At 32.8% G+C, this 144,179-nt stretch overlaps 4 protein-coding genes across 4 annotated transcripts; 2 read left to right on the top strand and 2 right to left on the bottom strand.

Annotated features, from left to right (window-relative positions):
* The first annotated feature begins 7,642 nt into the window (after positions 1-7,642).
* LOC143059428 (chorion peroxidase-like) lies at positions 7,643-18,284 on the top strand. The gene is made up of 9 exons (XM_076232920.1): positions 7,643-7,658; positions 8,704-8,844; positions 12,228-12,332; positions 12,624-12,734; positions 13,344-13,624; positions 14,927-14,931; positions 15,255-15,443; positions 17,108-17,268; positions 18,175-18,284. The coding sequence occupies exons 1-9, from the start codon at positions 7,643-7,645 to the stop codon at positions 18,282-18,284; spliced, it is 1,119 nt and encodes a 372-aa protein (XP_076089035.1).
* Positions 18,285-40,887: 22,603 nt separating this feature from the next.
* LOC143059510 (malignant fibrous histiocytoma-amplified sequence 1 homolog) lies at positions 40,888-57,081 on the top strand. Its single transcript, XM_076233018.1, has 6 exons — positions 40,888-40,957; positions 44,604-44,661; positions 47,050-50,162; positions 50,853-50,939; positions 51,629-51,926; positions 52,499-57,081. The coding sequence occupies exons 3-6, from the start codon at positions 47,057-47,059 to the stop codon at positions 52,500-52,502; spliced, it is 3,495 nt and encodes a 1,164-aa protein (XP_076089133.1). The 5' UTR covers positions 40,888-40,957; positions 44,604-44,661; positions 47,050-47,056; the 3' UTR covers positions 52,503-57,081.
* Positions 57,082-65,654: 8,573 nt separating this feature from the next.
* On the bottom strand, positions 65,655-80,268 carry LOC143059427 (uncharacterized). Its single transcript, XM_076232918.1, has 6 exons — positions 80,150-80,268; positions 73,537-73,639; positions 72,094-72,268; positions 69,957-70,188; positions 69,322-69,410; positions 65,655-65,751 (listed from the first exon to the last, which is right to left on the bottom strand). The coding sequence occupies exons 1-6, from the start codon at positions 80,150-80,152 to the stop codon at positions 65,655-65,657; spliced, it is 699 nt and encodes a 232-aa protein (XP_076089033.1). The 5' UTR covers positions 80,153-80,268.
* Positions 80,269-81,050: 782 nt separating this feature from the next.
* On the bottom strand, positions 81,051-140,246 carry LOC143059426 (uncharacterized). The gene is made up of 24 exons (XM_076232917.1): positions 140,109-140,246; positions 136,455-136,672; positions 134,235-134,520; positions 133,141-133,391; positions 131,886-131,930; positions 130,651-130,701; positions 129,280-129,393; positions 126,105-126,178; positions 120,502-120,591; positions 117,359-117,420; positions 115,284-115,391; positions 114,594-114,697; positions 99,224-99,334; positions 96,273-96,468; positions 94,786-94,859; positions 94,266-94,329; positions 93,431-93,534; positions 92,388-92,518; positions 87,262-87,451; positions 86,779-86,833; positions 84,697-84,839; positions 82,691-82,813; positions 81,799-81,881; positions 81,051-81,168 (listed from the first exon to the last, which is right to left on the bottom strand). Exons 1-24 carry the CDS (start codon positions 140,161-140,163, stop codon positions 81,051-81,053), a joined length of 2,850 nt encoding a protein of 949 aa, XP_076089032.1. The 5' UTR covers positions 140,164-140,246.
* Between the last annotated feature and the right edge of the window lie 3,933 nt (positions 140,247-144,179).

The raw sequence follows: 144,179 nt of genomic DNA, 5'->3' as shown, positions 1-144,179 counted from the left end.
TTAAGTCACAGTTTTTTTCATCTGAAAACAAAAATAACACAAGTTCATCAAGAAGTTGTATGTTACAACCATGTTTGTACTAGAACAACCTTTTTCATGTAAACTAATGTATATATTGATCAAAAATAAACACATGCCAATATTTGTTCTTTTTTATGTTTTCAAAATTCCGTCAGTAAAATATTATTTGAAACATACATGTAGTTTGCATTATACCTTTTTCTCATTGTTTTGCTTTTTTATGTAGTAAAAGCTTGTTAAGGTATTATGCAGCCTTAGGGTGTGGGATTTTCTCGCTGTGTTGGAGACCCATTGGTTGCCTTAAACTGTTTAACGCTCTTTGGTCGGGTTGTTGTTTGGTTTTATTAGTAAAAACTATAAGGACAAGAGAATGATGAACAAAAAAAACATAGATATAAGAGAATTATTGGCAAAAACCTTAAGGAAAAAAAGAGAATAGTAAACAAAAAAATATAGACAAAAGAAATTGTTGGCAAAAATTATAAGAACAAGAAAATAATTGTCAAAAAATATAGATAACAGAGAATTATTGGCAAAAATTATAAGGACAAGAGAATAAGTGACAAAAATATAGATAAAACAGATTTATTGGCAAAAATTATAAGGACAAGATAATTATTGACAAAAATACAGCAAAATGAGAATTATTACCAAAAATTATAAGGACAAGAGAATAATTGACAAAAAAAATATCGATAAAAGAGAATTATTGATTAACAAAAAGACATAACTTATGGAGAATAATGACAGAACATTTTATAGATTCCATCACTGCAACAAGTGCGTGACGACATTTTCCACTCAAGATAGTTAAATTTTAATATTTAAAGCGCCGAGCTTTTTAAATATCTAAATGTACTGTTGAAAGTGGAGAAATATCGTATTACACGAGTTATAGTGGTGGAATCTATTTTTTTGAGGATTTTTATCTTTTCTTTTCAAAGATTTGCAAACGTTGTGTTCTTTGTACGTGACGTCATCAGACATGTCCGCCTTTTTTCACGAAGTCACAATAGGAACTCAGAAGAAATCAAGAAAAGTTTAACGTCATAATCAAACTTCGACTAATCATTTACTGAGAATATATATTTCATAAATGAGGAGAAATATAGATTCCTACACTGCAACAAGAGTATTACGATATTTCTCCATTCGAGACAGTTAAATTTTATTATTTAAAGCGCGAGGCTTGCCGAGCATTTTAAATAATTTAATTTAACTGTCGAGAGTCGAGAAATATCGTAATACACGAGTTATAGTGTCGGAATTTGTTTCTCTGATGACTTTAATCATTCTTTTTCAAAGATGTTCAGAAACTTGTGTTCTTTATATGCGACGTCATCAGGCAAGGTCTCATTTTTTCATGACGTCACAATCAAAAATTGAGAAGAAAACAAAACATTTTGACGTCATAATCAAATTTCGACTAATCATTTGCCGAGAACAGATTTTTCACTAGTGAGGAGAAATATTTTTCTCACACCAGTCAGGAAATGTGAAAATATCACAAAAATTAGAGAAAAATTAAAGAATATAGAAATGAAGGACAGCCCATCCAACCATCTTAATCAAGCCTTAAAAGCTATTTTTTTTCAGATTGTTCTTATGCTTTACTGTTATGACATTGTTCTAAGTAAAAGGAGGGTTAACCTCTCCAATACATGTAAACCTTATACTAAATCCTAAATTGGATGTGTACTGAATATTGTTTTATTCTGGAATTGATTGATTGGGGTTTTCCGCTACCTTCATTACTATTGTGCTATTTCGTTGTCTTTAGTTTTATTGGTTAAGGAATCCTAAATGCTTGGAAAGATCCATTGACCTTCGTCTGGAAAATTGACAATAGTAGTCAACTAGATTGGAGTCGAGTGCACCTGTCACGTGCGAGATGTGAACCCAAACCTCATTGCTGACAGGCTAGTGATACAATAATTGGACCACTCGGCCACAGTGGGCCCCTTTATTATAGGAATGCTTAATTTATTTTTCATTTGAAATAAACATTCAATTATCAACGGTGCCTTATCTTAGATCGGTACTTTCTGCTTTTGTCTTTTTGTTTGTTGATTATGTAATTCATGTTCTACGATGAATCAAGCCCATTTCTAAATGTTTTTACAGTGTGTTTATGTTTCTCCTTTTGTCTAAGTTAGAGCGGATTAGACCCCACCACATTCTGTATGCGAGTCTCATCCAAGACAGTAGACTGTAATTCGGTGTCGTTGGTTGCTGTCTGTCGTATTTCGTTCATTGTTGGGAAAAACAGACTTCTGGTTTTCTTTTTTTTTTTTCTTGTTATTGATTATTTAACATTTTGGTCATGCCGGGGCATTTTGTATCTTACTTAACAATACCGTAAGTATTTTTGTTGATTAATGGTGGTCGTACGGGCAGAGTCGTCTCTACTTATTGTCCGAGTTGTCTCCACAGAGGTCCCAGTTGTCTTCAATATTTGTTCCCAAGTCGAGCAAATAATACACCAGCCATGGTCTGTAAAAACAGCCCAAGTTGTCTCCTTAAACAGTATAAGTTGTCTTTGTTATAAACGGTCAACGTTCGGGTCAAGTTGTTACGTATCTCATTAAACTGTATGAATTGTCTTTTTTATAGACGATCAAAGTTCGGGTCAAGTTGTTATGTAGCTGTTTTTATTATGACGTCTTATAATTTAATACAGGTTTCTTGCTTGTGCTCAATTTCACAAATACTGTAAATAAGACGTCTTTAAAACAAACCTCAATTTTCATTATACTGGTATATCAACAATATGCATTTACTTTATTATTACATAATGCATGAATAGAAAATCACATTTAAAATGTGGTATGATTGCTATTGCGGCAACTCACAACCATAGTCAAAATGCGATTTATGAAAGCGACTACTGTTCTACGTGCGGCCTTCAACAATTAACAACACATACCGCAAAATCAGACATAACAGACATAACAACCGTACCATACCTATATACAAGTTATCTGCGATCAGTGTCCATTTTTAATCAGATATTGAACTCTTTGTGGTGTTTTAACGAAAATTAAAAGACGAGATTTTGATATACTTAAGTTTGACGACATAACGGAACCCGTCAAATATGCAAAACAGGACGAGATAATCTGATGCTTATTGGCTTGTAGAAATATTAACGCCTTTCGCAATAATTAATTCAAATTGCATTTTCTGTTTATAAGTTGATGCTTGTTACTATTTCATTTACTTTTTTCGTTTCATTTTCAGGAAAAAATCATTATTTAAACATAACTTTTTAGCACATACACCTAACACCTTCGAAGAAAATGTTAACGAAAATTATAAAAATTCTGATTCAATGATGTAAAAATATCCGGTAATTACGTTTGCTCCATCCCACCAACCAAATAGTGTTTGTTTAGTTTGTTCTGTTGTGCATTTCCATCAGCTTGCAGGTTCGACTCCAATCTTATTTGACTAGAATATCCAGTTTTCCCATCGAAGATTGGTGATTCCTTCCAGGTTCTTCGACTTCCTCAACTTATAAAACATGGCCGTCACGATATAACCAAAAGTTGAGTTGTGGCGTTAAACAGCGAAAACAATCTATCAATAATCACATGAAACACAAGTGACAAACGTTCAGTAATGTTCATGGCATAACTTGTAACTTTGTGTTTATGTGGTTACTTATCTGGAAATGGCTAGAGTATTAACAGCAAATTGCAAAACCAATTCTTTGTTGAGGAATCGGGTGGGCACTAGATAGCTAGCACATAATGTGATTTTTTCGTTTTGTAGAAAATTGAATCTAATTACAATATATGATCGGTACCAATAGGATTTTTCCTTTAAAACTGCTGCGAGATGTGGTTTTAATTTCATTGTAAATAATCTACTAAAGTAAAAATTTCCACACACTTAGGTGTTTTTTTGTCAATAAATGGAAATATATCTGATGTCAAAAAGTTTTTTCTATATAAGGTTATCTAAAAATAATGCATGTTTTTGTAAAGTAACACACAAATATGTCATGTTTGTTCTGACCTTGTAACCATATGTTATGTACAAATTTATGCTCAACTCGTTGAAAACATTATAATTAATGATCGTATTTTGAACCAGATTTCAGTGACTGCGAGGACTCTTAGATCGGTATTTTGCGTCTTTTGACTCTTTTAAAGTTTTTTTTTTGTGGCTCGTGTCGATCCAATAAGTCAAGCCTTTCCAGATTGTTCTCTGACTTTTCTATTTTGCCACTGTTCTAGGTCAGAGGAAGGTTAGACTCTCTAATACATGTTTAACTTACACTAAATCCTCTGGAGGTGTATTGATTGGTGTTTTATTCTGCAATTGATTGATTGCTTGATTCCTTTATTTGGGTTTTCCGCCACCTTAAATACTATTGTGCTATTTTGTTGCAGTCAGTTTTATTAGTAGAGGATGCCGGAATTCCTGGAAAGAGTCACTGACCTTCGCCAGGAAAACTGACAATCCTAACAAATTAAGATTTGGGTCGAGTGCACCTGCCATGTGCGGGATTTGAACTCACAATCTCATTTCTGACCAGCTAGTGATACAGTAGTTTGACCACTCGTCCACAGTGGCCCCTTTATTCTATGAATGCATGATTTATTTTTCAGTTGAAATTGTCTTTAGTCTATTAACTGTGCCTTATCTTAGATCGGTACTTTCTGCTTTTGTCTTTTTGTTTGTTGTTTATGTAATTCATGTTCTACGAAAAATCAAACCCATTTCTGAATGTTTTTTACAGTGTGTTTATGTTTTTTCCATTTTTGTAGGTAAGAGCGGATTAAACCCCACCACATTCTGTATGCGAGTCTCATCCAAGACAGTAGACTGTAATTGTGTATGCCAGTCTCATCCAAGACAGTAGACTGTAATTCTGTATGCCAGTCTCATCCAAGACAGTAGACTGTTATTCTGTATGCCAGTCTCATCCAAGACAGTAGACTGTAATTCTGTATGCCAGTCTCATCCAAGACAGTAGACTGTAATTCGGTGTCGTTGGTTGCTGTCTGTCGTATTGCGTTCATTGTTGGGAAAAAACAGACTTCTGGTTTTCTTTTCTTTTTTTGTTGATTATTTTACATTATGTCATGCCGGGGCATTTTGTATCTTACATAACAATTGTATTTTGCTGATTATTGGTGGTCGTACGGGCAGAGTCGTCTCTACTTATTGTCCGAGTTGTCTCCAAGTTGTCACCAATATTTGTTTCAAAATTGAACAAATAATATTCCAGCCATGGTTTTTATTTCATTGTAAATAATCTACTAATTTAAAGTAAAAATTTCCACATACTCCGTTTTTTTTTTTTTTTTGTTTTTTTTTTTTTTTTTACCTTTTGTTTTTGGTCAATAAATGGAAATATAGCTGAGGTCAAAAAGTTTCTTCTCATATATGGTAATCTATAAATAATGCATGTTTTTGTAAATACATGTACGTCATGTTTGTTCTGGCCTTGTAACCATATGTTATGAACAAATTTATTCTCAATTCGTTGGATTTATACTAACAAATATACTAGTTGTGAAAAAAAAATATTTATTTTGTTAGTTTTAATTAGCTTAATATAAACCAGATTTCAGTGACTGCGAGGACTCTTAGATCGGTACTTTGTATTGTCTCTACTTATTGTCCGAGTTGTCTTCAAGTTGTCATCAATATCTGTTTCAAAATCGAGCAAATAATATACCAGCCATGCTCAGTATAGACAAGCTATTTTCGATCAGTGTCAATCTTTTATCAGACATTGAACTCTTAGTGGTGATTTTGCCGCTTATTGACTTGTATAAATATTATTATCCTGATTTAGAGTAATTTCTCGCAATTTGATTGGCTGATATTGTCCTAATAAATTTCAGTACAATTTTTTATTACGTCAATAGGAATTATCTCCCTTGTTTATTACGTCAATTGGGATTATCTCCCTTATACCATTGACCTAATAAAAAAAATTTAAAAAATGAGTTGCTTCATAGTCCTAATTTTTTTAATTTTTCACAGTTTTAGATTAACATGACTAAATATCTTAAATATATTTGGTTGATATTGTCCTTATACTGAATTTAAATATAATAATATGTAATATAACAAAATCAGGATAAATTCGTTACACAGTGTTCAATTGTCCTAATACGGAATTTATCGGGTCAATAAAATTCATATCGGGTTTGGCTTCGCCTCACCCGATATGAATTTTATTGACCCGATAAATTCTCGTATTAGGACAATTACACACTGTGTAACTAATAATGTCATTCGCAATAATTAATTCAAATTGTATTTTCGGTTTATAAGTTGATGTATGTTAACAAAATTTTTAAAAAATCTGATTCCATGATGTTTAATTATGAACCGATAATTACGTTTCCCCATCGCACCAACCAAAAAGTGTTTATTCAGTTTGGTTTGTTTCAATCAGCTGACAGGTTGGACTCAAATCTTATTTGATTAGGATTGTCAGTGTTCCTACCGAATGTTGGTGGTTCCCTCCAGGTACTTCGGCTTACAAAATTTAAATCCTGGTATCTATGATGAGTTTATTTTTCACACAATAAAACATGGCCGGCGCGAAATAACTCAAAAGCAGTGGTGACGTTGCTTGCTTAACGTTGTGTAGCAAGGAGGACTTTACCACTGTTTTGGAGTTTGAATATAACCAAGAGTGATGTAGTGGCTTGAAACGCAAAAAAACAATCAATCAATAATCTGCTGAAACACCAGTTACAAACGTTCAGTTACATTATGCTTGAGTAGTAAATTATCCTGAAATGAGTAAAGAGTAAAACAGAAAATTGTAAAAACGTAATCAATAGGATTATTTGCTTTAAGATTACTACAAGATGTGTTTGTTTTTTACTTTAAAAAATCTACAAAAAGGAAAAAAAATCCACATACTCCTGTTTTTTTTTTAAAGGAAAAAATTGGCCGATGTCAAAAAAATTTCATTTTATAGAAGGTAGTCCATAAAGAAAGCACGATTTTGCAAAGACTCAAGTATGTCAGTCATGTTTGTTCTAGTCTTGAAACCAACGTCAGTTAGTTCGCTTTTCTGTAATTCGAACTGTATACTTCATGACTAGTTTAAGTGCATGTTGTACGAATGTTACATTTGAAACAATGGCCATTATAAAAAAAGAACCAAGTTACCTTGTCAACAACATTTAAAATATAGGTTATTTGTTCAGTAATAATTCAAAAAACATGTATGAACACGTGTTATTGACGAATTCTTCATTGAACACATGTCGTATATACTTGATATTTAAAGAAACTTACTGTATACAATATTCCACAAGACACATACAGCTGAATATCAATACGTACCGGTAAGTCAGTTTGGAATAGAAAAGTGGGACTTGAATGAAAAATCATAGTTATATTAAAAAAATGATATAATCTCATGCTTATTGGTGGGATTCGTGTTGCTCATTCTTCAGTTTTCTATGTTGTATTTTGTAGACTGTGGTATGTCTTTTACGAGTTTCGTTTTTCGAAATCGTCTTATAAGTTCTACAGCATGTATGGAAAAATCTTGTTTTTGCATGACAGCCAATTTTTTCAATGAAAGTATAATATTTGACAAACATATGAGTTTGTTCATTGGTGGATATTTATCTCAATGGCTGTAACACTACGTACGTTCCTGTTTCCCTTATATCAAAATTCATACCCTTTCATAAATCGAATTGTGATAATCGTCGTCGGGGCATAAATGAGGAATTTGCATTATAGTGAGATCACATCCGGTTTCTAGTAGGAGTCGTTTTACTCAGTCATTAGTTTTCTTTGTAGTGTTTTGTGCAATTGTTACTCGTTTTTGGCGTTTTTCGTTTCTTTCAATGACGTTGTCAGGGTTTTTTTCACTTGCGGTGGGTTCCTAATATCCCCTTGTTAACTTTCTCCGCTCTTTTGGTAAATTACATTGTGTTAACGATTTTTCAAATTAAAATTAAAAACATTATTGTCCAGCAGTGAAATATGCAAATGGTGATGTTTCCTAGTCCGTTTCTATGTATGTAGGTATTTGTTTTTGTTGCAGTTCAATATTTCTGTTGTTCTGTTGTTTTCCTCTTACAGTTGATATGTTCCCACGGTTTAAGTTTGTTAACTGGGTTTTTTTTCTCAATCGAAATATGACTTTTGAACAGCGGTATATATTTGTACTGCTGTGCCTTTATTAAGTAAACCTTTATAAAATAAAAATACACAGCTAGTACAACAGTCCCAGACTGTATTGCACAGACCATCTATTTTTTTTTAATTTCAGTTAACGTAATACCATGAATTTACTGATCATTGCATTAGCAATTCTTTTGATATTTAACTCAGAGATTAAGCAAGGCGCTGACGCTGACGAGGAAGGTGAATATCATATTTTATCAATTAGATACATACACATTTCCACTTTTATTTGTGCAACAACATCTAAACAAGGAAGACTTATTCAACAATTATATACCCTCATTTACAAAATTCACACTATATAGTCCATAAGTATCCAGTACATGTCAATGAAAACTGGCCGCAATATAATAGACAAGATCGCGAAATAGGGCTTTAAACAGCCACAACAAATCTCAGACAATCATTTGTGTAATTCTTCGTCTTTCTTTTTCTTGTTATACTCTTTATTTTAAAAGATTTTCCAGGTCTTAGTTCTAGATTTTCTTTTCCCCATAGTACAAGAAACCTGTAACTCTTATGCGAAATATAGGACATATGATGGATCGTGTAATAACCTAATGAACCCCTCTTGGGGGAAAGCCAAAACACCACAAAGACGATTTGAATACGATGGCCATAAAATGGTTGCTTACGATGGTAAGTAGCTATGATATAATAGGACCATGTTCGTCAACTCATTGATACTAATATTCAGAAAAGGACTACTAGTACTGTGGATTAATCAATATTCGTTGGATACCAATTTTCGTGGATTTCGTGAGAACAAGGGAACCACGAATTTTGATGTTCACCCAACGAAATACTAATTTTCCAAAGGAGTGTATACAGCCTTAAGCAAAAATAACGATATAAAATATGCACGAATATGCAAGTTTTCCGCTATCCACGAAGATTGTTACCCACGAAAATAAATGAATCTACAGTATTTATAATAATTTTTGTTTTAATCCAGAAAGCCTTCACAGTCCCTTAGTACTCCTTGTGATATTTTATTGTTAAACTCTTGAATTGTTATGCATATTAAGTTTCTGTTGACAACGTAAGTTTGTTCAGTTAAGAGCTTTTTTAACAAAAACAAACCAATCAAATTACTAGAATTGGTGTTTCAAAGACCTTTTTGTTCCTAGAATACTGAGTAAAGTTTCAGTGGCGAATCCATGGAGTCCATGAGTTGGAACCCCCCTTTTTGACGATTAATGCATTTGAATGGGAACATATGATTTGTGCCCCGTCTCCCTTAATACTAGTTTGGGACCCTCCCCCCCCCCCCCCCCCATATCTTGAAAATGGCTGGATCCATCTCTGTAGTCCTTTTCACAAAAAAAAAAAATCTTAAGTGTAAAGTTATCGTAAGTTAAAAATATTCCTTAATGATTCAACTAAATATTATTTTTTTTATGACTGAAATAATAAATTTGAGACCCATATATCAACCGACCAAAACATTATAAATCTGCGTTCAATTTTATACTAAAGTCTCTTCGTCATAAAACCTTACTCAGTACTCGGTGTTTCTCTTGGTAAAAATATATGTTCGAAAAAAATAATTCCAGCATTTTGGTTGGTTATTATTATAAGTCTGGGTACGATAATGCTACTCGATATTGTTTTATAACCGCAAGGCCTGGTTAAATATTAAACATATTTAAAACGTTATACTAATGTGGGCTATGTACGTAGTGATTTCGAATCTTTATTTCTATAGATGTTATCACTGCAACTTTTCCTTATAGACATAAAAAGTCAGTTTGATTATAATTTGATAATATAAAAAAAATGAAAATGTACTCATGATATTCTTGGTTTTTTTCAGTGAAGGCTTATTCATTACTTATTTGATTTTTTTAACCAAATGTTATGATGTAAGTTTAATACGTTCCTAATCCATTTGTAGATGGTGTTGATCTTCCAAGAGGTGGATTTCCAAGTAATTTACCGAGTCCAAGACTTATCAGCAACAAATTGATGGCAGATGAATTGGGACCCGATGACCAATCATCTCGGACATTGTCTGGACAGCATTTTGCTTTTGGACAAGCACTTACCCACGATTTCATCAGTACAAAGATATCAACTGGTACTAGTTTAATAAAAACTTTTAATTCTTTTAATATTTTCGCGGATACTCTATTCGCATTAAGTCGGCTTTTTTAGCCCACTTCGTAGAAATATATAATAATTTCACGATTTTCTTATTCGCTTGATGTAGTTAGAAAAGAAAAAAAATGTAGAAGTTTTTGCGACGAATTATATTCACGTTATTTTTTACTACTCGCGATAGTCGCAAGAATAAATTGCTCGCGAAAATTAGTTAGTTAACAGTTTTAATGATAGCTTACGGTTGAATCAATAAATGTACAGAGAACAAGAAATATCCCATTGGTGATACTATATTGTGTACTTGGTCTGGATCCTATTTTAAGAACTCAGAAACGACAAATAAACTGCACTTCACGCTTAACTTCATTCAATTTTTAGAACAAGTCCTGCTACATGTTCTACCTTTCCAGACCTAAGAGCTTTTACAATTGAGTAGCGGTCCCGCTAACTAAAAGACCCAAAATAGGAATCTAACGATACTATTTAGATTAATTGTGTGAGTCGTCCTGCTGTGAAACGTAGTTCATAATGGTATATGATATCTCCTCAACTGAAAATACTCCTAAGATAAAACATTTCAAGATATTAACAACCTATAAAATTCAACTGTCATGTTGTATTATTCATTCACAAAACGTCTCTGAGATTAAAAACATGCGCACGTGTATATCGATCTCCAATTCATCCATTGACCGTTTTGATAGTAATGAGTTGATGTAAAGTTGCACATCATTGTCGGCATTGCATGTTTTCCATCATGTTATCTAAAGAAAGAATACTTTTACTGAATGTAACACCGATATTGTCCGTATATAGCATATGTCCCTTTTCTATCTCCTTTTTAAACTACTGGGAATATAAACAAATTTTTGTGATAAACTTTTGTTTCTTTTACTTTAAATTAAAATAAAAAAAATAATGGTTTTTAAAAACCGCTGTCTCACGACTTGTATAATGAGATCCTTTATTTTAAGATCGACGTCTGAATTGTTGTGACAACAAGGAGTAAGCATAAAACCACAAAATTACGAATAAACCACCAGCTGATTTATGAATTATTTTTTTTCCTTGTGGCTTATTGGATTAATTGCATGAAATCTATAGTATTTTAAGTATGCCTTGCATGATTTGGTATATCTGATTTTTTCAACAATTTTACCTTAATCATATCATACTTTGGCCTAACCCGAATGATTCATTAAGTACCGCCATGTATTCAATCTAACCTATATAACGAAGTACCAGTCGATATCTTTGTACTATGAAACGAATATTATTTATAACCACTATATACATGTATGCTGTTTAATAATGATTATAGAACATGGCAAAGTGAGGTGGTAATTTTACCTATTTGTTCGTCTTTAGAAATTGATATTCAACATTTTTTATGCATGGCATTTTCAATGAAAACGGGCAACTATGTATTTTATTTGTAATGTTTTATTTAAGCAATAAGTTATGTTTCCCATTTCATACTATGTTATCTTTGGCTTAAATTTCCCATTTCATAGTTTGATATATAATCCATTTGTTTTGTAATGTTTCATTTCAGCAGTAACAAATGTTTCACATTTGTTGTACCTGGTGATGACAAAGAACTTACCCCAGGTTGCAGAAGCTTCCAAAGAGCTGACAAATCCCCGGATGTGACAGGTAATGATTGTTACTTTTATCATATATGGGGATCTGGATGGGGCCTACAAAAGAGAGAATAAAATGTGTTGCATACGGGCAAAGAAGTTAAAAGATTAAAGAAAAATATAAAATAAAGAAAAATACGGTGTGAATTGTAGATAATAAAGAATACTGGACAAAAAAGCGATACTAAAATATATTGTTTTCCCAATCAAAAGCGGGTAAGTCCTATTCGTACCTTCCTTCCTTAATCTGTGACTGAAAGCAATTACTCCTTTCAGCTTACAGAGAACAGATAAACGATGTCACATCATATATTGATTGCAGTCATGTATATGGTAGTTCTGATGCACAGTTAGCAACCCTTAGAGATACGACAGATTCATGTAAGTATAGTGTATACGAGTGCAGCCATGTAAATGGTATTTCTGATGCACAACTAGCAACACTTAGGGATACAAGGGATTCATGTAAGTTAGCAGATGATCAAAAGCTCAAACACATCAAATCAAAAGAAAACTACTGTCATCTTCCTAACATGTTGAAGTTATTTCCTTATGTAGAAAATGGTTCATTAAACCTTGTTTTATACTGCTAGCTAGATAACGGATATACAGTATGTAATTAAAAATAAACAACGTGATCACATTACTTTGATTTCACCAATTTATTTGCAGTTCTTTTGAAAACTTCTCCTGGAAACAACTTACCTGAAAGGAAAACTGGATTTTGTCGCAGGAAACCAGAATCAACAGATTTTTGCCAACTAACAGGTACAGAAATATTCAGTATTCGTTTGTTAGATGGACTTTTTGGTGTTTTATCGCCATTTTCAGTAATATTCACTATTTTATGGTGGCCATTGGGGTTGTTCGAGGAAGCCTGAGAACCAGAACGAACCACCGACCTTCGGCAGGAAAGCGAACAATTTTATTCAATTACGTTTGAAGTCCAACGCTAACTTATATTTCAATTTCATTTTGGCGCTTAGTTGTCTCATTGGCAATTATACCATATCTTTTATATTTAGTTCCTTTTTATATTTAGTATTTGTGGAAGGCATTAGATTTTGACGTGTTTGCTTGAAACAACAAAAAAATACCTTTTATTGTTTTGCAACACAAATTTGAAGTTTTATTTAGCAACAATCAACAATGACATTATAACAAAAATCAAAGATTCAAGATACAAGATTTCATTGTAAAACAACGCTCAGACATATATAATTATGTGTGTGTAACATGAGGTAAATATACAATAATAACCATGATTTATAATACAATGGTAACATTTAAAAACAAAAAACAAACAAAAATTCATACAAATCAATATTCAGCTGATATATCAAAAGTTTTAGATTGGCTTAGCTGTCATTTATTTTCTTCTTCTGAATGTAGGAGATTCACGAAATGACCAGGTACCTAGTCTCCAGTTAAACCATCTTGTTCTAGTAAGGGAACATAACAGGCTCGCAAACATGCTAAAACAAATCAACCCGTACTGGGACAATGATCGAGTCTTCGAGGAAACACGAAGAATCGTCATAGCTGAGATGCAGCACATTACATATAACGAATACCTACCAGCAATTCTTAGTCCTAGAACAATGAGAAAGTTCAACCTTAATCCAAGGAAATGCGGATTTGATGACTGTTATAGTGATAAAATTGATGCCTCGGTAAGGAACGCTTTTGCAGCAGCCGCGTTTCGGATGGGCCATTCACAAACGATGAGGGAGCAGTCATTGCTTGCAGATGATTATAAGACCAAAACTACCGAACTTCTTGTAGATAACTTTTTCATGCCGCACATTGTTCAAACAAATCAAGGCGCCAATTGTAAAGATTTCACGCGATGGCTGACATTTACACCAGCTGATAAGATTGATAGGTAAGACATATATGCGAGCCGACCAATACTGTTAGAACCGATGTATAAAACAGTGTCAGATATCTGACATTGGACTCGGACTGAGTTTTACAGTGCCTATTGCTGTGTGTTCATTTATTCTACATTGGAAAGATTTGTAGGGGAGGGTTGAGATCTCACAAATCCTGCTAAACCCTGTCGCATTTTTGCGACTGTCCCAACTACCAAGCCAGAAACTTCTGACGTTTGTTAGTCTTGTATGTTGTTTTTATTTTATTTTGGATCATTTATAAGTTTCGGAGTTCCGTGTGACGTCCATTTTCGCTGAACCAGTATACATTTTAAGGGATCAGCTGCTCGGCTCCGGATCCGGGATTTTCATTCCATTAGGAGTCTTGTAATGGTTTTGTTGTCTCTTAGACACGTTCCCCGATTAAATTCTCAATTTTATTATATCAACTACAAGCAGTATGTGGGCATGCGTCAATATGAAATTAACACAACTGTTACTGATGATGATCACGCTAGATATCGGCACACGTGGTATTCAACAAACGAAAAGAGACATCATCTATATATCATTACGTATTTAATTTTTCAACAGTCTAGAAAATGTTGTTACAACAATTAGAATATATCAACTTTTTTTTCAAAAAGAGTGTGTAAAATGCTAGTGAATACCAAAACACTGAATTCTAGGTAAAGTATAAAACCTTAAAAGACGCAAAATCTAAGATAAGATGTTTTATGATTGCTCACTACAAGAAAAAACAATTGACGTAGAACTGATCAAAGGTAGGTTACTATACGGCCTCAACATAGTAAGGCCTTCAACAATAAATAAAATCATTACCGTATAGTAAGCCATAAAAGGCTTCTATTGGCAGGTCTAGGACTGACGTGTAACTGGATGTATCTTTAACAGTCAAAGATAAAGAAAAAAGTAAGTTACTATACGGCCTTCAACAATGAACATAACCCTTACCACATAGTTAGCCATAAAAGGCCTCTATTGCCAGGTCTATTTACTAGGGGCGTGTGACTGGATGTATCTTTACAGTCCAACAAGTAATTGGTTGTTTAAATATGGAGCTACCATTTAATTTCAAAGAGTTGGTATGTTTTTTTTAGTCTGAGTCAGAAATGTTTTTGTGCAAAGCGCAAACATTTTTCTTTTAGTTTTTGACGCTATCAATCACATTATTTTTTTCAAAAATTTAACACTATCCAAAATTGGGAAAATCTGGGTTTAGAATATTCTTTAATCATTGGCTTGACCACAATATTGTTTTCCCATTAAATTTGTGATCTTAGGGATCCGAATATTTTTTTTAAAGAAAAACAAAACCTCCATTATGAAGTTAAATGGTCGTTCCCTTAGAGATCGGTTTGTTACTCTTTTGAAAGAAATATAAAGGTCAAAATCTTTTCTGTTATAGCTATGGTGTGAATGCAATGCGAAACAGGCTGTTTAACCGTAGTAATGATTTGTTTTCCATCAACACACAAAGGGGGCGTGACCAAGGTGTACCAAGCTACAATGACTGGAGAGAATTTTGTGGACTGAAAAGAGTCACGTTCAAAGACTTCCCTAAAAAGTTCCAGTATGACCTCCAAGACTTATATGGGTAAGTAATGACAAAAGAAATTAATTGATAACGTAATTTAATTACGGACATTTTTTCAACTTATGACTTGTGGTAATCTTATTTGGTCTTATTTTTACATGTTACATGTATTCGTGTGTATTCCCTTTAATTAAAATAAAATTTTAAAAAAGGTAGTTTCAAAAAACAATGAGAATATCTGAAGGTGGTTTATAACACTACAGGGAGATATATTCTGTAAAAATCATATTGTTCTATAGTGTGAAGGAAACATTATACCTCCGAGCATCGGATCAAATTAGTGTTTCTCAAAAAGCTATAATTCCAATGATTTTTTTTCAAATAGAGTGTGTGGTTCATATGTTGTTTTTTTTTTATTTTTATATTTTTGCTATTATATTATATAGGGGGAAAGTAAATAGTTTTCAAAATTTCATGAAAATTAACGAGTCAAATTATTTTTTAGTTGAGGTGTTTGGTACAACCTAAAATTTATTTGGTGAACTTTGGTAGCAATACACAGTTAGAAGTTTAGTTTCGCATTATGGCCCATGTGAATTTTTTAAATATGAAAGTTTTTGTACAATAAAATTGATTTTTAGATACTTGAAGAATAATATAGCCTTCTTAGTGGGTTTATATGAACATTTAGATTGTTTTTAACATGTTTTATAGGCCATTTATATGATTGACAGTCCGTATTTTCCTATCCGTACCGTCCATAGGTACATAAATTATTTTAGTGTTTATCAACAAAGATTTTGCGCTCGATCTTTTCAATTCAATTTTATGGAAAAACGAGCAGAAAAGCATATGATTTTTTTTTTACCACTTGAAAGATATAAACCTATGGATTCAGGAAAGGTTTCACTGTAGTTGATTGAAATTTTCCTTTAGACCAAATTTTGGAGACTTTTGTGACATGTTCACCCCCCTTTTTTTGCTATATTTTGTATCTAAGAAATGCAGATTGTTGCCATGGTTACACCCAAAAGGGAGTATATTTCACCCTTATGACAATCAGAAATCAAATCTATGGAAGATTCTCTTTCTAAGTATATACATGCATAACACACATATAAAGACTTCTTTGTTAGACAGGAGGGGAAAGAGGGTGTTTAAAAATTATGAGTGTAAATTTTAAGTTTTTTTTCCTAACTGTGTATTGCTACCTTTACTAAAAAAGCAATCCAACTACGATATTGTAGCACTACAAAGCCATTACTAAGACCTCTGCTTTAATATTATGGAGTATATGAGAATACATGCAGTACAGCATTCAGTAATTTGTTAGTTGTGATATAAGGTCAACGACTTATTTAAAAAAAACACTAACATATTTACAATTAACGTATCACTTCGCTCTAAAGGCCGGTCGAGTGACACGCTGATAGTTAATATGTATAGTAAGAGAAAAAAATATGGCATATCGGAAAAAAATTGTACAAACAATTAATATATCAAATATATATATGTTGCAACATCGGGGGTTTATGATAATAAAAGGGAGGGACTAAGGGAAGAGGGCTCAACACAGGGTTCTGTACCCACGGACATATCATGCCTATGTTTGTTTCATACTTATCACATCATAAACTGACGTCGTTACATATCATATTTGTTTATGCTCATTTGTCCATTTTTATTTTACTTTAAAAGACTAAGTTAGAAAATTATATTGTTAGATCTTGTGACGAAATAGATCTGTTTGTTGGTGGACTTCTTGAAAAGTCAAAGAACGGACGTGTTGGAGAAACATTTGAATGTATAATTGGTAAACAATTTCATCTGACCAAATATGGAGATAGATACTGGTATGAAAGGAAAGAATGTGGTTTTACAGAAGGTATGAATAGCAATTAGTACAACCTACTGTAAACTGGTCATAGTACATTACATTATCATGTCAATATAGGTTTTCGGGTAGGAGAAGGGGGTGTCATATTGATTATATCGTTTTATATTTTCTCGACCGGTTGAATTATTTTATTCTTTCGTCCAAATTCTATAACGATGTAAACCTTTTTTAGATTTTTTCTAGATTTACTTTTGTGATGTCACTCAAAATAAAACCATGCCTGATGACGAAAATATTTTAGGAGCTACTTAAAAAACAAATTATCCCATGGGACCCCAAAATATCCTATGGGATTTTGCCCTGTCCCATGGGATATTGAAAATGCCAAGTTTTTCTAAATCAAATTGCAATATATATATAATAATAACAGCAGAAAAGCAATGAAATTATTGAATCCCATGTAATTCTGCACATTTTGGTGATATACACGACACTGCAGCTCTAAGGAGAGGCGAGGGCGGATTTGCAAATGAGTGTTTTGCAAATTAAAAGTGTCCAGTGTTAATAACATGACGAAATCCGCGTCCCAAAATGTGGAGAAAAGTGAAGAAATTTCTCCGTTCTCGGCATTTAAATTTTAAAATACACAAAACAATCACAGAATAATATTTGATAGTCGCAAAAGAAGGGAAAGAGGGACGAAAGATACCAGAGGGAGAGCCAAACTCATAGATAGAAAATAAACTGACAACGCCATGGCTAAAAAAGAAAAGACAAACAATCAAAAAATAGTACAGAAGACATAACATAGAAAACTAAAGACTAAACAACACGAACCCCACAAAAAACTGGGGGTGATGTCAGGTGAAGTTACATGTAGATGTTAGCTGAAAAATACATGTAAGTCACTAATTCCAATAAATGTGACATGTGTGTTTGACTGATTCCTTCCAGCCCAGCTTAATGCAATCAAAGAAATGACAATGTCGAAAGTGCTCTGTGAGAACTTTGAGTTGGATCGTATTCAAAAGAAAGCCTTCTTACGACCTAAAAACAAAGGGTAAGCTATGGTAAATATAGTCAATATTCAAACATGAATAGTGCAAAACTATTCATTTTGAGAACCTAAATCACACAAACACTTTAAATTTCGTGTCTTAGAAGGGAGATGATCATTAATTTGTTGACTGTACTTTACGGTTAAATACATATATAAAGCAGTTGATAAAAGTGAAATAGAAATATTTGTCGTGTAGGAACTCTAGAAGCATGAATTCCATGTTTTAACGCTGTTTGTCATCCATCTTTAATTTGTATGCGTATATATGAAGAAGATGTGGTATGGTGATCAATCAGACATGTGCAACTTTCCACAAGAGACCACATGACACAGAAATTAACAGCTATATAGTTATCAAAGGTACCAGGATTATAATTTAGTTTCGTCTACATACTAGTAAGACTCATCACTGACGCTCATATCAAAATATTTAAAAAGTACAAAGTTGAAGAGCATTGAGGATCCAAAATTCCAAAAAGTTGTGCCAAATACGGCTAAGATAATCTATGCATGCCTGGGATGAGAAAATCCTTTGTTTTGTAAACAGGCCTTTCGGCCTTCAACAATCAGAGCCCATACGTTCATTTGGATTTTTTTTTTATGAAAATAAGAATTTTTGGTAAAACAATGATTGCCACAGAGTCTTTCAAAGTTCAGATGAAGTAGTAGTGTACATCACATAGGTTATCGTTTGGCCTTCAACCACGAGCAAAATGTTCTGATACTGTCTTAATTTTTATCAACGTTTTTTTTCTAATAATATAATAACTATCGCATTATCTCTCTTCATGTATGCATGTATAATTTTTTCCAATATGGATATGTCTTCATGATGTGACCCATTACATGAAAAGGATGTAAGAAAGCAATCAACAAGTTAACATTTGTGTATAATTACACAGTATCATGGCCAACTATTGTCCTCAGTGTAAGCCAGTACGAGTTATCGCGCATGATTTTGATTTCTTATCCGTCTGATCAGTCTTTTCTGTGTGTGATATCTTATCAAGACAACATGCTGAGTTTGTAAAGACAATGTTGACACTCGTAAATAATTTGATAACCCTAAGTAAACAATATTATAAATATATGACACTGTAGCATGCTAGGTTCCGCGGCATGAATACGAGTTGTATAAACCATGGAAGTATATTTCCGAAAGACATACAATTCGATTTTACCGAATATCAAACCATGCATACAAAATAAAAAGTCGAAAAAGGACAAATATGAGATCATGATTACCAAACATATATATATCTTTCGACGTAAACCCGAATATGAGACAGCGTAGAATTTGAATATACATACACAAACACAAACTCATTGCAACATTTTGCTTTTTCATTAAAAGAATAAATTCAGTCTTTATTAAAAGAATAAATTCAGTCTTTATTAAAAGAATAAATTCAGTCTTTATTAAAAGAATAAATTCCGTCTCTGCTTTTACTCTTATTTTCAGTTACCTCCCAGAATTGTTTGTTTATCAATATTTTCTCTAACTTTTCAGCCATGATTTCTGAGAGACATTTCAAAATTGGCCTTCAACACTAAATGCTTTTAAAATAGTACGTTGCCCGCGACGATGCAGTTAAATAGTACTTTTGCCCGCGACGATGCAGTTTGTTTATAAATCACAATGGAAAACACGCTACAGTACATCAACGTATTGTCCTTTAAATAGCTTTAATTTTGCTATGTGAAAAAAGAGACGAATGTCGTATTAATAATGAATAAGTATAAATGTACAGCTAAATTTTCAAATTTCATTAAAATGTCTTCAGTTAAGACAAAAAATTTAACGATGTGAAAAGCAGCGTTATTCTGTTTCACATTCAATGTTTATTACATGTTTTCATATTTATCCGGAACAAATTAAACTGGACCGATTTCTCAAATCACCGTATTATCGACTACCTTTAATTTCTGTGACACCGTCCGCTTCAATATTTCAACACATGGAAAATGGACGACATTTGAACTTCCTACGGAAATCGAGACATACCACTGTCAATTTACCAATCCACTGACTACTTGTAAACCTTTCTGGTGGAATATATTAATTACAATTTTCAAAACAAGTTGTGTTCGTTATATATTCATCGAGATTGCGATTGCAGTCACCTGGTTAAACTAGTTGAGTCCGGCTCAGCATAGTAAATTGACAACAACTTGTCTACACATCTCCTGAACAGGAAATACAACGGAGCATCGTTCGTAGCTGTTACCTTGACACTACGCAACACAGCTTGTGCGTCCTAGGCAGCAAACCAACAACGTTGAACAAACATTGCCTACAAATAGTTGATTTACATCATGGATCCAAGTCACGCGGAACAGCAAGAAGAGGTTCAGCCCCCAGAGGGAGATGTCACTGAAGAACCAGAAGAAAATCCGTCTAAAACAACAAATGTAGATGGAAATGCCGAGACTAGGCGAGTGCGTGAACTTACCGAAAAGGGACAGGGAGCCTTTATAGAAAAACGTGACAAGTTCTATCACGACTTAGAGGCCCTATGGTCAAACCTAGATTCTCAGTTATTAGAAACGGTCAAGCCTCCTAACGACCTCCAGCAATTGTTAACAGCACAAGATAAAATTGTACAAGCCTGTACTAAGTATCGCAGGCTCACAGAGGAGTACTTGACATTTCTGAAAAATACAAAAACATTAGACAGCCTTCAAGACATTGATACGTGCAAATTCTCAACGGATGTCCAAATGTCTAACGTCGAACTGGCAATTGAAACTTTGCACGAGCATCGCCTTACCTTGACAAAGGCTAAATCTACAAAAACGAGGACATCTAAGGGCAAGACCACCTCGCACAGTGGGAGCTCACACGCCTCCGACATGTCGAGCCTAGCACTGAGAAAACGTGCCAAGGCAGAGTCCGCTAGATCGAAGATAGCCTTTGCCGAGCAAGAAGCTGCCCTCCTAAAGCAGGAAGCCGTATTACAGGAACAGACCCTATACAGACAAACAGAAATCAAGGCCGAAATAGAACAAGAAGCCATTCGTGCTAAACAAGAGGCCACACAAAGAAAAGCCGAAGCGGAACAAGAGGTAACACGTAAAATTGCTGAGGCTGCTAACCTGAAAGCTCGAATCGAACAGGAGGAAGAGCACATCAAAGCTAAAAAAGAACAGGAGGCCGTTCGCAGGAAAACTCAAATGGAACAGGAAGCCGCACGTGCGGTTCGAGAAAAAGCCGAACTTAAGGCCGCTAGGAACATTCTCGAAGCAAAAAGAGAAGCTGCAGCCGCAGAAGCCGAGGCTCGTATCCTGGAAGACGACGGAAGCCAAGCAGTTAGCGATCTTCCTGACGAAAAGGAAGACCCGCTCCAGCGTGTGCAAGATTTCGTCAATAAACTTCCTGTACTAACTGCCGTAAAGGAAGTAACAGGAACTCACAAGATAAGACAAAGTCCTGGTACGATTGAACTGAGTCATGAAGCACCAGCGTTCGTGCCATCCGTGGCACTGAACTTGCCGCCACAGACATCTGCTGTCTTGCCTTCCGATATTAAGTCCCCGGAAATTACCTTAATCCCAGATCTGGAAATAGTAACTGGCATACAAAAATTAGGCCTTTTAGATGAGATCCCTGCTGAACACAAAAAACAAGGTGTTAAAGAAGAGATCCCTGTTGCATACCAGCAACAAATCAATCCCACATCGGAGATTACTAGATTTCTCTTGCGTAAGGACCTGCTTTTCTCCCGATTAACAAGCTTTAACGATCGGGCAGAATCCTTCCATACTTGGAAAGCGAGCTTCAAGAACGTGACTGATGAGTTACAAGTCTCTGATTCAGAACAGATCGACCTACTGATCAAGTGGCTCGGTCCAGAGTCTGCTAAACATGCCATAAGCATAAGAGCGTCGAACGCCAATAATCCTACAATAGGTATACAAAGATTATGGAAAAGGCTTGACGAGCGGTATGGTGCTCCAGAAATGTTGGAAGCCTCTCTCAGGAGTAAACTTGACAAATTCCCAACATTGACGAATAAGGACAACGCACGTCTTTATGAACTATCTGACATTCTATCAGAAATAGAATACCACAAGGAAAATCCCAAGCTGGGATGTCTGCTAGCTTATTTTGATTCACCGACCGGAATAAACCCTGTCATTGAAAAACTACCATATGGACTTCAGGAAAAGTGGATTACAAGGGCGTCTAGATACAAATCTAACCACGCCGTTGCCTTTCCTCCCTTTACAGAGTTATCTGCTTTCATCAGTGAAATCAGTAGAATTAAAAACGATCCAGGATTAATCTTTGGGTCAAAAGTCACACCAAATACAAAAGGTGCTGCGCCAAGGTTCACGTCTTACCCCAAGACTAAAGTTGGTACTCATAAAACAGCGGTTGAGCAGCAATCTGGAGACGCCAGCAAACAAGGTCTTTGTATTCTGCACAATACAAAGCATTCCTTAAATGAATGTCGAGCGTTCCGAGCCAAATCAATAGAGGAACGCAAAGGTCTTTTGAAAGAAAACAATGTCTGTTACAAGTGTTGTGATTCTACCAAACACAGAAGCCGGGAATGCAATGCACGCATAAGTTGTAAAGAATGTGGAAGTAAACAACACACTACTGCTCTTCACATCACTAGACCACAACAACCTGCAAGTTCTCATTCTAGCCCGCCCAAGGAAGCCTACGGCGGGGAGCCAACAGAAACCGCTGAAACTAAATCAACCTCTGTAAACTCTACCTGTACTGAGATCTGCAAGGATGCGTATAGCGGAAAATCCTGTGCTAAAATACTACCTGTGAATGTTTATCACAAGGATAACCAGGACAATGTTATCCGGATGTATGCCATTATTGACGACCAAAGTACCCGATCACTAGCATCGCCTGAATTCTTCAATCTTTTCGACGTAAAAGATAAACCAGAGAACTATACTTTATCAACATGCTCCGGCAAAGTAGTCACTTCCGGGAAAAGAGGAAGAGGTTTCATCATGGAATCAATTACTGGTAGTGACAAATTTGACCTGCCGGTCCTGATAGAATGTGATCATATTCCCAATAATAGGGACGAAATTCCTACTCCGGAAGTCACAATGCATCACCCTCATCTAAAAGAACTCAGAGGAAGCATTCCACCATTAGAGGAAAATTGCCAAATTCTTCTCCTAATTGGCAGAGACCTTATAGAGGCACACCACGTCCTTGACCAGCGCATAGGACCACCCAGAACTCCATATGCACAACAATTAAAACTTGGTTGGGTAGTGATAGGGGAAACCTGCATTAACAAGCAGCACGTACCTTTTGAATTAAACGTCGAAATAACCAACATTCTACCTACTGGACAACCGTCAACCTTTCAACCATGCACAAGCAAGTTTGACATCCGGGAAAATTACACAGACCCTGTAACGAAAGATTTACAATCGCCACTCTTTGAAAAAACGAAGAACGATGATAAGCCTGGACAGTCATATGAGGACAAAATGTTCATGAAGCAGATGGACAACGAATTTGTGAGAGATTCGGAAGGAAGTTGGGTAGCACTGTTGCCGTTCCGAGTGCCAAGACAGCCATTGCCAAGCAGCAGACAACAAGCTCTTCATCGTGCTAATATGTTAGACACCAGTCTGAATAGAAACCCAGTTAAGCGGGAACATTTTCTTACATTTATGAGTAAGATCCTAGACAATAACCATGCAGAACTTGCTCCACCATTGCACGAACATGAGGAGTGCTGGTATTTGCCATTGTTTGGTGTTTATCATCCGAAGAAACCCGATCAGATAAGAGGTGTGTTTGATTCTTCCGCCAAATGTAACGGAGTTTCACTTAACAGCGTCCTGCTTACAGGTCCAGACTTGACCAATGATCTCTTGGGAGTACTGCTGCGTTTCAGGAAAGAAATGATCGCAGTAACTGCAGACGTTCAACATATGTTTCACTGCTTTGTTGTCAGAAAAGACCACCGAAATTACCTGAGATTTTTATGGCATAAAAACAATGACCTACAGGAGAACCTTGTCGAATACCGCATGAGGGTTCATGTTTTTGGAAATAGTCCGTCACCTGCCGTTGCTACGCTTGGACTCAGAAAAGCATCTCAAGCATCAGAACAAGAGTTTGGCAGTCACGTGACTAGCTTTGTTACAAGAGACTTCTATGTCGACGACGGTCTAACGTCATGTCCTACTAAAGAGGAAGCTGTAAAGCTCATGAAGGACACACAGCAAGCATTATCAAAATATGGAAACTTACGCCTTCACAAGTTTGCCTCTAATTGTGCGGAAGTTATGTCTGCATTTCATGCCAGTGATTTGGCTTAAAATGCGACAGCAAACCCCTACAACGTAGTCTTGGTCTCAGCTGGGACGTAAACACAGATAACTTCTTATTTCAATTATCATCAGAAAGCAAACCGATCACTCGGAGAGGAATTTTATCTACGATAAACAGTCTCTACGATCCTCTTGGATTTTTGGCTCCAGTGATTATTCAAGGGAAACTCCTATTAAGGAAAATAGTATCAGAAACCGTCGATTGGGACCAACCTCTCTCCGATGAAACAGCAGCGGAGTGGAAATCTTGAAGAGATACTCTAATTGCTATCGAAACATTACGCATTCCACGTACCTACGTACCGTATCTCAGCAAAACAGCCGCAAAGGAGTTGCACGTCTTCTCTGATGCATCAGAAAAAGCCATAGCAGCTGTTGCATATCTACGCACGACCGACAGTAGTGGTGAACCTAACATAGGGTTCATTCTTGGGAAAGCTAAAGTTGCACCAACGAGTGGTCACACTATTCCACGACTTGAATTATCTGCTGCTGTATTAGCAGTTGAGATTACACAAACCATTGTGGATAATTTAGATTTACATATAGACACCGTGAAATTCTACACAGACAGTAAAGTTGTCTTAGGTTACATCAGTAATGAGACAAGAAGGTTCCTTATCTATGTCGCCAATAGAGTAGAGAAAATAAGGAAATTTAGCTCTCCAAGTCAATGGAATTACGTACCAACTAACCGTAATCCCGCAGATTCGAGATTCGAAATTCATAGCAGTGAATGGTTATTGGGACCAAAACAACTTCTTTCCTCAGAACAGAAGAATTCTGAGGACATATATCAGCTAATAGATCCAGAGGAAGATGGAGAAATTCATGCAACTGTTAATGTTGCAAAAACATTTGCCACACTTGAACATAAAGGTATCGGAACTGAAAGATTCAACAGATTCTCAAACTGGACATCACTTGTGCGAGCGATAGCCTTTTTAGAACGTTTGTCCCGTTTACACGGGTCAAAACAAGCAGCACCAGTGAATTTTCTTGAAGGATTTTCGAATGCCGAAAATTTCATCTTAATATCTGCTCAATTTGAAGTTTACGGAGAAGAAATAGATTGCATTAAACGTCGGGAACAAATTCATAAGCGGAGCCCGATAGCTAACTTAAATCCGTTTTTGGACGAACGAGGACTATTACGAGTAGGAGGTCGTATTGCTAAATCTGACTTAAACCTCCGTGAAAAGAAACCATTGATCGTCCCTGGACGCCATCATATAGCGACATTATTAGTCCGACACTACCATGACAAGATAAAACATCAAGGTCGCCATTTTACAGATGGAGCGATTCGTTCTGCAGGATTCTGGATTGTCGGGGCTAAACGCTTGATCTCTTCTATCATTCACAAATGTGTGAAATGCCGCAAACTTAGAGGAAAAACTGAGTGTCAAATCATGTCTGATTTGCCAGAGGACCGTCTTGAACCGTCACCTCCGTTTACCAACGTTGGAATAGACACATTTGGACCCTGGACAATTGTTTCACGTAAAACACGTGGTGGATACGCAAACTCAAAACGTTGGGCAATTCTTTTCACATGCTTAGTGACTAGAGCTGTTCACATCGAACTTATCGAGGAAATGAGCTCTTCAGCCTTCATAAACGCCGTCAGAAGATTCGCCGCTATTAGAGGTCAAGTTAAAATTTTCCGATCCGACCGTGGAACAAACTTTATTGGCGCAATCGACGATTTAAAGATTGACTCAATCAACGTTGAAGATGGACCCTTCAAAAACTTTCTGCACAATTCTGGTACAACTTGGATCTTCAATCCGCCGCATTCGTCTCACATGGGTGGAGCCTGGGAGAGAATGATTGGTATCACCAGGAGAATTCTTGATTCTATGCTTCTAAATGCAGCCGGAAGAAGCCTTACGCATGACGTGCTCAACACACTAATGGCAGAAGTTTCAGCAATAGTGAACTCTAGACCTCTGGTACCGGTATCAACAGATCCAGAGAATCCGTTAATATTAACTCCGGCTATGTTATTGACACAGAAAACCGACTACATATTCACCTCAGATCATCTTGGAGAATTCGATAAACGAGATCTATGTCTTGCCGAATGGAGACGAGTACAGGCTCTTGCCAGTGTTTTCTGGTCCCGTTGGAGGAAAGAGTACCTGCCGTTACTACAACAACGACGAAAATGGACCGAAGATCGCCGTGGTCTCATCGAAGGAGACGTCATTCTTCTAAAGGACAAAAACCTTTGCCGTACCCAATGGCCCGTTGGAATTATAGTGAACTCATTTAAAAGTTCAGACGAACATGTCCGAAAAGCAGAAGTGCGAGTAATCGTTAACGGAAAAGCCACAACCTACACACGCCCTATCGTGGACATGATTCTTCTCGTAGAGAACAACCCTGTGTAATTGTGTATATATATATATATATATATATATATATATATATATATATATATATTGGATTTAGATAGGTCATTCACATGTGTTATATTTTATGGAATAGTGATATCAGATAGATTTCAGACGGGGAGTATTCTGTTTCACATTCAATGTTTATTACATGTTTTCATATTTATCCGGAACAAATTGAACTGGACCGATTTCTCAAATCACCGTATTATCGACTACCTTTAATTTCTGTGACACCGTCCGCTTCAATATTTCAACACATGGAAAATGGACGACATTTGAACTTCCTACGGAAATCAAGACATACCACTGTCAATTTACCAATCCACTGACTACTTGTAAACCTTTCTGGTGGAATATATTAATTACAATTTTCAAAACAAGTTGTGTTCGTTATATATTCATCGAGATTGCGATTGCAGTCACCTGGTTAAACTAGTTGAGTCCGGCTCAGCATAAGCGTCTTCTATGTAAAATTAAAATAAATTTGCAGATTTTGGCACTTCAATCACATTCACTGGCTACCTATAGAACAATAGACAATTTTTCAAATTGGATTGTTTTTTTTAAAGTTTGGATGTTCCGAAGTGACAAAGTTTTTCTGAAAAAGATCAGTTTGCAGGTCATCTTACAATGGGCACTATATCAATACATGTTTCTCAGTTTCAACAATATTTATACACGCTTCACATGTTCGTTGATGGATGGAGAGGTCTCTCACTTACAAAAATGATATAGTCTTAGATTACTTTTTTTATATAGATATAAGCCAATCGAAGCACATACTAATGAATTTATGTACTGGTATTCTCAAATTTTCCTAAAACCGTAAAGAAAGTCCCACAGAAAAAGTGTTTACAATAATGTTCCGAGTATAATATGTAAAAAAAAGGGGGGGGAATACCCTTCGCTGAAAATAATATTACTGATATGTGTAGGAAAGTTTAAACCACGGATTTGACTGAACTTGACAGTGTTATCTGATATTCACAACAGGTGATCAAATAAATGATGAAATTTGTGAACATAACGCGGATATCTTTAGAAAACATGCTAATCGAAACAACAGGTGTCGCAGGCATCTGTTTGCATGTATAATACTAAATTTTAACGATTCCAACTATCTCATTCATACGATAAATAAAAAAAAAATCTGCAAATACATGTACAATATAAATGCAAGAAGATTTCATTTTTGGGATGAGTTGGTATGAGTTCCAATGAGACAGCTCTCCGTTAACTTTACATTAACAGAACAATAATTAAAATAAGTTTCCTTTTTACTACAAATTTTACAGTAATGTTCAAGTATAAAAATTAAATATATTTCACGATAGAAACTTCTGAAAGGACAGAGACAAATTAAAATTAATTTTATTTTGTTCTATGCGATTTATTTCTCTCAGTACCAGTTAAAATGATAAAAGGAGAATGTACATCAAACAAGCAATAGACTAGTATATATTACATGTACATGTAAGATAGTACAGCGATTCATATTGCCAATCAAACTGAGCAGTGAAAAGGTATAAAATTGATGAAAGAAAATTTGACGATTTCATTCCAAATCCATCTATTACAAAAGATATTCAGAAAGTGTTACTGCATCTGAAAAAATTAAGATAATGACACTTTTCCCTGTTTCATCGGTCTTTCTAGAACATGAGAATAATATATATATAAAATACGTATCTATTACTTCTATGTAAATCAGATGAGCATGTTTAAGTATCAAAATTGTTTAGTTACGGTCGCCTAATCATTTAAAAAAAAAACTTTTTATGTAAGAAAATTGCAAAAAAAAAAAATCATTTTAGATGGGATTTCAATTTTTTTAACACGCTTCACGAAAAACATCCAAAAGTCTGAGTGAATGTAGTAGTGAAAGATTTTATATTATCAAAAATAAAGAAAACTGACGGCTGGACAAAAATATTCTTTTAAATTAAAAGTTACACTTCTTTTACTTTATTTACTAAATTTTTAAATTCATGATATAAAACATTGTATAAAAGGTATAAATATTTTATGTACAAATAGATTAAACTTTGTTTTGTGACCTGTGAGCGATTTACTTGGTAGGACCATGGAAGTACTATATCAATATAATACTTCCATGGACTTAGAAATGTTCTCCCAAAACTTCAAACAATGACAATAACTCCAGTTTTGGATAAAAAAAGGCCCTGATTCATTAAATTTTCTAAAATACCAAATATATACCATTGGAAAGATTATAAAGCAAAGAACATATATTTATGCCAATGAATTTATTTCTAAAAATAGTGAAAGATGTAATCATATATGAAAACTCATTTGCAAACGTTTTTGGTTTTGAATTGTATGAAGTAATAGGGAATGAACCACTTTTTTAAAAATGAAAATGGCCGTAACTTCTGCTATCCCGATTCAATTATAAAATATGTCATTAGAAAGCTAAGAAAATGTATTTTCTAATGTGATGCCAATGAAAAAGATATTTATTTTTGTTTATTGTCAGCTAACCAAAATTCAATATTTCCTTTAATAATCTATAGTAAATTTATCGATATCGATTGCGATCAAATTTAGCGCATGCGCACTGCGGGTGCTGATAATAGTTGCGTATGATATAAAAAAAAGAAGATGTGGTATGATTGCCAATGAGACAACTCTACACAAGAGACAAAAATTACACAGAAATTAACAGCCACAAGAAACCGAACGACCGGTCCTTTAACAATGAGCAAAACCTATACCGCAAAGTAAGCTTTTAAAAGCCATGAAATCACAAATGTAAAACAATTCAAACGAGAAAAAGCAACGGTTTAATTAATGTAAAAAAACGGTTATAGGTCACCGTACGTCCTTCAACGATGAATAAAGATCATACCGCATAGTCAGCTATAAAAGGCCACGAAATGACAATGTAAAACAATTCAAATAGTTCACCCATCACGAGGCATCGGATGATTTATCTATAAAATGTATACCATAATTATGTATTATATGTTTGTAGAAAACTTCGGTTTTGTGACACTTTGCCCGGTTTGAATTTGTTTCTCTGGCGAGAAAAAGAATGGTAACCAGAATATTAATATACAGACATCAAAGAACATTTGAAAGAGTATGACACTCTCACTTATAATATATGATATAGTATACGGTACAAACTCATAAAAACGGGCTAGGAAAAAAAAGTATAAAATTGATAATAAAATTTCTTAATCCATCACATTGAAAAGAGGTGTTCAGCAAGGGGATAGTTTAAGCCCAACAATTTTTATTTTTTCAAAAAGAGATTGGAGGTCCTATTTTCTTTTAAAAAAAGTAGACTTTGTAACTTTCAACCCATCCCTGTTAATTTATCATGTAAACTTTGTGATTTCTTAATAAGATCTGTTCTATTATATAATAGCGAGGTCTGGTTTATGAAAGATTATTTATCCATTTTTAAATCTTTGAAACGATCATGGTTTTGTGTGTGATACTTTGTCTTTAGATTGAATATAAATCTTGGTATGAAATTATTCATAATAAATACTGTCACTCTGTCCTATTGTTTAATAAAACTTCATGTAATATTTCAGCGAAAACAGAACTCGGCAGATTGTGTATGGCTTCATTCATTAAACCACAAGTTATGCTTTATTTTTGTAGATTACAAACCCATAATATTAATTCTCTGTTAAAAGAAGCCTATGAATTAAATAAGTCACTGCATAATGATGGTTTTCATAGTTAGTATACATTTGCTCTGAATATATTTATAAAGAAACAGGATTAAATGCTGGAGCTTTTTGAAAATTATGAAGTTTAAACAGAAATCACATGTATTGAGCGTTATTAAAAAAAAGTCTTGAACAAACTTTATTCTGCAACAGACAGTTCAGAACTATTGAGAATTATTTATTAAAATAATCAATTTTCAAAACCAGAAATGAATTTCTAAATTAAGTGTTAGGGACCATAACCTAGAAGTTGTAATGGGGAGACATAAAAATGTACCCAGAGATGAAAGGTTACTTAAACGGAAACTGGATGATAATACCATTTTATTCTCTCTATTTCAAACTGAACTCAACTTTAAGAGATTGCTTATTTTTAAGGATTAATAATAATTATAAACACAGACTATACAAATTATCAACCATTTAAAAGCTAAAACAACTTTTAAATCCTGAATCTGAGCTTTTGACAGAAGTAAGCGAATTTAAAAATCAATATTTAGAATTGCGGAAATAAGGTCCATGTCCGTCAAAGGTTACAATACTATTTATATCTATGTTTTTTTATGTTTAAATTTTTAATTCTTCACTGTCTGCATTAGATATATGTGTATATGTGTTTGCTTGACGTGTATTTTTCAAATAAAATGTTTTGCATAATGATGACGCAGGCGAGGCAATGGTTGTGGTATTGTGTTATGTGTGAAAATAAAGATCTGATTGAAATGTTGTAGTTGTTGTTTTTTTGTTTTTTTGTTTTTTTTATTGAATTACCTATATTTACTTATACTTTATATATTTTGATTATCTCATTAGAGGTTTTCATATTGTTATAGTCAGTACCTTTAATAATAAAAAAAATCTTTATTGACAATCCTGTAAAATGCTACCAACTTTTAATGATAATAAGATGAATATAATTTATAGACACTTTAGATATTCACTGAATTTGTACTCTTCATGAACAACACGAAGTACGTCACAAATAGATCAGGACCGTTGTTCTTACTTACCGGAGCACCTGAGATCTTCATCGGTTTTTGGTGGGTTTCATGTTGCTCTGATTGTTGTTTTTCTATTAGTTTTGAATTGTACATTGTTGTTATAATTTTTTAGTCGTTTCCCGTTTTAAGCATGGTATAGTGGCACAAGTTTATTCGAATTAAAATGTAGGTAGCTATCATTTGATTTTTAGAATTAGACTTTGGCTTTGATGAAATTGAAAAAAAAAGACTGGAATTTTGAGTTTAAAAAAAAAAGACAAGAAGAGCAATTTTGCAAAAACAAATGCAGGATGACAATTTGCCAAACTGCAATAATTGTTTCTAAAACACAGAACTGGTAGAAATGATCATTGAAGGGTTGAAACTCCTTTTAGTAAAAGACTGAGTTATTTTGGCTTTGTTCTGTCTATTTCTCTTCTATATACCTTGTATAGTTTTTTGCCTAGAACGCGACAAGCGTAAATAAAGACAACAGTAGTTTACCGCTGTTCGAAAGTTATAAATCGATTGAGAGTAAACAAATTCGGGTTACAAACTAAAACTGAGATTAACCCATCAACTATTAGAGGAAAACAACGAAACAACAGAAACACTAAAGTGCAACAAAAAAAAAACAAGAATGCGACACACACAGAAAAGAACTATAAGATAACAACTGCAATTTTCCTGACTTGATACAGGACATTTTAAGAAAAAATGGTGGGTTGAATCTGGTTCTAAAAATAACAGACTGACTTGTATTCTGGTTTTTCTTTTTCAGCAATTTTTACCTATTTCAAAAGATTTAATTTCAATGGCACCGAATGACATAGAGTCACATGATTACTCATACAATTCAACAAATTCACCATCCAGCTAAAAGGGGTTTTATTCGAGACCATTTTGTTGCCTTCACGTGGACGTATATTCTTCATCCGCTTATATAGCCATTAAATATAAAGACAGTATTTAAATCAAGATTTCATTTAAAACAATCTTTGTAATGGCTTAACAAACAAAACGTTTGACAATTAAATTGACTTTTGAACAATGGAAACAATAGACTCGTTACACTTATACAAAACCATATCACAGTTTAGATCGCTTAACTAGTACATTGTAACCTGCCTAATCCGACACCTGAGTATTCCAACATCCTGCTTTAACCGACGCATTTTCATAGTCCCAAAATATACCTATCCTTGCAGAAAAAACCTGAGTATTCCGATGCCCTGCTTAATCCGACATTTTTTGTCTGGTCCCCAAGTGTGTCGGATTTGGCAATGTTACACTGTATTTGACTTCATATTCTTGCATTAAGAGATTGGACCGAGCTGAATTAGATTATTTTGAATGAGAAGTTACATTTATAGACTGACAGTACGACAAAAAAGTAAAGATGCACAAAAACTAACAATGTACCAATTACAAATTCAAAAATCGGTCCAAATTATCAATCATAATTCCCAAAATATTCATTCAATAACATAACAACTATCTGACATTAACACATTTGAATTGTTTCATTATTACGGCGCAAAAACAAACAGCGTGTGATGCATTTTTGCTAGGGCTCCAGTTTGGTTTCTCCTCAGGCATCATGGTCACGTTAATATGTCTCAAATCACCTAGTAACTTATTTTGCAATGGAGATTTTTTAACATTAAGTCCCAGTCACACGGTCAGGTTTTATTCCGTCTAAAAATGCTACGTTTCAACTACGTAAAAATAAAAATGTCCCGTTATTTTAAAAGCTAGGTTTTACTAGGTTTGTGCTACTTTCTTAACACGTTTTTCTACGTAGTAGTACGTGTAGACCCACGTTTCCACCACGCATTGATAAGTGTCGATACGTAGTAAGTACGATTTGGTACGTTCCGCTAAGCTTTGATACGTATTTACTATGTAAATTTAATTTATGGGGTAGGTCCCGTTTTGAACAAAGGATACTCTTTGTTACGTATATAACCGTTTCGCTACGCTTTCAAAACGTAGTAAAACGTAGCTCTTGGAACGTGACAGTGTGACTGAGGCCTAATTAAAACATTGTTTTTATTATTTTGAACGGTTGCAAGTCCTTTTAAATGAGACGGCTATGTTGCAAGGTCGACCACCTACCCTCATTAATGATTGGATAATGTTGAAGCACATGGTCAATCCTACAGAATTTTGTGATGCAAGCTAATTCACTCACTCACTCGCCCTTATCTGTTCACTCTCGCATATCACTTTTGCTAATTCTCTCAGTCACACTCGCGCATTCCTTCTTTTTCCTCATTAACTCTCTCTCTCTCCCTTATTCACTTTTCTCTTCCCTGTCTCTCGCCCATTTATTCACTCTCGCTCGTACAACTCTCTCGCTCAATTCTCTCATTCACTCCCTCTCGCTCATTCACACTCTCTCTCGCTCATTCACTGTCTCTTTCGCTCATTAACTCATTCTGTCTCGCTCGCCCTCTCATTCACACTCTCTCGCTCATTCACACACTCTCTCTCGCTCATTCACTGTCTCTTTCGCTCATTCACACACTCTGTCTCGCTCGCTCTCTCGCTCATTAACACTCTCTCTCTCTCGCTCTCGCGCACTCTCTCTGGCTCATTCACTTTCTCGCTCATTCACAATCTCTCTCGCTCATTCACAATCTCATTCACAATCTCTCTCGCTCATTCACAATCTCATTCACTCTCTCTCTCTCGCTAATTCACTCTGTCGCTCATTCACACAATCTCTCTCGCTCATTCACAATCTCATTCACTCTCTCTCTCGCTAATTCACTCTGTCGCTCATTCACACAATCTCTCTCGCTCATTCACAATCTCTCTCGCTCATTCACAATCTCATTCACAATCTCTTTCGCTCATGCACAATCTGTCTCGCTCATTCACACACTCTCTCTCTCTCTCATTCGCTCATTCACAGACTCTCTCTCTCATTCGCTCATTCACACACTCACTCTTTCATTCGCTCATTCACACACACTCTCTCTCTCATTCACCCACTCTCTCTCTCTCATTCACACACTCTCTCGCTCATTGACTCACTTACTCACTCGCGCGAATTCTTTCCGTAGACATCCTCCTAGGCAAATTACAGCCGAACAGGACTTACACCACTTATGCGATGCAGTGTTATGGCTTACATGTTGACTGGCTGTGAATAATCACATAATATCCAGGAGAACACCATTGTCTACCAGTATCTGGGTAAGGTCGGCACCATCACCTTCAATTAGGGGAGGAGCAAGTTTAATACTAGTACATATATATGGAAGTGTTTAACGACCTTGACTGGCTATACAACACTCGCACGGTCGGCTCGGTGCCCGAAGGCGATTGGTGAGCATTTAAATAATTTTGTGCCATCGGTCAGGAACGAGTGGTGGTCGCCATTTTGGAGGTCGCCATCTTGGTTTTGTGAGCTGTTTTGATTTGGTTTGTTTACTAATTTGATGTTAATATTCTTCACAACGGCTGCTTTCAGGGCCAGTTTGGTCAGCTTGGCAGCCCGCTAACCTCGATGAAGGAGTACTGGTAGATGAGTCTCGGACGTAGTATTATAGATGACAGGAAGCGTTATCAGGACCAAAGCCGCGAGGCAGTGAAATGAAGGTCAATCACCCCCAACACCTAGGATACAGCCCTCGGACGTTAATCGGCATAACACTCCCCCATGATACAATGGGTTTTTGGAGTGCATGTTAACGCGGGTACGCCTGCTACTACGTCTACTGTATGGCTTGGATTGGTTTATGTCATCTAAAGTAGTAAGTCGTTGATCATACAATGTAGACATAAAACATTAAATCTCAATCAAAATGTTGTATACTTAAGTCTTTGGTATTTTTAGAATTGACTTCTTACCGTTTAATCTTACAGAAGGATGTTTATGATATTTTGCTATCATTTGCATGATGATTTTTCATCATTCTATGTACTTTTCAATTATAATTGACTAAAACATATTTTAAATAACAGATAATTGGGAAAATTGCAGACATGCATATTCAAGGGTGGTAACTGCAAGTGATATTTTACCTAGTTTGCTATTATATGTCGGTACGTGTTTTGTAGATACAGTTTTCAACCATGATCCTTGACTTTTCACTGAAAGCTAGCGCACATTAAGTTGTGGCCTTTACATAGGTTTTGGTTTATTCCGTCAGACTTGGAAACATAGAAATACAAGAAAATTTTGACAAAAACTACCAAAATTGTGAAGTCAACCTAAAAATTACATTTTACCTTCTTCAACATTTATGATTATAAAACATCTAGTAGCTACGTTTTTTGTGATTCATGTGTTATGTGTTAAAGTCATGAGAGTTGTGTCCCTTTGTATAATATGATGCATATATTTGTCGTGTGCTTTTATCTGTCTCTTTTGAATTAAACGTGCTATGGAAATAGATGTGTTTTGATGCTTTTAAGCAGATATAACTTTAGCGGCATGGAGAGGCAAGTATAAGATAAGATCAGATATGTCCCCCATCATGCCCATGTACGTAATACTAAGTTCATGTAACTGTATATTGTTTAAAACTGTGTACTGATATATACAAACCTTTTTTGTAATGCTTGTTGTTAGGAAAATTTCGCAAGACATACTCCCACAACTATCATGCAGATCTTCTTTTAAATATAGCAATGGCTTTCTCTTTTTGACAGAAAAAAAACATATATCCTATTTATATAGTGACGAATATATAGATGATATCTGAAATCAGGACACATTTTTACACATGCACTTTTAATACTTCAGTGATGCTGTCGACTTGTCTCTTCGTCCTATGCAAAAGTGACCGGACAAAATACCATGGGGATATCAAACGCATAAGTCGAAGACATTATGCATATGCCATGGCACACAAAAAAATATAAAACACGACTAAAAGACAAACATCAGAGTACAAAACCCAGCATAGAAAACTCATGACCGAGCAACATGTAGAATATCCAAAGAGGGAGATATCGTGTGTAACAGAAGGTTAAAAATAGTTTCCATGCTAACTTATTTGTTACACCTTATTTATTCATTTGGATTTATATAAATCAGGACGATCGCTACCAGCTTCTAATGGCAGAGAAAAAGATATTTCCTAGTAAGGAGAATAGTTTTACTGTTCAAAATTAAGCCGATGATTATTTTACTATAATTTTACTATTATTAAACCTAATTAACGTCTGAAGTATCACCTAAATATTCTGCTGCTTAAAATAAGTTTTAAAAGAATGTATGTGATTTTAAACTCTTAAACACAGCATATGCCTTAAAACTCATTTTGGAACCCATATCTGAAAAAAAATATAATACGTTCCAAGCAACAAAACCGGTGGTACCTTGGTCGACGAATTGGGAAAACTAAGTCCTGTAAATATTCCTTTTTCATTTCCCGTGGAAAAAATACATGATACATTGATTTCCCCATATTCAGTTTAACGTGTATAGACGTGATGCCGTCACGTGTTTATATGCCTGTCCCAAGTCAGGATTCTGTAAAAGAGGCAGTGGTGATATCAAAAAGATATTCAAGATAGATTAACAACTCAATCGCAAAATTAAAAAAAAACGTAAAACGACGAAAAGACAATCTACATAGAAAACTAAAGACTGGGCATCACGAAAAACTGGAATTGATCTCAGGTGATGGGAAGGATAAACAAATCCTGCTCCAAAGTATTTCACATTCAGTGGTTTCCTGTTGCTGGCTGCTGTGTGTATTTTTCTTTTTCGTTTTCTTTTTTTCATATTTTGTTGCATTATTTCGGGGTCTTTGATACCTGTATATATATACGGTAATGGGTTTGTTCATTGTTGAGTCCGTACGGTGACCTTCAGTGTCATTTAGACTCTGGTGGATAGTTGTATAATCGAAAGACAGTCATACCACATCTTATATGTTTATTTGTATCAGTTGTGACAGCTGATGATCAGTATGTATACAGCATATGCTACTTCTTAATTTAAAAAAAAAACAGAACAATCAATGGAATCTTAAGTGATAATACATAATAAACAATGTAATATCTGCCATGATATTGGAATGTCGGTCATAGGAACAATTGGACTTCGGGACTCTCAGATGATAGATAATGGACAAAAACTAACAAGAACTTTTGACATCCAAGTCATGTTTTCCTAGCTTCACTATGCAAATTTGATTTTAAGCTTTCATTACAAAATTTCCTAAATATTATTATACTTTTGATATAAGTGCTGAAAAGTTTATCGTTATATACTGTTACAAAGTTTTAAATAACATCATCGTTTGAATATCAGAGTGCTTTATGTTTTATGTCTATTTCGTGCTGCGTCTGATCTGTAATCATGTGTTTGCTTTGTTGTTTGCTGAAATAACTGATATATTGCCAGGTGTCGTCACATCTGTCCATCCTGTCCATATGTGTGTTTGCCATGTGGGGTACTGTTTGTTGAGGTCAGAATGGTCTTGTGCAGATTACTTTTGTTGATGCATGGCTGTATTCAATTGTATGATTAATATGACTGTACTTAAACCCGCTGCATTTGTTTGCCCCTGTCCTAGGAACCTGATGTTTAGTGGTTGTTTTTTTTTTGTGTGGTTCATACATTTTAATTTATAAGTGTTTCTCGTTTTTTTTTTTTTTTTATATAGATTATACTCACCGTGTATCATCGTACAGCGGATATAGGTACTAACCAAGCGGGCATGATCGATTTTGAACTGACACGGTATCGAAAATCTTTGTTTTGTTTTATCAACATTCAGTGTACATTTCTCAACATCTGAAATTCCTGCTCCAAAATAATTTTCGCATCGATTTTTTCCTATTAATAAGACAACTTTTATATTCTTATATGAACAATTAACTTGTAAATGCGCGAATAGTTGTGAATGTCAACACTAACTTTCAATTTCGATACAATTGTCGAGACATTTACATGTTTTACCTGAAAGAAAGCTAAAGTAATAGTTACCAATCATAAACCTACCTGTGATTATTCCTTGAAACTTTTTGGATAATAAACGAGTATGATTTTTTTTTTTAATTTTGTGTACGGTGTACAGCAACTTAACTATGCACCGTACAGAAGGATTTATGTGGTCAGCTAAACACCGTACACAACGCTTCTTTTCTGAATAAAATATCGAAAAAAACATAATGCATGAAAGATTTCAATGCCAACTATTGATACAAACTATACTTATTACACACGCACAGTGGGCTTCTATCAGAAAAAGAGCTGCAATGAATATATCGGATGAGACGACTGCCAACTTCTTTGACAAGTTTATTAATCGTTCTTGTTTTAGGAAAATAATGAGACATCTCTAATCATCAACCTCCGACCACATCATTTCTTAAAACAACAATTATGTTTAGATTGAGGTACACATTGATATTATGTGAACAAAACCAAGATTTTCGTTACCGTGTGAGGTCAAAATCGATCACGCCCGCTTGGTTAGTACCTATATCCGCTGTACTGATGATACACGCTGATACTGTTGGTTATCTTATTTGAATTTATTTGCACTACTAGTCATTTTGGACCGTTTGTAGTTTTTTGTTCAGTGTGGGCCAAGTCTCTGTATTGAAGGTCGTACTGCTTTGACCTATCATTGTTTACTTTTTCCAAACTGTGACTTGGATGGAGACATTGTAGTTTCAAGAAGAATAGTATTGAAGCACCGCCCCCAAAACATTCTTTGGTGATTTTTTATGATTTTTTTATTTAATATTTTTTGTGATTTCAGATGTATTTCTTAAGAATCGTTACATTAGTTGCAATAAAATTCAATGATTCATTAGTCCAATAAACGGCGATATTCAAGGAGCAACAATATATTGCAGTACAAGAGTTTTCGTCCCGGTTGGCGAGTTGGCAGTCGACGAAAATGCAGTTTTATTATCAAGGACATAACAATTATATTTCTGTATTTAAAACAATATTATATAACATAAACCATGCGTTACACTGTATTGGCCCCGAGACAACTCGGATTGCGTCCAAACACATATATATTTTGAGGGGAAATTGTTTTGACATGAGGCCTCTTCCATGAATATAAGTAGGTATAGCAAGACAGTGCTTTGAGTAGTTTTTTCTGACTTTTTTCTCTAATTTCCAATATTGTGCTATTAAGAAAACTTGATCCTCAGTAACTCTAAAAAATAACTTTTTGAAACAGTAACAACATATTATTTGCTAAGAGGAATTAATTATATATATATGTCCCTCTCTTGAACTTAAGTTTTACGTAATTTAAGGCTTTATAATTGAAACCTCAATTGAGTCGCTAAAGTTACTTTTATATCATGGATAGTTCATGTTTTCAGCTTGAACAAATTCAACTTTACTCATTTTTGTCACATTCCATTCATAATTGTGAGATAGTAACCTCAAAATTTTGATTTATTAGTCTAAAAAGTACAAATTTTGAGGGAGTTAGAGGTATACATGGACCCAAAGGGATCTTGTAATGAAAACACAAAGGTACATTAGTGGTGTTCATTATCTCAGAATCATCTTGTGTATCAATATTCAACTGTTTGTATGCAGATTAGATGGATATTTATTCATTTATTGGAGAATTTATTGCTCTACACTATATTCTTTCATGATGCGGCTTTATTTGTATTTTTAGGGAAAAAATGGAACAAATCGCTGTAGATTTCGTTTTAATTTATACTTAATTTCTCTCAAACTATTAAGTTGATTAAAACAAAACTTGGCAGGGATGCTTACCTGTTAATTTAGTGATCAAAGTGAGTGAAATACATGTATATATTGACAGAATTATTCGAACTATGAAGCACCTATGCAGCTTCCTACATCACCGCAGAGGCGGATTTAGGGGGGGGGGGGCAGTGGGCCCGGGCCCTCCCTTTTTGGGAAAAAAATTGGTTGCTTATATAGGGAATCACTGAAGCGTGACTGGAGCGGGCCCCCTCTTAGGTCAGTCAGTGGGCCCCCACTTATGAAAATTTCTGGATCCGCCACTGTCACCAACGTCTTGTGATATCTTACTTAATTGTATATGTATGGTATTAAAAATATATTTGGATATGACTGTTGGAATGTTCTTCTTGACATTTTGTCTCTTGAAGTATATGGTAAAAGGACAAAACTGAGTAGAAGTAGAAACACAAAGTTCCGGAAGTTGAAGTTCGTTTCGTCCGGCATTGTTCTAGATTTATACATGCCATCACCGGAAGTGAAGGTCACAAAATAAATTTCCCAAAACCTTTATCAATTATTTAGGAATTGTATGCCTTTATGTAAGTTGACACACAAGCGTTGCCTCCCGTCAGATGATATTCAACTTTATTAATCTATGTTATATGTTTATGGCACACATTTGTTTCTTCATACTTCATTTTTAATACATGTTTATATAGTATCTGTGCACATAATTATTTGTAACTTGGCGCACTCTTATGAGTGTTGTAGACCTGGAGATGTAAAGGAAGTCTAACTAATTGAGTTAGAGAAGATCTTCTTTGGCTCAATTGGTTAGAGCGCTGCTTTTAGATCCTGAGAGAGATTGAATGTTCTATCAGGTTGTAGTCTAATGAGTGTAGTCCGAGATTACTCTGACCTCCAACAGCTGTTTTGCCAGACAAGCTGGGGCCATGGGACGTCAGAGCACGTCTCATATCCCGACCAAAATGGATGTGCTGCTTCCTTGCTTCTCGGGCAGTCTGACAGCCTTGGATATATAAATCAGGTCTCAATTTGTTCATTTTTCATTTATCTCATCATTCAATTTATGTAAGTTTCATCTACATGTACCTGCTACCCTTTATTTTCTCATATTTAGACAGTTTTCACAATGACCCATCAATCCTGTCATTGACAAGAGATATCAACCTGATCAAAGAGCCGATAACAGCCGAGGCCACCAATGGGTCTTCAATGCTGCGAGAAAACTCCGCACTGTCACCCGGATCGAGGCAAGCTTCAGCTGGCCCCTAAACAAAATGTATACTAGTTCAGTGATAATGGACATCATACTAAACTCCAAAATATATAAAAGAAACTAAAATTAAGAATCAAAACTAACAAAGGCCAGAACCTTCTGACTTGGGACAGGCATTAAGATGCGGTGGTGGGGTTAAAGGTGTAACACCACTAATTCGGGCCCGGCCAGAAAGCACATACTAGAAAGTAGTACATATTTAACACAAAATAGTTCCAAGCATGAGTGTAACTTTCAAAATATGTAGAATATTTAGGTATTTTTGTCATCAAATGAAAGCTGAAGGACTGGTGATCATTGTAGAACACTTTTGGACTTAAAATTTTGAATATTAAAAAAATTGCACCAAATTTTAAAAGAGGGTACATTTAGTCTGTTTGTCAGATCTGAAGTACCTGTTTTGGTACATCCGAAGTTACGGGAACCAGTTCTTTCTAATATGCCATTAAAGGTATTTTTTCAGCATGTTCAGTACAAGACACGATAAAGTGTTGCTTTGACATGCAATGATTGCCACTTTATTTGAACTTAAAATGAAAGAGGTGTGCCTGCTTGAAATGGAGGAATTTAACATAGAAAGCAATTGGACCATGAACTAGTGGTGTACTTCCTAAACATGTTTTTTTTTTAGATCTCAATTCTCCCCCTATACCTCTAGATAGCCAATTAAAAAAAAAAAAAACCCACAACAATTAAGCACATTAAAACTCAGTTTAAAAGAAGCCTGAGTCTTGTGTCTGAATAGGTAACCATAACATATAAAATACATTATATGATTAGATAGAGTGAATGTGTCTTGACAAGACATGCAAGATGCAGATGTATGTTTAATGTGTATCACTAAATTGTTGCAGCATTAACCATGGTGCTATCCAAAAATCTGGATAAAGTGTGTCAGATAATCAAATAAGCCTGCTATAATATGACTAGATCAAAGGCAAATGTATAGTTATACCCCACGCAACGAAGTTGCGGAGTGTATAATCATGATAATGTTTTTGACCCGTCTGTCAGTCGGAGTCCGTCCGTCAGTCCTGTTTCTTGTCATCGCAACTCCTCTCAAACCACACAACAGAATTTCACGAAACCTTTTCAGATAATGAGGACATACTATGTAGTTGTGCATATCGAGGGGAAATTGCGATTCAATTTTTTTTCTAGGAGTTACGCCCCTTTGAACTTATTTACTTTAATGTACTACTGCAACAGTTTGTCATCGCAACTCCTCTCAAACCACACAACAGAATTTCACGAAACCTTTTCAGATAATAAGGACATACTATGTAGTTGTGCATATCAAGGGGAAATTGCGATTCATTTTTTTTCTAGGAGTTTCGCCCTTTTGAACTTATTTACTTTAATGTACTACTGCAACAGTTTGTCATCGCAACTCCTCTCAGACCACACAACAGAATTTCACGAAACCTTTTCAGATAATAAGGACATACTATGTAGTTGTGCATATCGAGGGGAAACTGCGATTCAATTTTTTTTCTAGGAGTTACGCCCTTTTGAACTTATTTACTTTAATGTACTACTGCAACAGTTTGTCATCGCAACTCCTCTCAAACCACACAACAGAATTTCACGAAACCTTTTCAGATAATAAGGACATACTATGTAGTTGTGCATATCGATGGGAAATTGCGATTCAATTTTTTTTCTAGGAGTTACGCCACTTTGAACTTATTTACTTTAATTTACTACTGCAACAGTTTGTCATCGCATCTCCTCTCAAACCACACTACAGAATTTCACGAAACCTTTTCAGATAATAAGGACATACTATGTAGTTGTGCATATCGAGGGGTAATTGCGATTCAATTTTTTTTCTAGGAGTTACGCCCCTTTGAACTTATTTACTTTAATGTACTACTGCAACAGTTTGTCATCGCAACTCCTCTCAAACCACACAACAGAATTTCACGAAACCTTTTCAGATAATAAGGACATACTATGTAGTTGTGCATATCGACGGGAAATTGTGATTCAATTTTTTTTCTAGGAGTTACGCCACTTTGAACTTATTTACTTTAATGTACTACTGCAACAGTTTGTCATCGCAACTCCTCTCAAACCACACAACAGAATTTCACGAAACCTTTTCAGATAATAAGGACATACTATGTAGTTGTGCATATCGACAGGAAATTGTGATTCAATTTTTTTTCTAGGAGTTACGCCACTTTGAACTTATTTACTTTAATGTGCTACTGCAACAGTTTGTCATCGCAACTCCTCTCAAACCACACAACAGAATTTCACCAAACCTTTTCAGATAATAAAGACATACTACGTAGATGTGCATATCAACAGGAAATTACAATTCAATTTTTTTCTAGGAGTTATGCCCCTTTGAACTTATTTGCTTCGATGAACTTCTGCAACAGTTTGTCATCTCAACTCCTCTGAAAACACACAACAGAATTTCATAAAATTTTGTAGATAATAAGGACATACTATGTAGATGTGTATATTGACAGGAAATTATTATTCAGTATTTTTTCTTATACAATTTTTTTTTCTTATACTTATTTAATTTCTCCATTGACAATGTGGGGACGTGGGGTATGTGAGCGTGCTCACTAAGGTTCTTTAATTACATCTAAAGAGCAAAACAAAAATTGATGTAATTATTTATGAAAACAAACATAACATTCAAAAGAAAACAAATTTATCCTGATTTAGCATGATTTTTTTTAACCCTGCAAAGAATGGGAGCAGGCTTACTCTTAGTCTTAGCAGCAGCGCTAGACATTTTAGCACAAATGTTTATAACACATAGAATTAAGGAGATGTGGTAACGTATTGCATTGCAGTTAACAGTAACAAGACATAAATTTCTCTCCTTATCAGCTGGCAGCTAAACTTTATTCAAGGTCTGTCAAGTCTACTTTATGTGTGTACATTAATCATGTTAATGGTGAATATTTTATATTTTTCAGAGTTTTGAGGCTTAAAACCACAAGAAGTATGATGTGACATTTATGATATCCATTTAAGGTGAGAAATAGTTCAGACTGGTAAGAGACAATCTGATTGCCAATTTATTCAAATTATTGCCAATTTGACGGTGGAAAAATATATTCTGAAAGACTGAAACTAGATTTTCCAAATACATGATATACAGGACCGGTGTAATATGGTATTTTGAACCCCCTAAAAAGTGACCCAGGGTCAAAATACCATGCGGTAAAATGACCCAGGGTTAACTTTTTAGAGGGTTCAAAATACCATATGATACCGGGGTCAAAATACCTTTGAAGGATTTTTTTTTTTGAATTAAAGGGTCCAAAAACTAAAAAAAATGTGAAAACAAATTCTGACTCAAAGAAAACCCATTCCCCTTGAAGTTAAACGGTAATGATTCAAAAAGAACACTAATTATTAAAAGACCACAAGTGAACTATCAAAAACTGCAAATGCAATTCAAGTATTTTAGAATTAAAGCTGTCAACAAATTACAAACAGAACTTGTCAGTTAAGCAATACTAACAAGCATGACAAGTGGACTTTCCAATATTATCACATTTAAGATCAAATTTACAAAAATAACTAAAATAAACTCCTCACACGTTTAACCAAAAATAAACACATTTTGAAATTATCACTCAGACTTTCTTCTTCAGGATATGTTCATCTTGGTCTTTATACGACATTTTAAACTTCTGATGTCTGGCTGGTATATATATTTCAATTAAAAGTCTGGTTGTTGTACAACATGAACAATGCAGGGGCGGATCCAGGAATTTGGAAAGGGGGGGGCAAAATAAATAATGTTCGCCGAGCGAAGGAAGCAAAAATTTTTTGGGACCTTTTTTAGGCTAAAAAAACATAAAATAATTGTAAAATGCACTTTTTAAACGGTTCCTGACTTTGGGCATGTATATTCTATAGTTGCTGTAAAGTGTAAGGGTTAAACATTTTTTATGCCGTATTCTCCCCATTAATTATCTATTATGTAATGATTGGATAAAGCTATGGACTAATATATTTGATGTCGGATTTGTCAGTAAAATATGGACATGGAAAATTCTCGTTTGTTGTATGTTGTATGTTTAGTAAGAATAACCTCACAGATATCTTGTTGTAAACAAGATATACGCTGGGCTATTCAATGAAATTTACAATACGACCGACACAATTTAATAAAGACAAACAAGCATTTTTTATCAAAATGTTTGTTTGAAATGTTTCACCCAACAAGGAAAGTGAGGTTCTAAATCAACCAAAGGCTACAAATGAGTCTGAAAAGACTACGAATTTATGAATGACAAATTGAGACATAAAGGCCAAATAATTCTGTTGGAAATTTTTGTTTCTAATAGCAAATAAGTGGACAAGCTTATTGTTTTCATTCCAAATACGACCAGAATTTATGTTTAAGGCAAAAATCAGGGTAATTATTTCTTCTCTCAAACATCTCAGACTGCCCCCTCAAATCAAATTGTACGTACCTTAGACTTTAAATCTATCTAGAGCTTGCTGATTGGGGATTATTATTCAGCTATATGTTATTAATAGGCTGAGGCGTGTGGGGTTAACATGTTTTTGTAAGTAAATAATATTGCTGTGAAACTTTTTTTTATGAGAGTATAATTATAGAGTATTTCTTTCTGTTTGTGGAATTGTGAAATAGAATTCACTACATTCTTGCTCAATTCTTTGTCGCTTTGAAGGTGTCATACTTGTCACCCTCAGCCAAAGCAATGTGTTACTGTTATTTGAATTTCAAAATGACTGAGTGATGTTTTTTCGACGCACTGGTTAACTCATAGCGAATCACATGACTTTGACATGACCAATAATATAATACAGTAAATACGTGCAAAATATATCTTTGTAAGTAAAGAATTGTCGCTTAAAAAACATAATACACAGGAAATGGAGAATTTCACGAAGTCTAGTCTAATTAATTATTTAAAAAAAAAAAAAAAAAAGTCCAAGCAAAACGGGGGAGGGGGGGGCGTACGCCCTCTACGCCCCCCGCTGAATCCGCCACTGCAATGTATAGCAGTTTGCATTGAACCCTGATGTTTTATTCACTATTTTAAGCCCCTGCTTTGTTGATGTATAACAAATACCGGATGTCTGGTAGGTAACAACAATTCTTAATTTTCTGATGTTTGGATTGAATACTACATTTTGTAACATGTACATGATCAGGGTTCTCATTAGACATTAAGGATTTTTATAGGCAAGTCCAGAGACTTGTGAATTTTTGGCCATGGTGAATTTATTATTTTAGTCTCCATGACCTAATAGAGCAATGAAATAAGATTAAACCTTGATGCATCTTTGGACTCAACAGTTTTTAAAATGGTGAGTCCAGAACTAATGGACTCGCCTTAGTGAGAACCCTGTTGATGATATCTTATTTTATTTTTGCAGGTATATAATGATGGCTACATCAGGCCTGAAGGGACCTAGTGAGGCCTCCGAGGCATTGAAGAAGTATGTCCAGCGAAATCAGAAGGGGCAAGAGATGCTTGTGGTCCCGGAAGGAAAGTGGAAAGGCTGGGTTCCTCGAAGCATCTACTCAATGAGGCTTGAGGAAGTATGCTTACCTTTCCTTAAATTACAGTCCTTTCCAGTAGGTGGCACTGCAATAGGAAGCTTAGTTTCAATGAAACATTTCAACGCAACTGGGAATTATATTCAGAGGCTTCCAAATTCCTTTGGAACATGCAATGACCTTGAAAGGTTGAATCTCAGTTTTAACTTGTTAGATCAGATACCAAGCTCTGTTTTCTCTTTAGAAAATTTAACAAGTTTAGACATTAGTGATAATGATATTTCATTTCTATCACCAGAAATTGGAAGATTGAAAAAATTGAGAGAATTGAATGCATGCGGAAATATTTTATCTGAAGTACCTGAAGAACTGGCTGAATGTCAAAATTTGCAAAAATTAAATTTGTCAAGAAAGTGGCACCCAAAAAATGGTGCTATAAAAGTGTTACCACCAGCCGTTTGTCATATAAAAGAATTAACAGAACTCAATATAAGTTGGCATCAAATTAATACCATACCAGACGACATACAAAACTTGACAAAATTGCAACGGCTAATTATGAAAGGCAATTTTCTCAAATATGTTCCAAGTAGTATTGGCAAATGTTTGAAATTACAAGAGCTGGATTTGTCAGGAGCTATGAAATTAAATTCTTACATTCCACCAGAACTATTTCTATTAAAAGAATTGAAAGTTTTAAATATAAGTGGGAACTATTTTACAGAGATATCTAAGGATATAAAGGGACTGAAAAATCTACGTAAATTGATTATTCAAAGAAATGCTTTGTTGAGGTTACCAAATGAACTTTTTAAATGTAAGCGATTAGAAAGTCTACAATTTAGCGATAATTATTTAGAAGAAATACCTCCATTGGTGAAAAGATTGAAAAATCTTAAATATATAGATCTCCAAGGCAACAAGCTAAAGTCGCTTCCAGATGAAATTTGTCAATGTGAAAACCTTGTTCAGATAAACGTTGCAATGAATATGATGGAGTCGTTACCAGATTTGATTTATTTATTAGAAAATCTGCAGGAATTAAATATTGAACAAAACAGACTTAAATCTCTACCCCCCATGATGGATAAATTAGAAAAGTTAGAGAGATTGAGTCTCCATAGTAACACGTTGTCAGTACCACCCCAAGAAGTTTGTCAGTTTGGCATAGAGACAGTATTTAAATTTCTGAGAGAGTTAAGGATAAGTTGTGCTAAGCATAGAAGGAAAATGATTCTGATTGGGGCAGCAAAAGCTGGCAAGACTAGCTTAAGAAATGCTTTAATGCTTGGAAAATCAAAACTAACTGCTGAGCATGAGAGGACGTGGGTGTTAGAGAGACATCTCTGGGAACCAGAGTCAGATCTCCGAGTCCAGTTGTTAGATTTTGGTGGTCATCATATATACTCAGCAGCACATCATCTTTTTCTCACGCCGGAGGCTCTTCATGTGCTAGTTTGTGACCTATCCAAATACAGTCCAGATTTGTATGATTATATGGTGGGCAGCTGGATTGATGCTATCATTGACCGTGCACCTGGTGCAACTATCCTACTTGTTGGAACACATGCAGATTTGTGTGAAGAACATCAGATCGAGGAACATACTATTAATATTATTGAAAAAATGCAGGCTGACGAGAAGGAAAAAGTTCAGGATCTTCAGTTTGAAGTTGAAAAACTGAAAATGGATTTGAAAGCAACTACTGGAAAAGACAGCGGTACAAAATTTGAGGATATCAAACCTCAGCGGCTACGTGAAAAATTGAATCATCTTCACAAATTGTTAAACGAGAGGGTACCACTTCCTGACAAAATGTATGTGGTCAGCTGTGCAGAAGATTTCCTCAACATCCCTGAATTTAAAGCAGATCTCACGAAAAAACTGAAAGAGACTGATGAACGACCACTCCCAAAAGCATGGTATTTGTTCCTGACAAAACTGCATGAAGTGACAGATAAAGTTCTTCACTGGGAACAAGCTATTACATTATTTGAAGAAACCATGAGTACCTTGAAGCAGTCCATGATTTCCTTAGAAGGATCTGCAGAAAAGAGCCTTGATGTGATTCTGCGGTATTTACACTCTACAGGAGAAATTATTTGGTATCACGATAATCCAAAGCTGCGAGGCCTAGTTTTCCATCGTCCAGAAACCCTGGTGGAAATGTTGCGTACGATTTTCCACCACGATTTCAAGAAACATGTCATATTCGATGACAGCCACTCTAGAATGGCGGGGTTGAATAGGAATAAATTTGACTTGATGAAAGAAGATTTCCTGACGAAAGGTTTGATGACCGTGGAACTGATGCATTATTGTTTACTTCATTTCAAATTGTCAGCTGATGCAAGAGATATGTTCATTGACCTTATGCTGAAATTTGACCTTTGCTATGAAGTTCCCAGGATTCCAGGCTTACCAAGCACTTATGGAGCTAGTCGGGTATTGAGATTTCCATGGTTTTTAGAGGCAAATAAACCAGTTTCTGTAACATCAACATGGCCAGAAAAGACACCATTTGACACCATTGAAATCCGATATCAGTTGGAATTTGTAAAGAAATTACCGCCAAATTTCTTCGAGAAATTAAATGCACGGTTACAGTCACATGTCTTAAACAGAGAGGACTGGAAAAATGGAACATTAGCTTTCAGAAATAGATCAAAATTACTTGTAGAGAAAACCACGGAAAATGGAAATGTCAATGTAAATGTGTCAGTGAGAGGAAGCGATATTCAGGAGTTATGGTTCCTGATTTTAAAAGTCAGTGATGACACTTTGTCATTGTTGTTAGAATGGCCGTTTGTTCGGTTCAAGAGATACTTATATTGTTCCCATTGTGTACTAAGGGGAGATAATGATCCTACAAAGTACCCTGGAGAAGTTCTAGAAATGAGATGCCAGAAGGGGATGTATGAGGTCTACCCCTGTAATAAACAGAAGGATGCCATGGTGCCTGCATGTCTTGTAGTACCACTTGATCCAGGTAAGTAATGTAAAGTTTTAAATGACTATTGCAGAAGATGGAAAATTAATTTCATGTTTATTTATAGTGAAACATATATATGTACAGCTGCTAATAAAACCAGATAAGAACAAAATATCTGATATATATTCATGACAGTCATATAAATCAAGGTTTGAGTAATGTTAGTAGAAAATGTAAACAATCTGTGAAAATAGTGATCATTAACATGCTAGTAAAACAAAAACAAAAAATATTTGCAAAATAAATCTGATATATAGTCATGACAGTTATACAATGTCTGGCTTGAGTAAAATTAATGTTATTAGAAAATGTATATAACCAATGTAAATAGTAACCATTAACATGATAAATAAAAGGCTGCTACATGTAATAAAAATAAAACCAACCAAAAAAAACATTTGTGAAAAAAAAATCTGATATACAATCATGACAGTCATAAAAAAATAAAGGTTTGAGTAAATTAATGTTGTAGGAAAATGAAAATAAGCAGTGAAACTTATCTGCCTTGCATTGTTGAAAATGTGAAAACTATGAAATTAAGTGGTAGAAAAACCTTGAAAAATCTTGTCATTATATTAATGCTGTACATACTGATAATTATTTTCAGTATGTACAGCATTGAGCCATTGACATAAGGGGAGATTATTCTTACAATTCATAAACATTGTTATTATTTATATTTTACAGAGTATGTGGATGATGCTGATCTTTCTGGACATATAAGAACTGTGACAGAATTCCTTAGGAATCTTTGTGATACAGTGGATGGCCCAGGTAAGCTGAAGATAAAAGAGGAACCCATTCATGCACATGATGCATGAAGTGACTTGGTGCTTCTAAAAGTAATGATTAAAGTATGCTCACTGGCTAAGTCTGACACTCAAATTATGCAATTATTTTTCAATTTCAAACATAAAAAATATGAACGGTCATTTTCAATTTTGTAGCTAATTTCAATATGAGATGATTGCATTATTTATAATTTACTTCTTACTACATAATGTTAGTTATTATGTTATATTCACATCATAAAAATTACATAGTACGTAACACAATTTAATACAAGTTACAACCACCCATGAAATAAAGCAAATGTTTTTGTCATATTTCTTACAAAATTCTAAACAGATTAATCATGTTATAGAGGGGAATATGCAAAAAATACCAGTCAAGGGAAATTTCGTCCGAAAACTGGTATTTTTCGCAAAACCCCCTCCATAAATATTGCTTACGTTTTTAAGCAAACATTAGCGGTATAAGAAATAACGATAATAAAATAAAAAACAGTGGCAGAGTAACAAGTATGACTAGTACCCTTTGGGACAAAAATAAAATAAAATTGTACAACATGAAGCATTCAATTTACCACCAAGTTTTATCAAAACCCATACAACTAGTTATCAGAACCTTGTCACTTTGTTTTATGAATGCTAGCTCAATAAAAAAGTATAATTTTTTTGTAGGTCATTTACAGCTGTTCTCTGAAATAGGTTTGATGTATGTAGCATCCAAACTAGGCTTTGAATGGACACAGGTAGCTCTAGCCTTAGGCACTACACAACCAGAAATAGAACAGATCCAACTAGATAATCCTTACCAGACAACTAGACAGATTATAGTGGTGTTGATTCGATGGAGGGATCGACAGATGAATAGGTCACAGGAAGAATCAATAAGGCAGCTGGTTAGAGCGTTAGAGATTCCAGAGAGACAAGATCTTATTGATGATCTAAGAAAGAAATATAATCTACCTGTTGATATGTATGTATGATATTATGATCAAGTTGGTGTTTGAATACTTTGTATAGTTGTTACAAAATATTAAACACTGAATCATCTAAAGTATTAAAAGTTTCATTAAAAGTTTCAGCAACATAATAGAAATGATTTCTAAAATCGTCATTGTGACGTCATGAAAAAAGGCAACCATGCCTCATGTTATCACTTATAAGGAACAAATCTTTTGCTGATGATTTGAAAAGAAAGATTATGATTGTTTGCATATTGTTTAAATATAATTAGAGAAACAGATTCCACAACCAAATCTCATTTAATACAATATGTGTCCACTCTCTACAGTAAAATTTAAAACATTTAAAGGGCTCAGTGAGCCTCAAATTTCGATTTGAAAATTTATGGAATATTCTGCACAATTTTGTTGAGAATTTGAAATTCTTTAATTGATTTTTAATTTTACTCATGGAACATATAATAATAATTCCAAAGTAGCACACATTGTAGTACGACTTATTCTAAACCAAAAACATACATACAGAATTGTTAAGAAAACCATTTATTTACTTGTATCTTTTATATGTTTTTAAATATTTTAGATGAAGGGACTTAGTTACACAAAGAATTGCATCAACAGTCAAGCTCAAATTGATGATAGTGCTACTTCCATGGGAAAAGAATCATAGTGCTAATGACTACTTTTTTCTCTTACATTTTGTATGATAGTTTTTTGGGATTCATAATTTGTATGAAGGTACCATTAATTGAATTCATGTTTTTGAATGTACATCTATTTGTTAATTTGGATTATTTGAAATTATGTAAAGAGTATTTTTGAGATGGACTATGCAGGGTTAAACATAGTCGCAGTCTAGCTATATTTCACTGAAATCAAAAAATGAACAACTGAGGATAAATTGTATTTAAATGAAGAAACTCTATCTAAATGTATAAACAAAATTGTACATGGGTTTTTAATCTCTTTCTATATGATGGAAAGTGTTTAGGGGTCATTAATAAAGCTGGTGCTTCTAATTCAAAATGAAAATGTAGCTACTACAGTAATTTAATCCTGGATTCTTTTTTTTTTAAAGAATTACCTCCCCTCTCTGGCATATTTAAATGAGAAAAAAAAATTAAGATTGATTTTATTTTTTTTTTCAAATTTTATATTCAAAATTAATAAGATAAGGACACTCAAAAAAAAAATAAGAAAAATTTAGAATTCTAGAATGAATCTGTAATTTCGGACTGATTTTATTGTATCAAAAAGGGGAGATAATTTAAAAAGTGATTTTAATTTGTAGGTTAAAAATCATTCTTAAAATACTAAAATATGGTGCATTGTTTGATTATATATAATACTATTTAGCAATGCCCAACTATGGGACTTTAATTAGATTAATATATATATATGTGTTTTAAAGCATTTTTCTTGATTAAATTACATTGTAAAATCATGGTAAAAAATTATTTCATAACAAACTATTTGTGACACTTTCATTGTATCATCTCCCTTTTATATGGAATTATAATATGGGTATACTTTTTTTTTTCTTCTGTACAATGTTATATTTGTGAACAAATTAATTCAGATCTTACTATGTATACAATAGTTTGCTATAAATTCGATGTGAATGATATGAATTCAGGAGCAAGAACTGAGTTACAGAAAAATCTGTAGTTATGTTATCAATATTTTTAAACCGGTGTTATGAAATAATTGACCAATATTGTCATAGGCAATAATTGCTTAGATTAGACTCATAATTTTTATAGTAACAGGAAGCACGAATTAGGAATAAGAAAAAACATACAATAATTAAACATCCTTACTTTGTGTATCCTGTGTAAACCAGAGTGTGCATTACATTTTTATACATTCAAGTGTATGTTTTGCAGTTAATCATAAATCCATGTTCTATATCAATTTTTCTCCCTGCTTTAGAAACTCAGGTAAATCTCATATTTAATACATCCTTCATATAACCAAACTTTTATCAAAAGTAGAGTAGAAAAGTAATGTGGATATTAATTGTGGTTTCTATGTAAAACTGTGATCTTTTCTGATATAAAATACATCACATCAAGAAAGTTAAAAAAAATCCCTAAAACAAAAAGCTGCTGAAAAAGTCAACTAAAAAGGGCTTAGACGCAAAAATAAAGAATTCACAAAATTAAGTTGGCTTACAGTAACCATGTTCAAAATTTAAACTTTCTTAATAGACTAGTCCTAAATCTACATAAAAGATAACAATGATGGACAGTATGTCTAGGTATTGACTTTTCATACTTCCAGTTCTGTCTGAGGAGATCTTCATTATTAGCATTCATGACTAAACCATCTGAAATTAAACTTACAACCATAATTGCAATTATATTTTGAGATTTATAATTACCTCCCTTACAAATACTCTTTTAAAGTAGAAGTAAGTAATCTTACTTTATCACACCAAATAAATATGTTTTGTGTCTTTCATGTTTCTAAAAAACATTTTTACATTAATGAGTATAATTTTACTGACGTCAGGTAGAGAAAAACAGACGACTTTCTATATGAGCTGCATCAGATAAAAACATCTTATGCAAAAGAATATCAATACATCTGTTAACCTTTTATTATTTGAAAAATATATCAATTCAAAGACTGTAACTGTTTGAAAATTTATTTAATTTTAAGTACAGTATGCACAGAGAGTTTGTTATCGCAAACTTGAATCACCGATTTCAGAGTGTAGAGGGGTCACACTGCGAATCACAGATTATACTCCCAATTTCCTCCAAAGATTCTCTCCCAACTTGTGGCTGTTAATTGGTTTATTGACCATCGGATGTACTGAAAATAAATGACGCGTGACAACATAATCGGATAAGACAGGTATATTACCTATGTATATTTAATCAATCTTGATTGTACCTGTGTGCTTTAAAACACGGTATTAAAATGTCCTTTCTTTGACAGATAAAAATGTGACATTTTCATTCAAAATAATTATACTTGTATGTTTTTGCCCCATGTCATTGTCATTTGAAATAAAATGTACAAACGTATAAAATACGAATTAAACACTAAATTTGTATTTTTGTTTTATTCCAGTCAGGTCAGAATTTTTGTTTTTCAACAAAGACAATTAAACCACAATTAGAATTTTTTATGACCTACTCAGTGAGCAATATCCGGTTTATTTATTGTTCAATATATAAAAATCAACTGGCTTTAAACTAAATAATGTTTTTACCCTAAATTTGTCCAGTCTAAACCCCAGAGTTAATTTTATCGGATCAACAATTTCAATTTATTTTGCAATGTAAAATATTATGTTTCACTTCCTCGGTACATTACTGACTTAATTATTTCAATTCAGAAAAGAAACTGTAAAGTGACAACTCTGTTGAAAGACGGGAAAACGCTTTGTATGCAATGTGCCCTACATTCATAAAAACATACCTTTCTAAACAGACCAACATTCCTCTTTATTATTGTACTTGAATGTTCCAAAACAAATCAAATAGATATGAGAAGATGTGGTATGAGTGCCACTCGTCTTTCTAGTGTACCTGCACATGTGCACTTGCATATGGTCAACGTCTATCCAGCGCAGCTCAATTATTATTTGTTCTGTCAAATTGTTTAGTTCAAGTAATAGACAATAGAAATCAATCTAAAAGTATGCATTTTTGTACTCATTTTGCTTTAATGGTGATAGCATTTAAATATGATAATTTAAGGTGAAAATCCTATAAAAATTATTGTTGTTATTATCACCTATGGTTAAGTTTTTGTTTGATTTTTTTCCATTACAGTTGTATTACATTATTAGCATGATTAACCATTTTTACGATTAATCATGAGGATGATTACTGTTGATTCAATATATTTTTTGGGGTACCATATTTTGTAGATTTCATTGTTACACATGTATGTTAACTGCAAATGTAAACGTTCAGCAATACATATTTAACAAAATCATGAAATGAAATATCTCAAACATTTTATTTTTCTTCAATCTTTGAAAATTGATTCCCAAGAAAAGAAATGAATCTACAATAATTCATATATCGATTAGAAAATCTCTTCATTTGAAATACATAGCTAAGGATCATTTCATACTATTGCGTATTTTGCCCAGGATTGAAAACTTTAGTAATAGAAATACAATTAAAAAGGATATATAAACTCTTGAATATTGTATTACATATCAATTCATATTAAAATGTCTACATATACATTTAGATATTCATTCAAAATATGCTTATATAGTGTAAATTCAGAAATTATTGCAAGCGTTTGTTATTGCAATTTTAACATTTAAAACTAAAATGCAATTGTAATTTTTGAAATATTGGGAAAAATCCTGTTTAATTCAGATAAATGTGAGTGTAAATAATTGCGATTATAACCCTGTTGCATTTTTCACAATAATTTCTGAATTTACAGTACTGATTCTTAAGTTCATGTTTTGAATTCTAATTTATATATTTGGTTGATAAACAAAAGAAGCAGAAGTCAGATATAAAGATATCCTACATTTCATCCTTCGCAGTGTTGTGGTTATAATGTTCTTACAATCAAGAAATAGCATCTGAATTTATGGATGTATGTTTTTATAAATGGACTTCATTTTTGGAAGTCAACATTACACTTTTCTTCGACTATAGCAATTTAGGGGAAACCCATAGTTCCATGTATATCTTGACACATTTTTAACAATCATGTCACATGTGGTCATCTGTAATATTAGATTTCTAAAAAATTACCATCACATGACTGTCACATGAACATTATGATTGAAATACAGATTTGGGGTCCATGCTCACCTTCTTCTTTCTGTTTTAATGATCATTGCAGAATGAAATTCCTGCGCGAAATTTTAAAATATGTTTCCTAAGGGTAAATCAAGACAACATTGAAAATATCTTCAGAACAGAGTGAAGCATCAACACTAAATGTGCACTTCAATCAGATTGTCTCTCAATGTTGATCATTACATCATCATTTTGTGTGTTCCTTTAGAGTATAATTAAGGTAACTTACAATTATACTGGTACCTACCTAATTTACAAATATACTGTTACCTACCTAATTTACAATTAGACTGGTACCTACCTAATTAACAATGTGTTGTAACATAATCACGTAGTCAATGAATTGATTGAAATCAATAAAATATGTCTAAAAAGAGTCCAGATTTTTATTCTCTGTTGAAATCTATAATTTACTACTGTTTTAGAAGATGTGGTTCATTATAAAAACTTGTTTAAAACCAAAAGACAAAACTATACAACAATTTCAGGTTACTCAACATATGGCTTTTAACAATGAGCAAACCCAATTCCAGTATATATGAAAAAAAAAAGAAGATGGGGTATGATTGCTAATGAGACAACTATCCACAAAAGACCAAAATGACACAAACATTAACTACTATAGGTCACTGTGCGGCCTTCAAAAATTAGCACAGCCCATACCACATAATCAGCTATAAAAGGCTCCAGAAAAATGTTCCCAGAAGAAGAGGGATTGATGAATGGATGGCTGTTTAACATCCAATGGTAAATTAAATGCATATTCAGGAAGATTGCTTTAGAGTAGGTTTAATTTGTACATCAAACATTGGTGTTTAACTTACCTTGTACTGTTCATTAACTTGAAAATGTAACTTAATAATTATCTTTTGTCAATATGTGTGTGTCTTTATCCTATATATTCTCAATGACAGTCCAAATGTCCCAGACTTCTTCCTGTACAGCCTCTTTAACAGGACTTGCCCAGTTTGTATTGTTAATTTGCTCTCATCCATATGTATGTATGATAATTCACTGTCTACAGTAATAAACTAGACTAAGTAGTCCATCACTCTATCTACAGTTATCACTAACATGTCACACAGGTTAGTTTAAAACTTCTTGAACAATGTAGGTTTGACTAAACTGCCAGTTTTCCCATCTAAGTTTATAGTTAAGGCTTTCTCTATTAAAGTAAATAGCTGCTATGACATAGCCGTCTGTGCTAAGATAGGCATTTATCACTAACAATCAATATCTTCCCCTTTGTAAGAGTACAGATACACATTAGATAATTGGAGAATGTGTCCCCATGGACACAGATGATGCCCCCGCTTGCATACAACTTCATACTGTGGACATAACTTAAGAACAATAAAAGTGATGTTATCCATAATTGTACTTGATGTGTGCTCTGTGGTAATAAGTATTGTGTTAAGGTTTCATAATGGTTGGATTGGGCAACTTAAACATTTTGCAATTTTTTTATTTATAAAGGGGCATAACTCTAGAATGGTTAGAATGAGGCAACCAAGTAAGAAGCATTGTGTATAAGTTTCATAAAATTTGATTGAGGCAAACTAAAGTTAGAGAACAGAAACCAATTTTGGGACGAACATCGGAGACATAAAAAATTGCATTCATATCTCCTTCTGTGGTTTACATTGCCAATCATGATCTAGAACTCAAGTGTCCAAAGCTTAGTTTACATTTAATACTATACAGCCATTGGTCTGTGAATATTGATCAATATTGTTGTATACAACTTTGTCAATCTTCATAATTGTTCATGATTACCAATGCCTATGACTTGCAAGACGATTAAATACAGTTAATTTTTTTCTATCTGGAACGCTTCAAGGACTGATGAAACATATACTGATGATGGTATTAAAAGATTTTTGAATTTGATGCAACTATCATACAAGTGAGAGGTTTAGCTACCTATAAGATCAGGTTTAATTCACCATTTTCTACCTAAGAAAATGCCTGTACCAATTCCAGAATATGACAGTTGGTATCTATTTGTTTGGTGGGCTTAATCACTAGGTTTTGCAATTTGATTGGGGACTCTCCGTTTTGAGTTTTTACTGGAGTTCGGTATTTTTTGCAATTTTACTTTTTGATACATAGATAAATAAACTTGGAATAAGAACCAGTTTAAAGTGAAGTTAGGGGTCTAGTATAGTCTGTGCTGTGCTTTGCCATATATCAATGTACCTATATATACATGCATTGTATAAAATGTTAAAGAAAGACTTTTGTGTCATCAAAACTATTTTAATTATGCATATTAAGTCAATGTAAAGTTAAAAGAAGATGGCCGCCAAGATAGAAAGGAGTTGAACATCAGCTCTGCAGTATTTGGCATTTTTAAGCTGGATTTTGATGAAGAATTCTATTGAAAGTTATATCATTATATTCAGAATTGTATGGACTATATAGAAATCAAGTTATTTTGAAATTTCCTTCTTCAATGGACTTGTATTAGTGTTAAAAACATTTTGGATTCAGTGGAATTTAATAATTTTGTATTTTGAACTGTTGTTTAAAATATAGAAAGTATGCCTGGGGATAGTAATCAGAAAGGTGTTAAAACTGTACAAACAATGTTGGCAGCTAAAAAGCCTGGAGCTAAAGAATCTTCACAAGAAAAACCACCAAAGCAGAACAAACGAACTCATTCAGATGTAGCAGATGAAAGTTTGGAATGTACTGATAGCATGACTAGTATTCAAACTACTCTTAGTGAAATCAAAAAGGCCCTTCAGGTAACAGTTACTAAAGATGATTTAAGTAGTGCAATTAACTGTTTGGTTCAACAAAAAGACTTAAAAGATATTGTTACCAACATTGTTAAACAGTTATTATTAACTTTTGAAAAGAATTTCTCAGAAAAAATTGAAGCAAAAGTAAGGGAGACAACTGGAAAGTTACAAGATCAAATGGATTCTCTGATGATAGACAATGAAAACCTGAGAGAACGTGTGAGGGCAAAAGATAAATCTATAGAGAAATTAGAAGAACAAGTAAGTGATAACAACAATAGAGCTATTGATGCAATTAAGCTTGGAAATTATAATGAACAGTATAGTAGAAAGCATAACATCAGAATGCTCAACTACCCAGAAAGGCCTCATGAGGTATTGAGAGATGAGTTTGTTAATATGGTAAACAAAGAGTTAAAGGTAGACATTAAACCTGATGATGTACAGGCAATACACAGAATTCCTGGGAAAGAGGGACACACAAAACCTATCATTGTTAAAGTACGCAATACTGAACTGAAAATTAAAATTATGAGACAGAAGAGAGGACTAAAAAATGACATCAAGTTCCATGATGATATTACACAGCGTAACCTAGGACTGATGACAAGATTAAAAAACGGTGAACATTTTGAAAACGTCTGGTTTTATAATTGCAATGTCTATGCCAAGCAACAGGATGGGAGTAGAATTAGATTTGACTTATTTGACAATATTGAACAAAAACTGAAAAACAAAAACAAAAAAGGTCATTGAAATTCATTTCCTTATTTGATACATTGCTTAATGTTTCATCACTGTAAAAATGAAAGATAGTACATGTAATAAGATTAAAACAATCTGGGCTGTGCATATTATCAATTTATTTACTTATAATGCATCTCTCTGAATTTGATTTAAATAATTTGAATTCATATTTGATTCAAAGTACTTTTTTTTATATGTATAATTCTATTTATTTTTGTTTGTGTGAACCATACTTAATTTGAAGATAACTGTATATTTATTGAAGGGAGATAACTAAAAAAAAAAAAAAAAATACAAATCAAAGGGAGATAACGAAAATCTTTTATTATTTTTACTTATCATGAATCTCTCAACTAAATATATATACTAATTAATACATTGTCTTTAGAAAACAACTATCTTTATATTGTAAATACTTAAATGCCATACTGTAAATGAAATTTTGTTGTACAAAAATGACTTTACAGGTATCTATGCCAAAGTGTCATCTTATTGTTGAATGTGTGTATGATTGTATAAACTATGATTGTGTATTGGTTTTTAAGTTAGAATTTATCTGCTCAAGTTTGAAATATTGTTTTGTTTTATATGATAATGGATAATATTGTAACAGTGTTGTCTATGAATGTAAGGGGTCTTTTTTCTAATTCAAAAAAGAGAACAGATGTTTTTGATTGGGCGAAGGGCAAAAATGCTTCAGTAATTTGCTTTCAAGAAACCCATAGTAATAAAGATATTGAAAAAAAATGGGAAGAGGAATGGGGAAATACATGTTTTTTCAGTCATCATAGTAACAAAAGTGCAGGTGTCAGTATTATGTTCAAATTAGGTCTTGATTTTGAAGTGCATAATTCTATTATTGATATAGATGGTCGTTATATTATCTTAGATTTATCCTTGTCAAGTCAACGCATTACTTTTGTTTGTTTGTATGGATTTAATACTGATGAACCTTCATTTTTTAATGACATATATAAGAAAATGGCATCATTTTCAAATACTAGCTTTTTATTATGTGGGGACTGGAATGTTGTACAAGATACAAACATAGACACTTACAATATTATTCATAATAGAAACCCAAACTCACGAAAAAAGATTGAAGAAATAGTAGAAAGTCTTGAGTTATTAGATCCTTGGCGGACCTGTTATCCAAACGATAGAAAATATACATGGCGTCAATGCTCACCCATAAAACAAAGTCGGCTTGATTTTTTTCTAGTCACAGAGGATCTGTTTTCACTCATGAAAAATACTAACATTATTCCTGGGTATAAGACAGATCATTCTGCTATAACTTTCACCTTTTCTGCCAGTTTAGCAAAGCGGGGAAAGGGATATTGGAAATTTAACTCCCAACTGTTGCGAGATTTAGACTATATCAAAAAAGTTAAAACATGTATAAATGAGAGTATTTTAGAATATTATGAATCAGGCAACATAGATGATCTGTTAAATGTTAAACTCTCATGCAATGATCAAGTATTTTTTGAGTTGATAAAAATGAAAATTAGATCTTTGTCTATTGGTTACAGTATTCAAAAAGCTAGAGAGGAAAAAGCTGCAACACTTTTACTGGAAAATGACATTCAAAGTTTGGAAAATCATATGAACATATCTCCTGATGGTCAAATTCATGCAGCTTTAAACCAGAAAAAGTTAGAATTAGAAAATATAAGAGAAAGAAAAATTGAAGGTGTTTTTTTAAGATCCCACGCTAACTGGCAAGAGAATGGGGAAAAGTGTTCAGAGTTTTTTTGTAAATTGGAAAAGAAAAATTTTATTAAAAAAACAATAACTGAGCTCATAGATGAAAATGGAAAACATATATCAGATCAATCTAGAGTTTTACAAGAAGAAATGAATTTTTATAAAACATTATACTCAAGTAAAAATCTGGAATGTGATGATGATTCCTTTTTCAAGCACAATGTTAAACTCACAGAAGAAGAGAAGGATTTGTGTGAGGGTAATATTTCTTTTAAAGAATGTGCAGAATCTCTAAAATCTATGTCAAATGGAAAGAGTCCAGGCTCAGATGGGTATACTGTAGAATTTTACAAAGTCTTTTGGCGAGATATTGGACCTTTTCTTTTTAGATCATTATATTTTGGCTATGAAAATGGGGAATTTTCTAAATTTTAGTATCAAAGTGTCATTACGTGTATTCCAAAAGAAGATAAAGATAGACGTTATCTAGCTAATTGGCGCCCAATTAGCCTTATGAATACTGACACCAAGATTGCTTCTGCCGTTATTGCTAATAGAATAAAACCTGTTTTACCGTCTATTATCAGTGACTGTCAGAAAGGCTTTATTAAAGATAGATTTATGGGTGAGAATACACGTCTATTGTATGATTTGATGCACTATTTGGAAAAGCATAACAAAACTGGTCTTTTACTACTAGTAGATTTTGAAAAGGCTTTTGACTCTATTGAATGGTCTTTTTTGAAAAAAGCATTGAAGAGTTTCAATTTTGGGCCATCTATATGCAGATGGTTTGAAGTATTTTATTTGAAAGCATCAAGTTGTGTTATAAATAATGGCCATCTTTCAAGCTTCTTTAATTTGGAGAGAAGCTGTAGACAAGGTGACCCCCTCTCCCCTTATCTTTTTATTATAGGTGTTGAGTTACTTTCTATGAAAATAAGGTCAAACCCCAAAATAAAGGGAACTTTTGTTCATGAAAATGAATCCCTTTTGAGTCAATATGCTGATGACACTTTCCTTGTTTTGGATGGAACTGAAACATCTTTGAGGGAGACTTTAAATTGTTTCGACTCATTCCAAAAAGTATCCGGGTTAAAAATTAATTCTTCTAAAACTAAAGCTGTGTGGGTTGGGAATAAAAAGTATTCAGATCTGATTCTCTGTCCTGATTTAAAACTTCAGTGGTGCTATTCAAATTTTAAACTTTTGGGAATTGAATTCTCTTTAGATCTTGATAGTATGCCAGAAATTAATTTCTCCAAAAAGATAAAGGAAGTGTCAGGCATTCTTAAGAGTTGGCAACATAGAAAATTAACCCTAATGGGAAAGATTACTGTTATCAAGACTTTGGCACTTCCAAAATTAATTCACCTGTTGACTGCACTACCCAACTTGCCAGAATCAAAATTAAATGAGTTGAATACTTTATTCTTTCAATTCATATGGAATGGAAAACCTGATCGAATTAGACGAAGTACTTTAATCGGAGATATTCCACAAGGAGGTTTAAATATGATTAATATACATTATTTTAATATATACCTTAAGATTGGCTGGATAAAGAGGTTTTCATCCAATTTATATGGTAGTTGGCAATCATTATTATTAAAAAACCTTGAACAGTATGGTGGAGAAAGGGTATTGCATTTTCAAAAGGAGAAACTCAGAGAAATCTCTGATAGTCTTAGCAATCCTTTTTGGAAGGATGTATTTTTTAGCTTTCATGTAGCAAGGCCTGCTACCAATATTTCTGTTCAAGATATTTTGTCATTAGATATTTTAAATTTTGCACCTCTAGTAGATTTTCCGTATTTTATTCAGTGGCATAGAAGGGGAGTGCAGTCTTTGTTTGACCTTATTAACTTAGAGACTAAGGACTTTTGTAATTTTGATCAGATAGGACCAAGACTTCAAACAAATAATTTTTTAAAGTATTATGGTCTCATTGCTAACATTCCAAAGTATATGAGAGAATATATTAAAGAAAATATTGCTCATGTAAATTTTGAAACTTTTAACTGTATTGATATTTTTTTGGAAAGATTATTGTGTAACAAAAAGGCAAAGTTTGTATACAAAGATCTTGTTGACAGAAATGTGCAACTGCCAACAGAAAAGTTCTTACAATGGGAGGAATCACTAGGTATTGAAATTGCAGATTGGTCAGAATATTATGTTATTTTAAGAAAATCATGTAAAGACACTTATTTAAGAACTTTTCAATATAAATTTTTACATAGAATAATTGCAACTAACACTTTCTTATATAAAGTTAAACTTAAAGATTCAAAGCTATGTACTTTTTGTAAGGTTTCTGATGAAACCATGGAGCATTTATTCTATGAATGTCCAATAACACATTTTATATGGCAAACTTTTTCACAAAAACTGAAAAGATATTTTGTGAACTTTACATTATCTAAGAAGCACATTTTTCTTGGTCTTCAAAATGAGAGTTTACTGTTGAATTTGATTATTATTATTGCAAAGAACTATATATACAAATGTAAATTGTATGAAAAGAAACCAAGTATTATAGGGTTATTAGCAAAAATAAGAAAATATCAGGAAAATGAACATTATATAGCAAAGAAAAATGGTACCACACCTTATTTTCAAAAATTCTGGGCCCCATTAGATTACATTTTTACTGATTAGTCCCCATTACTTTTGATTCAAATCATATAAAATAAAAAATGAAACTTACAGTTCATAAAGAGCAGATCTTTACAAAGATAACATTTTTCTTTGCAATACACAAGTTGATTTATGTTATGTTAATGCAAGTGCGAGAGTGTGTGTATGTGTGCGTGATTGTTTCTTTTCCACTTTTTATTATAATGTTAATATTTAAATAATATATATTCACATTAGAAGAAAAAAATGTAGTCAATTTTTTGTTGTATATATATATATCAAACCTCTTAACACCATGGTCAGGTGGTGATGTAAAGGGATTGTAAAAGCCTGACTACTGAAAAACAAATAAAAAAAAAAAAAAAAAAGTTAAAAAGTGTAAAAAAATATAAATTTAATAAACAACATGTAATAAATATATAATTCAAAAATATTGCACAGGTTAACATTATTCAGCACCTTTTACAACATATAATTTCACATAGCATATATTATTCCAATTTACAATAAAAACAAAGCTTTATTTTTAACAAAAAATTAACAATATTGTACATGTATAACAATAGAATATATCAATAAAAATATAAGTAAAAGCAACAATTTATAAAAAAAAATGTATTAAGTTTAAAAAAGAAGACATATTACAAAATAACAAAACATGATACATTTCTAAACTTTTGTTTGAATTTATGATAATTATTGAACAATGGACAAAATAATGAGACTCGGGGAAACAATACATTTAAATAAAACTTTTTTTTGGGGTAAAATAACAGTATTTTTTGCAATTTTTCTCAATAGAATAAAAATATCCCAAAAATGTCTAAATTTCTATGTCCTCTTGAATATTCTCATAACAGTTGACAAAGCATTTCAATAAAAAAGATATTTTATTCAATGTTTCTTTTAAAAGTAAAGAAATTTGCAAATGATTCAGACTGTTGGTGACACACTGAATTATTAATCTGCATGTGTACATGTGTGAAAAAGATTATTTCTAAGGTTCATTTGTGTTCATATGCAAGTTCAATCACTTATAAATGCATTCAGAACAGCAAAAATTTTATTCTTTCATTAGCATCATCTTAAAAGCATCCATGTATCACTATGTGCGAACTGTTGTTTGACTAGGGTTTATGATGTATTTCTGTATCTTTGCTAAAGGATAAGGATGCCTGCCTTTATCTTCATCTTTAAGGATTCTGAAACAAAACCAAAAATAAAAGGAACCTTGCTAAAAATTTCTATAAATTCGCCATTTGTTGGAAATCATGCACAGAAGAGAACGTAGACGTAACGCGGCATTATTATATATCCAACGTCGTTTACTTATGAGGTTATCTTGTACTTCAGTCATCAATACAAATTCATACAGTTTAGACGTCTTTCTTATTACATATGCAGTTTTAGTAAAACCACTTTACAATACCATTTATTATTGAGACTGTTGAACAAGGGTTGAAAATGTGAGAAGGACATCACAAAACTATCTCTGAATTTACAGTAGTCATTTTCAGTAGCTTCAGTTCTTAAAAAGATCACTTTTTATTATTTGACCCAGGCATTTTGATTGGTACCTTTTTCATAACAGACAGATCCAGACATAACTTTGGTCTATATAAACTTGTAAAAAAATGATACCATGTCTTGACCATTTTTTGAAGAGCACCCTTAAGTCATATACACTGGCTATATAATTTACAATGGTAAATACATTATGATCTATATTACACATTCCCATTCAAATCAATTGCCACAAATTAATTGTCACAATCAATTGCCACAAATCAATTGCCAACCAGATGCTCCGCAGGATGCAGCTTTATAGGACCGCAGAGGTTAAACCCTGAACGGTTGGGGCAAGTATGGACACAACATTCAAGCTGGATTCAGCTCTAAATTTGGATTGTGATTAAATAGTTGACACAGCATAGGTTTCTGACACAGAATGAATGTGGTCTAATGAACTTAAAAAAAAATGTTTGCCTTTGAGCAATTCACTTTGCTGTTGAATATTAATCCTCTCTAATGAAGTTTACAACAATAACTACTCATTTAAATACATCATAAAATATTAAAATGTGTAAAAAAAGTGCTTGTTATCACTGACAATGACTGAATGGTAAAGATTGTTTTAATCTATCAGTTGGTAGTAAAAGTGAATATACATTGTATATTGTATAAAACAATGATTTAAGTTGATTCAACTACTATTCTGGACAAAGAAAGATAACTCCAATTGAAATCCAATTGGAATTTCTTGCTATTGCACAATATTGTGCAATTAGATATTTCTTGCTATTGTGCAATACTGTGCAATTGAAAATATTTGCTATTGCACAATACTGTGCAATTGAAGATTTCTTGCTATTGCACAATACTCTGCAATTGAAGATTTCTTGCTATTGCTGAATTTATAACTGTGCAATTGAAAATTTCTTGCTATTGCACAATACTTAATATAATAATTTTGGATCCTGATTTGGACCAACTTGAAAACTGGGCCCATAATCAAATATCTAAGTACAGTCAAACCTGATTAAACCGGACCCTGAATAAACCGGTTTCCTGTCCATTCCGGCCGAAAATGAAAGTCCCATATTTTTCCATTCAAAGTCTTTGTTAAAATACCCTTTGTAAACCGGACCCTGTGTATTCCGAATTCCGGTCTTATTATGAAGTCCCAATACTCTTAATTACATTAATTATTACCTGTCAAAACCGGTTTGTCTAATTAATTTCAATGATCGATATGCAATCAAAACATATTTGTTGATACAATATAATTGTTCGTGATAATCAATTAGTCAGGTGTCAAACTGTGAACCTACAATCGTACAGTAGTGATCTGTATTATTTATTAAAACATTATACACGTGTCAATTAAACGAAAAGACACACCGAATATATATCTCGGATTGAACTTACGTTTTAACTTGGATAAACAAATTAAAATCGCGAAGTAAAAAGTTCACATCGTAATTTCGAAATCCTTGGTTCCTTGTTGTGAACCCCTAAACAAATGACCTTGATAATGAAAAACACCCAGATGACAACAATCAATGGATATTGTACACTGTACGACAACGTTTCGAAAGTGATGACATTACGTTTGATAATATTCTGGCTTTTTAATCGGCCATTCCAACATTTCATTTATTGATCATGGGAGTAAATCGAAACTCTCGTCTTACAATCCAAACGACGCGAGCATTATGATGCAAATGCAAACAATGAAAAACGAAGTGAAAGTATTTTAATTTATCAGATATAATTTACAATCAGAGAGAATTTTTTCATGCAAAATGTCGGACGTAACAAGTCATTAACTTCCGGTCAAAACAGAAACCTGAATAAACCGGCTCACTGTCCAAACCGGCCCTTTTTCATGGTCCCGTAGCCGGCCGGTTTATACAGGTTTTACTGTACATGTTTAGATTCAGCATATCAAAGAGGCCCAAGAATTCAACTTTTGTTCAAAACAATCTTAGTTAAATTTTGGACCCTTTGGACTTTAATGTAAACCAATTTGAAAACAGGGCCAAAAATTAAGAATCTACATACACAGTTAGATTTGGCATATCAAAGAACCCCAATTATTCAATTTTTGATGAAATCAAACAAAGTTTAATTTTGGACCCCGATTTTGGCCAACTTGAAAACTGGGCCAATAATAAAAAATCTAAGTACATTTTAAGATTCAGCATATCAAAGAACCCCAAGGATTCAATTTTTGTTAAAATCAAACTAAGTTTAATTTTGGACCCTTTGGACCTTAATGTAGACCAATTTGAAAACGGGACCAAAATTAAGAATCTACATACACAGTTAGATTCGGCATATCAAAGAACCCTAATTATTTAATTTTTGATGGAATCAAACAAAGTTTAATTTTGGACCCTTTGGGCCCTTTATTCCTAAACTGTTTGGACCAAAACTCCCAAAATCAATACCAAACTTCCTTGTATGGTCATAAACCTTACGTTTAAATTTCATAGATTTCTATTAATAAATACTTAAGTTATGGTGCGAAAACCAAGAAAAATGCTTATTTGGGTCCCTTTTTGGCCCCTAATTTCAAACTGTTGGGACCTAACCTCCCAAAATCAATACAAACCTTCCTTTTGTGGTCATAAACTTTGGGTTTAAATTTCATTGATTTCTATTTAATTAAACTAAAGTTATTGTGCAAAAACCAAGAATAATGCTTATTTGGGCCCTTTTTTGGCCCCTAATTCCTAAACTGTTGGCACCAAAACTCCCAAAATCAATCCCAACCTTTCTTTTGTGGTCATAAACCTTGTGTCAACATTTCATAGATTTCTATTAAATTAAACTAAAGTTAGAGTGCGAAAACCAAGAAAATGCTTATTTGGGCCCTTTTTGGCCCCTAATTCCTAAAATTTTGGGACCGAAACTCCCAAAATCAATCCCAACCTTCCTTTTGTGGTCATAAACCTTGTGTTAAAATTTCATAGATTTCTATTCTCTTTTAATAAAGTTAGATTTCGAAAAACTAAAAGTATTCGGATGAAGAGGACGACTACGACGCAGACGATGATGCCAACGTGATAGCAATATACGACGAAAATTTTTTCAAATTTTGCGGTCGTATAAAAATCATTCACCGCTTAATATCTTTTGCCATTGCATTAGCATACGGCAGATTTTTATGTAAGCTACTATTGTGAATTGCATTGATCTGCAGCATTGAAAACCAGTAATAATTTGTGATAAACCACATCCCAGCTTCTACATACATTGACACATACCTTTCAGCATCAATTCTTGACTTGTTAACATCATAGTGTTGAGTATAGGGCGTGTTCACCTTAGCAGGAGGATTGTCACCCTGTCCAACCTGTAATATAAGATGGATCATGTAATCTTCACACTTTTTTGAAAAAAAATATATTTATATCAATCAAAAAGTACCAAATTTTTGTTTAATAAATTAGTTTAGATTAGGAGAAAATGTGATAAAATATTTTCCATACAGCTGTAGGTATACATTGACAAAACCAAGAAATTAAATATTTACAAAAATTCAAAAAATCTACAATACATTTTTTTTTCAAATTGTACCTTGATCAAATTTTCTTAAAACAAAAACTGATTTATAAACCACAACTATTCCCTCACAGCTAAGTGTTGAAAAACAATTTCTTAATACTGAGCTAAATTCTTTTACTCTAAATAAACAGGGTGACGTTCAATTTCACTGAATTCTGGGTGGGGGATTTGTTTTTGATGTATTGAAGACCAATTTTTGGCCTCAACTAAGTTGTTTTCTGCTCTTTGGCCGAGACACATACCCAAATTCCATCCTCAATTTTAATTCAAACTGACTAAATGTTTTACATGTTTAAATTATTTTGTATATATAAACGAAGCAAATTTTGTTTACCCCTTTCCAAGATGGCTGCTGAGGTTGAAGCTTGGACACCATACTACTTCCAACACACACTGGGGGTAATTTAAGTAAGTTTGTCATTCTCTGACGTTTTCTTAAAAGTTTCTTTAAAGCATCACGTTTTATGGTTTGGGCCATCTGACTGTAGACCTGTCCAGTTACTTTGTTCCTTTGGAAGAGAGGATGCACAAGCAGGACACCAGTTTCTGCTAACACTTCATTAAATCTGAAAAATTGTTTTCATGCCAGTCATACCATCTGTTTAAAGTTTATAATTCATTTTGGATGTAACACGTCTTCTGATTGGATGACGTTATTTTGTTATGAGCCCATAGACATAAATGTGACTGTGATGTCATCAACGTTTTTTCATGGTTTTCTAAGGTTTAAAATGGAATTTAGAATTAAATTATAAGAAATGACTGTAATATTTTTTCTGTCAATTCGAAATGTTACATAGAAAATGTGGTGCACACTGTTAAATAACCCGCTACGCGCGTTATTCAGTGTGCACCACATTTTTTATGTTATTTCTTCATAGACAGAAAAATATTACAGTCATTCCTTAAATAACTTTGGATGTTGAAAAAAATTATGCATTTTCTTATACTAAAAATAAACATTAGCATTAATGTATAAAAACAAGAGGCTCTCAAGAGCCTGAATCGCTCACCTTAATTTTTTTGGTTAAATCTCTCATCAATGATTATTTTGGCTTTTCAATTTATTTAAATGTTCTTTGAATCGTCCTATTTTCTTCAAAAGCAAAAAAAAAAAATCATTTTCTCCTATGTTCTATTTTAGCCATAGGAGCTATGTTTCTTGACATACAAGGAAATGAAATATAAAATTTATACAAGATACTCTGAAACTCATTTAGCCTAAGTTTGGCTGAAATTGATACAGCAGTTTCAAAGGAGAAGATTTTTAAAAGTAAGTCAACATGATGAACAAATTGTGAAAAAAGTCTTAAAGGGCAATAACTCCTTAAGGGGTCAATTGACAATTTTGGTCAATTGACTTATTTGAAGATATTGCTTTGCTTAACATCTTTGCTATTAACAGTTTATCTGTATTTATAATAATATTCAAGATAATAACCAAAAACTGCAAAATTTCTTTAAAATTATCAATTCAGGGGCATTATACCTGAAAAACAAGTTACCCAATTTGGCTGAAAATTTCAGGACAGGTAGACCTTGACCTAATAAATACTTTAACTTCTAGTCTTATTTGCTCTAAATGCTGGAGTTTTTGAGATATAAGCCAAAAACTGCATTTTACCCTGTGTTCTTTTTTTAGCCATGACGGCCATGTTTTTTGACGAAATAGAAAATAAAAACACAAACTTTATTTTATATACCCTACTGATCATTCAGTTGAATTTGGTTGAGTAGTTTTAGAGGAGAAGATTTTTTAAAGTTAGCAAATATGATGAACAAATTGTGAAAAATTGTCATTAAAGGACAATAACCCCTTAAGGGGTCAATTGACAATTTTGGTCATATTAACTTATTTGTAGATCTTACTTTGCTGATCATTTTTGCTGTTTACAGTTTATCTTTATCTATAATAATATTCAAGATAATGACCAAAAACTGCAAAATTTCCTTAAAATTACCAATTAAGTGGCAGCAACCCAACAATGGGTTGTTTGATTGATCTGAAAATTTCAGGGCTGATAGATCTTGACCTAATGAACATATTTACCCCCGTGTCAGATTTGCTCTAAAGGCTTTCGTTTTTGAGATATAAGCCAAAAACTGCATTTGACCCCTATGTTCTATTTTAAGTAACGGCGGTCATGTTTTTTGACGGATCAAAAATCGAAGCACAAACTTTGTGCAGGATAATCTAAGAAACAATCTTGCTAAGTTTCATCCAAATCCATTCAGTAGTTTCAGAGGAGATGATGTTTGAAAAATTGTTAACAACGACAACGACGACGACTGACACCAAGTGATGAGAAAAGCTCACATTTTCTTTTAGGAAAGGTGAGCTAAAAAAACACATATCCAAAAAACAACACCTGAGCTGTGTTCTTTCTATCACTTGTTGAATAATTTAAATAAGTAATTTTATCAATGTCAAATAACAGTTACTTTTCTATATGTTGAACCAATTAACTCACAGTTTCCAAATATTTTGATGTATTTGTTTGCGTTCCTCCTCTAAGTTCCTCATTCTCTCATTCCAAACTTCCATATTAACATTCATCTTAGATTCCATACGTTTTATGTAGTCTTCTATATCTTGTCTTACATCAGATGCTAACTCTGGATCCTCTAGAATCCCCTGTAATCTTTCTGAAAGAAAAATACACAAAGTTCGCAAATTAATGAACTGAAAATCCAGATCTAGACAGATTGAAATACAGTGCTTCAACTTTGTCGGTAGTGGACTAATAACTGACAGAAAAGTGAAATCTCAATGTTAATAACTAACAAAAAATGCATCTCAATGTTAATAACTGACAGAAAAAAAAGCAATTTCAATGTCAATAACTGACAAAAAATGCATCTCAATGTCAATAACTGACAACAACAAAAAGCAATTTCAATGTTAATTACTGACAAAAAATGCAATCTCAATTCCTGACAAAAAATGCAATCTCATTGTTAATTACTGACAAAAAATGCAATTCCAATATGCATCTCAATGTCAATTACTGACAAAAAATGCAATCTCATTTGTAATTACAGAAAAGTGCATTTTCCATGTTACGTGCAATACCACCAAATCATGGTATGTCACATCCAGTTGCATACGAAAGTAGGCCTAAAAAAATATTCCCTTGAATTTGACAGTTGTAGAAAATTAACCCTGCATTTCAATGCACTTAAATTTTTCTGAGTCGTAAATATGTATGTTGGATGTCTGAAAGCATCATTCTTTTTTTATTTGATGGTCTTATAAAATATTTTGGAACGTTAAGGTTACATAGTTACCAAAGCAGGTAACCAGTAAATAACAGTGTAAAAATTGGGTTGTTTACTTCCGGTGATGATTATTTTCTTATATGCAATGAAATGTAGTGTGAAATTTTCACTGTATCACTGGAAAGTATTAAACTTTACACATGCAAAGGATTTCTTTGGTTGAGATAAAGGTAAATACTGTACAATTTTTTTAAAAGTGCCAATTTAACAAAGACTAATAGGGAAAAATCAATGGTGGTATTACACCTAAAAAAAAAAATTATCTTCAGATAAAAAATAAACACGATTAAACACTAAATTAATGTAAAATGTAAAAAAAAGTAATCATTAAATGACAGATATTAATGAATAAAATGTATATGAAATATCTTTTATAAGTGGATCAATGCTTTGCAAATTTTATTGGTTTATAGAAAAATCTTGGTATTTTTATCAAATTAAGAAATACAATTATCTTAAATATATATCTAAAATTCTGACTTGATTAATGCACGACATTTAGAGAGTATGGAACATGGAAAAACCTGCTTTTAATACTGTAGAGAGGTATATTTTCTTGGAGACTAAATCATTTTTATTTCTTAAATAACAGAATCATCTAAAATCCTTGCTAAAATTCTCCCTTTTTCCAGTACCTCTAGAATCTTGAACACTTCTAAATGCTATGTACTGCTCAAATAAGTACTTCATTCTTTTTCCTGGAATTCTCAGAGCTTTCTTCAGCAAAGCTGATGCCATCTAAAAAATAGTTAATTTAGGATAAATCTATGATTTTCATGCAAAATTCAAATGTAAATACATGTATATGTAAACACATTTTTGATACCTTTGTATTACGACAATCATGTAATGGGCTTGACTTAAAAAAAAAGAAGAAAGGTTGGCACTCCTGTGTAAACTTTCAAATAGAAAGAGCCTCCCATGAAATAAGCAAAATACAATAATGTGAGATAAAAATAACAATATAAAAAGAGAAACTAGGTCAAATTTTGAGCTGGAAGTAGGTATAGAAATATTTCATATTGGGTAACCCAGCTCTTCCGGACCTAGCTTACTTACTTCAGTTAATACTTGAGTGTAATATATCACCTACTAACACAACATATATCTCAATAAAGCTTGAAGATATTTGCATAATTTATTATAAAGGGAGGTAATTTGACTTATTACTACTTTCTCATATGGATATTACCAACTGAATATTAATTGGTTTTGTCATTTATTAATCATAAAAATGATGTTGCAAAATATATAGTTTACTGAAAATTTAAACAAAGAATTAGGATATATTTGAAACAAATCATATATAAATCATTGGTCTTAAAATAGAAACAGGTATTTCCCAAATCGATTTCAATGTATACAAATTAAATGATCTATAAATAGCTTGTCAATATTGTTTAAACAGCAGGAAACCATGCAAGGGCTGTATAGCCAGTTGAGGTTGTTTTGGTAAAAACTTCCATAAACAGAAAATGGATCTGGACTAAAATATACTTCTGAAAAGTTTGATTAAAAATAATCAATTTATGAACAAATTGATACATGCATATTCAATATTTATAGATCTTTATAAATAAAAAAAAAGAAAGTATACTGCAGATTCAGTTATAAATTATTATATTTTTTGGGTAGTGGGAATGGGTAAACAATTAATTTAATGACCTTTAATAAATCAACTTAGTATTATTTTTTTGTAGGCTAAATGTGAGCAGACTTTCCCACAAAGGCAATATTTAATCAATTCATGAAATATAAGTACCAAAATATTAATCCATTCAGAACTGCACTTAAGGTTTAACTAAAGTCAAAATATAGGACACTACAGAAATATATAAACTTCGCCTGTATTTTTCAACCTATAACGAATAGAGTCCTACAGTATGGGAACATATGTTTGTTTAAACATAATACTTAATTTATTCACACTGTGAAAATTGTAAATAAACTTTGAATGTTTGTTGTGGCAGAACCGGTTTTGAGAGTGAACACTAAAGTTTTTAAAAAATCTGGAGGCCTGTGAGATGACTTAATTGTTTAAAATTGGTTAACAGTCTTCACAATGAACTGTTTAATCTACAGGCCTGGAGCTCAATTTTTTGAATTTTTTAGTTAGAATCTGTTAATTGGCCTGTAGATATGATTTTTACAGGCCCGAGAACAATTTTACAAGCCTGGGCTGTCTGGGCTGCCATATACATACATACAGCGTGAAGACTGTTGGTATGGACAAATACTGTTACATGTAATGCAGTACAAGCTAGTGTTTATTTGTCAAATAAATATGTTTCAATGACATTTTAGATCAATTTCTGTATTGTACCTTTGATATTCGCTCACTTAGATACAAGAAATTAACTGAAACTCGCAAATCAATACATTTTCTTAAAAGTCAACATTAGCTTGTACTGCATTATATGTTACAGTACTCATACATACAAATTTTATTAAACTAGTTTATTAAGTCATCTTGCAGACCTCAAGATTTTTTGGAAAATTAAGTGTTCACCCCCAAAACCGGTATGGCCACAACATAAAAATATCATTTTTTTTACAATTTTCACAGTGACTTTATGTTAATATAAAAAAGAAGATGTGGTATGATTGCCAATGAGACAACTATCCAAAAAAAACCAAAATAACACAAACATTAACAACTACAGGTCACCGTACGGCCTTCAACAATGAGCAAAGCCCATACTACATAGTCAGCTATAAAAGGCCCTGATGAGACAATGTAAAACAATTCAAACGAGAAAACTAACGGCCTTATTTATGTAAAAAAATGAACGAAAAACAAATATGTAACACATGAACAAGTATGTTTAAAATAAGATATGCTCCCATAGTTAAGGATTTTATCCATTATAGGTTGAAAAATACAGGCTAAATTTAGATGTGTACGAAGTGTCCTATATTTTGACTTTAGTGGAACCTTAAGCTTTAAAATGAAAAGAAATATAATTTCTGTAATTTTCTATGAAATATTAAATGTAAAATTCATAGACACTAAAATAAAACCAGTGAAGAACCAGTGAAAGATAATGTTAATCCAACTCTTGAACCAATGCATACATATATCATAAACTAATTAGTCTTCTGTGCACGATTTTATCATTTTTTTTGGCATAATTCGTATAATCGTCAATCTTTTTTTCAATCGGTCAGTGTTGTTGTGAAAATATGGCAGGTAATTAAAGTTCATGTTTTGAAGCAAAGTTTAAAGATTGTCACCCCTTTGTCAACAATTAACAACAAAGCATGGACATTGAGCACGTGTTTAACATGTGCAATCAGATAATAGTTTATTTCAGTGACAGATCCATGCGTATTGCAATCATTAGGCAGTTAAGCTGCCTTATGCAAGCACCCTGGATTTTGTGTGCTACCCAATAAATGCTGAAATACGTGCCATTGTTATCATCTAACTGGTTACTTTGATATTCATAACTTATTGGACTGTTTTTTCACTTTACATTCTGGATTAAAAAAAAATTGACCAGAAAAACCTTAAATGGTCGTCGATTTTCCCAAAAGTTTTGAAGTTGCACATAGGAAGTAGAGCACATTAGGAATTCTTGTGTAGTTTATTATCCCCTGAGCATTTGCCTAAGATGTCAAAGAACAAATGTATGAAATATTTAATCGCCGAAGATCTCTAAAAACAAGTAGTTAAGATTTCCCAAATTGCAAAAGTCGTAGGAATATTGTTGGTCATCAATACGTAGTACAACGTCAGTAGTCTATTATATATTAAGTTCAACTGTTCATGCTGTTGGCGGCAATTTCAAATTAGAAGATGAAATTTTTATATCTTTTCAATTTCTAGGCAGGGGTTCAAATTAGCGGTGGTCCGAGGTCCGCGACCTTCCACTTTTGCACGCGGAAATTCAACTTGGTTTTTATCTACGCCCGACGGAGTCACCTTCCACTTAAAGAAAATAAGAAATAACTTTGCAAACCTTTTCACAACAGTCTCCAAATAAATGATCTAAAAACTTATTTTCATCATTATAATTCATGACAGCGATGTTTATTTTGTTCAACCGCTAGCTTTATACAGAAAATCGCCGTCAAATAGTGTTTAAATTCGACTAAAATCGTATCTGATTGACAAAAAACACATTGTAAACCCAATAAAATGGCTGCAAAATTTTACAATATCAGATCCGATTCCGGAAGCGGATAAGGGTAATTCCGGGTTTGGCGGTCAACCACAAAAAAATCCAGACAGGTGACAAAATACATCTATGCATAGTAAATGAACATAAACACTAGAATTGAAAAGCAAAAGATATATGTTAAAGAAAGAAATGTTCAGCAGAAAATATTTTATACAGACACTCAAAACTAATAATTTAAATTTTGACAAATTTTAATGTCAAAATTTGATACAATGTGACAGCTGGGAACAGTATAATTCTAACAATATATATGTTCATGGTCACAGTATAAATTTTCTTAATCAGTGATAAATGATGATAATGCATGTGAGATGCTTTTAAAGTGTAAACAAACTACTGCAATTTTAAAGGGGTATTTTTTCTCAATTTTGTAGGGTCAATTAAAGTAGCTGGAAGTTTCTTACTTTATTTTCACAAATAATGCAACTTTATTATATAATAACTGAATGCAAGCAAATCATATGATATATAAGTGGCCACTCTACCTTCTCTTGTTTGATAACTTGGAAACGGTCGACATCCCCACCCCTAAACCATTTTCTGGTATTCAAGTTTAGGACAATATACATGTAATAGATCAAATAAAATATAGGAGGAGTCCCTGGAGTCACCCACCCCCTCCTGTTTGAGAACTTGGAAACGGTTGAGATCCCCAACCCTGAACCATATGTATTCAGGTTTGTGACAATATTAAAAATCAAATGAAATATAGGGAGAGTCGCTGGGGGTCACCCCACCCCTCCTGTTTAAGAATTTAAAAACGTCCCAGATCTCCAACCCTAAACCATATATATTTATGTATGGGACAATATAACAAATCAGATGAAATAAAGGCGGAGTCCCTGGGGTCACGATACACCCTCCTGTTTGAGATCTTGGAAATGGTTAAGAATCCTCACCCCTAAACCATATATACTCATGAATGGGACAATATATCAAATCAAATGAAATATAGGGGAAGTCAATGTGGTGACCCCACCTCTCCTGTTTGAAAACTTGGAATTAGTTGAGATCCCAACTGTAAAATAATATATATTAATGTCTGGGCCAAAATAGCTAATTGAATGAAATAAAGGGGGAGTCCCTGGAGTCACCCTACCCCCTCCTGTTTGAGAACTTGGGAACAGATGAGATCCCCACCCCTAAACCATATACATTAATGTATAGGACAATATAACAAATAAAACAAGTAAACTGCGAGCTACTGCTCACTGATGATACCCCCGCCGCAAGTGGATAATATTAATAGTGTAAAAATATGCAAGTGTTCGGTAAACAGGAAGTTGTCAAGTGATCAATCTGAAAACCCATCACACGGTATAGCTGACTTAGATAAACCCTGAAACCAAATTTCAGAAATCCTTGTATTGTAGTTCCTGAGAAAAATGTGACGAAAATTTTCAACTTGGCTATCATGTGTAAAATCATACAAGTGTTCGGTAAACAGGAAGTAGTCAAGTGATCAATCTGAAAACGCATCACACGGTATAGCTGACTTAGATAAATACTGAAACAAAATTTCAGAAATCCTTGTATTGTAGTTCCTGAGAAAAATGTGACGAAAATTTTCAACTTGGCTATCATGTGTAAAATCATACAAGTGTTCGGTAAACAGGAAGTGGTCAAGTGATCAATCTGAAAACGCATCACACGGTATAGCTGACTTAGATAAACCCTGAAACCAAATTTCAGAAATCCTTGTATTGTAGTTCCTGAGAAAAATGTGACGAAAATTTTCAACTTGGCTATCATGTGTAAAATCATACAAGTGTTCGGTAAACAGGAAGTAGTCAAGTGATCAATCTGAAAACGCATCACACGGTATAGCTGACTTAGATAAACCATGAAACCAAATTTCAGAAATCCTTGTATTGTAGTTCCTGAGAAAAATGTGACGAAAGTTTCATGGGACGGACTGACTGACGGACGGACTGAAGGACTGACGGACAGACAGAGATAAAACAGTATACCCCCCTTTTTTAAAGCGGGGGTATAATGAAATTTAGGGGAAGTCCCTAGGGTCAACCTACCCCTTCCTGTTTGAGAACTTGAAAACCGTTGAGATCCCCACCACTAAACCATATATATTCATGTATGGGACAAAATAACAAAATAGCAACATTGCCACAGTTTTCATGATTACATTTGCCTTGGTTTTTGGTTAACTGCCTTCAACGCTTACAGCGCTTTGATTTTTAAGAGAAGGGTCACACTAAGGTAACTTTTCATACAGAAAATATGTCATCAAATTGCTTCCTTGAAGCAAGTATTTAAAAAACTTTTGAATTTGGAAAAATTAAAAATTTTCTTCAGAAAAAAGTATATGTACATAAGTTTTATAATGAAAACTATTCATTTTGTTATAAAAAATATTTTTAATTAATGTATGCTTCATTTTTTTTTTAATTTGACTTAAGAGTTGACTGCATAAAACTTTCATATAACTTGAAACACTTCCTTTATCCCCATAAAATAAAGATATGAAGATATGAGTCGGTCCCTCTTGTTTTGACAATAAGCATCAAATTTAAGAGTTTCACCAAATGCAATGTTTTGTATGCAGCATTTGTTAAAACAACAAAATAAGTAAAGTACATGAATATATAGAATAACCATACATTGTCTCGAAATATCAATGTTATTTGTACAAGGCTTAGAAATAGGTAGAAAGCGAGGCTGTGCCGAGCATTTCTACCTGTTTCGAACCGATTACAAATAACAGATTGATATTTCGAGACAATGTATGGTTATTCTTTATATACTGCAACTCTTAAAACTGTTCTAAATGAAGGATTTTGGGTAAAAAACATCTTTTCTTAATTTGAAGCAGCGGCGTTAAATTTCCATGAACCTGTATGTTTTATTGACGTCATAAATAAAACTCTACGGAAACACATTGTCAACGTCATAAACAAGGTGATATAACGTCAGTGACTGTATATCACATATGAATATACAGTCAATGCAATTTGACTGCTCAAATAGCACAGTTGCAGTATATAAACATTTAATTTTCTCCTGATTCCATTAAAATTGAAACATAAATGAATTGACAATAACTTACCATATACAAATCTTTGGATATTTTATTTTCCTCATAAGCCTTTTCTAAAATCTGTAAATTTTGTTTTTGGTCTGCCAGAGTCAGCTTCAATTCAATTTCAGGATCAGCTTTTCTCTGAAAAACATGTCAGTCAATAAAGCCATCTTTGAATTCAGATCAGCACAACATGACTAACAAGTGAAACTGCGAGCTACTGCTCACTGATGATACCCCCGCCGCAAGTGGATAATATAAATAGTGTAATAATATGCAAGTGTTCAGTAAACAGGAAGTTGTCGAGTGATGAATCTGAAAACACATCACACGGTATAGCTGACTTATATAAATCCTGAAACCAAATTTCAGAAATCCTTGTATTGTAGTTCCTGAGAAAAATGTGACGAAAATTTTCAACTTGGCTATCATGTGTAAAATCATACAAGTGTTCGGTAAACAGGAAGTTGTCAAGTGATGAATCTGAAAACGCATCACACGGTATGGCTGACATATATAAATGTTGATACCAAATTACAGAAAGGGAGGATGTGTAGTTCCTGAGAAAAATGTGACGAAAGTTTCGTGGGACGGACTGACTGACGGACTGATGGACGGACGGACTGACAGACAGAGGTAAAACAGTATACCCCCCTTTTTTTAAAGCGGGGGTATAATTAATTTAAAAGTATCATCTGTTCATTACCCCATATCATGCCTCTAACATTTTAAATCTTATCAACTATTTTCATGTATTTTTATTGAAATTGTGTTAGTTATTTCAAAATATATTAAATTCCCCATCTTTATGCCACTGCATATGAAAGTAATTTTTAAAATATATAAAGTTCCCCTCTTGTGCAGGGGCGGATCCAGCCATTTTAAAAAGGGGGGTTCCCAATCCATGATCCGCCACTGTTATGCCCCTTTACATGTAATCTATTATTGATAGACAAACCTGTTTGAGTTCCAATTTAATATTAGGAATAATTAAATCATCTTGTTCCTTAATCTTCTCTTCAATGCTGGTCTGGAAATCACCTTGTCTAAAAAAAAGAAGAAAGAATAACTATTATTACAATGCGTAAATTTTCTTTGGTAAACCTTTGTTATTTTGTGTGAAAACAATGCAAAACCTTTTCCTATCTTGGGTTGAACTTGCACATCAAATATAATGTAGTTTTCGTATCAATATTGTGCATTCATACAGTACAAGTAATGTTGATTCATAGTTTATATGGAAGATTTGAATTGATTTGGTCATTACAGACACTCCAATTCCAACTTAAATATGAACAAGAGACTGCAAACCAGATTTATTAACATTTATTTGTGTCCTGGTATTTTCAATATCACAAGAACAATAACTCCTGAATGTGAAAGTGAAAATCGTTATTATCAAATTTGACCTCAATTTTGTCATCAGTAATAACATATTAAAATTTGAAAAGCTATGGTTGAACAGTTCATGAGTAAATGCAAGGACAACATTTGGCTGCTGCCTGTATGATTAAACGACTGCATGCCTGACCGCTGTACTTCCCCAAATCGATAACTGTCATTTCGTCAAAAATCCAGGTAAAAATCTGTTAAATATGCTAAAAAACTTTTCAAAAGGCTATGGTTTAAAATGAAAGTTGAGATGATCAATTAAAGATTTCAAAGTGAATACATACAATATATCCATATCTTTCTGAAGTTTGTTGTACATCTGCCAAACCATGTGATATCTATTCAACAGACCATGGTATTTTTTATCCTAAAAATATTAAAAAAATAATATCATTTCAATACAAAAGATCATAATTCATTCTAAAAGAATTTCAGAAATCAATAACAGTCAAACCTGACTTAACCATCACCTCAATAGCAGTAACCTGCCTCTAAAGGTCAATTAAAGCATCACAATTTTTACCCCCATGTTTCTCAATGGAAAATACTGTGGATTTATTTATTTTCTTGGGCACCAATTTTTGTGGATGAAGGAAAACTTGCATGTTGGTAGACATTTGATTTTGTTGTTTTGCCAGTCTTTATACAAGCCTTAAGAAAAATTGTCAATTGTTGAACATTGAATTTTGCGGTTCACCTTTACCCATGAAATCGACGAAAATTGGTATTCAATGAATAATAATGAATCCCCCTTAATGTTATTACATGATAATTCAAAGTCAACATGGTGGCTCACTCCTTAGTTAGGGCATTGTCAACTATAAAAATTATATAGATTTGATGGTAAAAATTTGCCAAAAGTTGTACATAAAATATTGCAAATGTTTGGATTTAGCACAATTTCATTTCAGGCTGTTCCAAAACTAAATGTATGGGGGGAAGGAAGGCACTTTTTATTTTACCCCACCATGCATACATTTTAAATTGGATATTTCATTTAATTTTCAATCTTTCTTAAATAACCACCACCCATCAAATTTTTATAAAAGTGCCTTCCTAGTGCTCAAAATAAAATTTGACAGTAACAACCAAAGCCATGCAAAAATTTATAAAGTATCTATGGGTTAAATTACTAAAATATCTATAGCATGCATGGAATATTTCTTAGATAATAACCTTGGCTTGATCTTCCGTCAGTGACATCTGTTCAAATTTCTCCATTCTTTCTTTTGCCGCTTGCAGTCTCCGGGCTATGTATATAGTCTCAGTTTTAGCAGTGTCCATAGTTTTCATTCTGGTCTGTAAAACAGAAAAGCATCATTAGAACCAATACCAAGTGATGAAGAAAGATAAAAACCCTTTTGTGGATGTAGTATCAATTTACTTTGTGTTATTATTATACTAACAGACATTGTGAGAGATTATCCAATCCCACCGGCCATTATTCTCTGAGCAGAAAGTGTTTTCTGAAATGTTAGTTTACAAACAACGTAAAAAGCAAAAAATAGTCTGAAATCTTTTCTTCACTAAAATCTATATAGATTATAATTAAAGGAGCATGTTCAATAAGGTCCTAAAATGGCCCCCTTTTTTAGCATAAATTTCAAATTCGAATTTATTGACCAATATCATGGTAAATTATTAAATTATATCTAATACATTGACTAGCTAGGGTGTGAGCCATTTTGTTGAAAATTTTACGTTTCTGTGTTTTACTATGACCTCAGAAGATGTACTCATATTAATTTTTCACAAAAAAATCAATGAAAATGGGTAAATTTCCATAGATTATTGGACAGGAAACATAGAGCCCATACATAGACAACAAAGATCTTTTAAAACAATATTTGTGAAGATATTTCTTTGAATATTAAGCTTGGCAACGCCTGCGCTGTATGTTTCCTGGTCCTTTATTAGGTTGAAATCCAGCTGATTTTGTCAAATTTCACCAAAATCCCTTATCTTGACCTTTTTGGGATGTAAAAATCAACATGTTAGAATTGAACTTTGACAAAAACAGTTCTGTTTAACTTTCTCATATGTCTTTAAGGCACCTTAAAACAATTATTGTCCTCTAACTATGAACTTTATAATTGGGGCCAAATATGGCCCTTACCGATATTACTCCTTTAAAGAAAATACTAGGTTTGCTGCCTAGACATTCCTCTTGTCATTAGCCTATCCCTAGTCAAATTTAAGCCTTACATAGCTGACCATGCTGTATATGGTCTTTGCTCATTCTTAAATGCTGTGGTAGCAATACACAGTTAGAAGTTTAGTTTCGCATTATGGCCCCTGTGAATTTTTTAAATATGAAAGTTTTTGTACAATAAAATTGATTTTTAGATAATTGAAGAATAATTTAGCCTTCTTAGTGAGTTTATATGAACATTTAGATTGATTTTAACATGTTTTATTGGCCATTTCTATGATTGACAGTCCGTATTTTCCTATCCGTACCGTTCATAGGTCCATAAATTAGTGTAGTGTTTATCAACAAAGATTTTGCGCTCGATCTTTTCAATTCAATTTTATGGAAAAACGAGCAGGAAAGCATATGATTTTTTTTGAACCACTTGATAGATATAAACCTATGGATTCAGCAAAGGTATCACTGTAGTTCATTGAAATTTTCCTTTAGACCAAATTTTGGAGACTTTTGTGACATATTCACCCCCCTTTTTTGCTATATTTTGTATCTAAGAAATGCAGATTGTTGCCATGGTTACACCCAAAAGGGATTATATTTCACCCTTATGACCATTAGAAATCAAATCTATGGAAGATTTTCTTTCTACAAGTATATACATGCATAACACACATATAAAGCCTTCTTTGTCAGACAGGAGGGAAAGAAGGTGTTTAAAAATTATGAGTGTCAATTTTAAGTTTTTTTCCTAACTGTGTATTGCTACCTGTACTATGAGTGAGTGATATATTGCTTTTCATTTCTGTGTCATTTGGTCTTCTGTGCATAGTTGTCTCATTGGCAATCATATCACATCTTCTTTTTAATATAATTATGCTGAGCTGCAGATTTTGTGAGGTTGGTGATCACTTTAAATCATTAAGTTCAAGGCTTTCACCTTTGACCTTATTAGGTTTCACTCTGACCTTGCATTAGCTTAGTATGCTACAAACTTATATAAGCAAATATAATCAACTATAATGTCATGACCTACTTCTGCATCTTTGACCTTGACCCTGATTTCAGTTTGTTTGTCGGACATTCTGGACTGGTCATACTGGTTGTGCATTGTTCCTTTTATCATCATCCTCATTGCCAGGAAAGCATTAGATATAATTAGTTCCATGTTATGCATATCTAAAAAATAAAATGTTTATATTAGACAATACACCATACAGAAAACTCATACTCATAGCCATTTTTAATATGACATTGTTCCTAAAATATTATGGTCTGCATGGAGGTTTATCATTTCTTAATTGATTTTGAATTTTATTCTAAATTCTTTGTCCATCATTTTCTATTCACTAATAACCCTATCCAGACACTTAAAGATGACCTATGTGTTTCCTCAGCAGATTTTGAATTAGGAAACCTGATGCAGATATGTTTACAAAAAAAATTGCTCTTTAATTGTTTGAATTAGACAAAACAAAATTGTAAGCTGTATGACCCTCCATAAAGGAGGGCATACCCTTTCAGATCTAGAGCCTGACAGGTATGTGTAACGGTTTATTTCTTCCTCTGTGATATTTTATCCTGAGGATGATTTGTCACGGTATTTGTTTTCCTGGCATGGTATTTCACAGGTAGAATTTTTCCAGAGGAGTGAAAATCTATCTGTGTTATGCGGATAGTATGTACCAGTATATATTTGCCGTATCATATTACACAGAACTTTGTGAAATATAGTCCCATTAACTAGTATGTAAGTTACTCTCAATCAATATATACCTGACTTTAATTATAAAATGTTTCACAAAGGTAGAACAAATTTGCATAATTTATCAAAGGGAGGTAATTATGAGCAATTTATATTTTAAAGATATTAATATAATATATTCCTGAATCTATTTCATAGTGAAATTTTTCTTTGAATCTTATTTTTTATGTTTTTATTTATATAACAAGATGACTTACAATATAAATTTTTAATAAGACAGATAACATTTCACAGGTAAATACTATCGACCTGTTGAAATTGCTTTTGTTCCAATATATTGTTATGCTATAATTTATCTGATTTCCATATAATCAACAACAACATCTTTGTCCCCAGACTATTTATATAGTTAAATATATTATCAATATCAAATTCTTCCATTACTGTTAATAGTAGTAATGCAACTATATTTCTACCTTTACGTTTTAATGTATATTTGTACTGAGATCTGAAAACAACTCACTTTTACATGTATTTCCCTTACCTTATTTAATCATGATATTATTTTACAATTACGATCTTTGAAATTACTTCTGGTTTTCTTTCTTACGTTTAATGATAATTTTCTTTTTAAAAGAATGATATTTATTTGAATTTTTTTTCAGGAATTTTTTTCATTGATAATTTTGCAATAATTCCCACTATAATATTTATTTTTTACAAAATAGGTTTAATTCAAATACACTATTATTATTTCATAGTATTTGTAAAGAATAAGTTTGTTTCTAATAACAATTCAATAAGTTAACTACCCAGATAGAATTTCACGGCAAAGGAAAAAATATCCCAGGTAAATATTTTCCTCCGGATAAAAAAATAACAACAACTACTGTGACATTTTTTCCTCCGGATCAAATTTCACCCGGATATAATTTTGCTTTACAAATGCACATGAAAAACTCCTTTAAGGATGTACTTAGGTGAGATAAGGTGAAAATCAAGAAATCAAGAAATTAAAATTGATACTATAAGTGTGTAGAGCATCAATTAAGGATAAAGATAAGCTAATAATATATATAGGTCATGGTCCTCCTTTTCGAGATATTTGAGATTTAAAATATGGCGCATAAAAGCTGACTCAGACTTTTACTTTACATTTGCATTGGTATTATTTGGGTCTCAAAACAAAAGAAACAAAATCAAGAATCTTCTCAAATTTTAGTAAATGACCTTTCATGAGCTATTAAGTCTTATACTTATGAAAAAATGAATGGGTGTTATGGGGCAAAATATTTTACATTATATTGTATGGAAAAACACCAAGGAGTCCGAAGATTTGACACAAATTCCAAAACCTCACCTAAGTACATCCTTAAATGCATAGAAAGAAATGTCTACAATATGTGTACTTACATTCAACTACATTAGCCACAAGCATTGCCAATAGTTCCTTAGGATCTGGTGCAAGCTGGAAAAAAAGTGAAAAATCAGTAATAAGATAAAAAAAAAATATATTTTACCTAATCTAAATTTTTCTCTTTGCATCCTAAACATGTTATTTGCATATTATCCAGAAAGATATTTTATTTCTTACCTAGGGACAATTGAATTTTAAATGAGACTAGGACCAAATAGAAATACTAGTACTTTACTAATAAAATGAGATCCTATGTCATTAACTGCATAGAAAAGATGAAAAAGTTAAGTATAGCTCAAATCCATCAATGGATAATAAGACGGCGTGGTATGAGTGCCTTTGAGACAACTCTTTATCCAAGTCATAATTTACAAAAGTAAACACAGCCTTCAATACAGAGTACTGTTATTTATAAAAAAAACACTTTGGTATTGAAGACATAAAATCTTTCCAAAATCTTGGCCATATTTTTAAAATACCTGGTCTGGTATCAGGTTCTTGAGCTTATGTAAGGAATACACCAGATCTTTAAGGTTCTCTTTTTCCATCAATGTACACATATGATCCCGGAAGTGCATGATGGCCCTCAATACACGTATAACATCTTTCTGTATCGCACTTAGATGGTCTTTATGTGCATTATCACATCTTTTAACAGCAGCTGTGCTCCTTAATTATAAGAAATTCATTGTAGTTCAAATGTCACAAGCTTGTCACTGATCATTCAGAAAAGGGGTTCAAATTTGCTTTAGAAAAATGAAAGGTTCAGAACCATTTAAAATTTCAAACAAGAATGTGTCCAAAGTACATGGATGCCCCCCTGGCACTATCATTTTTCATGTTCAATGGACCGTGAAATTGAGGTCAAAAGTCTAATTTGGCTTTAAAATTAGAAAGATCATATCATAAGCATCAAGTGTACTAAGTTTTAAGTGGATTGGACTTTAGCTTCATCAAAAACTACCTCGACCAAAAACTTTAACCTGGAACTCCCACTTTTATTTTCTATGTTCAGTTGACCATTAAATTGGGGTCAAAAGTCTAATTTTGCTTTAAAATTAGAAAGATCATTTCATAAGCAACAAGTGTACTAAGTTTCAAGTGGATTGAACTTTAGCTTCATCAAAAACTACCTTGACCAAAAACTTTAACCTGCATACGAACGAACGAACGGACAGACGGACGAACTAACGAACGGAGCCACAGACCAGAAAACATAATGACCCCTCTACTATCGTAGGTAGGGCATAAATACGGTCCTTTATAAGATCCTTGACTTTTGTAATTAAAACGAAGTCCTCTCCTAGAAAACACAGGTCCTGAAACCTCACTCACACTAATTTGAACCACTGTCTAAAAAACACATACTTCGTTAAAAACCAAATAAAATGTAGACACAGACATATGTCTGGACTGTGTAACTTATAGCAAACTTTAACAATTGTTAATGCTTGTGATTACACTTGAAACAGCAGACCTTGTTTGTAAAATCAGAAATTTCTTTTGCACAATTTTTTTTAATATAATTCCCTACATGTATATATGTTACAGTGAAATTGTATAATCAGTGATTATGTAGAATCCCTGAAATTTTCAGGCATTATGTAGAATCACTGGCCAGTTTAGGGATAATATATAATCACTAAAATTTTCAGGGATTATGTATAATCACTAGAAATAACGACAGGGATTATGCATAATAACTGAAATAAAGAAATAGTTTTATTTATAAAGAAAATGAATAAAAGTCAAATTATTTATGCTATGAAAGCATTACACTATATAAACATAAATTGTAGAATGCTATGAACAAAACATCAAAATGATGAGTATGTTCTTTTTCAAAATGTTAAGCACAATATATGAAAATGTTTAAACACAATATATATTAAAATAATATGCTTCACATCTGTTTTTACCGAAATTAACAATATCCAAATTTTAGAAAACATTTTCCTTCACATATCAAATCAGATGTTATGACCCGCCTGAGAATAACGTGTTCAGCAAAAATATCTGTAAAAAAAAAGAAAAAGGAACCTTGTTTAAACATATTTGTTTATAGTGGATTGGGAAACAAGTTTTGCAATTTATATTAATCCCTTTCCACTTTGCGGATGCGAGTGCTGCCTTGTAGCGGCATTAGCCTACTCTTTTTCGAAATCTACAAGGGTGTCTTTAACGTGCAAGAGATATGGCTCTCTCTTAACACGGGTCAGCCATTTATCGTCCCCTTCCGATGGACTATCAAAACCATACTCGCAAATGGTGTCGAGGGAGAGCCGAAAATTGAGTTCCTGAAATTTTCATCCCGAACGGAAATCGAACCAAGAACCTTTGTGTTAGTAGTCCGATGCACTAACCAGTGTTGAAAAGGAACCTCGAACTGATTCGATCAAGATATGGGTTTTTTTACCAGGCAATATCCTTTTTCAGACTTTTGTTGAACAATTACCATTATGTTCTTTTTTTATTCCCTTTCTTTTTTTTTGCTATGAGAATATTACACCAAATGCTCTAAAACTCTGTTCTTATTGTCAATCCTTAGCTTTTCTAAACATTCAGATGTGTAAGATTTCTCTGTTTGGATTTCTTGTTCATTTGAATCAGAAACATGTCTCTGTTTGAACAAAAACGAGAAAAAAACATGTTCCATAATCTTCTTCACCATTTGTTTCACATATACCACAAATAACATTCTCTGTGGATTTAAGAATAGAACATGAATATCCGTTTAAAGCTTGCTTTTAATAAACAAAAACTACATGTAAAGTTATCGCTATAAAGGGAACCTTGATATTGTCAATTTTAAAGTCCCAAACTTTATCTCGAAACCATAGGCCTGTGCTGGTTATATCTGTAAGACTATCCTCTGTGTTTAAAAGCAAAATTATTTCATCTGGCAAGAAATATAAAAGTAAAAAATGAGAATTTGTTTATATATTCTCATATTTTTTTTTCAAACAAAGGATCCTTAAATTATTCATAATCCCTGAAATTATATTAGGGAATTTGTAGAATAATTATTAAAATAATCAGTGATTATGTAAAATCACTGGTCATTTTCAGGGATTATATATAATTATTAATTACTATAATGATTTTAGTGATTCTACATATTCCCTGAAAAACCAGGGATTCTACATAATCCCTAATTATACAAATTCACTGTAACATATCAACAATATACATTGATGCATAAGATATATAAAATGAAACCAGATGCTCCGCAGGGCGCAGCTTTATACGACCGCAGAGGTTGAACCCGGAACGGTTTGGGCAAGTATGGACACAACATTCAAGCTGGATTCAGCTCTAAATTTGGATTGTGATTAAATAGTTGACACAGCATAGGTTTCTGACACAGAATGAATTTGGTACAATGAACTTCAATTTTTTGTTTTGCCTTTGAGCAATTCACTATGCTGTTGAATATTAATCCTCTCAAAAAAATGTTTGAAGAAATTTTCTTTTCATTTATGAAATTTCAAATGAGAAAAATTGACCCCCCCCCCCCCAATTTTTTTTCACATCCCCCTATCCTTTATTCCAAAACTGATCTCAGTTCAAATTTCTAATGGAGTTTGCAACAATAATTACTCATTTAAATACATCATAAAATATTAAAATGTAAAAAAGTGCTTGTTATCACTGAATGGTAAAGATTGTTTTAATTTATCAGTTGGTAGTAAAAGTGAATATACATTGTATATTGTATACAACAATGATTTAAGTTGATTCAACTACCTATTCTGGACAAAGAAAGATAATTCCAATTGAAATTATTGCTATTGCACAATATTGTGCAATAAGATATTTCTTGCTATTGCGCAATACTGTGCAATTGAAAATACTTGCTATTGCACAATACTGTGCAATTGAAGATTTCTTGCTATTGCGCAATACTTAATATAATAATTTTAGATCCTGATTTGGACCAACTTGAAAACTGGGTCCATAATCAAAAATCTAAGTACATGTTTGGATGCAGCATATCAAAGAACCCCAAGAATTCATTTTTTGTTAAAATCAAACTAAGTTTAATTTTGGACCCTTTGGACTTTAGTGAAGACCAATTTGAAAACAGGAACAAAAAATAAGAATCTACATACACAGTTAGATTTGGCATATCAATGAACCCCATTTATTCAAATTTTGATGAAATCAAACAAATTTTGATTTTGGACTCCAATTTGGACCAACTTGAAAACTGGGCCAATAATAAAAAATCTAATTACATTTTAAGATTCAGCATATCAAAGAACCCCAAGGATTCAATTTTTGTCAAAATCAAACAAGTTTAATTTTGGACCCTTTGGACCTAAATGTAGACCAATTTGAAAACGGGACCAAAAATTAAAAATTTACATACACAGTTAGATTCGGCATATCAAAGAACCCCAATTATTCAATTTTTAATGAAATCAAACAAAGTTTAATTTGGGAAAGGACCCCCACAATCAATACCAACCTTCCTTTTATGGTCATTAACCTTGTGTTTAAATTTCATAGATTTCTATTTACTTATACTAAAGTTATGGTGCGAAAACCAAGAAATATGCTTATTTGGACCCCTTTTTTGCCCCTCATTCCTAAACTGTTAGGACCAAAACTCCCAAAATCAATACCAAACTTCCTTTTGTGTTTCCACCTTGTGTCAAAATTTCATAGATTTCTATTTACTTATACTAAAGTTATGGTGCAAAAACCAAGAAAAATGCTTATTTGGACCCCTTTTTGGCCCCTAATTCCCAAACTGTTAGAACCAAAACTCCCAAAATCAATCCCAACCTTCCTTTTGTGGTCATAAACCTTGTGTCAAAATTTCATAGATTTCTATTTACTTAAACTAAAGTTACTGTGCTAAAAACAAGAAAATGCTTATTTGGGCCCTTTTTGGCCCCTAATTCCTAAAATGTTGGGATCAAAACTCCCAAAATCAATCCCAACCTTCCTTTTGTGGTCATAAACCTTGTGTTAAAATTTCATAGATTTCTATTCACTTTTACTAAAGTTAGAGTGCGAAAACTAAAAGTATTCGGACGACGACAACGAGGCCAACGTGATAGCAATATACAACGAAATTTTTTTCAAATTTTGCGGTCGTATAAAAACTAATGTTCACAGTTACCGGTAAACAATTATTGTGACTAAACCCAAATACCTGAAATTCATGTTCATTGATCAATACAGGATATAACAAGAAATGAGTTGTCAAATTGAAAGCAAACTGTGTTTTCTGTATTCTAAATGTACTTACAGGCTTCTTTCACCTACTTTTTTCTGTGCCTGTTTCCACATCTATCATTGATCATAATGGCCGAAATGACAATTCAAACTCCATTTTTGTTATCAGTAAAAACATATGAAAATTTGAAAAGAATTGGTTGTTCAGTTTGAAAGTAATTGCAACAAACCAACATAAAGTGCCATTTTCCAATCAAGGGCCATAACTCCTAAATGGTAAGACTGTAAATTGTCAATATCAAACTTGACCTCCTCTGGTTGAAAGTATTAGTTATGAACCATACTAAAACCAAGGAATTATAAAAACCTCTGTTAAAGCAAGCTAATAAAATAATCAAGCTGATGACTAGGTTCTTACCTTTGTTTTTCTTTCCGTAAGTGAGCTTTTAGTTTATCCAGTTCCTGTGAGAATTCCCTCTTCATTCCTGTCAACAATTTCTTAAAGTAAGCGGAGTCTTTATCTGCTGGAGCTGAATCTGTTGTCTGCATCTACAAAGTGTATCAAGCATTATCTAAATTACTTAATTTGTAAAATATTTGCCTCACTTTCAAACTTTCAGACTTAACAGCAGTCTTTTTGGTGTTATAAACAGTTGGAAACAAGAATGTGTCCATAGTACACTGATGCCCCACTTGCATTATCATTTTCCATTATCAGTGGACCGTGAAATTGGGGTCAAAACTTTAATTTGGGATTAAAATTAGAAAGATCATATCATAGGGATCATGTGTACTAAGTTTCAAGTTGATGTGACTTCAACATCATCAAAAAGTACCTTGACCCAAAACTTCAACCTTAACTTCGATGTAAAAACAATGATAGGTCTTGTATATTTATTGTCATAAAAGGGGAGATAATTTCTACATCAGGTATTTCAATGATAGGTCTGGAATATTTATTGTTATAAAAGGGGAGATAGTTCCTACATCAGGTATTTCAATAATAGGTTTGGTATTTATTGTTACAAAGGGGAGATAATTCCTACATCAGGTATTTCAATAATACATAGGTTTGGTATATTTATTGTCATAAAAGGGGATATAATTCCTTTACTTCAGATATTTCAATGAAATGTCTGGTATACTTATTGTCATAAAAGGGAAGATAATTCCTACGTATACCCCAGGTATTTCAATGACAGATCTGGTATATTTATTGTCATAAAAGGGGAGATAATTCCTATCCAGGTATTTCAATGACAAGTTCAGCTATTTTAATCATCTTTTAAGAAGCTAAGAAAGGGGGATAATTCTTACCTCCGGTATTTCAATGACAGGTTCTGCTATATTTATTTTCTTTAGAAGCTAAGAAAGGGAGATAACTCTTACCTCAGGTATTTCAATGACAGGTTCTGCTATATTTTTTGTCATCAGACGCTAAGGAAGGGAGATAACTCTTACCTCAGGTATTTCAATGACAGGTTCTGCTATATTTATTGTCATGGCAGCTTCTTCAGCTTCTTTCTCTGCCTTCTCTAGGTCCTCTTTCAGCTGCTTTATTTTTTCTAAAATATTTTTTGTCATTTTACATGCATTTAAGGTAGTACCCAACACCTTCACTAGAATTAATTTGGCTCATTTAATTTTCTTCAAATTTAGACAGAGTATTTACTTTGACCCTTTTACAAAAATATAAAGATTACAAAAATGTATTTAGCAGTTTGACAAACACTAATTTTGATCATTAAGAAGCTTAACAATCCCTTGACAACACAAAGTAATTAAAAGGTTTAGCTGATTTTACGGAGTTATCTCCCTGTAGTGTTAGGTACCACCTTAATACCAGAATTTCAAAGCATCTATTTCTAAACAAAAAGTTAGTGTGTAATATAAGAGCTAAAAAAAAGAGCAACAAAGTGAAAGCTGATATAGAAGTTACATTTTTGTGGAGTAAAATAAATAAGATCTTAAAGAAAGCATACAGTTAATTCAGAAATTATTGTGCGCATTTTATTATTGGGATTTTGTTATATTGTACTAAAACACGATTTTAATTTTTGCAATTATAACCCTGTTGCATTTTTGGCAATAATGAAAACATCGCAACAATTTATGAATTTACATGCAGTAGTTGAACAGTAAAAGTGGTCTGTAGATATTTCACAAGAAAGATACTGTTAGCTACATGAAGCAAACCATTATCTACTAATTCCAATTAAATGCTGTACACGTTTATTAAAAGAATATAGAGTTGAGAAAAGAAATTTAATACACTTTTCTATCATACTACTTATACCTTTTTCTTTAATCATCTGTCTTTCCAAATCCTTGATTCTTTCAACATTGTTGGAAATTTGAACCTAAAAGAAAATGTGTTGTAAAATCAATTAAAGCATGATCGATGTGGTGAAAAATCTGAAATGAAGAGTTGTCAATTCACTCATGTTATTTCTACAACAAAATTTCATGAATAGAAATGATTTATCATCACTGATATAAATTTAATAAAACCAACACAAATATTATATTTTTTCCATTTAAAATAAATATCAATCTTTACAAGAATATAAGAGAGAGTGATCTACTTATTATACAAGATCTGACCAATATTAACAAGGACTTTTTATGTTAGCACGAAAATGGTCATAGTTTAGAGGCAGAGTGAGAGGCAGAACATCACAATTGAGTTAAAATAATAATTTAATTTCCTCAAACTTTACATATAAAACAGTTCAAATTAACTCATTATTTAATTTATGGAATATTCTCTCTTAAATTTGAATAAAGAGTCAACACTTTGATCGATAAAAATCTACCTTCGATCTCTCTAACTGTTCCTCTGTATCTTTGACCTTCTGCACTAGTTCAGGGTCAACAACTTTTATAATAACTGTTAAAGAAAAAGAAAATTGTAAATATTTACAACAATTTTAACACTAGAACTGCAGTTCCAGATAATAAACATATATATATTGATTCCTAAACAACTATATCAGTGTACAATGAAAAGTCAAGCTAAAGAAAAACACACCAAAAAAATATTAGATTTTCTACTTTAAACGACATGAACTCACATAAAATTAAACATTATAATACATATTAATTTCAAAAAATAAAGTATTTATTAATCTTCCTTTATATAAGAATGCAATCAGCAAAACTGGCATACACTGAGAAAAATTAAATAGTGCAGTCAAACTAAGTTTGAACCTCAGACTAATTGGACCAGAAAATTTTTTGGTTATTATCTATACCATTTAGTCCCAAATATACACAGAAAAAAGTCCCATAAAATCTAAATTTTGCATTTTTAATTTCTTTATTGAAATTAACATTGGAAAGGGAGATAACTGCAAAAATAAGTCATTAAACAGGGATGCCATGTCGCATGATAATCATAAGCGTTAGACTCACTCATTTGCATGTCTATTTTGACGGCATATTTCATGTATCTATTGGTTTTTTTTCTCTTTGATCTTCACAGTTTTGGTGAAATCTCGCACATTTGCGACATGAAAACTTGGCAGCACTGAACATGCATCTTTCAATTATTTCATTTATGTGCCATAAAGGGAAAGGAAATCCCTCATGTTAAAAAGTGGTGAAAAGAACAGTGTGTATTGATATTTGTAAAAATATCTGGACTAATGGCCAATATTGTTACTTTCCTTTGGAGGGAATTAGATTGGGTGGGAGGTTACATTTCTTTGAACAAATATCAAGAAGAGTTGGAGCGCAGCTTACCTTTATTAGGATTAATATTAGAAGGGAGGGGGAGTTAACCTGTCTTAGAAGGAATATGAGAAAGGGAGGTTGAGGTTACATTTTTAAAATAAATATTGAGATGGGTATTACCTTTCTTTGAAGGAATATTAGGAGGTGGAGGATACCTTTTTTAGGAGGACAAAAGGGATAAGGGGGTGGAACATCAGGAGGTAAGGTGGAGGTCACCTTTATTAGGACAAACATCAGAAGGAGGGTGGATGTTAACTTTCTTAGGAGGAACATCAGGAGGTGAGTTGGAGGTCACCTTTCTTAGGAGGAAAATCTAAAGATAGGGTGGAGGTCACCTTTCTCAGGAGGAACATCAGAAGATGAGGTAGACCTAACCTTTCTTAGGAGGAACATCAGAAGGGGGCAATTGCCTTTCTTAGGAGGAACACCGGGGTGTGAGGTAGAGGTCACTTTTCTGTGGAGGAACAACAGGAGAAGGGGGATGTTACATTTCTTAGGAGGAATATCAGGAGGTGGGGTGGATGTTACCTTTCTTAGAAGGAACACCAGGAGGTGGGGTGGAGGTTACCTTTCTTAGGAGGAACATCAGGAGGAGGAGGGGGTGGTTCAGCTGCCTTAGCCAAAGCCAGTTCTGCTTCCTTCTTCAATAACTCTTGTTTAGCAGACATTTCTTTGTCCAGAATTTCTTTTTCCATGCCCTTTGTTTTCTGTTCAGCCCCCATCAGTTTCTTTGTCAATTCCTGATTTCTTTTTTCTTGCGATTCCTAAAAACAAATGTTTATTAAGCAAAAGGTACAAAGCTGCAAGTGCAATAGTAGTTCATAATTAATTACTCCCAAATTATCAAGAAAAATGGATTGAGAACTAAGCAAATACAGCAATTTTCTTCATTTTCATGAAAAAGGTGCAAATCAGATTTCATAATATATAACAATTTTGTTAATTTATTTCTATTTTTGACCTTATCATAAAATACCAAAGAAAATTTGGAAGTTTTGAATAGGCCAAAATTGTGCCTAAATGAGCTTACTTCTTTTACTATTTTTGTTACTACATGTATATAACAATTTCAGAAAATGGTGCTTACAACTTACGAAATTTAAACTGCAAATTTTTATTTCAGCATAGAAACATAACTAAAATTATGAAGTTTTGGGTACATCTAGTTATACTTTACCATGTTACTATATTGGAATTTTGCATTTCTATGCTAATTCTACTTACATTCAATACCTGATTATTTCTTCTATTCTATGCTTATCTTTCTTAAATTTCATATATTCTCCCAATTCTATGCTTTACTTACAATTAACTTAGTTTTTCTTTCATTTCTAACTATGTTTAACTTACAATTAACCTAGCTTTTTCTTCCACTTAATCTATGTTTAACTTACAATTAAACTAGCTTTTTCTTCCACTTCTATGTTTAACTTACAATTAACATAGCTTTTTCTTCCACTTCTATTTTTAACTTACAGTTAACTTAGCGTTTTTTCCACTTCAATGTTTAACTTACAATTAACTTAGTATTTCTTCCACATCTATGCTTAACCTACAATTAACTTACATTTTCTTTCATTTCTTCTACTTAACTAACAATACCTTTTCTTTCATTTCTATTTTTTTAACTTACAATTAACCTAGATTTTTCTTTTATTTCTTTGGTTAACTTACAATTAACCTAGATTTTTCTTTTATTTCTTTGGTTAACTTACAATTAACCTAGATTTTTCTTTTATTTCTTTGGTTAACTTACAATTAACCTAGATTTTTCTTCCATTTCTATGTTTTAACTTACACTTAACCTAGATTTTTCTTCCATTTCTATGTTTTAACTTACAATTAACCTAGATTTTTCTTCCATTTCTATGTTTTAACTTACAATTAACCTAGATTTTTCTTCCATTTCTTTGTTTACCTTACAATTAACCTAGCTTTTTCTTCCACTTAATCTATGTTTAACTTACAATTAAACTAGCTTTTTCTTCCACTTCTATGTTTAACTTACAATTAACATAGCTTTTTCTTCCACTTCTTTTTTTAACTTACAGTTAACTTAGCTTTTTCTTCCACTTCAATGTTTAACTTACAATTTACTTAGTATTTCTTCCACATCTATGCTTAACCTACAATTAACTTACATTTTCTTTCATTTCTTCTACTTAACTAACAATACCTTTTCTTTCATTTCTATTTTTTTAACTTACAATTAACCTAGATTTTTCTTTTATTTCTTTGGTTAACTTACAATTAACCTAGATTTTTCTTCAATTTCTTTGGTTAACTTACAATTAACCTAGATTTTTCTTCAATTTCTTTGGTTAACTTACAATTAACCTAGATTTTTCTTCAATTTTTTTGGTTAACTTACAATTAACCTAGATTTTTCTTTTATTTCTTTGGTTAACTTACAATTAACCTAGATTTTTCTTTTATTTCTTTGGTTAACTTACAATTAACCTAGATTTTTCTTCAATTTCTTTGGTTAACTTACAATTAACCTAGATTTTTCTTCAATTTCTTTGGTTAACTTACAATTAACCTAGATTTTTCTTCAATTTCTTTGGTTAACTTACAATTAACCTAGATTTTTCTTCCATTTCTATGTTTTAACTTACACTTAACCTAGATTTTTCTTCCATTTCTATGTTTTAACTTACAATTAACCTAGATTTTTCTTCCATTTCTATGTTTTAACTTACAATTAACCTAGATTTTTCTTCCATTTCTTTGTTTACCTTACAATTAACCTAGCTTTTTCTTCCACTTAATCTATGTTTAACTTACAATTAAACTAGCTTTTTCTTCCACTTCTATGTTTAACTTACAATTAACATAGCTTTTTCTTCCACTTCTTTTTTTAACTTACAGTTAACTTAGCTTTTTCTTCCACTTCAATGTTTAACTTACAATTTACTTAGTATTTCTTCCACATCTATGCTTAACCTACAATTAACTTACATTTTCTTTCATTTCTTCTACTTAACTAACAATACCTTTTCTTTCATTTCTATTTTTTTAACTTACAATTAACCTAGATTTTTCTTTTATTTCTTTGGTTAACTTACAATTAACCTAGATTTTTCTTCAATTTCTTTGGTTAACTTACAATTAACCTAGATTTTTCTTCAATTTCTTTGGTTAACTTACAATTAACCTAGATTTTTCTTCAATTTTTTTGGTTAACTTACAATTAACCTAGATTTTTCTTCAATTTTTTTGGTTAACTTACAATTAACCTAGATTTTTCTTTTATTTCTTTGGTTAACTTACAATTAACCTAGATTTTTCTTTTATTTCTTTGGTTAACTTACAATTAACCTAGATTTTTCTTCAATTTCTTTGGTTAACTTACAATTAACCTAGATTTTTCTTCAATTTCTTTGGTTAACTTACAATTAACCTAGATTTTTCTTCAATTTCTTTGGTTAACTTACAATTAACCTAGATTTTTCTTCAATTTTTTTGGTTAACTTACAATTAACCTAGATTTTTCTTCAATTTTTTTGGTTAACTTACAATTAACCTAGATTTTTCTTCCACTTCTCTCGACATTCTTCGGATATTCTTCTTCAGTTCTTCTACTTCTTGGTGCTTCTTTTCTACAGCTGCTTTGGCATCCAATAGTTTCTAAAATAATAATACAGTTATAAAAATTTCTCTTATGAAGTAATCATGTTTTCCCCCCCATCATGCAGGCCAACACATAAAGGCAAGGGGTGAGGGTCCACACTTTTGATGAGATTTCTTCATGTACAGCTGATTTGGCATCCAACAGTTTCTGTAAATAATACAAGAAATTGAGATAATACAACTACATCAAGTGTATACAATTTTTTGTGCTCGAAACGTTAAATATGAATATTTAAAACGTGAGGCTCAATTGCTGTAGAGAACAGATATTTTGTCTTTTATGACTCTTACTGAAAGGTTATTAGAAAACAAACATTACAAATACTTTTGTTAATTGCAAAGGTGTAATTCAAGTTATGACTTAAGTCGCTTCCATTTACAAAAATGGAGAATGAAGCAATGGTAGTGCTCTAGATTTGATAAGTTGTTGAAGACTATTTCTTGAGATATGCATACGAACTAAATCCTTCCAATGATATGCCAAAAAATGTGTTTTTTTCTATGTGATGTTTTCAGGCATAGTTGATATTTTCACCACACATTAGGTAATTTAGAGCTTTTAATCATATCTGATTAACCAACAAAATTATGAAAAGTATCATTGACCAATGAACCATGAAATTTTTTAATGAGGTCAATCAAATGAACATTGTCAGACCAACATGTACAACTTACAATCGTTCCATACACCAAATATAACCGATCTTTTGTTTATTATATCAAAGAAAGAGACCTAAAAGGTCAAAAACTCAACATTGTCCATAATGAAGGCTGAACATTTAAATTCAAGGTCGAATGAAACTTACAGATATGTACATCTTATAATCATTTCGTACATCAAATATAGAGGCATCATATGCTAATCATTTTCTGTGCTTTATTTTGTAATTCATTCATTTGATTGTATAGCTCAAATTTTGGGCACCATGATTGGTTAATAAAAATTATCTTATCTTATGCTAATGCTATATGAAGAAATAAACCAAAGTTGAAACCACAAAAACTAAACACAGCAGCGCCACCTCAAAATTGTAATCACAATGTCTGGCATTCTGCAATATTGTCACTGGGGAGACAATAATTAATAAAGGGAAATAACTCTAGAAAAAGATAATTGAAAAATGTGAAAATTGTCCTTCTGATCATTTTCCCTTTTAAAGGTTCCATCTATCTATAATAGTTTTCAAGATAACAGGCAAATACACACAAAAAATAGACTGTAAAAATCTCCAATAAAGGGAAATCAATCTTAATAAGGAGTCAACTGACAATTTTGATTATGTTGAAGTATTTGTAGATCTTGTCCTTCAAAAATTGGGAGAATCATCATTCAAGGCAATTACTGTAATAAGGAGTATAGACGACATGTGGACTTCAATCATGTTTGACTAATTCATACATGTAGATCTTGTCTTGATATTGATTGAAAACTTCAAACCGCAAAACTGACCTATATATAAGTCAATTATATCAATATCAAGAAAACAAGAATTTAAAAATCAAATCTAGACTAAAAATTAATTCGTTATTGTCTCACAGTATATGCATCTGCAGTTTTGTATGACCCTCTGCCACTTGATGTTTGCATTATATCACAATAATTTAATCGAAAGTAATTTAAATACTTCAATTTTAATGTATCCAACCATTTAAACCTTTACCTTTAATATAATTTATATTCTTTATCTTAGTGTACCAGTTATTGGACATGTTACTTCCCTGTCAAATTCCATTTTCTAGAGCACCAGCAATTGGAATATAAAGGGTAAGAATACTTTTTTTATGATGAAGGTAATAAAATAATGAGACAGCAATCTACAAGCGCACAAACAGAACTTCTGCAGAACAAAATATGATAGATCATAGAAAAGAAAATTTTTGATAATCTAACATATCAATTTATTGATTAATCAAGTCCAGAAGAGTAATAAACAAGAGGCTGTCACAACGACAGCAAACCGGATTTATTAACATTTATTTGTGTCCTGGCAATATCACAAGAACCATAACTGATGAAAAGTGAAAGTGAAAATTGTCAATATCAAATTTGACCTCCATTTTGTCATCAGTATCAACATATTAAAATTTGAAAAGCTTTGGTTGAATGGTTCATGAGTAAATGCAACAACATGAATGGAAACGCCATTTTTCGATCTTTCAAGAACCATAACTCCTGTAAGGTAAAAGTCAAAATCTACATGATTGAACTTGACCTCCATTTTGTCATCAGTAACAACATATTAAAATTTGAAAAACTTTGGTTGAACAGTTCATGAGTAATTGCACTGACACGACTGGAAACACCATTTTTAAATCTTTCAAGATCCATAACTCCTGAACGGTAAAATTCAAAATCGTCATTATTGAACTTGACCTCCCTTGTCATCTGAGTGACAACATATTAAAATTTGGGAAGCATTGGTTGAACAGTTCATGAGTAAATGCACGGACACGACTGGAAACGTCATTGTTCAATTTTTCAAGAGCCATAACTCCTGAACGGTAAAAGTCAAAATTGTCATTATTAAAGTTGACCTCCATGTTGTCATCAGTAACAACATATCAAAATTTGGGAAGCTTTGCTCGAACAGTTCATGGGTAATTGGAAACGCCATTTTTCAACCTTTCAAGAACCATAACTCCTGAATGGTAAAAGTCAAAATCTTTATTATTGAACTTGACCTTCATTTTGTTGTCAGTAACAACATATTAAAATTTTAAAAGCTTTGGTTGAACAGTTCATGAGTAAATGCATGGACAACATTTGGTTTCCACCCGAAAGACAGCCCAACTTCCTGGCCACCCGCCATATATCCCTAAATCAATAACTGGACATTTTTGTCACAAACATCCGGTTGAAAAACTAACTGTGGAATTCATAACAAAAGTTGATTTGTGTTAAACCATCTTTTACTAAAATATTAACCTATTATAGTACTTGCATTCAACAATTCTCTCAAACAAATTGTAAATGTACTTTCATAACTATGGGGAAATCAATGGTATGACAATAAATCATGTACGTTACTTAGCTATAAAAGAAGAGGTGTGATAAAAACCATTATCTGCCTGATATTGCAAAAAGTATTCTGAAGTTTGATAATATTAATCACTTTCACTTTTGCCTTCTAGGAGTAATGGCCCTTTTATTTATTGCTACAATGTATTACAATAACAGTAAATTGAGTAGTAAACACCTTCCTTTCTGTCAAAATCTTGCTATTACATGTATAAGGTCAATTTTAAAGCAGTTAAGGGTCAGAAGAGAACATTTCTGATGTATGCATAAAAACAATAACTGTTACTTCAAATAAATATGACAAGACAGCATTCAATGAAAACCACTGAATACCAGTCTCCTGACAATATGCAGGCTTCAACCAGTCGTAAACCAAGCTTAACTGAGGCAGAAACTAGGTGTAAAAAAATGGATCTGATGATGTACATAAATTATGCGAGAAGTTAAAGAAGTGGGACAGTAACTTTACAGCACAACATAAGAACTGTAAAATCAGTTCAAAAGAACCTATCAGATTGGCACTTTAAGCACAAAATACAAACAAGAGGCTCTCAAGAGCCTGAATCACTCACCTTAATTTTTTTGGTTAAATCTCTCATCAATGATTATTTTGGCTTTTCAATTTATTTAAATGTTCTTTGAATCGTCCCATTTTCTTCAAAAGCAAAAAAAAAAAAATCATTTTCTCCTATGTTCTATTTTAGCCATAGGAGCTATGTTTCCTGACATACAAGGAAATAAAATATAAAATTTATACTAGATACTCTGAAACTCATTTAGCCTAAGTTTGGCTGAAATTGATACAGCAGTTCCAAAAGAGAAGATTTTTTAAAGTAAGTCAACATGATGAACAAATTGTGAAAAAAGTCTTTAAAGGGCAATAACTCCTTAAGGGGTCAATTGACAATTTTAGTCAAATTACTTATTTGTAGATCTTACTTTGCTTAACATTTTATTTGTAGATCTTACTTTGCTTAACATTTTTGCTATTAACAGTTTATCTGTACCTATAATAATATTCAAGATAATAACCAAAAACTGCAAAATTTCTTTAAAATCATCAATTCAGGGGCATTATACCTGAAAAACCAGTTACCCAATTCGGCTGAAAATTTCAGGACAGGTAGACCTTGACCTAATAAATACTTTAACTTCTTGTCTTATTTGCTCTAAATGCTGGAGTCTTTTGAGATATAAGCCAAAAACTGCATTTTACCCTGTGTTCTATTTTTAGCCATGACCGCCATGTTTTTTGACGAAATAGAAAATAAAACACAAACTTTATTTTATACACCCCACTGATCATTCAGTTGAAGTTTGGTTGAATTTGGTAGTTTTAGAGGAGAAGATTTTTTAAAAGTTAGCAAATATGATGAACAAATTGTGAAAAATTGTCATTAAAGGACAATAACCCCTTAAGGGGTCAATTGACAATTTTGGTCATATTAACTTACTTGTAGATCTTACTTTGCCGATCATTTTTGCTGTTTACAGTTTATCTTTATCTATAATAATATTCAAGATAATGACCAAAAACTGCAAAATTTCCTTAAAATTACCAATTAAGTGGCAGCAACCCAACAATGGGTTGTTTGATTCATCTGAAAATTTCAGGGCTGATAGATCTTGAACTAATGAACATTTTTACCCCTGTCAGATTTGCTCTAAATGCTTTCATTTTTGAGATATAAGCCAAAAACTGCATTTGACCCCTATGTTCTATTTTAAGTAACGGTGGCCATGTTTTTTGACGGATCAAAAATCGAAGCACAAACTTTGTGCAGGATAATCTAAGGAACAACCATGCTAAGTTTCATCCAAATCCATTCAGTAGTTTCAGAGGAGAGAGTTTGACAAATTGTTAACACCGACAGACAACGACGACAACGGACGCCAAGTGATGAGAAAATCTCACCTTTCCTGAAACTAAAAATCCCCCTGTGAAAGGCAAACATACTAGTACAGGCAGGAAATTTTGTATAGGACCATAAGTGTTTATTCTGTGTAACAATACATGTTTAGTTGCGTTGTAAATTATCAATAACAAAATAAACAGCTGCACCACAAGCACATGATACGCCCCTCGTCTCTACTTGTGTGTGAAGTTTTATGCAATAATCATAAATAGTTTCTGAGATATGTAAAAGAAATTAATTTTTTATTACAAAAACTAAATAACTCTAAAATTAAATAATTTAGAATCATCACCAACAAGAATGTGTCCTAAGTACACAGATGCCCCACTTGCACTTTCATTTTCCATGTTCAATGGACTGTGAAATTGGGTATAAAATCTTATTTGGCATTAAAATAAGAAAGATCATACCATATAGGGTACATGTGTATTAAGTTTCAAGTTGTTTGGTCTTCAACTTCATCAAAAACTACCTTGACCAAAAACTTTAACCTGAAACTCCCATTTTCATTTTCTATGTTCAGTGCACCGTGAAATTGGGATCAAAAGTCTAATTTGGCTTTAAAATTAGAAAGATCATATCATAAGCAACAAGTGTACTAAAGTTTCAAGTTGATTGGAATTCAGCTTCATCAAAAACTACCTGGACCAAAAACTTTAACCTTAAAGGGGGCTAATGGACACACCGATGATCAAACAGACAAAGGCACAGACCAGAAAACATAATGCCCCTCTACTTTCTTAGGTTGGGCATATAAAGTATACTGTATAACTCTAAAATAAATTTTGAATCATCACCAAAAAGTAGTGTTGTTCCGATGATCGAAATAAGTCGGAAATCAGTTGGTTGGGACTGGCGATGTCGATAATCGATTGGGATTTTGTTCAATCGATTGTCGTTAAAGTTTCCGGACTTTGAGCTTGTCAACTTCCGGTCCGATTATTGTTTGCATTTCATATGCGCAGTCAAACAATATTAACTTTACTTGAGAGCGTACAAATAATTCTGATTTTAGACAAAATAATTCCGTTGCTTCATTAAAACGTGTTTGCAAGTTGCCTTTTATTAATGTGTTATCCATTTGTAGCATCAAAAACGTCATATTCCTTTCCAGATTGCTTGCCAAACATCGTTTACTTTTGTAAATTTTCCAAAATTTGTCCGCCATTTATAAAAATATAACAATCACAAATCGGATACGGTTCAACTATGTAAAAATTCCGCATTCTTGCAATTATAAGTTCAGACACACGAATGACACAATTGAAAGAAAATAATGATTACAAAAGTAATAAAAGCGTTCTACACGAATTAACAGACATTGGCTTAATACCCATGTTTACTGTAAAATGCAAATGCATTGTTTTATTTTTTCTGGTAATTTTAAATTTCTAAAAGTTAAAAAAAACTTTATATATATCTTTTCCTAATTTGAAGCATCCAAATGTTCATACAGCTATGTTATTGAATTTTTTTGCAAGTTTCACCATTGAAATTTAGAAATGTTAGTGTCACTGTTGGTAATTATGAGATAAAATATGTTCAATATGAATCTTGATTCTTATTAATTCATTGTTTTAACTGCTAAATAGATAATTATCAAATGTACTAGAATTATAATTTAGTAGTAATTATGCCAGAATATGAAATGGAAACAAAAGATCAAATATGAATACTGGTATATAATCTCTGCAATGATATGGATATACACATTAGACAAGTACAATGAGACTAAATGCATGATTTCCTTTAAAAAAAGAGGGCAAGGTGTTATGATCCGATTATAACCGATAGTCGGTTGGTTGCTGTCAACCGATTGTAATAGATAATCGATTGGTAATTTCAACCGATTATCCAACACTACCAAAAAGTATACCGATCTTCAGATTAATATACCTAAGAAGTGTGTTACAAGTTTAAAGTAACAATCATAAATTGTTTTTGAAATACGACCCATCATGTGAAAAAACACACCCCTGTTTTAGTTACGTAGTCCTGTAAATCAAAAAGTTTTAATCTTATTTTCATCAAAAAGTATACAGATCATTTGAACATACCATAAGAAACAACTATATTAAGTTTCATCAAATTTGGAAAATTTGTTCTCAAGGTATGGTGGGACATGTGGACGCAGGACAGACAGACGAACACAGGACATTTGCATACCATAATACGTCCCATAAAAAGAGATGTAAACATCAATAATGACAATATTCAAAATTCTTATACAATATCAAATATTAGGCACTGTAAATGGGGGTCCTCTTCAATACTTTATTGACAGGGGGATGTCGCAAACACTACTTTTTTCTACACTAAATTTCAGAAATAAACAGAGAAAATGGCCTCATCAGATAAGGACTGCTGTACCCTATGCAATGATGATGGAAAATCTACAAAAGCTAACACTTGGTGCAAAGAATGTGAGGTGTTCCTTTGTACAGATTGTGATAAACATCACAAGAAATCAAGAATGTCTGAAGCCCACAATACAATGTCTACAAGAGACTACCACAATCTACCCAAATTCATGCAAGAAATAAGTAGCCAGTGCAGAGATCACCAGAAGAAGTACGAACTTTACTGTTCTTTCCATGCCTGTCCCTGCTGTGTCACATGCATAACAGATAAACATAAAAAATGCCAAGAAATAAAACCACTGTCAGATATCCTAATGCAAGTAAAATCATCTGCCTCTGTCCAACTATTTGAAAAAGATTTGAAGGATGTAAAGGAAAACTTAGACGAGATTATAAAGCATTTAAACAGTAGGATTAATACAAGTGAAAGTCAGAAAACAAAAGCCGCTGAACAAATTCGATCTATGAGGAAGGCTGTAGATGATTTCTTAAACAAATTAGAACAAGAAATTCTTGATGACCTTGAAACAAAACAATCAAAGCTGAAATCAAAGATGAACACTTTACTACAACAACTGAAAACACAAGCCAATCAGATGAGCCAATTACAAAGTGAATTTTCAAAGATGACACAATATGCAACTGAGCTACAAATGTATGTTGGTCTGAGAGAAATTGAGAAAACTACATCTGAAGCAGCAAAATACTTAGAGGACTTAAAAAGTGGAGGCCATTTGGATGAAGTTAACCTAGAACTTACCATCTCTTCTGAACTTCAATCAATTCTAAAAGATGTTAAATCATTTGGAGATGTCAATATCAATACCAGCCCATTTACTCTTCAACTTAAGGCAGGAAGAAAAGATCAAGCACAGTATCTAGTTCATACTACTCCTACAATTGAACAAATCAAGCCGTCCTTCTTAAGACAGCTGACATTTCCAGAAGATATGAAGCAAATTGCAATACAAGCCTGTAGAATATTACCTGATGGTAAATATCTAACTCTTCATAGCCGCTATGGTGAAGGTTATCTACTGATGTTCAGTAATGACGGAATGTTTATGAGAAAAGTAGTTGAGTTTTCAGGCTACTCATATGATACTTGCTTCGTAATTAATAATACAATTGCTGTCGCATTAGAAATACAAAACCAGACAGCATTAGTGGATGTAGAAAAAAATAAAATATTTAAATCAATCAACCTTTCTCACAACTGTTTATCAATAACAAGTGATGGTCAAATCTTGGTCATTAGCAGTATGGAGAAAAGTACATTAGTAAATCTGAATGATATGTCACATAAAATCTTAGAAGGAGTTAAGGCAAATAGAGTTGCACTATTCAAAGGAAATATCTATGGAACAATCTTTTGGGAAAATAAAGTCTGCTGCTATAAAAGTACCGGAGAAACTCTCTGGACATTTATGTTGGATGGTTACCATGTCGTTCCACAAGGAATAACAGTAGACAAAAATGGATTTGTTTATATAGTTTCTGGCTGGACCAATTGTCTCCTAGTGGTATCACCAGATGGTAAAAACTACAAGACAATTCTATCAGAGGCTGACGGAATCAAATGTCTGCCTGCAATAGACATCAGCAGAGAAACAGGAATCATGATAGTATCTAGTGAAACAAGCATTGATAGTGATGATAGTAAATCATATCAAACAGCTTTCGTCTATAAAATCTGAAATGTGATATTTTTCATTTCGCAATTAAAAGTCTGTACATATATAATCTCTAGTGTTTACTTCTGGTAACAGTATAAACATATAGAATTTTAAAGAGATGTGGTATGATTGCCAATGAGACAATTATCAACCAAAACTAATAAATGAAGTGGAGGTACGCAATTAAAGGCAACTGCACGGCCTTTAACAATGAGAAAAACTCATACTGTATAGTCTGTATTCAATTCATACACATCTGACCTGTACCCTAACCATCTTTTCATTATCAACTATACAAAGTCATCTGTTTAGCATGTACACAAAATAAAATATTTTCTTAGTATTCAAACATTACAAATACAAAACAAGTTTGACACAAAAGGAGTACAGGGATGATTCCAGGTGTTTTCAAATGGGTCCCTTGAACATCAAATTGGGAATTTTTATTCTAATTGGGAATTTTTTAAGCACAAAATCTAAGACGAAATAACATTATTTTCCTATATAAAAAACGGAAAATGTATATTATTAAGTTTAACCTGTACACTGAGGTTCATGTAAGTTGTAACATTTTGAATAATTCTGGATGGGCTACTGTTATTACATGAATATCATTAAACATGATGCGCTAGTCTATTATTTTAGCTATAGTTACCTAGGCCTATTACAAAAACATACATTTCAGCTAACATAAACCACTGAAAAAAATCATTCTAATTTCATTGGGTATTTTTTCAACAGCAGGTCATCTCTATAAATTTACCTTGATTCAAAAGGATTTCAAATTGAAGTGGTCAATTCTCGAATTCAGAAAAGCAATTACAAAAGTTCATATACTTAATTGATAAGATATTTAAAGCATTGAATTAAGGAAGAACAGTACTGTAGTTGAAGAGTTGCCACCGTCAATTGTAGATTTGACGGTCGCAAATGCAGTTTTACTGGCGACGCGTAGCGGAGACAGTAAAACGGAGATTTGCGACCGTCAAGTCAAAATTGACGGTGGCAACTCTTCAACTACAGTACTGTTATTCAGATTCTAATGCATTACAAAAAGAAACTAGAGGCTCTAAAGAGCCTGTGTCGCTCACCTTGGTATATGTGAATATTAAACAAAGGACGCAGATAGATTCATGAAAAATTGTGTTTTGGTGATGGTGAAGTGTTTGTACATCTTACTTTACTGAACATTCTTGCTGCTTACAATTATCTTTATCTATAATGAACTTGGCCAAGTAGTTTCAGTGGAAAATGTTAGTAAAAATTTACAAATTTTATGAAAATTTTAAAAAATTGACTATAAAGGACAATAACTCCTTAGGGGTCAATTGACCATTTCAGTCACGTTGACTTATTTGTAAATCTTACTTTTCTGAACATTATTGCTGTTTACAGATTATCTCTATCTATAATAGTATTCAAGATAATAACAAAAAACAGCAAAATTTCCTTAAAATTACCAATTCAGGGGCAGCAACCTAACAACCAGTTGTCCAATTCATCTGAAAATTTTAGAGCAGATAGATCTGGACTTGATAAACAATTTTTTCCACTGTCAGATTTGCTCTAAATGCTTTGGTTTTTAAGTTATAAGCCCAAAACTGCATTTTACCCCTATGTTCTATTTTTAGCCATGGCGGCCATCTTGGTTGGTTGGCTGGGTCACTGGACACAATTTTTAAACTAGATACCCCAATGATGATTGTGGCCAAGTTTGCTTTTATTTGGCCCAGTAGTTTCAGAGGAGAAGATTTTTGTAAAATATAACTAAGATTTACGAAAGAAATGGTTAAAAATTGACTATAAAGGACAATAACTCCTAAAGGGGTCAACTGACCATTTTGGACCTGTTGACTTATTTATAAATCTTACTTTGCTAAACATTTTTTCTATTTACAGTTTATCTCTATCTATAATAATATTCAAGAAAATAACCAAAAATAGCAAAAATTTCCTTAAAATTACCAATTCAGGGGCAGCAACCTAACAAAGGGTTGTCCGATTCATCTGAAAATTTCAGGACAGTTAGATCTTGACCTAATAAACAACTTTCATCCTGTCAGATTTGCTCTAATTGCTTTGGTTTTTGAGTTATAAGCCAAAAACTGCATTTTACCCCTATGTTCTATTTTTAGCCATGGCGGCCATCTTGGTTTGTTGTGCGGGTCACCGGACACAATTTTTAAACTAAATACCCTAATTATGATTTTGGCCATATTTGGTTAAATTTGGCCCAGTAGTTTCAGAGGAGAAGATTTTTGTAAAAGATAACTAAGATTTACGAAAAATGGTTAAAAATTGACTATAAAGGGCAATAACTCCTAAAGGGGTCAACTGACCATTTTGGACCTGTTGACTTATTTGTAAATCTTACTTTGTTTAACATTTTTTCTATTTACAGTTTATCTCTATCTATAATAATATTCAAGATAATAACCAAAAACAGCAAAAATTTTCTTAAAATTACCAATTCAGGGGCAGCAACCTAACAACGGGTTGTCCGATTCATCTGAAAATTTCAGGGCAGTTAGATCTTGACCTGATAAACAATTTTACCCTGTCAGATTTGCTCTAAATGCTTTGGTTTTTGAGTTATAATCCAAAAACTGCATTTTACCCCCATGTTCTATTTTTAGCCATGGCGGCCATCTTGGTTGGTTGGCGGGGTCACAAAACACAATTTTTAAACTAGATACCCCAATGATGATTGTAACCAAGTTTGGTTGAAATTAGCCCAGTAGTTTCAGAGGAGAAGATTTTTGTAAAAGTTAACGACGGACGACGACGGACAACGGACGACGGACGACGGACGACGGACGCCGGACGCCGGACGCCAAGTGATGAGAAAAGCTCACTTGGCCCTTCGGGCCAGGTGAGCTAAAAATACGATAAAACTTGAAAAAATGTCTAAATTTGACAAATAGAAAAAAATCCGCGAAACTTCATGAATGACTGGCACAAAGACGTCATGGCTAAACGTGACGTCATACAAATTAAAACTTACAAACTGGAGGTTACTACGTTACCTGTACGCTTCAAATTTGGATAAAATTACATTAAAACGACTAATTCGAGGTAGGTGTTGTTTTATTTTCGATTTTATAGTAGTAATCTAATATTTGTTGATTCAATCAATGCAAAATGGCGGGTCCCTCCTTAGTTACGCCTGGTCAACTGTGGATTTGACGGCAACTTTTAGCCAATAAAAAAAATTGTTACATCAAAATTGCATTAGAACTAGTGTTCTTTAAAAGTATTTGAATCATCTTCAAAACTTTTGAAATAGTTCCTTAATGATGACATCGTATTTCATGAATGGTGTATCATCAACATTATTTTCAAAAAATGCTCAAACTTTTGTCTTTTGAGGAAATAATTTCTTTTACAAAACAAATTTTCATCATATTATATAATCGGCTCTGCTGGGCGATCTGCTTTTACGAGATCGGCGCCCATTAAACTTTATCCATCAATGTTATATCAATATTTGAATTTTCTCACTGCTGAGGTCTGCTTTGACACCCATTTTTATTAACCTGCTGGGCGATCTGCTTTTACAAGATCGAATACTCCTATAACATATTAATCAATTGAATTCAACTGATAAAATTGTTTGCCACATTTTGACATAATTAAATCGCATACCTGTCAACCTCTGAAAATGAAAAGTCAGGTCATGACCTGCATTGAGAAAAAAATCTCAGGTCATAACGCGTACGACATTTTGCGGGCTCAATTGAAGAACAAAAATATGTTTACATATAATTTATATAGTCAATATGTATATGAAACAGTTAGAACATGTATACAAGTTTATTTCAGACTATTGTTATATTCCATAGTAGCAGACTTGGCATTCTTTAAAAGAACTGCACTTGGTTTCAGTTCATAGCAATGCAAATGTGTATTCATTTTACAAGAAAGAAGAGCACACAGTGTATCCTTATTAAGATCAGCCCTACATTCTGTAGCTATTTTCTTTACTAAAGAAAATGCCCTCTCACTGTCTGCATTGCTGTTTGGCAAAACCAGTAATGTTTTAGCAAGTTTTGACAAAACAAAAAATCTTGGCTTGTTTTCAACTACCACTTTGTTATTTTCAACTGAAAGGGCCCTCTTTACTATTTGGGTGGTTTTAGTTTTTCCACAGGAATAAACCTGAAGCTATTTCACAGCTCAGGTAAACAGTCCTACATTTTGACTTTTGGTTACATTGAAAAAGACCAATAAAACCGAAGGTCGTATTACTTCTAAATACCGGAAACAATTCCGGTCAGAAATCCGGGTGAAACGGGTAATGTTAGAAATTCCCGGGACCCGCCGGGTAAAGAAAAACTCCCGGGTGAGAGGTGAAAATAACGGGTGTCACCCGCAAAAAACGGGTGAGTTGACAGGTATGAAATCGTTGTTAATAAAATGTGATCGTAAACAGCATTCTTATACGGATTTTAAAACGTTTTGACAACAAACTATGAAAAATTATAGTTGCCTTAATCGGTGACAGAAACTTTTCCGGAAATATCGATTTTTATTTTATTTTCCTGAATTGGGAATTCATTTTCATGTACATTTTTTGGGGGCCGCTGGCTGATTTAGGGGCCGCTAAGCTGCCCTAAACTATATAGTGGAATCATCCCTGGAGTAGGTCCAGTAAGACCCCTTATTGGCCCCAAAATATAGCAGTTTTACAAAATTGTTAAAATGTTAACTTTAAGTTATTTATTGGACAGTAGAATGCTTCTGCTACATATATATGGGCCGTGTTTGACAATACAATGCACATATATCGGATACTAGCACCATGAAGCCATGCTAAATTACTGAAATCTTCACAATTCTAACATTTTTGTTAAATTTTAGACGGGTTTCGTGTAAAACGAAAGTGGCCGCATTCGTGTTCATCCTTAATATTGAAATGCAAGTTGTATTTGATAATAATACATAACATATATAAAGGTTGAGGATGAACATGGATGCGGCTTACATTTATGACAAAAACCATCTGAAAAGTGACATTTTTCTGCATATTTGGTAGATTATTCATATTTGAGCTTGAATCGGATCGTTTTTAATGACTAAATCAGTTAAAATCTTTCACATTAGCCAATTGAATCAAATGAAATAGACACTTAAGTGTTTAAAAAGTGGTTAAAATCTTTCGTCAGATGAAACTGAAATTTGAGGCCAAAATCGGTCCTTACTGGACCTACTCCTTTATAACGAAACTAGAAATTGAAGAAAGTAGTCAAAAAGTTGAGTTAGACATCTTCAAGATCAATGTGAAGATAACCCTCGTTTTGATGGTAGTTTATATATCTAAGTTGAACTTTATTCAAACCAATGTTCAGGATCACTAGGTGGAATTATTCCAACCTTTTTATGAAAGACTACAAATTAAAGATGATGCAACATACTGCTACCATACATGAAAAGACGATCATACCACATCTTCTTTTTATATGAATACAGTACCACAAACATTGTATTATTGTTAATTCAGAAATAATTGCATGCATTTATTATTGTGATCATTGAGGATAGACAAGAAGTGGGAATTATTATTGCAATTACAGGACAATCTGTATCCAGATACTAGTATATGTATAAGATATCAGAATGTGTGTTCTGATAATCCTGATGATAAATAAGAAGATGTGATATGATTGCAATTAAGACACCACATGACACAGATATCAACAACTATTATGTCCCCGTACAGCCTTGAACAATGAGTAAAACCTATACCGCATAGACAGTTATAAAAGGCCCTGAAATGACACATGTTAAACCATAAAACTGAAACAGCCTGATCTCTGTACAAAATAATGAAAGAAAAAACAAATATAATATACAGCAACAAATGACAACCACTATATTAAAGTCTCATGACTTAGGATAGGCACACGCAGAATGGTGTAGGGTTGACATAGTTTGAAGGCAGGCCAATCCCTCTAACCTCTGACAGTGGTGTAACAATACAACATAAGAACACTCCTACTGTACTGACAATTGATTTTATGTTGAAAGTCTAAAAGATAAATGTTTAACAATAACCTTCTGACTTAAAATTATTTGTTGTTCTTGTCCTGCTATAAATCATTTTTGCTTTTTAAAGTTTTTATCTTCATTCGTATCTGTTATACTTTTCAGGAGTAACAACTCCATCTTTTATGGAATGCACTTTAGCAAGAGCTTTCCCATATTTAGTAATGAATGACATAATGAATATGATTTGTATGCATAATTAAACATTTTTCTAATTCTCTGACAAAGAGTAAAACCAACCTTTTTTAAATCATTAATTTCCCTCTGTTTTGCATTCAAATCCTGGATCTTTTTAGACATAGCTGAAGCTAAGTTTCTGAACTGTTTCTGTGCTTTTGTGTATGCTGAAACATTAACATTTTCATTAAAAATTTTTTTTAAAATATACAGTTCAAGTAAAGACAAAGTGAGAACCAAATGAAGGTCAGAAAACCAAATTTAGGTCAGAAAACTAAAATTAGGTCAGTGAACAAATCGATTTTGTTATCTGTTAAATTGATGGTTCCCAAAATAAATTTGCGAAAGTTTTTAAGTTTTAACATGCAGAGGTCAATCAAATAAAGTTGCCAAACCTTTGAAAATTAATAGCATGCTAATAATTGAATTTTAAAGTGTGAACATTTTTGTGTTTTATTATAAGTGTTTGTAAGTTGAACGATGGAAAGTGTCTGCATACCTGCCAATATTTCAAAATGCCCATCAGGGTTTTACGTGCAAGATGTTTGTCATAGTCCTACAAAACCTTTGAAGGGCCTTCAATTTTATTGTTGTTTTTTTGCTTCTCCATGCTTTTAAAATGGTAAAATCGATTGTTTTGTTTCCTATTGTGTGACAAAATTGCTATTTCAAAATTTCCAATTGGGAGCCTCGCCTCCATTAGGGAAATCCCCCACAAATAGTGACAGTTGGCAGGTATGTGTCTGTACTTACTTGACTTATAAGCAGCATTCCTGGTAGATTTCAAAGCATCTTCAAATGTATTTATAATCATCTTCACTGCTCTGTCCCATTTTGCTGCATCATGCATTAACTCATGTTCTGTTTAAATAAACATAAAATTGAGAATGGAAATGGTGAATGTGACAAAGAGACAAAAACCCGATCAAAAAGCAAAAAGCAGTTAAAGGCTAGGAATTGGTCTTCAACACAGGGAGAAAATCCTGCACCCGGAGATGTGCTTCAGCTGGACATTTAATATGTTTTTGGTTTTTTTTTAATAATCAAGTTTTCTTTTTAATTCTTTTTCAATTTTCTTTCTTCTGTGATACACTTTTACCTGGAAGAAATTCTTCAAGGAGAACAATCACAACATTTGGTCTCTGTTAGAAAGTTTTCTCATTGGCATTTAAACCACATTCTCTTTTTTTTATACAAATACTTTTCTAAAATTATTTAAAAAATATTTGTTCATGTAAAATATATGTTGTCATGTTTGTTCTTAAAAGAATGATATGGGAGTTCAGAGATAGTGGGTGTGTCAACAAAGAGATTGAAAAAGTCATATCCAAGACATCCTTCTAGGTTTCTACCTTATAAAATTGAAAAAGGAAATGGGGAATGTGTCAAAGAGACAACAACCTAACCATAGAGCATACAACAGCCGAGGTATAACAATGGGTCTTCAATACTGTTAATCAATGTTGTTGTCTTTATTGTCGTTTTATATTACTTCCTAGTGAAAGAAAACTGTGAATCAACCCACTATTACCCAAGCGCTTATTTCAACTTTAGGTGTTGGGTTCACCTTGTTCAAATTTAAGACTTTTAAAGTAAAAAATCAGACATATGAAAAGATTTCATCACATTACCACTATAGATATCAGATTTCATCTCATTACAACTATAGATATCAGATTTCATCATGTTACCACTATAGATATCAGATTTCATCATGTTACCACTATAGATATCAGATTTCGTCATGTTACCACTATAGATATCAGATTTCATCACGTTACCACTATAGATATCAGATTTCAACACGTTACCACTATAGATATCAGATTTCATCACGTTACCACTATAGATATCAGATTTCATCACGTTACCACTATAGATATCAGATTTCATCACATTATCACTATAGATATCAGATTTCATCACATTAGCACTATAGATATCAGATTTCATCATGTTACCACTATAGATATCAGATTTCATCACATTAGCACAACAGATATAAGATTTCATCACGTTACCACTATAGATATCAGATTTCATCACATTAGCACTTTAGATATCAGATTTCATCACGTTATCACTATAGATATCAGATTTCATCACATTAGCACTATAGATATCAGATTTCATCATGTTACCACTATAGATATCAGATTTCATCACATTACCACTATATATATCATTCTATTATCTTATTTGCCCCCCTTTACTGTTATTTTTGTAGACAGTATGTAATGTTAATCCCCACCATGCCTAACTCTGTTGCAATTACTTAAGATGTTTTATAGCTGACTATGTGGTATGGGCTTTGCTCATTGTTGAAGGCTGTACAGTTACCTATAGTTGTTAATTTCTGTGTCATTTTGGTCTCTTGTGGAGAGTAATTGCATTGGCAATCATACCACATCCTTTTTTCATATCGTGTGTTTAAAATGAGATCAGTCATGATCAAACTTTCTCAGATCTTCTGTATTAATATAAACTTAACATGCTTAAGGAGTTGTGGTATGAAGGCCAAGCAGATCAATATTCATAAGAGACTAAATGACATAGATATAAGCAATTAAAAGTCACCTTTATACAGCCTTGTACAATGAGAAAAATCCAAACTTATATGGTTAGCTATTCCTCAGAATATATACTATTACTGCAGTTAAGATATATATATATATATAGATTTGACTCTTTTCTATAACGTTAAGTGCATACGGAGAAAAATTATTTATTTAAATATTTCCCAATTTTCATAGATGTAATGCATTTGCCATTTTAAATCTTGTTTTTTCTCTTCATGTTATTCAAATTAGACAGACACTCAAACTTACCATCATAAATGATTATTTTTTCTTTTGCTTTTAATTTCATTTTCTTTGCCTCAGTTTCATTCCTGAAAACACAATGTTAGTATGTTAGAATTTCAATAAATGTCAGATTAAAAATTCAACTTTAGTTACTCAGACAGAGCTTTGTGTATGTACCAGCAGTCAACAACAAGTGAAACTGTGAGCTACTTCTCACTGATGTGACCCTTTCCAGCACAGGAAGTTGTATCACACCGTAAAAGCTGACTTATATAAAACCCTGAAACCAAATTTCAGAAATCCAAGATGTAGTTCCTGAGAAAGATGCAATCAAAAATATTCATAAGATGGACAGGCACAGATGGACATAGCTAAAACAGTATAATTCCACTTTTTTAAAGTGGCGGCATAAGGAATAGGTATGACAAAAATATTACATAGATATTCTATAGAATTAAATTACACATTCATCTTCATTCAATGAAGTACGCTCCACGAAGAGACAATTTGAAACAAGAGGCTCTCAAGAGCCTGAATCGCTCACCTTAATTTTTTTGGTTAAATCTCTCATCAACTATTATTTTGGCTTTTCAATTTATTTAAATGTTCTTTGAATCGTCCTATTTTCTTCAAAAGCAAAAAAAAAATCATTTTCTCCTATGTTCTATTTTAGCCATAGGAGCTATGTTTCTGACATACAAGGAAATGAAATATAAAATTTATACTAGATACTCTGAAACTCATTTAGCCTAAGTTTGGCTGAAATTGATACAGCAGTTTCAAAGGAGAAGATTTTTAAAAGTAAGTCAACATGATGAACAAATTGTGAAAAAAGTCTTTAAAGGGCAATAACTCCTTAAGGGGTCAATTGACAATTTTGGTCGAATTGACTTATTTGTAGATCTTACTTTGCTTAAGATTTTTGCTATAATAACAGTTTATCTGTATCTATAATAATATTCAAGATAATAACCAAAAACTGCAAAATTTCTTTAAAATCATCAATTCAGGGGCATTATACCTGAAAAACCAGTTACCCAATTCGGCTGAAAATTTCAGGACAGGTAGACCTTGACCTAATAAATACTTTAACTTCTTGTCTTATTTGCTCTAAATGCTGGAGTTTTTGAGATATAAGCCAAAAACTGCATTTTACCCTGTGTTCTATTTTTAGCCATGACGGCCATGTTTTTTGATGAAATAAAAAATAAAGCACAAACTTTATTTTATACACCCTACTGATCATTCAGTTGAAGTTTGGTTGAATTTGGTTTAGTAGTTTTAGAGGAGAAGATTTTTTAAAGTTAGCAAATATGATGAACAAATTGTGAAAAATTGTCATTAAAGGGCAATAACCCCTTAAGGGGTCAATTGACAATTTTGGTCATATTAACTTATTTGTAGATCTTACTTTGCTGATCATTTTTGCTGTTTACAGTTTATCTTTATCTATAATAATATTCAAGATAATGACCAAAAACTGCAAAATTTCCTTAAAATTACCAATAAAGTACGTGGCAGCAACCCAACAATGGTTTGTTTGATTCATCTGAAAATTTCAGGGCTGATAGATCTTGACCTAATGAACATTTTTACCCCATGTCAGATTTGCTCTAAATGCTTTCGTTTTTGAGATATAAGCCAAAAACTGCATTTGACCCCTATGTTCTATTTTAAGTAACGGCGGCCATGTTTTTTGACGGATAAAAAATCGAAGCACACACTTTGTGCAGGATAATCTAAGGAACAATCATGCTAAGTTTCATCCAAATCCATTCAGTAGTTTCAGAGGAGAAGATTTTTTAAAGTTAGCAAATGTGATGAACAAATTGTGAAAAATTGTCATTAAAGGACAATAACCCCTTAAGGGGTCAATTGACAATTTTGGTCACATTAACTTATTTGTAGATCTTACTTTGCTGATCATTTTTTCTGTTTACAGTTTATCTTTATCTATAATAATATTCAAGATAATGACCAAAAACTGCAAAATTTCCTTAAAATTACCAATTAAGTGGCAGCAACCCAACAATGGTTTGTTTGATTCATCTGAAAATTTCAGGGCTGATAGATCTTGACCTAATGAACATTTTTACCCCGTCAGATTTGCTCTAAATGCTTTCGTTTTTGAGATATAAGCCAAAAACTGCATTTGACCCCTATGTTCTATTTTAAGTAACGGCGGCCATGTTTTTTGACGGATCAAAAATCGAAGCGCACACTTTGTGCAGGATAATCTAAGGAACAATCATGCTAAGTTTCATTCAAATCCATTCAGTAGTTTCAGAGGAGAAGATGTTTGAAAAATTGTTAACGACGACGACGACGACGACGGACGCCAAGTGATGAGAAAAGCTCACATGGCCTTTTAGGCCAGGTGAGCTAAAAAGGAGTTTCATTACAACTCAGTTTGAGGCCTTCTCTAAAACCTTTCAAGGCCTCTTCTATTTATCTAGCACATACTCTGATTCTTCGTTTGACCTTTAACTCCTGTTATATACACTGTAGTTGGAGAGTTGCCACTGTCAATCGGTGCTTTGACGGTCACAAATGCAGTTTTTGCTGGCGACATGTAGTGGAGACAGTAAAACAAAAATTTGCAACCATCAAATCAAAATTGATGGTGGCAACTCTTCATCTACAGTACTGTTATTCCCATTCTAATGCATTACAAACAGAAATAATGTGTTAGAGCATGAAAATATATAAATTTGAAATAAAATAAAATTTCGCGAAACTTCATTAATGATTTTGGCGCAAAGGTGTCATGGCTAAATGTGACCTCATACAAATAAAAACTTTCTGACTGAAGGTTATTTATTACCGTACCTCTTCTATTCAAATTAAGATAAAATCACATCAAAACTGTTTTTGTGGTAGGTGTTGTCTAATTTTCAATAATATTGTAGTCATCATACATGTGTTGATCAAGTTAATTTATCACTTTCTCTTTTATTATATTACCAGCTTCTTTCAAGACTCTGTTCACTAGTTTGATCTTTAACCCCAGTTATCACTTACTCTTTTATTATATTACCAGCTTCTTTCAAGACTATGTTATCTAGTTTGACCTATGACCCCTTGTATCACTTACTCTTTTATTTTATTACCAGCTTCTTTCAAGACTCTGTTATCTAGTTTGACCTTTAACCTCAGTTATCACTTACTCTTTTATTATATTCCCAGCTTCTTTCAAGACTCTGTTACCTAGTTTGACCATCTTTTTATTGGCATCACCAAACTCTGTCAAAGATTTCCTGCAAAACAAGAACTATAATTCACTGACTGTTTTCCAGATTTTTTTTTATACACAAAATAAGCTTTTATCAAGACTCTTTCAGTTTATTTTCAATCTATGTGTTTGACTGTCCTTCTGGTATCTTTCGTCCTTCTTTCATCTTAGAGCTTTGCCAGAATTAATTGTATGGGGGGGGGGGGGGGGGGGGGGAGAGAGGCAATTTTATTAAAATTTGATGGGTGGTGGTAAATTTAAGATTGCTTGAACATGTAAATTAAATATTCAAAACATACTTTTGTCTTGAATCCATCTGTGACCTTTGTTTATGAAATGTACATAGACCAAGGTGAGCGACACAGGCTCTAGTTATTTGACCCCACCATGCATACATTTTAAATTGGTTATGGTGATGTGTTTGAATATCTTACTTTTCTGAACATACTAACTGCTTACAATTATCTCTATCTATAATGAACTTGGCCCAGTAGTTAAAATATTTTGTATAAATTTACAAAAGTTACAAAATTTATGAAAATTGTTAGTAAAATTGACTATAAAGGGCAATTACTCTTAACACTTTCAGTACGGCATTGTTTTTTTTGGCGCGTTCGTATAGCCGGAGATTTATTAGCGCGAGCAGTTTCGTGGCCGGGATTAATTTGACATGTGCTCGTAAAAAAATCGTCTCGGAACTTCAAACGACAATTACCGCTATTTGAGATCGATTTTCGTTAAAATATTTTAAGGTTAAGTCGTACCCTACTTGTTTTGAGTTGTGGTGTGGTTAGAGCGATATGAAAAGGAAGTAATATCAACAGTTTAGCTCTTTGACGAACAAGTTTTTTTTTATAACTGAATGTTTACAAATACATGTCTGCGAAGGGGAGGTTCCCTTTCCAAGATATTAACTTACGTTCAATGTTTCTTTTTGTTACAAAGAATAAAATGAAATGTCTATGACAACACCATAACTGATTTGGAAGACGATAAACGACCGACAACATGAGAAGTACCAGCGATTGAAATCCGCCATTTGCAAAGTGTCGTTCATGTCAACAACAATTAAAGAGAGATAACTCAACTGTAATTTGGCGGACGACAACTCTTTTTAAATACGTTGCCGTATGTTTTTAAGTCACTTGGGGTACAACAGAATTTCTTGTTACGGTTCTATGACAAATAAAAATTTGTATTTGTTCAATGATTAAACAAAAAATCTCTGTATTTGTCAAAGTAAATTACCTTCCTTGAAAATATTCGTTTCAAACTAAGTAACAGGCATGCAACTTAATAGCAATTTAAGCATATAAAAAAAATACATTTAAAAAAATAAAAATAAAATGAATAATTAGATATTTGACAAAAAAAACTACTCAAGGTATTGATATTATTTTGATTTCTTTTTTAAACTGCTATAAATTTATATAACAAACAAAAATAACAGTGTTATAAATTTTTGTTACTTGCCTCTTTTCAAGTCTTTAAATTTTTTTTCAGAGTCCATTTTACTACATTTTGTTGTCCTGATCTCTCTATAAAATTCCTTCTTTATTTTAAAATGTCTCTTGATACTATCTTTTTGAATATATCCTTCATCACTTATTCTTTAGTTTTTTTCATAGTTTATAAATAAATAAATTCGCAAATTGAAACGGTAAAGTCAATAAATTCAAAATTGTCTGGAACTAACAACATAGCTATAGTACTAACAGTAACTTTTAACAGAATGGAACACCGTGAAACACTCTGGTAGACAGAGGTGCTTTCCACAATCTAGACAGCCATATTTTGTTTGTCTACGTGTGTCTTGCTGATTATTTTTCACTCTCATGTGACAGACATGGCACCAACTTTTATTTCCAAAGGAACCTGGCAACTGTCTCTGTGTAAGACGGCCATCAACCGGGAAAAGTGATGGACGGCCTTTACGAACTGAACCACCTGTGTATCCACCTATCAGTCCTGCTGCTACTCCCTTTGAAAACTTCAAAAAGGTTAATGGTCTCTTACCAGGGCCTGGTTGATGATGAGGAGAAGCCAGAAAAAGCCTAAAGGCATTAAATTTCAACATTTCTATCATTGTGAAGAAAATCCTTTTAGGCCATTTCAGTGTTTTGTGTTGGAAAACATAATACTGGATGTACTGGTCAGCCCTATCAACCCCTCCCATGTATTGTGTGTAATCAGAGATCATCTGTGGACATGGTATCTCTTGTCGTTGAAAAAGTAACCATCTGCTTGTTGCACATTTCTCTGCACTGCACCTACTGAGAAATCGTGTATACTTGATATTAAATTTACATTTTTTTTGTCCTTCCAAACAACAGCAGCCACTGCATCCTTCTGTCTAAACTGCATGTCCCCACGATTAGTAACACCTTCAGGGTTTTTCTTCATTATATCTTTAGGAAGCTCTCTCCTATTTATTCGTACAGTACCACATGCAGCAGTGTTAAAATGTTCAAACAAGTCTGTGAATAAGGTGGGAGAAGGGAAGTAGTTGTCCATATAAATATGGTACCCTTGCTCTATAACATTTGCCTTTTCAATACAATTTTTTACTACACGGTTTGCCAGACCATGAGCTGTGGCACCATTTATCCTCCCACTGTATACCTGACAGAAGGAAACATATCCTGTATTAGCTTCCGCTATCGCCCACATTTTTATTCCCCATTTGGTAGGCTTGGCTGGCATATACTGCTTAAAAGACAGTCGCCCTTTCCATGGAACCATCACCTCATCAACTGATAGTTGCCTTTTAGGGATATACTGGTTTACCATAGAATCTGTGAACATATTCATTAACGATTCAATTTTGTACAATTTAGAATAATTGGGATCCCCTGGCTGTGGGGCTTGCTCACTATTTGAAAAATGGATGTACCGCATAATTTGCATATAGCGATCCCTTTTCATGACTTTACTGAAGTACGGGGTCTCCAGCATAACATCTGTGCTCCAGTAGGATTTTATATCTGGTTTTACATTGATTCCCATCAAGAAACATAAACCTAGAAAAGCCTTCATTTCTTCAACAGTTGGTGTAACCCATGGGGATTTATTTTCATCAGGATGATCACGAATTTGTTTATTGGCATACCTGTCTGTCTCCTGTATGATGTATTGCAAAATGGCATTGGTAAACAACAATGAGAAAAAATCAACGGGCTCTTTATCTGGATCTAAAACTGTGGTAGGACCAGTATTTCCATGTGGTAAAAATATGTGTGGTAATCCCCTCTCATAATAATTAAAATGTTCATGCCACCCATCAGCTTCAGCAGGACGGTCACCAGCTTCATCAACAAGGGTTCATTTTCATCAGAAAAATCATTTTCACTTTCATTTTCATTATCAACAACATCTAATTCACCTATCCCAATTTGTGCAAGCCTATCATTGTACCGCTGTGCAGCTGCATCAACTTCATTTTGCGAAAATCCGTCAAACTCTTCATCCGAAGATTCAGACATTTTTTTTATTTTCACCCAGACGACAATACTACGTTTTTCACAACTATTTTACTATGGAACTGCCTTTTAGCCTAGAAAAATTTGATTGGCTGCACAAAAATATGGATTTCCTTATTTGGGAGAACACCTGCACATCGTGTGAAATTTATTTGTCGGCAAAAACCGTAAACTTCCGATCGTCAACAGAGCGTAAATCAACAACATGCAAAGATGATACATAAAGAGACAGCCATTACCGGCTTATCTTATTTATTAAACAGTCCTAAGTAAATATTATTAATTTTTAATACAGCGATACATAAATGGTTTAAATATTTTGTGTGGAAGGTAATGAACTTTCATTTTTTAAAGCGATCACGTTGACTACACATGTCAACAAAATTGAAAAAATGGCGGCATATTATTTTATCATGAACGCAAATCGAAAGTACGAAGAAATGACATAACAATGACTTTTATTGTCAAAATTTATACATAATATTAAAAATTGAAACCTGTTAACACATTGTGGTAACGTACGCTTTACAGCTTTACATAATTGATCTGATATTAAAACTGAAAGTAGGTCAGAGTATTTTTCGTTGTCCATGATGCATTTAGGCATCACGCGGCCGTAGCAAGGTGATGCATTCAGGCATCATACGGCGATACCTAGGTGATGCCTTAAGGCATCATACGCCTTGAATGGGTTAATTAAGGGGTCAATTGGTCATTTTGATCATGTTGAATTATTTGTAGGTCTTACTTTGCTGTACATAATTGCTGTTTACAGTTTATCTCTATCTATAATAATATTTAACATAATAACCAAAAACGGCAAAATTTCCTTAAAATTATCAATTCAGCAACCCAACAACGGGTTGTCCAATTCATTTGAAAATTTCAGGGCAGATGGGACAATATCCCTAATGCACCTTGAAATGAGGAACTCAAAAGTCAAGTGTAAACAAAAAATCTCTGTGTAGTGATATTTGACACATTTCAATAATAAACAAATGACTGAGCTGAACCATTTGTGTTAATTCAGAAAGTAGGGGAACACAAAATAAATGTGTAAAAACTATGGAGCTATTAAATGTGTTCAAAGTATTAAATTTTTAAAGAACTTATTGTGTTAAAAATGGGATTTTTTACCAGGAGTAGCCGCATCACAAAAGAATACTCGGGGTTTGCTAATTTACGGAAAAAGTAATCTCACTTCGTACCGAGAAAATTTAACCACATATATGTGAAAATGTCTCAGATCATACATATCCAAGTTAACGCATCTTGACCCAGATAGATCTTAACCTGATAAACACTTTTACCCCATGTCAGATTTGCTCTAAATGCTTTGGTTTCAGAGATAAAAGCCAAAATCTCCATGGCGGCCATCTTAGTTGGTTGGCCTGGTCACCGGACACATTTTTTAAACTAGATACCCCAATGATGATTGTGATTAAGTTTGGTTAAATTTGGCCCATTAGTTTCAGAGTAGAAGATTTTTGTAAAAGTTAATGACGACGGATGATGACAGACGACGGACGACAAGTGATGAGAAAAGCTCACTTGGCCCTGTGGGCCAGGTGAGCTAAAAAGTGCCTTCCTTACCCCCATACATTTATTTTTGGAACAGCCCTTATTATTTAGATGTTGAATTGTTATAATTTCAGAGTGTAACATTGCAATGCATTCATACAACATATACTATGAACTATTTCTCACTAATAATAACTGTATTCTGTAAAAAGTAGCTGTGAGAAACTTAACTACTGGTCTTTGGACCTATGTGCAAAAGTGCATAGCATGGAAATAGTAAGTAACTATAAGCATAGTATGCCTTCCACAATGAGCAAAAACCATAATGTAAAGTTAGTTATAATAAAATTGAAAAAGAAAATGGTAAATATGTCAAAGCGACAACAACCTGATCATATAGCAGACGACAGACGAAGTCTTGATATGAAATAAGGGGAATCAAGAAAATCAAGTCTGATTTACAACAAAAAAATTAAAGACAAACTAATATGACAGACCCTATGGTACTTTTTAAGTAGAGACTATGCATAATACTTACATAACATCAGTCTTAGTGATGTCAGTTGATTTGACAAATTTTTCAAATTCTGCATCCATACCTTTATCCAGTGCCTGAAATATAGTTAAAAATATATTATCTATTGTTGAAGGTCATATGTAGATGTTTAATTACCCCGCATCTCATGTTATTTACATAAATTTGCTCAAAATGAAGAAATAAACAGTGACAAATTTAAATAAATCTTCATGCAAGGCCAAATAAAATCCCTATATGGAATTTACTGACCTTATATATATCGTCTTAGGTCACCAAGCACACCGTGTAACAAATTTATCTTACTGACTGACTTCACATGTGGTATTTAGATTATTGGTCTATCAAAGTGATTAAGTCTTCAATACTTAGTTTTAACATGTTTAAGAACCTACTACCATTTTTCTATTAAAAAAACAAATGCCAATAATAACAATGTGTTAATTAGCTTTAAATTTGTTTCATGAATGTATTTCAATCGTGCATTATCAGTTTCTTCGTCTGTTTAAACCTTTCAGATTGCTTTTTTGATTTGAAATGGAAGTAACTCCTTACTAACCAACCCTATATGGTTGCTAACCCTATATATATATGATAACTTACCATCATATGTATTGTTAAGGGCACCCTATACCAAATATATATATAGTCACCACCTGTACTCCGTAAACCAATCATATCCCCATAAATCTATTGGAGGTACGATAAAGAATAATACATGGCAAAATCCACATCGCGTGCTGTATCACTTCAAGTTCTGAGGGCTGAGATTGGTTGAGTGGTGATACAGCATGCGATACGGATTTTACCATGCATTGATCTGTTTATCATATATTTTAACACAATCAGATGCGTGATATTTCAGCGGACAACTGTTTGATTCTGAAGGGGTTCCAAGCCTGGCAGATTTTAGAAATAAATAATCTTGTCTTATCACACATAAAATTATAAATACATTGAAACTTCTAAAAACTAGCTGCCCTTCGGACCACGGAAAACATAAAATTATGAATATACTGAACATATGTTCTGGACTTATGTTGCCACTCCTGTGCATTGATCTGTCTAACATTCCATGTATACTGTCAAGAGACATTACTGATTTTTACATTATGTTATATAATTTGAGCAAATATGTTACCACTTGTATAATTAATTAATTTGACCAAATGTTACCACTTAATGTTAAGTTATGTATTAATCTGTTTATCATATACTTTTAACAATACATTGTATCAGCATAATATGTTCATTCTTTAGGCATTTCTGCATCAAAACAGATTTGTGGTATGAGATTCTATGGTCTACTGTCATCCATCCAAGCTGTTTAAACAGTGGAGCTGATGATAAAAGTGGATCAGCATCTAAAATGAGTCTTGCAGCCCTTTTCTGTAATTTTATTATTCTGACTAGCTAATTTTTAGCACAACCACTCCAATTAATACAACAGTAATCTATCAGTGGGAGAATATAACCATTATAAAATAATTTTCTGAAATCAATATTTAGATATTTTAACTATTTTGATTCGTTCAGGGATAGTCACATGTTAAACTATATTTTCGAAGGTAGAGAGAAAACAGCGGATAGCAAAAAATATATTGCAAGGCAAATGCATATTGCACGGTTATTTTTAGAATATCTAAAAACCAATATTCTTTGTGACATCATGTAATGAATTTCATGATATTGTCAAAAGTTTTATAAAAAATATCTATGATAGATTATTTGAGGAAAAAAATCTTTATATACATAAGATGTAAAAAAAAAAAAGTAAATGAAATAACAACTAATATGTTGTTATTGTCTTGGAGACGAATATACAATATGATAGCTATAAAATTCCAACAAAATCACGATTTTGATACAAGTATGGTTGGAAATTAATAATATAACAATTATAGTCTATGTATTAGGTCAATACAGAATATATCGACCCAAAAAAGTATATCGACCTTGGACTTCGTCCTCAGTCAATATTCTTCTTTCAGGTCAATATGTCCTTGTATCAACCTCATACAAACTCCAAAATTTATAAACTTTTTATCAGAAAACTGATTATTTATATGGACTTGCTGTGATTTTAAAAAAATCAAGTGGATAACAACTGAGGAGTTTTGGAAATAATCTTGAGATGTTCCAAAAGGGGTGCAATACGTGGTATGCAATAGGGGTTTATCTATGCGATACAGGGTAGATAATACAGACTGGAGTAAAAAAACTTTATTAGATATACAAAGTTCCTGTATTTAGTACTAAAAATATGATAAAGTTCTAATAATGACAATAAAGGCTGTCTGTTAAAATAGACAGGTTTGTAATTAATTTGTGTGTATACCTTATGTAAAGCTATTATTTCCGAAGAGTTCAAAATCAATCAAGAAAACAAAAAGAAAAAAATATGGATTATTATCCCAAGTATGAAAGGCTCATTATTGAGGTAGAGAACAACCAAGGGAGTTAACTGATTAAAATCAGCTCAGCGTTTTAATAAAAACTATAATAAGGTGAAATCAAGCTTTTCAACAATCAAACTTAAGTGTTTGTCAAACTGCTATATATCCAACCAAGTTATTCTCGTAAATTGTGTGATTCAAATTTCTAGAAATTCTCTTTAATTTAGTAAACATGTCAATGTAAATGTTTTGTCAAAACTTTATGAATATTAAACGAGCCAAATCTATGTTGGTCAAAGTGTTAGGTACCCCTTAGTTCATATATAAAACAGTCTGCTTCCATATTTTCAGGTTATGACTTCCAATATGAATCCTGTGTCCTGCTTGTGCGTGACTATTACAGACAAAAATAGAAGTTTTCCCATCTAAAAAATAGTTCAGAAACAAGAATGCGTCCCCAGTACACTGATGCCCCGACAGCACTATCATTTTCTTTGTTCAGTGGACCGTGAAATTGGGGTAAAAATTCTAATTTGGCATTAAAATAAATAGATCAAATCATAGGGAACATGTTTACTGAGTTTCAAGTTGATTGGACTTCAACTTCATTAAAAACTACCTTGACCAAAAACTTAAACCTGAAGTGGGACAGATGGACTAACAGAAGCAGAGACCAGAAAACATAATGCCCCTCTACTATCGTAGGTTTTGGTAATCTTTTTGTCTTGATCCTTTGCCGTGCACAGGTTCACTACTACAATCATCATAATTATCATACACACCATGCTTTGGACTTCCTTAAACCATTCATCAACATCAGCTAAGAGTCCTTGTGTAATGGCCGACCCTTCTACCATCCCCGAGATAAGTTCATTGACCTCTTTCTGACGTTCAAGCTGCAACAGAACCAATTAATATTACTTTTAATTCAGAAATTATTGTGATGTTCTTTTTAATTAATGCGGATAATGAGACAGTATCAGGTTTCACAATGATAAAAGACTTGCATTCATAATTTCAGTTATGATTTTCATTCACAAAATTTTGCAATGATTTTTTTTAAGTAGTTTTCACATTTTTACAAGTAATCAAGAGTTTTGCAATAACTAATGAATGCCTTTTATTTCTGATTTTACAGTACGGTACATGAATATTCATGAGACATCTATTTTGGTGAATTGTGCAATTGACCATGAAATTAAAAAGTCTCTAAGAACTACAAATTTTGTTATACTTTGATAGAAGCAAATGATGAAACAACATTGTAGACTATATAAATAGTTTTGTTTTTCCTCAACCACAAAAATTGTACCAAAGAAAATTAGGTGAAATCACAGTAAATTGAGTAAGAAACAGTATTTAAATATACTGTATATTCATTTATCTTCATGAATATCCGTTTTTGGTGATTGCAGGAATTTGCATCAAATATAATAGTTACAGTAAGTTGTTCCCTTTTAATAAATCTACAAACAAAAAATATGAACATATCACCACAAGTGCCCCTGTTATAATCTAACTATCTTTAGCTACATTTTCCTAGACTTAATCATTGAAAATAATTTGTCAATAACAAACAAAACACAAATCTCTAATTTGGCATTAAAATTAGAAAAATTATAACATAGGGAACATGTGTATGAAGTTTCAAGTTGAATGGATTTCAACTTCATCAAAAAACTAACTTTACAAAAACTTTAACCTCACACAGGACAGAAGGATGAATGGAGGGACAAAACGAATGGACATAATGCCCCACCTAGGGGCATAACAATAGTATACAGGGCATTAACTCCTACTTTTGGAGAGAGAAAAACTCAAACACCATATTCCTCTCTAAACAGTATTTTTTTCGTAAATTAGTTGTATAATATATATCATAGGAAAAAAATCACAATTATGGGAAGCATTTAAATTCATTAAAAATGTTATCGAAATAACATTTTCTTAGTATTGACATCTGTAATAGTGGCCTTCATAAAAAACAACTTTGCTTTTTCTTATTTTCCTATAAGGGCTGTTCCAAAAAAAACTATGCTCCCCACTCCTAACCCAGGATGGCATTTGAATTTTTTTTTTTTTTGGGGGGGGGGTTCTGGAACAGCCATCACAGATCAAGTATTAGATATAGACATATAGACGGATGAATTTACCTCACGACTTTGTATATCTTCAACTATGGATGGAAACTTGGTTTCATCTTTCTAAATGACAAATATAAACATTTGGTAAGTTCATCAATTAACAGTTTTGTTTACATTAGCTACAACATAATTCAGACTACTATGGCATCATCACACACATGTCACATGACAAGAACAATTGTGACATGGACGATTGTGACATGGTAATAATTGCTAATCTATTTATTTTTATAAATAGTTATGGTGGAGTACTATAGGTATGTTCTTCCTGAAAGACAAAATGGAAAACATCAAATAAACAGAAGAAAATTAACATGTTTACAAAGCACTAGATTCAAACATATTATTATCAATTGTTTTAGATCAATATCATTTAAACAAGAGTTACTTCTCTTTTCCTACCTTTTAGAGGTCTATATGAGCAAATTCCTTCATAAATCAGTCAAATTCAACTTGTTATACTGACCATTAGAGATAAAGGTCCTATCTGAACAATTTCTATTTCTTATAGTTTTGCTTATTCAATTCATAACTACGATCTAGTAAGGAGTTTTTATCAGACTTGTGTGTATCGCATGTTTTAACTTGGTTTGTGGAATAATACAATCAAACATTCAAAATTGTGGGCAAGGGAAATAACTCAAGCTGAAATCACATCATTTAAAACCTATCTATAATGATAGAAGCTTTTAAATCAATGCTTCCTTGCATTCTACAAGTTTTTAAAACTAAAAATGATCTTTTGAAGTGGCAGATCCAGAAATTTTCATTTATAGAGGGGGCCCACTGCAGTCATGCTTCCGTGATTTCCTATATAAGCAAACCAAATTTTTCTCTCAAAAGGGGGGGGGGGGGCCCGGCCCTCTGAAAAACCCGATAAATCCACCTCTGTTTTGATCTGACTTTTGTATGTTATGCTTTCAGATGTGCTAAAAAAAATGCATGCTCAAATAATTTTGATTTTAAGAATAAAGATCGCACACCATCAATACATATATAAAGACATTTCTCTATTAATAAGATTTGTTGTGAACAAGATCAGGCATAACAAAGAGAACATTAACTTATTAGAATCAGTCCTATACCAAAGGTCAAATTTTATATATAGATACCTAGAATTAAAAAAAAGCTTTAAGGCCCAATTTTTGGTTTAATACTTTTATATGCATGGGAGGACTTGAAAATTCAAATATTTTGTATTAATTACAAAAAGAAATAAAAAAGCCAAGTTAATTAAGCAATACCTTATCGTCTATATCTTCAAACATAAAATCCACATTCTTCAGAGCCTACAAAGATAAATATAAATATGATATATCTACTATAAACATACTGTTGAATATCTCAATATATATCTTTGGGAAAACAGTCAAATTTTGGCTCACAGTATCGTAGGTGGGGCATAAAAAAGAATGAACTGCCAATAGATAGTGAGCAACATTTACAATCAGCCAATAGATAGTGAGCAACATTTACAATCAGCCAATAGATAGTGAGCAACATTTACAATCAGCCAATAGATAGTGAGCAACATTTACAATCAGCCAATAGATAGTGAGCAACATTTACAATCATCCAATAGATAGTGAGCAACATTTACAATCAGCCAATAGATAGTGAGCAACATTTACAATCAGCCAATAGATAGTGAGCAACATTTACAATCAGCCAATGGATAGTGAGCAACATTTACAATCAGCCAATAGATAGTGAGCAACATTTACAATCAGCCAATAGATAGTGAGCAACATTTACAATCAAGTTACAGTACTGTGGATTCATTAATATTTGTGGATTTTGGGGAATTTAAATGTTCAGCGAATTACCAATTTTCTAAAAGAATGTATGCAGACTTGGTTAAAACCACGAATTTAGATATCCACGAATATGCAAGTTTTCCTCAATCCACCAAAAATTGGTACCCATGAAAATAAATGAACCCACAGTAATTCATTGAATTTCGGAGCATGTTTGTTTCTGTCAGAATTTGACTTTCTACTGCAGTTAACATGAAATTAAACAAGAATTTGGATTTAACCTTAGTTTTATAGTTCCATTTTTGTTCTTAATTATATCTGGAAACTAAAATATCAACAGTTGACAAACTGTTCAGGACATGTGGATCCAGCAATTTATAAAAGGGCAGGTTCCAACACATGCAAGTCATATAAAGAAGTGTGTGTGATGATGGAAATTTTTAAACGACTTTGATGGATATACAGCCCTTGATGAAATTAATCTACAAATGATTCTCTTTGGATTGGTATAATTTTCGTAAACATATTTAAAGAGGAAAATAACTAAAATAGCCTTTTAAAATCTTAGACATTATGCAAAAATTGTGACGTCTAACTGAACGTTACACTACACATGCACCAGGCTACCTTGTAGGGGGGTTCCAACCATATGTCCCTATACAAAATAATTAGTTGTCAAACAAAAAAAGGGGGGGGTGTTCCATCCCTTTGAACCCCTCCTGGATCTGCCTCTACTGTTTACCTGATTGACTCTGCGACGAATTTCTTGTAGTTCATGATGAAGATCTGACTGTAATCTGGTACCCTTGAACTCCTTCAAACGTTCAATAACACCCATTACTCCAGGGTTAATCAGGGAAGTTTCAGATCCACATTTTAAGCCATGTATTCTTTCATCAGAATATGAATATGTGGACAGACCATCATCCTCTATTTCGTTTTTCTTCAATCCTGGCCATGACATCCCTATGTGCAGATTAAAAACCTTTTCTTCTGAAAAAAAAAATATTCTGGCTATTTTAAATATATGATTTCGCTTTTTTTCCCTATAAATGATCTTTATCATATACTTATAAAAGAAAATAAATGGGGTCACTGTTCATTTAAGCTCACAATCTGCCTTTGGGAGAAGCATGCATTTTTGATAAGTTACCTTTTTTTCTGTTGAACTAACAGGAGAAATAGAGTTCCAGAGATACTAGCTGAAAACTGCATTTACCCCCTATGTTCAATTTTTAGCCATGTTGGCCATTTTGGTTTGCAGTGGGGGTCGTCAGAAATGTTTTTAATAACAAGATACCCCAATAATGATTGTGGTCAAGTTTGGTTAAATTTGACCCAGTAGTTTCAGAGGAGGAGGTTTTTGTAAAGGAAAACAAAAGACAATGGACGCCAAGTAATGAGAAAAGCTCAAGGATAGGCTCAACACCAAAAAAATGTATCAGTGAAATAAGAACTTTTGTAAGTCATCAAATATAAGTATCTTGTAATAAAAGTCCAAAAGGAAGAAAAATTTTGGAATGATATTTCCACTGGAACAAATGAGCTGCGTCAGACAAAAATCAACTGTTTGCGAATGAATATCAATTCTCATTTTTTATATAGATAAGACTGTTGGTTTACCTGTTTGAATCGTTTTATGCTAGTCATTTTGGGGCCTTTTATACAGCTTGCTTTTCTGTGTGAGCCTAAGCTCCTTGTTAAAGACCATACTTATAACCAATAATTGTTTACTTTTTAACATGTTTAATCATTGCAACTTGGATGCGTAGAGTTGTCTCATAGGCAATCATACCCCATCTCTTCGTCTATGTTATAAAGACACCATTGTTTTACCTTTTTCTACTGCTTGCATGTTTTGATTATTATTCTTCAGACTTTGAACAGGTATAATATCCTTATATTCTGTATACTGTGATTTTCCCTCCAACAATTTCTTAATTAAAGGCAACTTTACAGATGATGAAGGTGGCGGTGTTGTCTGGCCTAAAGGCCAAGGTCGTTTAATTATTGTAGGCCCTGCCTGATATCTTGGTGAAGGAGAAAGTGGCTGTAGTAAAATTACTGTTTTCTTTGGTGGTTTTCTCAATTTCTTTAGGGCATCTGTTCTCCATTTGCTTTTCTAAAAATAAATTATTTATGATATTCAGTTACCAACAAGAATAGCTAATGTCATGTCATATCATGTCCTAAGTCAGAAATCTGATGTACAGTGGTTAAGCTGTTGTCTATTTTTGTGGTTCATAAGTGTTTCTCTTTTCTCGCTTTTATATAGATTAGACCGTTGGTTTTCCCATTCAAATGGTTTTACACTAGTAATTTTGGGGGCCCTTGCTGTTGGATGTTAGCCAAAGCTCCACGTTGAAGGCCTTACCTTGACCTATAATGGTTTACTTTTATAAATTGTTACTTGGACGGAGAGTTGTCTCATTGGCACTCATACCACATCTTCCTATATCTATAGCAGTTAAATTAAAAAAATTTCATGCCCAGGAAAATTGTTTTATTCAGATTACTAATGTTTTCATCTGCTGGAAATCACATTACTCTCTCAAGCCACTGCGATTCAAGATGGCACTGCAGCTGATTCGGTGAAAGTTTTTCGAAGAGTATCCAAAATAAATGGAAGGATGAATGTTACACGATTTTATGTCCATACTTTAATGATCGTTGGAAATTTTGTATGCAAGTACAAAGTCAAAGAGAAGTGGTTTTCTGTTAAGGATGGTTAGTTAATCATGGACGGAATTTTGTCAAGTTGATGGGACATAAAATAAAATAATAATTAACATGATTAATCCAGCAGCATTCAGACATTCTATTTTTTCACAAACATTTAAATGTTTACATCTAAGATGTTAACTTACTTGAATGGTGGCACTACAACAAATTTAAGGAATTCACTTAAAATTCACTTAAAACAGTGATTTTTTCACCAAGGCAAGAATGCTGGAGAAATTCAATGTGAGTGAATCTTAGTCACCTAGTGTACGTCTAAGCTTCCTTTGCTGCCCAATTTTCAGCACTTTTGAATTATCAATGGTTTGTGTCTCTGAAATTCAAACTGAGCATACCATGCAGATCTCAATTAAGGCCATTAAAGAGAATATGTTTGACTGAAACACTAAGAAATAGCTGCCTACTCAAAATCTATTATTGTACTAATGTGAAAAAGTTTTTTTCTTTTAATTAGATAGCATGAATACTTAAATTATACATCTTACATCCTACACTTCAATTACTCTTTGCTGAAAAAAAGAAGAAAATGCATACATGTACCTAGCTACCCACTGTCACTAACTACCTATGGCTATGGGTAAGGGTTTGGGCAAACCAAAATGTTTTTAAGTGTGGCCTAAAACCAGATTATTAAACATCTATTACCTAATCCATATGTAATATATATTAAATACATCATTCATGGAACTTTTTTAAAGGATTTGTGATTCAAAAAACTTGATCATATATATATAAAAAAAAAGATTTTATATGTTGGTTACTGCCAATGAGACATTCTCCACAAGTGACCAAATGGGACAGAAATTAACAAATATAGGTCACCCTCAACAATGAGCAAAATCCATACCACATAGTCAGCTATAATGTACATTTTAATTTTCTCAGTTTCCAAGTCCATACTGTTGTGTTTAGCTTTTCGTAGGTCAAAAACAGCACATATTGCACAGGGCATACAGCAAATACTGCATAATAAAAATCCTTCTAGAAACACCCTTTACAACAATTCCTACTAAATTCAACTGAATCATTGAGGGCTGATGTAACTTACATTGACCACTCAGCCAAGGGGACTTTAATCATTGAGGGCTGATGTAACTTACATTGACCACTCAGCCAAGGGGACTTTAATCATTGAGGGCTGATGTAACTTATATTGACCACTCAGCCAAGGGGACTTTAATCATTGAAGGCTGATGCAACTTATATTGACCACGTTGCACTCAGCCAAGGGGACTTTAATCATTGAGGGCTGATGTAACTTACATTGACCATTCAGCCAAGGGGACTTTAAAATGTACCTGGGTACATGCAACAAACCTTTTTAAATGTTGGTGCATTAGCAATGGCATTGTCTATTATTGAAGAAAAATTTGGCTGTGAGGGCTTAGAAGGGTCTGGAGGCTTGGTTGGTTTTACTTTTTTCTGTATTCTTTTCCATTTTGAAGATGATTTTCCATCAGCTTTTGGTGTCTCATTAGACCTTTCGGAATCAGGAGTTTTCTTCTCATCAGCAAATCTCACATGTTTTCTCCATCCTGCAGGAAATACATTTGTAATAAGGCCTAAATTAATATATTGTTTGTTTCCCCAATCCAGACCCTGCCAAGTCAAGTGTGGGTAGGTACTAAGGTAGGGAAATTATTTTATTTTTTCAAAAAAGCTGGAACTATATCGGTTGATCTGGCAAGCCTGAAAATCAGAAATGAATAAAATGATATTTTGCCAATAAAGTTTTGTGAGTCGGACCATTCTTACAGGGTCAGTCGGGATTGGGGAAACAAACAATATTTTATTTAAGCCTAATCTTAACCAAGAATACGAATAAAAGAATACAATTTAAAAGGGTTAACTTTAATTGAGACGTCAACCCAACTCCAAAAATAACCTGAGACATCTAGATAAAGAGATATATACCATATATTTTTCTATAAATGAACTTTATCATATATACTTAATAGAAAAATGAAACAAAAAAATTGGGTCACCATTCATTTCAGCTCACAATCTGCCTCCGAAAGAAGCATACATTTTTGTTAATGTCCTATTTTTCTGTTTAACTAATAGGAGAAATAGAGGAAATATCGAAATAAAAAAAGAACTAAATTACAGAAATTGCAATAAAATTTATAGGTCACTGATGAGTTAAAAAAGATATTTCAATTTGAATGCCAAAAAATGGCATTTTTGCACCAAAGGGAGGTAATTTAGAGCTTTTTCAATGATATAAACATTTTGAAAGTAATCGGGGGCCAAACCGAATCAATTTTTTTGTTTGATTTTTGAACCATATCATAAAGTTATAACTTATAGTGTAATAAATAAAATTTGTAATGAAAAAACAAATGTTTAATTTTTTGCTGAAATGTTGTACCTTCAAGCCTCCTTAAGCTAAGGTTATTTAAGGAGCAACCATTTAATTTTGGACCCAAACTTTTTTATTACATTTAACTGCCTTGTTACGTTTCTTAGTATGGATAGTAAAATTGGGTATTTTTTCAGAGTCATTTAAATCACTAGAAACTAGGTCAGACATGCACAGTTGTGATAAATATGTATTATAAATATAAAAAATGAATATTTTAATTGACAAAAAAAACAATGAAAAACATCATTCCAAAATAAAATATCTGTCATGTCTGTATCATATATCTATACCCTTTGGGGCAAGTGCCTGTGTTTGAAACCTGAATATAACTATCTATGTAGTTCAATTTTGTAATATATTGTTACATGACTATATCTTGATTTATCTGAATAAATACTGTGTTATAGACTAAATATTCTAAAATAAAAATAAATATATATAACAAACAGGTTTAAGTAAGTAGTTAGTGTATTATATTAGCTTTTTCAAAATTCATTTGCATATACATGTACTCTTGATAAGTAAGTATTTGTCTATGGTTTTAGGAAAGGTATCACTCTAATTGATTTAAGTCTTCCTTTGGACCAAATTTTGGGGACTTTTGTGACATTTTCACCCCCCTTTTTGCAATATTTTCTATCAAATAAATGCAGATTGTTGCCATGGTTACACCAAAAAGAGATTATATTTCACCATTATAACTATTCATTGTCTGAAAATTAGTCCAAAGACATAAATTTTATTAAAGAATTAGATACCCAACTCTTACATGTCTTAATTCATATTAAAACATAACATTTATATTTACCTTTAAATATTAGGGGAATAATCGTTTTTACCTAGGAATATTAATGACATGGACATGATTTCCTAGGTAAATTATTTGATCAAAAATGAAAATACACAGCTCTTAAACAATATAAAAACATAACATAACGGTACCCAAATTGCACTGAGTACCCAAATTACACCTATTTAGTAAAAATAGACTGAACAATTTGTATTTATATGATTTGATACTATGCATGTCTTTCAACATACATGTAGGTAAAAATATTTAGATTATAATAATATACACAAAACGTTCACGTAATTTATTAACTGATGAAGTGTTTACGGAAAGAGCAAAATGTACTGAAACATTGCCATGCGACGTCATCAAAACGTCATCTGTTTAAAATTAGCAAATTACAATATGTTTCAAGTATCCATTTTTTTAAAATTGAAGAGTATAAGCACAGTCTGTGCCAAAACTAGGGTTTGTCTGACCGAAAAAAAAATATGAATTTTTCTACTATAATTTATAAACAACCAAAAAATTCTAAAAATTCTGTCTGACCAAATGAATTTTTGTCTGACCTTTTGTTGGTCAGACATAGTTCAGGATACACTGTAAGCATGGACTTATATCCAATTGTTCAAAATATTTAAAAAAATTAAACAAAAGCTCTGTTATTCGACTTTTAACGACGTGAATAGAAGCATGGATGCAATTTGGGTACTCTTCATTACAAAATCATTGATGGTTTGGAGGTTGGTTCAGACCAATTTTTCTTTGATTCCATATGGATTGAAATTCAAATTGTTGTACCTATTTAATAAAGAAGGGGGTAGGAGGGGTCCTGATCCTGAAATAATGGACATAAAAACACAAAATCCTGAGGTCCAGAATTTAGATAAATTTAATTCCAGACATCCAGAAATTCGAAAAAAGAATTCCCAGATCCTGTTAGGGTCAATCCCGAAATCCTGAGCTTAAATACACCGATCACAGAGTCCTAATAAAGGTCCTATCATAGCAGGCCATTCATTAGGAGGCGGTACCCGGTACTTTTACCCTCCTATGCTATTGACAAGTACCGCCTAAATGTAGAAATTCTTATATAAGATATTCATGGAATACATTGAAAAGTACCACCTAGAAACATGGAAAGTACCAGTCAACATGAAAGATAATGAAACCCCTGCGGCTATCCCCGCTCAAAGAAGGATACAGCTACAAAATAAACTCAAAATGGAAATTTTTGTTTTAATCTTAAAAAAAAGTAGTTGAAAAAACTGTCAAAATGGTGCAATTAGGGTACTGTCATGTTAACATTTAAAAGCTCTTAATTTAAGGTCCTTAGGAATTGAATTTTTTTCATTATTTGTCAGAGCTAATATTCATTATTGTTCTAAATTAGTAAAAAAATTAAAATATTTGAAGAAATAGTTCAAAACATCTGTTATTCAATTTTTAAGGATGTGAGTGTAACGATCGATGGATGCAATTTGGGTACTCCTAATTACAAGGGGGGAAAAGGAGGGGGGTAATAGAATTATGGTTCCATTGGGGGTAGCTTCAAGTCCCCTTTGCTATGATTCAACATCGTTACACGGATTCTAAAGTATATTGATGCATTGAACTATATATAAATTAATAAACGAGGATAGGTCTACAAAATAAACACACAAATTAGGAAATGTTTGTCAGGAGCATAAAATATTGTTTGTGAAAAAAACGTTAATAATATGTTCAATTTGTTTACCCTATTAAACGTTAGTTATGTCTTAATTATACATTGTACTATAAAAAGTTTCCTAAAAATGATTATTATATTGTATACCTTTCGTTGGTCTTCTTCGTTTTATATAGGTTTGCTTCGAGTTTTTCATGACCATATCAGCCCATATTCTCAAAAAAAGACGTCCTTGGTTACACGTGATATCTCAACGTCACAAATAATTGCCTTATCAAAAACGAACACGGAAAGGATCCGACGTGAAATCCGGTGAGACGAATGCGTGCGTTACTGATTCAAATCATTCTGGTCCGAAACCGATCCTGCCCCATGCAGTTTCGTCCCCAAGTCGATTCGGCCTGATAATAGAATAATGGACTATATAGTTGATCATCGGTAATCGGAGGACTGTGTAAATGTAAAAACGCAAAGCCTCAAGTGATTTGTCTTTTATGAAACGGATTGTTACATTTCATTGTAGCTTTTTAGGACTTTTGTTTATTTAAGAAATAACTGATGCAAGCTATACTTTATTGTAGTTTTAACATGGGTAGGCATTATATTCGTGATTATTTTTGCCCGAGCGATAGTGAGGGCTAAAATAACACTACTATGATATGATGCCTACCCATGATAAAACTACAATAAAGTATAGCTTGCATCAATCATTTCGATTTTGATTAGGACAATTACGGTAATTTATATCATAGTGTCCGATGTGTATAGTTGTAAAGCGTTTGTGTATATGCTCTTCTATGAGACTCCCACATCTGGCAGTGTGGTTTTTCAGAGGGAGGATTTTTGAACAGCCAGCATGAACGGTTGTCGTATATATATATATATATATATAAATATATAGGTCACACGTAGTCCAATTTCGAATAATAAATGTATAAGTAACAAAATGTGCATCATTTAAGAGGAAGTAAGTTTTTTAAATTAATCAAATATTTTAAATGTATGACAATTGTGATAAAATTCATTATTCTGAAGTAGTCAAGATACGCATGTGCAAACACATTTTATTGAAATTAGATCATGGGTTTATTCATGTTATTCACAAAGATAATTTGTAACGGTTTATCATCCTCTGTGATATACATGATATATTATCCTGAGGATAATTTGTCACAGTATTTTTATTCCAGGCATGGTATTTCAAAAGGTAGATTTTTTCCAGAGGAGTGAAAATCTATCTGTGTTATGCGGATAGTATGTACCAGTATATATTTTCCGTTCCACATTTCACAGAACCTTGTGAAATAGATTCCCATTGACAACTATGTAAGTAACTCGCAATCAATATATACTTGACCATAATTATAAAAGTCTCATAAAGGTAGAAAACATTTGCATAATTTATCAATCAAAGGGAGGTAATTATGAGCAATCTGTATTTTAAAAATAGTAATATTATATTCCTGAATCTATTTCATAGTGATTTTTTCCCAGAATCTTATTTATTATGTTCATTTATATAAAAAGATTACTTAAGCATGACTTAATAAGACAGAAAATATTTCACAAATAAATATTATCCAGGTGTTAAAATTGTTTTGTTCATATATATTGTTATGCTATGATTCATCTGATTTCGACACAATCAACAATTTAAAACTACATCTTTGTCCCCAGACCCATGTTATTTTATAGAATTTACATAAACGATATTGCATTTATACTTTTTTCTTAACGCGGACTTTTTGCAGATGACATATCTTTCAGCTGTGCAAATCCCGAGTAGCGGATCCAGGGGAGGAACGTTCTGGGGATTGGAACCCACTTTTTAGGACGATCAATGCATTTAAATAGGGACATATGGTTCGACCCCACCCCTTATCCTTTGACATAATAAAGTTGTTCATTTTTTTATCATGAATAAAATCCTTCACTTTGTTTATTATTTTTCTTTTTGCATTGTCACGGCTTGGTCCAATGCGGTATTATTGCGTCTTTATATAATTAGAGATATCATCATACTCTCTTCCATTACTGTGTACAGTAGTATTGGGTCCGTGTAACACTTATCAATTCAAAGTTTTAAAAAGTTTTAAAATTTTAGATTTTTGGAATTTTGATCAAAGTTTCAAAATATCAAAATTCCAAATTGTGTAAAAGTTTTGAAATTTTGAAATTTTAACCAAATAATTAAAATATTAAAATTCTAAATATCGTTTAGAAATTTGATAGTTTAGAAATTTGATCAAACTTTTAAAATACTAAACCTAATGTGCAATTTTGATTATTTAACTTTTTGAAAGTTTGATTTTTTAGATTTTTGATTAAAATATCAAAAAGAGAAAAGAGGGGACCTGTAAACACTGCTCTGATTCTTAGTTTGGAATAAATAGCTCGAAATATATCAAATAACTTTTTATAAAAAAATAAACAATTAAAAAAAAGAAGTCGTTTTTTTATAAAACATATTAGACATCACCTGGGATAACAGTATTCTGAAATTTTTAAGGTTGTGCATCTATTATAAAAATATCCTATTTAAACCGGCATCAAATAAATTGATTTAAGTATTTGGTAGAAAGATAGCGTTTGAGATAAAAAAAAAAAAAATAATAATAATAATAAAATAACAGCTATTTGGTGTTCCCAGTGCCAAAAATTTAGAGGTAACAGTGAAACCAACTCGCAGTAGGCAAAATAGTATTATTCGCCTTTTTGACGTTCCTGATGAAGGTAGATCCAGAAAAGCGCTACAGTCGCATGCAACTTTAATTTTTTTTTTTTTTTTTTTTTTATTGATTGCATGACCATAATATATTGCCTTTTATGATTGATTTCAGTTCCAAGTAATGATACGGAAGTAATACTTAATTTATGGTGTCACAATGAACGTTGTGCTAGGCGTGCTTCAGCAGGCCCCTAGTTAAAAACAGTGTACTACATTGGAGGATCCCAGGGGGGGGGGGGGTCCGGGGGTTGGACCCCCCCTTTTTTTTTGGTCGCTCAATGCATTTGAATGGGGACATATAGCTGGAACCCCCCCCCCCCCCTTTGTCCTGGGTTGGGAAACCCCCCCCCCTTTTAAAATGGCTGGATCCGCCCCTACAGGGTTGCGTTCAATACCGTAGCGGCTACGTAGTGCTACGTATATTTTGACTATTGAACGTGTACAGCTAGCCGAGTTTTCTACATAGATAGCCGAGCAACTACGTAGCTGCTACGGTATTGAACACGACCCTGGTTCAGTGATGGTGCAGTGATGGTTCAGTGATAATATACGTCATACTAACTTAACTACGAAATATAACAATGAACTAAAATTAAAATCATACAAACCTTATAAGACCAGAGGCTCCTGAATAGGGACAGGCGCACAAACGCAGCGGGGTAAACATGTTTCGTGAGATCACAACCCTTCCCCTATACATCTAGCCAATGTAGAAAAAACAAACCCACAGCAATACACACAGTTAAACGCACTTTAAAAGAAATCCAAGTCCCATGTCAGAAAAGGAAACAAAAGAAACTAATCAAAATGACAATGATAATAAATTAACAAAGGACTACTATATATAAAGCTAGCAGTTACTGACAAATGCCAGCTCCAGACCTCAATTAAGCTAATTTAAAAATAATAATAACTTCATCATATGAATAACAGGCTCCCTGTTGGATGTATTGCTTATTTGTTCCTGAACACTCATGAAATATTTGTCACTGGCAACCAAAAATGGATAATTTAAAATAGGTTGTTCCTGAACTTTTGATAAATTTAAGTTATTTATAAACAAAATATTAAATAAATTTATATGATACATATGTAAAAGAGAACTTATAAATAATCTATCAAAAAACAGCTTGTCTTTATCTTTTAAAACAAAAAAGTTGTGCATTTCTGTCGGGAGGAAAAATACGTCCACAAATCAGAAGTTCGAGCAAAGATCTGAAATTTCGACCTCGTTTTACTCAAAAAGTAGATCAGAATATTTTTATGTACCCTGTATAGCCCCTCGTGGAAGTATCCAAGTTAAAAAAAAGTGTCACTTTAGTGACTATATTATATATCGGATTCCCAAAAAGATAACTATTTATCACTTCATGATATAAACTTTTTAAATGATTTTCAATTTCCAAACACCGACACATACAAATTGATAGATGGGCGATTAATGTACAGCGGCAACTATTACATAAATATGAAGGCTGAAAATAATGTTT

This window comes from Mytilus galloprovincialis, chromosome 14 (assembly GCF_965363235.1).
Source record: "Mytilus galloprovincialis chromosome 14, xbMytGall1.hap1.1, whole genome shotgun sequence".
Lineage (NCBI taxonomy): Eukaryota > Metazoa > Mollusca > Bivalvia > Mytilida > Mytilidae > Mytilus > Mytilus galloprovincialis.
The sequence above is the reverse complement of the archived record's forward strand: the minus strand, read 5'-3'. Positions and strand labels throughout refer to the sequence as shown.

What these genes read in the sequence shown, in the direction of transcription:
- LOC143059428 (XM_076232920.1), top strand. An exon ending in TAAAATGGTTGCTTACGATG is followed by an intron (nt 8,845 to 12,227) that starts GTAAGTAGCTAT and finishes TACTCCTTTCAG; the next exon opens with CTTACAGAGAACAGATAAAC. An exon ending in TAGAGATACGACAGATTCAT is followed by an intron (nt 12,333 to 12,623) that starts GTAAGTATAGTG and finishes ATTTATTTGCAG; the next exon opens with TTCTTTTGAAAACTTCTCCT.
- LOC143059426 (XM_076232917.1), bottom strand. Translation starts at nt 140,163, where the DNA reads ATGGTCATGAAAAACTCGAAGCAAACCTATATAAAACGAAGAAGACCA. An exon ending in AAGATATACAAAGTCGTGAG is followed by an intron (nt 129,394 to 130,650) that starts GTAAATTCATCC and finishes GTTCTGTTGCAG; the next exon opens with CTTGAACGTCAGAAAGAGGT. An exon ending in TGATGTTCCTCCTAAGAAAG is followed by an intron (nt 94,860 to 96,272) that starts GTAACCTCCACC and finishes TTTCTTTAACAG; the next exon opens with TTATTATAAAAGTTGTTGAC.
- LOC143059510 (XM_076233018.1), top strand. Translation starts at nt 47,057, where the DNA reads ATGATGGCTACATCAGGCCTGAAGGGACCTAGTGAGGCCTCCGAGGCA. An exon ending in TGTAGTACCACTTGATCCAG is followed by an intron (nt 50,163 to 50,852) that starts GTAAGTAATGTA and finishes TATATTTTACAG; the next exon opens with AGTATGTGGATGATGCTGAT. An exon ending in TGATACAGTGGATGGCCCAG is followed by an intron (nt 50,940 to 51,628) that starts GTAAGCTGAAGA and finishes ATTTTTTTGTAG; the next exon opens with GTCATTTACAGCTGTTCTCT.
- LOC143059427 (XM_076232918.1), bottom strand. An exon ending in AAGTGTTCAAGATTCTAGAG is followed by an intron (nt 72,269 to 73,536) that starts GTACTGGAAAAA and finishes TTTTTCTTTCAG; the next exon opens with AAAGATTACAGGGGATTCTA. An exon ending in CATCAAAATATTTGGAAACT is followed by an intron (nt 70,189 to 72,093) that starts GTGAGTTAATTG and finishes ACAATTTTTCAG; the next exon opens with ATTTAATGAAGTGTTAGCAG.